The sequence below is a fragment of the Rhinolophus ferrumequinum genome, chromosome 6 (genome assembly GCF_004115265.2).
Source record: "Rhinolophus ferrumequinum isolate MPI-CBG mRhiFer1 chromosome 6, mRhiFer1_v1.p, whole genome shotgun sequence".
Classification (NCBI taxonomy): Eukaryota; Metazoa; Chordata; class Mammalia; order Chiroptera; family Rhinolophidae; genus Rhinolophus; species Rhinolophus ferrumequinum.
In genome coordinates this window covers 23,694,573-23,796,965 of record NC_046289.1, presented here as the reverse complement: position 1 = coordinate 23,796,965, position 102,393 = coordinate 23,694,573, and the positions used below count along the sequence as shown (strand labels likewise).

General features: G+C 38.9%; 2 protein-coding genes and 1 non-coding gene across 6 annotated transcripts; 1 reads left to right on the top strand and 2 right to left on the bottom strand.

Annotated features, from left to right (window-relative positions):
- The first annotated feature begins 1,152 nt into the window (after positions 1–1,152).
- Positions 1,153–60,804, top strand: YLPM1 (YLP motif containing 1). Of its 4 annotated transcripts, XM_033107715.1 has the most exons (21): positions 1,311–2,180; positions 12,749–12,982; positions 13,862–14,041; positions 14,845–15,836; positions 28,754–30,835; positions 33,487–33,607; positions 38,371–38,788; positions 38,904–38,996; positions 39,223–39,418; positions 41,176–41,294; positions 42,183–42,337; positions 44,781–44,843; positions 45,136–45,255; positions 45,494–45,670; positions 45,757–45,840; positions 46,118–46,201; positions 48,409–48,489; positions 51,681–51,732; positions 56,651–56,781; positions 59,877–60,058; positions 60,392–60,804. In XM_033107715.1, the coding sequence occupies exons 1-20, from the start codon at positions 1,311–1,313 to the stop codon at positions 60,021–60,023; spliced, it is 6,399 nt and encodes a 2,132-aa protein (XP_032963606.1). In that variant the 3' UTR covers positions 60,024–60,058; positions 60,392–60,804. The 4 variants fall into 4 exon arrangements, 3 of the variants coding, with proteins under 3 accessions (XP_032963609.1, XP_032963607.1, XP_032963606.1); XR_004423173.1 differs by lacking the exon at positions 51,681–51,732 and having other exon boundaries at positions 1,153–2,180; XM_033107718.1 differs by lacking the exon at positions 28,754–30,835 and having other exon boundaries at positions 1,153–2,180.
- LOC117024351 (U6 spliceosomal RNA) lies at positions 9,420–9,526 on the bottom strand. The gene has a single exon (XR_004423421.1). It is a non-coding gene; the product is annotated as a U6 spliceosomal RNA (small nuclear RNA).
- A 19,709-nt stretch (positions 60,805–80,513) lies between the features above and the next one.
- Positions 80,514–88,592, bottom strand: PROX2 (prospero homeobox 2). The gene is made up of 4 exons (XM_033107602.1): positions 87,276–88,592; positions 83,371–83,478; positions 82,223–82,417; positions 80,514–80,699 (listed from the first exon to the last, which is right to left on the bottom strand). Exons 1-4 carry the CDS (start codon positions 88,590–88,592, stop codon positions 80,514–80,516), a joined length of 1,806 nt encoding a protein of 601 aa, XP_032963493.1.
- Between the last annotated feature and the right edge of the window lie 13,801 nt (positions 88,593–102,393).

Genomic DNA, 102,393 nt, shown 5'->3' with positions numbered 1-102,393 from the left:
ACTGGGATTTCTGAGTTGAATAATGTTCTGTTTTTTGATCTGGGTGCTCGTTACACAATTGTGATTAGTTTGTGAAAATTCAATAAGCTATACACTTATGATGTGTAATTTTATGTATACATGTCATACTTAAATAAAGTTTTAAAAACAACTGAATTCCTATTTAAGAATAAGAAGCTCTTTCTTCTGAAGGATACTCAGATGTCCCACTTTGCACTCACATCCACCTTTTAACAGAGGTGAGGATCTGGGTTGCTAATATGGAAGCAAGGTCAAATCTTTAAGTGTTGCACAACTGACACATTTAATATTCTCAGAGTTAGGTAGTGTTTTCAGAATTCAGTGTGTATTAGCTTTATTTTTCAGTGATTCATTCAAGCCAAAGGAGTTCGTGTTTAGTATTACACTGAGAGATTGCATTATTTTCTAGATCCTCCTCTCTAGACAATCTTTGTATTTGTTCTTGGTTATCTTTGCTTTAGCTGAGATTCTCCAACATGAGTATGTATTGAGTTATTCTAAAGAATTCCATTTATATCTTTTTACAACTGCAGATGTCTTTCATATGACTGCAGGAATTGGTGTAGTCTTACCTTGTCTTCAAAATACATTTCACCCTTCACAGATTTGTTCCCAATTGAATTTTTTTGTCATAATTGAATTAAGTCTATAAATTTAATCTGAGAAGAACTGACATCTTTCCAATTTTTCCTCTTTTCATTCAGACCATGGTAAACCTCTCCATTATTTCAAGTCTAATTTTATCCCACTCGGATATGATTTTGTACGGTTCTGTAGTTTTCTTTGTATAAATTGTACATATTTCTTATTGGAGTTACTTCTGTTTGCTTCATGGTTGGTTTGGTTTTTTGCTGCTGTTGTTGCTATTGTGAATGGAACCCTTTTTTTTTCCATTCAAAAATGAACCCATGGAGCGATAGGATCTCTACCACCCCTTTCAGCTGTGAGACTCTATGGTTCCTCGGTTGTATGAGAACATTCTACTCGCACCTACGGTATTCGAACCTGAAGGAAGATGGCAACCGAGAGTCTCCAAGCACAGGGTCGCTCTATCTCGCCTTTGTTCTCCTCTCTGTGGCTACTGCGCAGGCGTAGTCGCCCAGTACCGACCCCGCCTTCCCTGTCGCGGGCCCTCCTCGGTAGCGCCGGCGCACTGGCGCGCTCCGTTTACACGCTCCGGGGCCTGTAGGCGCCGCGAGTTCCGGCTGTCGCCGCCGCCGCCGCAGCTCCTGGAGGTCAGTTGCGACGAGTAACGGCGCCAGGACGAGCTGTGCGCTTTCTTCTCCGATATGTACCCGAATTGGGGCCGATATGGCGGGAGCAGCCACTATCCGCCTCCGCCGGTCCCGCCGCCACCTCCGGTGGCGCTTCCTGAGGCCTCGCCCGGGCCCGGGTATTCGAGCTCGACGACTGCAGCGGCCCCCTCCTCCTCGTCGGGCTTCATGAGCTTCCGCGAGCAGCACTTGGCGCAGCTCCAGCAGCTGCAGCAGATGCACCAGAAGCAAATGCAGTGCGTGCTCCAGCCCCATCACCTTCCTCCGCCCCCCCTGCCGCCCCCGCCGGTGATGCCGGGGGGCGGCTATGGAGACTGGCAGCCACCGCCGCCACCGATGCCCCCGCCACCTGGGCCGGCCCTCAGCTATCAGAAGCCGCAGCAGTACAAACACCAGATGCTCCACCACCAACGAGACGGGCCTCCTGGTTTGGTTCCCATGGAGCTGGACTCTCCCCCTGAGTCACCCCCAGTACCGCCGGGGTCTTATATGCCCCCGTCTCAATCTTACATGCCCCCACCCCAGCCGCCACCCTCGTACTACCCCCCGGCCTCGTCTCAGCCCTACTTGCCTCCGGCTCAGCCGTCCCCTTCTCAGTCCCCACCTTCCCAATCCTACCTGGCGACCACCCCTTCTTATTCTTCCTCTTCCTCCTCGCAATCCTATTTGAGCCATTCCCAGTCTTACTTGCCCCCTTCTCAGGCATCTCCTTCCCGCCCCTCCCAGGGCCATTCTAAATCCCAGCTACTAGCTCCACCATCGTCCACCCCTTCTGGGAATAAGACAACTGTCCAGCAAGAACCTTTGGAGAGTGGAGCCAAGAACAAGAATGCTGAACAGCATCAAGCTGCCCCTGAGCCAGATCCTTCTAAGATGACTCCACAGGTAAGAATAGCGTGTTCCTGATCCGCATCTTTTCACCTGGAGGGCCCTAAGTGAGCAGGCCTGGGGCTCGAACACAGTGCTTAGCGTAATTCCAACACGCTACGACTAGCTAGCTAATTTATACTCCACAGGATTCCTTAAGAGTCCGAGGTCTGACTGCCCAGCTTTTTAATTTGTTAAATGTAGATTACTCAAAGAACAGTGTTTGAAGGTGTTTCTAGACACCACAGAGTAGTGAGGTGGCCCAGGAGTTACTTTTCAGATACATTCCTTGGTTTCCTCTGACCAACCTCCCACATTTTACTGGTTTTGCAAAGGGCTTTGTTTCTACATTGTGTTTTAAACTAAAACTTCCATTTAAGAGGCAGCATAAAAAAAGAAGCTTCTGAAAGGGGTGACACTTGAAATGCATATAAACTTTAGGACCAGTAAGCTTCTTTAAAAAAAATTTTTTAGGGTCCACTGATAGTGTCAGCTTCTTGAATTAAGAAGTCTAATCAACTGAAGGATAGAAATCTTGTTCTTGTCAGGAGCATCCTAATTGTGCTTCTAGATGCATTCGCAGTACACGTTTGACCCTTTGAGGAGTCTGTTGGTCATTTAAGAAATTGACCCATTCATGCTTTTCTCACATCACTTAAAGATTTAAAGACATGACCAGTTTGCTGCATTGCATTGTTAACCATTCACTCCAGAGTAACAGTCTTGGAATTCTGCCAAGGTAAAAAAAAAAAAAAAAAAGAAAAAAAAATTGGTGATACCCCTTCATTCATGGAAGAACCATTCCTCTAAACTTCTGTTTGAAGTGATGTTTCCCACAGAACGGACAAAGATTGATAGGATGGCAGTAATAAATGAATTCCTTCCCTAAGAAGGAAGATAGAACTAAAGTGGAATAAACCATTTCTTAGGATTTCTTAGACACTTTTAGCAATTACCAATCTACCTAAGGTTGCCTATGAGAAAAGAGAATCTTTTAATCTACACTTAAATTTACATACAAAAGATTTCCAGAAGATAGGGAGGCAGTATTCTAATTTGACAGAGGTTTGCCTTTAGAAATTAAGAATAGAAGCAAGTTGTTTTAAGTAAGCAAGATGTACTTGGCACACCATCAGGAGAAAACACTTAAGATGCTGGGGTAAAACAGTAGAATAAGGGATTCTGTTGGCTTACCCCAAAGCCCCATCCCACCAGGTTATTTCCCCCAGATTCCTCTATTATAGAGATAGAATTTGTGGGTTTTCCCACCCCACTCTGAAATTTTCAATGTTTTTGTTGTCACTCTCAGAGTTAGTCCAAGCCAAAATATGACATTTATATTTTCATCTCTACTAGACTTTTTTCTGGCTTTTGGGAGGCAAATGAATTGGTTTTTTGGGTTGGGGATCAGACCTGTCCTTAATATAAATTCTGTGAGCACTGCTTTTGCTTTTCTACCTTTGTACCCATTCTGGAGTGAACTTCTTTTAGTGCTTTGACTATTCAGTGCCTCCAGTTCTTTGGTGAAAGCAGGAAAGAAAGTGGTCAGAAGATGAGGCTTGAAGAGGTATGAATGGGCCAGATCACGAATGGCCTTGTAAACCGGTATCAGCTTTCTTACCTCTGTCTAGAATTCATCCCACTTCCTCAACCCTATTTTCCCCCTTATAGTTGTATTGCTTTCAAGGCACATCTCAAATATCTAGGTCTCTGTGAAGCCATGCCTAAGGTTAGCCATCTGGTTTGGTTCTGTTCTTCGGATTGTAAGTCCCTTGCAGACAGGAACTACTTCATTCATCTTTTTGTCCCCTGTAGGACCTAGGACAATGCCTTGAAAATTGTAGGCTCTCCACAAAGATTTGTTGAATAAGATACAAGAGTTGTCATGTTCTAGACTTATTGTACTTTGGTTTATCAGATGACGTACACTTTCTTCGTGCCAGTGCCAATCTCTGACAATTAATTTATTATCTTTTGGTTCATATTTTATTTTTGGAAAATGTCACTTAAAATTTTTATGGTGAAAAATTTTAAATATACAGAAGTCCCCTCTTAAGTACAGTTTTCTTTCCACGGTTTAAATTAGCCAGTCAACCGCTGTCCAAAAACATTACATGGAAAATTCCAGAAATGCTTAGTGTAGCATGCTGTTCTGAGTAGCGTGATGACATCTTGCTCCATCCTGTGAAGGTATTTTGCTCCATCCTGTTACATCCCATCTGGGATGTGAACCATCCCTTTGTCCAGCATATCCATCCTGTATCCCAGCTACCCACTGGCCAGTCCATTAGTAGCGCTCTCATTTATCAGATCAACTTGCAGTATTGCAGTGCTTGTGTTCAAGTAACCCTGTTTTAGTTAATAATTGCCCCAAATGCAAGAGTAATGATGCTGGCAATCTGGTTTTGCCAAAGTGAAGCCATAAAGTGCTTCCTTCAAGTTAAAAGGTGAAAGTTCTCGACTTAATAAGGAAAGAAAAAAATTGTAGGCTTAGGTTGCTAAGACCTATGGTAAGAATGAATCTTCTATCTGTGAAATTGTGAAGAAGGAAAAAGGAATTTGTGGTAGTTTGCTGAGAGAGACTACATTCACATAATTTTTATTACAACAGTATATTGTAATTGTTCTCTTTTATTATTAGTGGTTGTTAATCTCTTACTGTGCCTAATTTATAAATTAAGTTTATTATAGGTATGTATGCCTAGTAGAGAAAATGGCATGATTACCCCCATAAACCCATCATTCACATTCAACAACTGTCAAGATTTTGCCGTGTTTACCCTATCTACACCCTTTTCATTGTTCCTGCTGCAATGTTTTAAAGCAAATTTAGATCTCATGTTATTTCATCCCTACATTCTTAGACACCTAAAAAAAAAAGGACCTGTGCTAAGCTAAACACATTTTAATGCCTAACAAAATTAACAGTTTCTTTGTATCATTTAATATCTGATCCATTCAGATTTCCCGTTTTCTCATACTAATGGAATTAAAAATAATTCCTTGATATCTATGCTGAACTTCTCCAATGGATTTAATAATGTTTTGTTGATCTGTTCAAATCAGGATCTAATATAGACATTTTGGAGCAGGGTAATTCTTTGTTTTGGGGATGTCCGATAGGATGTTCAGCAGCGTCTCTGGCCTCTGCCTGCTAAATGCCAGTAGAAGCCCCTAGTTGTGACAACCAGAAATGTTTCCAGACATTGCCAAATATCTCCCAGGAGGGCCAAATTACCCTTAGTTGAGAACTCCAGATTTAGATCAGTTTCTCTGATTCTTTTTCTATCTCATGCCATTGAACTTGATGAAAAAGCTGTGTCGTTGTCCTGTAGAATGTCCCACATTCCGGAGTTGTCTGCTGCTTCGTGGTGTCATTTGACTTGTTCCTCTCTCTTCCATGGTTTTTGTAAACTAGAAGTGAACTCTGAAGCCTTCTCAGAATTAAGCTCACCTTTCTTTAAGCAGGTGTGCTTTATAATCTAGGTGGTGCTGTGTACTTCATTCACATCCATTTGGGAGGCACTCAGTGCCTGGTTGTCCCACCGATCGCGGCGCCAAGATTGATCAGGGGGTGACAGTGTGGTCCCTCCACTGTAAAGCTGCCCATCAGTCTTACATCTAATGTTTCATCGAGTGGTTCGTCCATTGATTATCTTTGCCTAAGTGATCATGTCTTTATTAGAGGTTACAACGTGGTGATTTTTTCCTGCCATTTCTTCTACATTTATTATATGTAATTCTGTAAAGAAAAACATTCACTCATGAACTAGGACTATTTGATTGGAAATATAGTTAGTATAGGTAAGACAGGATACATGCTTGGTATTCTCCCATTTAGTTTCTAGTTTTCAGAGTAAAGTGTTGGTGATTTAATGGAATATGTCTTTTTTCTTTTTTTCTTCCCCCTTCTTCCGCCTCCCCTCCCACTCCGGTTCAAGCCGTTGTTTCTCAGTCTAGTTGTGTAGGACACAGCTCCCTGGCCCATGCTGGTATTGTGAGCATTGCGCTCCCCTGCCAGTCGTCGGTCGGCTGGCCGCTCACAGCAGCTCACCACAGCTCTCGCTGGCTGCGGAATGTGTCTTTTTTCAAGAATTAAATTTTCTGTGTGTTTAATGGACTGACTAGGTAAAGAGCATACTAACCCTTTTTTCATAAATTGTGATTTTTATTTATGCTTTTATTCTCAAAACTTATTTGGGAAAAGCTGTTGGCTTTGATTAGAGTTTTTAGTCATTTATTTAATGTTCAAGTATTTACTGAATAGCAACTGTGTGCCAAGTACTGTGCTTAGTACTGGAGATGAAATGATGAATAAGACAGACATGGTACCTGCTCTCATTGACTTGTTCTGATGAGGGGGGACAAAGACATTTATTAAGTAACTAAGGGAAGTACAGGATTCTGTGGGATTGTAAAATATCACTAGGTTGTTCTCTAAGGAATGGGAGAAAGGGGGCGATTTTTTAGCTCACCATTATCTTTATTCACAGTGCCTTGCCTAGGGTCTAGCACATAGGTGGAGAACAGATATGTTTTAAATGTTTGAGTATAGCCGGCCATTCTAACCTAATTGAAGAGCCCTCTCTTTGTAAGTGATATTTAAGTGAAACCTAAAGAATGGGTAGGAATTAACCAGATACGAGTTCAAAGAATTAAGTTCAGTAGGGCTTACTGAGGTGGCAATAGTAGACATAAACCAGATGGGGAAGGACCTGTGAGGACTCTATCTTCAGGGCACGAGGAAGCCAGTGAAAGATTTTGTACAGGCAAATGTGACAGATTGGCATTTTTGAAAGCTCACTCTGCTTGCATTGTGGAGAGTGGAATCAAAAGGAGCAAGAGTGATTCAAAGAGAATAGTTAATAAATAATCTAGGCTAGACATGATAATGGCTTGGATTTAGGTGGTGATTGTGGGGATGGAGAGAAGTGGAAAGACTGGAGAAATGCTTAGGCGCTGGACTCCAGTTGGAGATTGAGTAGTAGTGGAGAGAGAGGCATCAGTGATGATTCCTGGGTTTCTGGGATAGGCTGCTGGGTGGATGGTGGTCCCGTTCATAAATAAAATAGGAAACCCTAGAGGAGGCGGAAGAACAGGTCTGGGGGTGGGGGGGAAATGATGAGTTAAATTTTAGACCTACTGAGTTTCAAGTTATTGAGACTTATGTAAGAGTCCAGTTAGAGATGTCCAATGGAAAGCTAGGTATAGATGTGGAATCTAGGAGCGAGATACGATAGATTTGTGGGTCATCAGCAAAACAATGGTATTTGAAGGCACAGAAATAGATCAGGTTTCCCAAGGAGTGTACAGAGTAAGAATCGCAGTGTCTAAGGGAACCAGTGGAAGGAAAGCCAACTAGGAAGATGGAAATGAGGACAGTGCAGTGGCACACAGGTGAGGAGAAGACTGTTTCTCGGAGGAGGGAGTGGTCAGCTGCGTCACGTACTGCTGAGAGGTCAAGCAAAATAAGGACGTGAGTTACCTTTTGCACATACTGACATGTAGATTGTTGTTGACCTTGGCAGGAGCAGTTTCATAGTGACTGAAGCCATATTGCATTGATTTGAGGAGTGATGGAAGGTGAGGAAATGGGGATGGTGAGTATAGACAACTCTTTCCAGAAGTTTAACTGCAGGAGAGAGAGAGAGAATGAGGGCAGGAGCTGGAGGAAGAGGGGAAGTAAAAGAGTTTATTTTTTGTTGTTATTTTTAAGATGGACAGATTATCTGGTGACCTTAATTTCCTGGAGTAGAATGTGAGCCTCAAAAATACTGAAAATAAATATATTTTAAATAAATTTGAAAAATGGAAATCCATTGCATTAGTTAGTATTTTACCAGGTTCTCTTCCTACCCCATTTTGCTTTAGGATATAAGACATAGTACCTTTATAGTGTTTCAGACATTTATCATAATCAACCTGCATAGGAAAGGCCTCCAAAATTAATCTTTAAAAGTCAGTCTCTCTCTCTCCGTCTCTCTTCCTCTCCCTTATCTCTCTTTCTCTCTTTCACTCTCCTTTATATTTCTCTACTTGGAGAATTATTTAGTACCTAGTTCATAGCTAGTATACCAATAGGAAGTGGTCAGTAAGTGCTTGATGAGTAAATTAGCACATTTTTTAGTAATATTTGTGACAAATAGTTCTTACACTCTTACTTTTTAACTCCTTTCATTCAGTCTCTTTTTAAATGTGACACATGCTCTGATTTTCCTCAATCTGTGAACTAACATCCGTATGAGATGGAGTTGTCCGATACGATGGGATGTTCCGAAGAACTGAGTACCACTACGTAGGTAGTTCAGCTTCATTAGCAAGTCCAAGCAGATTTTTATTCTTTCTGAAATAAAGATTAATCATCCTTCTCATGGGCACTGAGGACATTTTTGAATGATGTCATCATTATTCATTTGTAGAGCTTGAAAAATGTGCCGAAGTCTAATCCTAGGAATGAATTATTAGGTTGGTGCAAAAGTAATTGCAGTTTAAAAGCTTAAAAATAAAGGCAAAAACTGCAGTTACTTTTGCACTAACCTAATAGATCTGGTTTCTGCTTTTTGGGGTCATTGAAATTGACCTACAGTGCATACTATGGGTAAACCAGCAAGTACTTGAGCACCGAACATGGTTCTTAACCCTAGACCAGGTCTAAGGCAAAGATGGGAAGCATGAGAATAATATGGTGCAAACTGATAAAGAATCTAAGATCTGTACCGTTTTCATATCTGTAGCCATTGGCTTCTAGTTTGTGACAGATAGTTTGCATCTTTGTATCTTTTAGTGATGGTTTCAAAGCAACTCAAAAAAAAAAAAGAAACTTTTAACATCTATTTGAAAGAGACTGGGTTTATTAACTTTTTTTTTTAATTATTTTTTTAATGTATTGGGGTGACAATTGTTAGTAAAATTACATAGATTTCAGGTGCACAACTCTGCATCACATCATCTATAAATTACATTGTGTGTTCACCACCCAGAGTCAGTTCTCCTTCCGTCACCATATATTTGATCCCCCTTACCCTCATCTCCCACCCCCCAACCCCCTTACCCTCTGGTAACCACTAAATTACGTTCCCCAGATTAATTTTCAAAACCCCGTGGCCATCTTGTGGTTACTGATTGTTTTCTAATCCCCTCTCCTTCCCCCTTACCCTCCCCACCCTGTCCATCTAGCAACCCTCAGTTTTTCCTCTTTGTCTCCAAAACTGTTTCTGATTAGTTCATTCACTTATTCTTTTCTTTAGATTCCGCATAAAAAATATGGAACGCTTCACGAATTTGCGTGTCATCCTTGCGCAGGGGCCATGCTAATCTTCTCTGTATCGTTCCAATTTTAGTATATGTGCTGCCGAAGCGAGCACTATTAACTTTTTTAAGCTGAAAGATAAAGCTGTTGCTATTTTCATAAAATAATAGAAGAAAGTTGCAAATGATTTAATACTGCATTAATGTTAACTGTCATGGTCAGTGTGCTTTTTTTAATGTTGAATAGTAAAAGTGATTAATCCCGGGAGCCGATGATGTGTGTGATAACTAAAAACAAAAAAACCCAATCATGACTCACACTTCAAGATGGAGTTAACAAGATGAAATTTTTTCTTGTCAGTGGATTGGAGCATGTTTCAGGTCATAGTAGTGAGTGGCTTAGAAGGGAAGTCTTCAGTTGGCCAGCAACCATTTATTGACATCCTACTTTGACATAAAAAAAGCATGAGAGCATCTCTCTCCCAAGATAATTACATTCTATGAGTGAAAAAACAGATAACAAAACAGTATGTTAAGTGAGAAAAAGAGTATACATTATATATATTTTATGCATCTCTTTTCATGTGGAAAATTAGAGATGTGTACAGGAAAATATTAGCAATATAAGAAATCCTGGTTACCCAAAGATAATGAATCGCAGTGAATGCAAGTAAAATGAATCCATTTAATATAGCGACTAAAAGTTTATTGTAAAAAGTAAAAAATTTGATATGGGACATAATCTCGAAAAAACAAAGCTGAAAAATCAAGGAATAGCTGAGTCTTAGAATGAACAAAGAATAAAGTATAGATTATGTTTCTGTACTATAATTTTGGTGACAAAATTATATGGCAACATTATGTATCATTTTTTATTTTTGGATATATTGAAAAAAATATTTGAGGGATTTATCAATTTTCCCAGGGGCTGTTTTTCAACCTTTGGTATTCATATCGTCATCTTTTGCAGGTCCTATCATAATTCTTTTTGGTTGGTTAATCAATAGGACTTCTGCTAGATCCTCAGCTATCAGTAATGAGTTAGGAAATTCTCCAATATCACTTTCATAAAATCCTGCATCCTTATAATTGTAGTAGAAATATATGCTGTTGTTAATTATAGAAGTATATAGGGCAGTTCATTAATGAATATTTTAGTGTTATGACAACCTTTTTTCCTTATGCAACCTTGTAAGGGGATTATACAATGAATACTGGGGTAATGAAGTGTCTATAGTTATTTCTGAGTGGTGAGATTCTTTTATTGATTTTATTTAATTAGTTATTGCTTATTTATGCAGTCGATTCTTTTTATTTGAGGTATTTGTGTTCTGTAAAGTCACCAGGAACACCGCATTGGTGAATACTGAACCATTGCGCATAAGTGAAATACAAGGTTAGGTTCTTGTATAAATGTGAGCTTTTGGTCACATTTTCATTGACCAGTAAATATATAACCTTGTTATATGTGTGTTTCTGTTTAAAGACACTTTATTTAATATACATTGTTGATTTATTAACACTGAACTCATATAGCCGACAGCACTATATGCCTGAATGAAGTGTGTCTAACACCCATATGTTCTCTGTAAGGCTTGTCACAGCCTTCTGGCACTTAGGAACACTCCACAGCACTTCAGCACTATGCTTGGAGGCCATTTTAAACAGCAAAATCACCAACAAAAGCACAGAAATGCGAAAAGTGGCCTAAATAGACTGTGGAAAGGACACTTTTTTACAGTATGAGAGCTAAACAAAAAGGCAAGCGTGGATGTGTTCTGCGTTAGCTGGGAATGTGCAAGCCAGGTGACTCAGATTTTTCACCGCCATGCGTACGTCCGGAAATGAACGCCACAGCTCCCGACTGTTGATTTGGGAGTTAGAAATAAATTTTAGCCAATAGGCAAATTCACAAATGCAGAATCCATGAATAATGAGGATTGGCTGTAGTTTCTAATTTTTTTCCACATTAAACTTATTGTTGTGACTCTTACAAAGTGGAAGCACAAAACAAGCTACCAGAAAATTAAATTACAGTATAATTTGGAAGGCAAAGTAAGACTTCTAAAATAAATAGAAAACATTTAAAAACACGTTATATTTTCATTTATACATACAGTAGTTCCCCTTTACCTGCAGTTTCGCTTTCTGCAGTTTAGTTACCTGCGATCAACCACAGTCTGAAAATATTAAATGGAAAATTCCAGAAATAATTCTTAAGTTTTAAATCACACGCTATTCTGAGTAGCATGATAAAAACCTTGCACTGTCCCACACCATCCTGCTCCATCCTGCCCAGATGTAACTCACCCCTTTGTCCAGCATATCCATGGGGTATACCCTACTCATGCCATTTGTCACTTAGTAGCTACCAGTATCTCGATTATCAGATCCCCTATCATGATATTGCAGTGCTTGTGTTGAGGCAACCCTTATTTTACTTAATAATGTCTCATTCACCTCACTTCATCTCATCACATAGGCATTTTATCATCTCATATCATCACAAGAAGGGTGAGTACAGTACAAGAAGGTATTTTGAGAGAACCACATTCACATAACTTTTATTACAGTGTATTGTTATAATTCTATTTTATTATTAGTTGTTGTTAAATCTCTTACTGTGCCGAATTTAAAAATTCAACTATCATACATATGTATATACAGGAAGAAATAGTATATATAGGGTTCGGTACTATGGCGGTTACATGCGTCCACTGGGGATTTTGTAATGTATCTCCCGTGGGTAAGGGGAAACTATTGTATGTACCTGGGGATAGCTAGACTGATGATACAACAGGTGTTTAAAAGAGAGAAGGCAAAAAAAAGAGGTAGGACTATTTCGTTATATGCATTAACTGCAAGACCCCCGTGGATAAATCTGAACCAACTAGACAGGTTAAAAACAAGTAGCTGTGAATTTATCAAAAAGACTGCTCTCACCTCCAAAAGCATGTGTTTTAAGAGAGTAGAGAAGTATGTTGAATTAATATGAATGGTATGGTTTAACTTAAATGTACTGTGTTTCCCTGAAAATAAGCCCTAACCGGAAAAGAAGCCCTAGCATGATTTTTCAGGAGTACATCCCCTGAGCATAAGCCCTAATGCAGCTTTTGGAGTAAAAATTAATATAAGATCCAGTCTTATGTTTGGGGAAACATGGTATAAATTTAGGGGAGGAATTGAAAATCTTGCTTGTTTATTTGCCTTTCTCAGTCCATCTTTGCCTTTCCTTACATATAAACATGAACGCAGACACAAATGTAGCTCTCTGTAAACACCAACTTGCAGCTATACAGCATTGTCAAGTAAATTCTTACAAATGGTTTCTGTTGTAGGAACAGCAGCAGTACTGGTATCGACAGCACTTGCTTAGTTTGCAGCAGAGGACAAAAGTACATTTGCCAGGACACAAAAAGGGTCCTGTCATAGCAAAGGATGCGCCCAAGCCAGTTAAAGAAGTTACAGTACCTGCCACCAGTCAAGTACCAGAACCCCCTCCATCTGAGGAGCCCCCATTACCACCTCCTAATGAGGAGGTACCACCCCCTCTCCCACCTGAGGAATCCCAGGTAACCATAAAATTAATTACTTGGTATTTATTAAATTGTTCAGCTTTTTACTGATTCATTTATATATATACCTTTGTCATGAATGGATATATATTTTCATGTGTTTCTTTCAGTACATATAAAATTCTGTTTATGGACTAAGCAGATAAACCCTTATCAGGTTTAGAAAAGGCATTTTTTTCCATGGTTGAAGTGAGAGTGAAGAATTAGACACTTGTAAGTCGTGTCTCTAAGTACTAAAGGGGTGCCTTTAGTGTAGGCAGCACCGGGCAATAGTTAACAGCTCCAATTTTTATTGTCAAACTGCTCAGTCCAGGCACTGCCACTTACTGGTGGTGACTCTGAGCAAGTTAGTTAACCGTTCTGTGCTTTAAATTCCTCATCTGCAAAAGGGGTTAGAGCATTAAATGTGATAATCCTTGTCACTCAGCATACACTGGCACATTGAAAGTTCTCACACTGGTCCAAAGGTCATTGTTCTCCCAAGAGCCTTATGTGGAAACTTGATTGAATGATACCGCAGTCCATTGGTGAAAAGTGACTAAGGTGAAAAAGAGATTTCTCACAGAGTGAAAAACAGTAACTGTAGATTAATTAACTTTGTTGGGGAAGTGGTTATCCTATTTAGGAACTGGGATTATTCAGTAAAGACTTTGGAATTTATAAACTCCTTTATATGAGTATCCAGGAACAGTATGGATATTATCTGGTATTTTATCTAAAGATAGAATAGCTTTTCTTAATCAGCCAGACTTACAGGGATTCTGGACTTTATAATACAATATAATGCAATATGATACTTTATAAAGTATTCACTTTTCTTAGTAATTTGATTGCTGTTTTATGACTTCAAGAAAATGTACCTTCTTGTACCTTCAGTCCGAGGACCCGGAAGAAGATGCCCGGTTAAAGCAGCTGCAGGCTGCAGCAGCACACTGGCAGCAGCATCAGCAGCATCGAGTGGGCTTCCAGTACCAGGGAATAATGCAGAAGCACACTCAGTTACAACAGATCCTGCAGCAGTACCAGCAGATTATACAGCAGCCACCACATATGCAGGCAAGTGCTTCCTCAGCTGGCACATGGGAAGTTGCCCCAAGCCATGTAAGGGATTTGTTTTTCCTAAAACAGATTTAAGTGTGAAGAAGGAAAAATATCAAATAATTGACAATTAGATGTTTCCCGTGGGGTGCCCAAGTAGTTAGTTATGTCACATTACCTGGGGGTTTGGGAAGTGTGGTGGTGTTATGAAAATGCTTTTGGGGGCTGGGGGGACAGGTATAATTGGGTCTTCTGATCACATCAACCCAGGCAAATATTAGAGTACTGTCGGTGAGGGGTTTAAGAACCAGAGATTCTTATGTAGATTCAAGTTAACCTGTGTTTCGCCTGCAAACCACTATGGTTAACAGACAAGCGAAAAATCCACCAAAGAAATCAAAGCACCCACCACGAAAACCTAAGCAAATATACCATAAAAGATGAAATGACTTAGATGCTTGTTTGTCTTTTATCCTTGAGGTATAAACATGTGCATATATTTACAATAATAGATTTTTTAAAGTTCTTAACATGATCCATAGTAATACTAAAAATGTGAAAAATACTTATTGCTGAGGTAGAGATTTGCTTTAGTGTTTGTTTGATTTTTCCATCTCTGTGATAAGTTACATAAATAAATCAAAGGAAGAAAGAAGAATGATCATCACTGAATGGATATAACAAGCTGATCCTTAGGCTCCCGAAGTCTTTAGTGCTTTAATTTCCTAAGACTTCAAATGCCCTCGATTCATTATTATTTTAAGTTGTGATTAATTCTCTTATATGAATGTCTTGAAATAATTTTTATCCCTTTACTTTAGACCATGTCTGTAGATATGCAACTGCGGCATTATGAGATGCAGCAGCAACAGTTTCAACACCTCTACCAAGAATGGGAGCGAGAGTTTCAGCTGTGGGAGGAACAGCTCCATTCCTATCCTCATAAAGATCAGCTTCAGGAGTATGAGAAGCAGTGGAAAACATGGCAGGGACATATGAAAGCCACTCAGACCTATCTCCAGGAGAAAGTCAATTCATTTCAGAACATGAAAAACCAGTACATGGGGAACATGTCAATGCCACCTCCTTTTGGTCCGTATTCTCAGATGCCTCCGCCTCTGCCAACAATGCCCCCTCCGGTGTTGCCTCCGTCATTGCCACCGCCAGTGATGCCCCCTGCCCTGCCTGCTTCAGTGCCACCACCTGGCATGCCCCCACCTGTGATGCCACCTTCTCTACCAACCTCTGTGCCCCCACCTGTGATGCCTCCAGCTCTGTCTTCGGCAGGGCCGCCACCGGTTCTTCCCCCACCTTCCCTCTCTTCTGTAGGGCCGCCACCTGTTCTCCCCCCACCATCTCTCTCTTCAGCAGCACCTCCACCTGTCCTGCCCCTCCCACCGTTGTCTTCACCCACACCTCCTCCAGGAATGCCTCCCCCTGGGGTTCCACAAGGGTTACCTCCTCAGTTAACAGCAGCCCCAGGTCCGCCAGTCTCCGGTTCTCAGAGTTCACAAGGTCCGGAAAAACCTAGACCAGCACTACTTCCCACTCCTGTGTCTTTTGGTTCAGCCCCACCCTCAGCTTACCATCCTCCACTGCAGTCAGCTCTTGGCCCATCAGAACAAGGGAATTCTAAAGCTCCTCTGAGCAAGTCTACTCTGCCATACAGTTCGTTCTCCGAGCAAGGACTTGGGGAGTCTTCAGCTGCTCCCTCTCAGCCAATCACTGCAGTCAAGGACATGCCAGTAAGGCCAGGTGGACTGCTACCAGATCCTCCTAGAAGCAGTTACATGGAAGGTCAAAAAGGACCAAGGTAGGTCTGCCCTGCTTTTTTTTTTTTCGTTTGGTTTGGCTTGGCCTTTTTGTTGTTTCAGGCTGAGCAGGCCTTGATGGTATAAAAAGCTTCATTTATACAATTTTTATATTCTCTTTGTAATACTTTTAATCTATATACATTCCTGGTTCACAATTAATGCTAGTAGTCACTTATTAGACAGGACATAATGAAATCTAGAAATGATAACATGCCCCCATTTTTTTGATACCACTGCTTTTATCCTACATGTAGAGATTATAGTGCAGGAAGAATGTAATGTTTTAAAGTAATGGTTATCAATTTGTTACTGACTTTTCAGCTTCAAAAGTAATATTTATTAAATTTATCTTTTTTTGCTTTTTGTTTATTTGACAAATAACTGAATTGATAACTTTGTTAGGTAAATAATCTAACTATTGGAGATAAAGATGAATAAGCCAACATTCTAGTGAAATAAGACAATGAAATTTATTGTAAGGGTAAATAGGACTTACGTTTTATCCATTTGTTCAGCAAATATTTATTAAGTTCCTGGTCTGTATTTACTGCAGTGATTATAACAGAACAGACAAATGGAGCTTATATCCTTTATATGTTTCTCTATTTGGGAGATGTTTTTCTTTTGTCTGAACCACATTTTTATTTAGAAAAGTACACACAAAAATTTACTAGTAGTTTCTAAAGTTTTTTGTTTATCTTTTAAAAAGTGTTATATTCATTTTTCTTAGTTTATAAAAGTGTATTTTTCTCCCCAAGTTGACCTAAATGATAATTTTTCTACAGAAAAACATTTTCAATCAGATTTTTTTCCAATTGGAAATCGTAATAGAAATAGCGTACTTCTTATCGAAAATCTAGACAGTACAGAGAAGTATTGAAAAAGTAAAAGGCACCTAATTCCACTGGAGATTATTATCTGGAGACAAGAATTTTTAAAATATGTCATAAAAATGAGATCATACTAAGTATATTGTCTTGTAACTTGCTTTTTCCACCTGTCAGTACATGGGTTAGTTTTCCATCTCAGTGTCAATCTACATCATTATTTTACATTTAAACCTAATTTAAACATTTGAGAACAAAATATATCTTTTATTTGTTCCCCAAGTTTATAATTCTGAAAACAGTATGGCACAAAACTCCAAAATCAAAGCTAATTAGAGGCAAATAACATGAATTCCTCTGGGTACCAGAAGCCTTGCCAGAGGCTTTACATACATTATCTCATGGAGTCTTCTCAGCAACCTGTTAATTTGGCAGGATCATACCCTACATTTACCCTTTACAAACTGGGGCTAAAAGGATTGGGTAATTTGCTCAGGATCATGTCACTGGAAGAAGAGAGCCTAAGTCTATATCCAGTGGGTCCTCAGAGCAAAAGCATAGTTAAGTACTGTATTTAATGTCATGATTCAATAATGTTCATACTGTCAAGTGATTACAAATACAGTTGTAGCCTTCATTTATCTGTGTATCTTCTTGATTTGAATTCCTACTTATCTCCTGGATTGAGCAATGCCTTTTAGATCTGGTGACTAATTTGCTATCAGAAAAGTACATTTTTAACACCTCATGAAACAGATTTCTTGCTCCCTTTTTTCTGTCATTAATGTTTCTCTCTTTTGCCTACCAAGTCTTGACTGTAAATTTAGAATCTATCTTTTTTTTCTTGCCTCAAGGTACAGTTAATAACTTCAGTGCTATTAGGATCTTAGCAATTATCCGATGCAACCCCCTCTACAGCACATTTAGTTTGCATTTAGTGTAGCATTTTAGTTTGTAATCTTGCACATATTACCTTATTTATTTCTCTCAGTGATCTCATGATGTAAGTAGATAAGGGAGGCTGAGCTTTGGAGAGGTTATAAATAAATTCTCCCAGATGACATAGCTAGTAAATGGTTGAGATGCGATTTGAATGCAAGGCCTTCTGATCCACTTACAAATTAGTTGTGTTTCCCGTGACAAGCAGTTGATGGACTCTGCTTGAACACTGAGTTTTCTAGAAAGTTTGTTTCTTACATTGACCCTAAATATGTTACTGTAACTACCTGTCGATTCTAGATCTGCCTCTGTGGTGCAACACATATTGAATTATCCTGTCACTCTTCTACAGTGTGTTCCTGCTGTTATTTCAAGATCACCCTCTCATCTCCCCTGTCCTGCCTTACCCAGTCTGCTCTGCCATCACATAAACTCAAATTCTTTTCTTTTCACACTGACATTCGTTCTAGTCTCCTCTACAGGTCCTTTAGTTTGTCAGTTTCCAGAGTGAACACTTATTTCAGGTGTAGAAGACTGTAGACCAACTTCATTATAAATAATATATAATTGAATAAATTGCCTTTTTTTGGTCAGCACTTTCTCAGTATTGACTCTTGTTAAGCTTAACATCAATTTAGCTTCCCAGGTCGTTTTTACATTAGCTGTTATTTGGCCAAGTGTCTCTCATCCTGAACTTGTGCAGTTGCTTTTTGTTTTATGTTCTTTTTCTTTGTCTAAGACTTTATCTTTACATTTCATCTAGTTAGGTTTGGGCCAACATTTTAGTCTACTGAAATCTTGGTGAATGTTGATCATGTTGTTTTTAGGTTTGAGATATCTCTCCCCAGCTTTTTCACCTGTAACTTTGATTAAGGATGGCTTTTTAAAAATCTTTGTCATTGAAATGGATCCTGCTCTCATTATCTACCTTGTTTTAAAAGATTTTCCCCCATCTAGCTTATGTCATTGCCATTTCAATTACTCTTCTACTTCTTTTGCTCATTTAGCCCATATAAAGTATAGTTTGTGACTATTGACTAGACATAGTTCTTTTTTTCCTCACATGTAGCTGGGAAAAAGAAATCAGTGGAAATCTGGTTAGTGAGTACAAGAAACTCACTAAGTCTGGTTACTTAACCCACTAAGTGAGTTAAGACTAATCCACACTATTAAAGAAATTTGTGAATTTCCTTTATTAATTGAGTTTGGAGTTTGCTGTAAACAACTAACTGATATGGTCCACTCTTGTTTTAAACAGCTGGGTAGAAAAACAAGAATTGAGAACACAGATAATTGATTTACCAATAACACTATTAAAATAAAGAAAGTACTTTGAGTTTTTGCAAAACCCAGATTTAGGCTGCTTTCTAAAAACTGAAGGTTTCCAAAAAGTCAAGTACACAGCTGCATCGTGTGTAAATAGCATACCACATTGTTGAGCATTGTTTTGAAACTGTGTATGTGTATGTATGTATATCATGGATTAATCAAGTCTTCTAGAAGACTGCCACTGCTCCAAAAAACTGTCATATCAGTGGACGTTGGTTTCCCAGAACCTTTTTTTTCAATAATAAAACTTATTTATTAAAGGGTAACATACAGAGATGTGCACAATCGTAAGTGTACAGCTTAGTGAATTTGTACAAAGTAGACACACCCATGTTATCACTATTCTGATCAAGAAATAGAAGTTACTAGTGTCCGAGAAGTCTCCCTCATGTCCCTTCCCATTTTCCCTTCATCCCAAAGAAAAGCACTATACTGACTTTTTACACCATAGATTAGTTTTGCCTATTTTTGAACATTATATGCGTGGAATCATATTGTATGTACTCTTTTGAGTCTGGCATCTTTCACTTGACATATTATTGTGAGATTCATCCATGTTGTGTGTAGCTGTAGTTTGTTTATTCCCATTCCTGTATAGTGTTTTATTGTATGAATATACCACAATGTGTTTATCCATTCTAATATTGATGGTCATTTAATTGTTTTGGTCACTATGAAAAATACTAGTTATGTGTCTTTTAGTGCTATATGTGTCCCTTTTCGATGCATACAGATATGTGTGTGTGTATATGTATGGATATTTAATTTTGTTCAGATATATACCAAGGATTGGAATTGCTTGATCATGGGTCCGTATATGTTCTGCTTTGACAGATCTTGTCCAACAGTTTTCCAAAGTGGTTTTAATTTACTCTGTCACCAGCCCAGCAGTGTGTCTGTATTCCAGTTTTTTTGCATCCTCATCAATACTTAGTATTGTTAAACTTTTAAATTTTAGCCACTTTGGTGGATGTTTAGTGGTATTGTAATATGGCTTCGGTTTATATTTCCCGATGATGAATGAGGTTGATTCCTTTCCATTTGATTGTTGTTCATTTGGATTTTCTCTTTTATGAAATGCCTTTTCTCTATTTTTTTCTATTAGGTTGTTTTTTCTTATTGATTTGTAGTTCTTTATATATAGTAGATACCAGTTTTTTGTCCAGTATATGTCTAGATTGTCTTGACTGTATTTCATTGTACAACACTTTTTACTTTCTTTAGTATATCAGAAAAGTGGTCTTCCCCATTTACCATCTAGATCCAATGGACCCTTTTTATTTTTTTTTAATTTTAAAGTAATTTTACAAAAAATTTACAGAAGAATAAAGGAATAGTGAAAAACAACTTACTAAAATTCTAATAAGGATTTTAAAAAACTCTTTGTATCAAGTAAATTTAGCACACAAACATCATAAAAGATGAAATCATTCTGTCACATTCTTTTACCAAAGCGGAATGATCCCAGTTCTTGCCACAAAAAAATTATGTGAAGTCCTTCCTTCTTAAAACTAAGTGGATGGCAATACCACATTTTCTTTCTGTTAGTAGAAATATATTGTTCACTCATCGAATCTTGAGTTTGAGAGTATTCATCTAGGGTATTGTCATCTGAGAATTCATAATTGGAGATTTCACTTATATGATAAATTTTCATCTTTATTAGAGCCTAGAGTGCTACTGTCTCTGCATTTATCTTTTGATTCATCTGATTTTGGTACAACTTTCTCTGTCACTTTTCTTTGTCATTATAGTCAGGAAATGAAAATTTCTGAATTCTCAATTGTGCTGAATGAAGCCTAAAAGCAGGCTGCAATATTTTGGGCAGTGCAAGGGGGCATGACAGTTCACCTTTGCTTCATCCTACTCAACAATTCTATCATTCTTTCCTTGTCTTTGTATTTTAATCTTTGGCATAGTTGGGGATAATTGATAAGTAATGATGAATAATAATAAATTCTAGGATAAGGAAATTGTAAAATGTTTCAAGATACAGAAAAAAAATCACTTAAGATCTTATAATGTATCTTAGATTTGCAAAAGGATCCAGTGGACCCATATGATAATCGCAAGATAATGCAAGTTTTGTTTTATTTTTTTAAAAAGTAAATTTTTTTTGTTGTTCTTGGGGAGGCCTGTACGAAAAAAGTCACAAAATGTCAATCCTTACAAATAGAACTGTTTAGAACAAAACAACTCAAAAACTATAACTGGATCCAGTGGACCCTGATGAACCCCAAGGGCTAGGTAATGGTATCTTTTGATTAATGCAAGTTCTTGATTTTAATTTAGTAGTCCAATTTATTGATCTTTTCCTTTATGTGTCCTCTTTTATGTCCTGTTTAAGAAGTCTTTGTTTACTCCAAAGTCATAAATACATTATCCTATTTTATCTTATATCTTTTATTGCTTTGTTATTTTAAAATCAATAATCCGTATAGAATTGATTTGTTGTTGTTGTTGTTGTTAATGTATGGTATGAGGTAGGGGTCATGGTTCATTATTTTCCATATACGGCTATCCAGTTGACCCCAGTACCATTTTATTTAAAAAGTCATCCTTTCTTTGCTACTTTGCAGTGTCTCCTCCATCATAAGTCAAGTAACTATATTTGTGGATTTGTTTCTGGACTCTCTTCCTTTGGTTTATTTGTATCTTTGCATTGCCGTTACACTTCTTTAATTATTGTAGCTTTATACTAAATCTTAATTTCTCTTGTGTTAGCCCTCTAATTCTGTTTCTAGATCAGAGGTTGGAGGATTTTTCCTGTGAAGGACACTATGGTATATGTTTTTAGGTTTTGCAGGCCATGTTTGGTCTCTTGTCAAATGTTTTTCTTTTTTCCTTTCCTGCTTCTTATTTTTTTAACTTTTAAAAGTGTAAAAAAGTCATTTTTAACTGGATTTGGACCATGGGCCGTAGTTTAACCCCAGATCTAGATTGTCTTGACTATTCTTGGTTCTTTGTATTTCCCGTATGATGCTTAGAATCAGCTTGTCAGTTTTCAAAAACCTGCTGGAATATCGATGAACATTGCATCGAATCTACTGACCATTTTGAGGAAGAATTGACATCTTTATAATATCAAGGCTTCTGATCGATCCCATTTACTTTTTGATTGGTTTTAGGATTGAAATTGTGACCCTCTTCCATTCTGTAGCTGTCTTACTAGGATTAGCAAGGGACTGTGAACACTATGGGTTTTCTTTATGCTTCCATTTATCATGGTTATTCCTGTTTGTAGTGTTTACTTCTCTTTGAGAATTTGGATTTGAGGATTTTGGTTATACATATGAGAAAATAGGCATTATTTCACATGAAAACTAAAAGGGAAGGAATTTGAGTCCAGAATTTAGTGTTTTGTAATTTCCATGGTCTGCTGATTTGAGTATATTTATGTAGATATGATGATAATCAGATAATACCTTGTTTCAGGGTATTTGTATTTCTGCATATTTCTTAAGTTTTTATACTCAATTTGGAGTATTTTTTATGCCAATGTTGAAGTTTTTATACTTAGTTCTAATGGTTTCATACCTAGTTTTAGAGTTTCTATGGGTTTATGAAATACTGTACAAAAATGTTCTAAATATTTAAACACCAGTATTTATTTTTCTTTCATCTGACCAGTGTGCAATGCATGTCTTTTTATATAATGGTATTTGGTGAATATCTACTGTTTATTTCAAATACATGCTATTTTTGTATGTTAAAAATGTCATAGTATTTCATTGTATTGATGGCTTAATTTTGTACATATATTTAACATGAGTATCTCTCAATGTATTTATTCCTAATACCTAAAAACTCTTTGCTTTTATAAATCAAAGGTTTCGATAGTCTTAAGATTTCGTAACATCCTTGAACTTTGAAAATTTGAAAGTGCAGTATTGATAATTGCCATTTATATGTAGTGTTGAAGGTATATTTCAGTTGGTTTAACATTTTTATCCCCAAAATAAAAATAAAATGATGACCCTTGGCTGTTGGTTAGCAATTTAATCTGAAAGCAAAGCACCCTACCCCTTTCCTGGGAACTGCATGTTACATGTGCAGGCGTGAGGCTTGCAGAACCTTTCTGCCCTGTCCTTTTCCTTCTCACTTACACACGTTGTAGTGCTCCTGCTTCCTCTGTGCTTTCCTCTGGCCTTTACCATGCTCTTCTCTTTGTCTGGAATCCCTTGCCTGTCAGTTTTTGCTTTACTAATTCTTATTTTTCCTGCCATGGGGTGGCACTTCAATAATTATTATTTTGAGATCCTTCAATGAGGCAGGCATTGGGGATACCTCGGTAAACAAGATCAACATTCCCACATTTATTACATTTTGTTCTACTTGTTGATTTATTTGTCTCACTCTTCCACAGACTGTGAACTCCCTGAGGTTAGGTAACAGTTTATTTCCAGCACTGACACGGTACCTACCAATTAGTAGGTGTTCAGTAAGTAAGTGTTGCTTATGCCATAACAGATCTGTTATGGCTAAAATTCTCAAGGCATTCGTAATTTATTAGGAAAGCAGTCCATTCATATTCAGAATCTGATGATAATACTGGACAACGTGTTGACAAGGTCTCTTCACTGACTGCACATTGTGGAGGATGGTCTTCTCACTGATGGTGCTGAATTGAATACAGAGTTTTCATGATCTAAGATGTTACTACAGGCACTTGGAATTAATACATGTAACTTCAAGAAAAGAGCCAAACCATCATCACAAGCTCTGAAACAGCATCCGTTTTGCTCTTTGTAAATGTGTGGTCTCCATCTTTAGCATTGCCCTGGATCCTTTGACAAGTCTGGTCAGCTCCTTTTCCCTTTGCTCAACAATAGCTATGTCAAGCCCTGTTTAGCATGGACCATCTACCTTAGTGCTACTTTCTCTGTCTCAGCAAACATTTTATTTCGCTGTATAGCTTTAATTTAGATTCCTGCCTACACAAAAAATCAAAGCTTTCAGTCCCAGTAAAACTCACTCCTCTCCCTTGCTTTTGCCTTCTCATCCCCATCTTACTTCTTGTGGAAGCCTTTGTTCTGGTTAGGGCTTTTCCAAATTGGGGCTAATTCTCTCTCTGTGTCCTTAAAAGAAATTTTACATTTTTATCAAAGTACTACATACACATAGTTTAAAAAAAAAAAGGAAAAACAGTCATCCACTGCCCCAATCCACCCTAGATGTGTTTCCTAATGATACTTTCTTTTAATTCTTTACCTGTTTCTTTTGGTAGTTACCTTCCTATCACGAAAGAATATGCTGCTACTTTCTTGTACTTTTTAGATGCTATATATTTACTTCCTGTTCTGGTAAAGATTTAGTTCTTACACTACTCTGTAACCCCATCTGCCCAATATATTTTCATCACTATATTTTTATAAATCAGTAAACAGTGTTGTTCGCTGTAGAGATAAGCAGTCATCACATTTTCTTTAGTGTAATAACTTTTTTCAGAATTTCCAGTTGTCTGTCTTCTTGCCAAAGCTTTAAAATAACCCTTCAAATCCAGTCCCAAAAGCACCATCTCTTTTTCTCCTGAGATCTCTTGCCCAAATGTATTCATCCTCTTGCTTTTTCCTGAACCGGTTGGCTGGTTGGTTGCTCTCAAGATGGCCATACGGCTGTGGCTCCCACATTTCTCTTGATTGTCTTCCTGGACTTGGATACACTATTTATTGAACCTGATGGCTTCCTGTTTGTGGTTTAGTTTCTCTTTTTCCGAGAGTGCATGCTCAAGTTGCAAGGAAATTTTCTGAGTCCTTGCATGTCTGCAGATGTCTTTATTTTAACCTCACGCTTGATTAATAATTTGGATAGAGAATTTGAAGTTGAACATAATTATTCCTCAAGGTTTTAGGTCATTGTTCTATTTTCTTCTGTCACCTAATGCAGCCGCTGTGCTGTTCTGATTCTTTTACTTTTTAGATGACTTTTCCCTACTGCCAAAAACCATTTTTTATTCCTGGTATTCTAAAATTTCACAGTGGTTTTGTTTGTTTGTTTGTTTGTTTAATTTTATTGTACTGGATACTGAGTGATCTGGGCCCTTTCTGTTTGAGATTAGAGTCTCTTAACTCTGGGAAATTTCTTTGTGCTATTTCTTCTTTATTTTTTTTTCTCATTTTCTGTTCTTCTCTTTCTGGAATTCCTCAGTAGTAGGATTTTGGACCTGCTGGACTTGATTATATTTATCTCTTTTCTCTCTTATTCTGTTGTACTTTCTGAAATACTTTTAAATCATTTTATTGCATTTTTTTATTTTGAGAAGTAAATTTTTTGCAGTTCTTCTGGTTCTGATCTTTTATATATATATGTATATGTACATGTGTGTATGTATACATATGTATAACAAATTGTTCTTCATGTGTAGGTATAGTATCTTGATGAGACTCTCTGAAAATACCAATGTGTGGGGTTTTTCTTTTTTCTTTCTTTGTTTTACATTATCTGTTTTCTCCAGATTTGTGTCCTGTTTAGCTTTGGTCTCTTTTTCATTTTGGAAACGTTGTTCAAATGCTCGCGGTGCTTGGTTATCCATTTATATTGAGATATCCAGTTAATATCCATTTATATTAAGATTGGCAGACACTGACAAGCTGATTGGGAGCTTTTGGCTTTGCTTTAGGTGATAGGGCAGAAAACGGCTAATGCTAGGGGACCCTCCAATTCAAGAATTTAGAGACATTCAGCCTAGGGAAAGTCTGGTTGATGGTTCTGAATATAGATTTTAATTTACACAGTTTTGGCCCCAAATCTTACTCTTGTCCTTGCCCAGCATCCCTGGTATCTAAGAATCCTCACCCTCTCTGGGTTTCTGTGGGCAAGCCAGCCAGTCGCGATTGTGTCACCTTCCACATTGTATCACCTTGCAGGACCAGCACTTTAAACTGCAGCTTCTTCCTGCCCCAAATGTTACCACTTTTGTTTGTCTCTCAAAATTTAAAAACAATTCTCATCTGCCGCTGGCCTCTTTCTCTGTTTTTAGTGGGTTTATGTATTTTTAAATTACTTGTGATGACTCTTATAAAGTGTCAACTTGCCTAGGCTGAAGTAAGTTTCCCAGAGTTCCCTTTCTAATGTTTCTGATTAGAGTGGATCACAAGGGAGATTTTTTGTAACTAACATGAAACATCCCTGAACAACCAAAAACATTCTAACCCTTTTCCCAGAAAAGGATATAAAAATCCCTTTTTTGTCTTTGGGGATATCTTCATTCTTCTAGCTGGTTCATACTCCCTCTTTGATACTCTGTAACACATTCTGAGATATAAAGTTAACTATTATTAATACATCTTATGTTGGATGATAAGAAAAATCAGCCAACAATTTTTAACTAACATATTTGTATATATTTAAGCATGTGGTATCAAATTAAGGAAGAAATAGTCATAACTGTCTCGGTCCTTATTTCTGCAACCAGTCATGTAATCATAGTTGGTATTTATAACTACCTTCTCTCACTACCCATTCCATATTCCTTTGCTCTCAGCAAAGCACCTCAGCTGGTCCTGGTTCTTTGCCTAGTGGGTGATCCAATCCTTCATTCTTGAAAGGTCTGGGCTATTCACGTTCCTGCCTGAATTGCGCAATTGTAGTTTTCCATTGACTTGAGTCCCAGGAAGTGTAAGAGGTGTCCTAGAGGATCTCCTCCGGTCCAGACATCCTCCTGCTTGTCCTCATTGCATGGTCCTGACCAGTCACCCCCTGCCAGTTCAGCAACTTCCTTCTTTGCCTGATGACTCAGAACCCAAAGTGGCCAGGTGGCAGTCTCAGTTTGAGTTCAGTGGAATCATTGTTGTGTCCCCGATGGAAGCATTCCTCCCTTTGAAACTAAGACTTCTAGACCAGCAAAGTCCAATAGCACAGGGATAGGAAGTAAATATTTTGCTGAAACGGAATTTATTACTATTCATTGATTTTCCAAATAAATGAGAGAAAAACCCTTCTACTTCTCATTAAAGGCATGAAATACATCACCGTCTGTTCAGTCACCTAAGCCAAAAACCTTGGAAGTGCTTCCTTTCCCATTATTGAGATCTCATCTGTTAGAAAATCGTATCTGTTTTAGCTTCCTTCACATCTCTCTTTTATTCTCTCCTCTACATCCGTATGTCAGTCGCTGCCTTAGGACAGGCTTCGCTTTCACTTACCCAAATTGTAGAAACAATCTACAATAAGCTTTTCCCACCTATTCATTTGCTACTTTTCTGCTAAAGCAATCTTTTAAAAATCAGACCATTTTAGTGGCTCCAAGTGCTTATAAGGTAATGGCCAGTTCCTTCCTCAGCTGAGTTAATTCACCTGTTGTAACAGAAATCCAAAGTCACATGGCTTTAACAAGTTAGAAGTATATTCTCTCTGAGGACTTACGTGATGGCTTTGCAGTGTCAGGAATCCAGGTTCCTTCTGATTTGTTCCTTCACCATCCCTTAATATGTTACCTCATCTATGTGGTCCAGGATAACTTCACCACCTTGTCAGAGCCAGCATGAAAAAGGATTTGGTGAAGAGGAGGATGTGCCCCTCCTGTTAAGGGTACTACCAAAAGGATGCCTAAATCATTTTCACTCTCAACCCACTGGCCAGAACTTGACTACAGATTCTTGCTGCAAGACAGTTTTGGGGAGAGTCTTTAATCTGGCTAGCCTTGCCCAGCTAAAGCGGAGAGGCTCCATCACTGCAGGAAGGGGGACCACATTGGGGGAGCACCAGTAGTGTCTGCCACACAGGCGCACGCTCTTCTGGACATTGACCCTGGCCTTCCTCTACCTTGTCTCTTAGAGTGTTGATTTTCTACTCCTCCTCCTTCCCCAGTTTTTCCCAATTCCGTCTCCTCTTTGCTTCAGCCATGCCTCACTTTGCACTTCTAAACATGCTATCCTGGTGTGTGTTTCTCTGCCTTTCCTCATAATGCCTCCTGAGCCTGAGATACTCTTGCTACCCACTCCCCTCACCTCCAACAAACACACCATTAGTCTGATCTGAGAGAATTTGCCTTTCAAAATTAATTTAAGCATCTTCTGTTGTATAAAGCCTTTATGGAGTAGCACCCCCTCACCCTGGTAGAATTGACCATTCTTTCTTCTGTTACCCTTAGTACAGGCAGGCAGACTTCAGTCATTTCACTTTATGGCACATTTTACACTTAGAGTCTCTTTCTCCTCGACTGTATACCCTTTGGGGATGCAGATTACATTTTATTTGTATATCCCTTAGATGTAGTGTAGTACCTGACGGGATGTGCGCTAAATATTTATTGAATGAGTGAGTGGGTCCATAGCAAAAACATCTCTGTCCAGACTTTAAAATGTCAGGGCACATGCTTAAGATATGGCTGGCTGCTGGTTTTTAAACTTTTGTCAATTAGCTAAGATGATAATGCTACGTCTAACAAATTTATAATCATCCTGTATTAGCTTGTTAATTGATCAGTTTTTAGTTAAATTTTAATTCTAAAAGTACTCTCAGAGTTAGCTGTGGAATTTATTTTTTTTCCCATTAAAATGAGTGGACTTTTCCATCTACCAAGGCACAATATTTATCATTGTTTTTTAACAACTCAGTATATCAGTGACTTGCTGCAGGAGATGTGTCAAAGTGAATTAGATAAAACTGACATGATTTCCAAAGCCTGTCCTAAGACCTTCAGAGTACTGCCACCTTAACATATTGGTTCTAAGATACAGATACCTCAGGATTTGTTTAATGACTAAAAGAGTCATTGTTGTAAACAGATTCTAAGGCAAAATTGCCTTGAATATTCTTACATGGAGAATTTTTTTTTTCTGCTTTACTGTCTTGAGTAATATCTTTTGTTTTACTTGTAGATTTGATGGTCCTCGAAGATTTGAGGATTTAGGTTCAAGGTGTGAAGGACCGAGACCCAAAGGGCCTCGTTTTGAAGGAAATCGCCCCGATGGGCCAAGACCCAGATATGAAGGTCACCCAGCAGAGGGCACTAAAAGCAAATGGGGAATGATTCCCCGGGGGCCAGCATCTCAGTTTTATATTACCCCCAATACATCCCTAAGTCCTCGGCAGAGTGGACCACAGTGGAAAGGCCCCAAACCAGCTTTGGGACAGCAACATCAGCAGCAACCTAAGTCACAAGCAGAACCTCTTTCAGGAAACAAAGAACCATTAGCAGACACCAATAGTAACCAGCAGAAGAATTTTAAAATGCAATCAGCTGCATTATCCATTGGTGCAGATATAAAGGAAGCCAAGGCGGCTCAGTCAAATGAGAATCTAAGCGACTCTCAGCAAGAGCCACCTAAGAGCGAAGTCTCGGAAGGGCCCATAGAGCCTTCTCATTGGGACCAGAATTCTCAAAGTGTGGAGACTCAAATGGACAAAGCCCACGCTGTTACTCAGCCTGTATCCCTTGCAAATAAACCTGTACCTACTCAAACTACTTTTCCATCAAAAACGGGGGGGATAGAGGGAGGAGCAATAGTAACAACATCAGCATCATTAATTGCAGATAATGATTTTAAACTTTTAGGTATTGGTCTGCCCCATTCGGGGAACAACCAAGATAAAGGGCTGCCTCGGCTGGAGAATAGAGATAATAGGTTAGAAGGCAGTCGAGGCAGCAGCTCATCTTATAGAGGTCCTGGGCAAAGTAGAATGGAAGACACACGGGATAAAGGACTAGTAAATAGAGGTCGAGGCCAGGCATTCAGCCGTGGCCCAGGGTTGGTCAAGCAAGAAGACTTTCGTGATAAGATGATGGGTAGAAGAGAAGATAGTCGAGAGAAGATGAGCAGAGGAGAAGGTAGTCGGGAGAGAGGGTTGATGAGGCCAGGAAGCAGTCGGGAGAAAGTGCCAGGTGGTCTGCAGGGCAGCCCAGACAGGGGTAGAACTGGTAGCCGAGAAAGGGGTCCATCTCGGAGGGTTGGGAGTAGGGAGAGGGGACCACCCCGAAGAGCTGGGAGCAGGGAGAGGGGACCACCTCGAGGGCCTGGCAGTCGGGAACGGGCTCTGGGAAGACCAGATTTTGGTCATGACAGAGGTCCATTTAGACCAGAACCAGGAGATGGTGGGGAAAAGATGTATCCATATCACCGAGATGAGCCTCCTAGGGCTCCATGGAACCATGGAGAAGAGAGAGGGCATGAAAAGTTCCCGTTAGATGGTAGAAATGCTCCAATGGAACGAGAAAGAATTGATGATTGGGATAGAGAGAGATACTGGAGAGAGTGTGACTATCAGGATGATACACTAGATCCATATAACAGAGAGGACAGGTTCTCAGCGCCACCATCTCGAGCGCATGATGGAGATAGACGAGGCCCTTGGTGGGATGATTGGGAGAGAGATCAGGACATGGATGAGGACTACAACAGGGACATGGGCAGGGACATGGACAGGGATGTGGAGCGGATTGGAAGACCCATGGATGTGTATGATAGAAATTTGGATAATGAGTGGGACAGAGATTATGGGAGACAACTGGATGAACAAGAATCACAGTTCCGTGAACGGGATATTCCGTCTCTTCCACCTTTACCACCCCTCCCACCTCTTCCACCTTTGGATAGATATCGGGATGATAGATGGAGAGAAGAAAGAAATCGAGACCATGGGTTTGATCGAGATTTCCGTGATAGGGGTGAGTTGAGGATCCGAGAGTATCCAGAAAGAGGCGATACGTGGCGGGAAAAGCGAGATTATATTCCTGACAGAATGGACTGGGAAAGAGAACGGTTGTCAGACAGATGGTACCCATCTGATGTGGATAGACATTCCCCCATTGCGGAACATATGCCCTCCTCACATCATTCTTCTGAAATGATGGGGTCGGATGCAAATTTAGACTCTGACCAAGGCCTTGGAGGGGTAATGGTTCTCAGTCAGAGGCAGCACGAAATCATTTTGAAAGCTGCACAAGAACTGAAAATGCTTCGGTAAGTTGACTACTTAAGATTTTTTTTTTTTAGTCAAAACCACATTCAGACTGCTCTTTTTAAAGTGATGTGATATATTTGAATGGAATAATTTTACTTCAAATTCTTATCACATAATTTTAATTTGTATTTCTGATCATTCAGTGCTGTTTCAGGGTTAGGATGGGTATTTAGGAACTGTTGTTAATTATAAACTTATGTCCTGAAATGTGAAAATTTGATAGCCATTCTTGGCCTTTATAGATGTGTTGCCAACGTGCCATGCCTGTGCATGTTTCAATTGTCAAACTTCAACTCTCAAATTTAGTGCTCTGGATTGCAGATCTCATATGTAACATCCTTTTATTCCCCAGGAGGCAGTTTGTTCTCTGGTATTAGATCTGATAGACTTCATGTTCACTAATCTTTGATATAACTTTGGAAAGTGCCATAAGGACTTATATTTTTCTCTGTTGAAGCTAAGAATGATTTACCTGGAAGCATCTTCAGATTTGTCTAACCATTGATACTTTCTTTTGGAGATGTTTTATCTTTCATTGTAACTAGAAGCATGTATCTCTACTCGAGGATGTTACTTGTTTCTACATAATCAGGTATTTTCTTTGTGAGATGGAGAATAGAATTTGGATTTCCTGATTTACAATCCACTTATTATGTATAGGTGTCTACATAATGCTTCCCATGTAGTAGCAATAAAAACAAAAGCTAACGTTTATTGCATGCTTACTAAGTGCCAGGAACTGTACGAAGACTTTTGTGTGCATTAATTTGTTTTACTTTAAACCAACTATATCCTGAGGTAAGAATTTAGGAGTCATTGGCAGATTGCAAGCTTTTTGAGCAATTTCTTAGGGATTAGCAATGTTTTGAGAAAATAATGAATGGTTAAGTTTTTATATATTCCAATGTATTGTGTTTCTTTCATTATTCAATTCTGGTCTATGTTTGTGGATTATACCAATTGAAATTATAATGAAAGCTTTACTACTAGAAAGGTATGATGAGGAAAAATACTTGTAGGAAAAGGTGAAAGATCAGGTGCCTCAGGCAGCAAAACAGATTTCTGTGGTCTGTAGAAGATACGCTCTATGAAGTTTGACTTTTTCAGATTATTAATGCAGAAGGTGTGGAAAACATGCCCTAGAACATTTAGCTGCTATACAATTCACATTTAAATTATAGATACCTTTAATTTAACACTCCTGTGTGCTAATAATTTAGCATCTATTATCTCAATCCTCCTATCTCAAATCCTTATATCTCAAAGGCCTGTAAAGATAAATAGTATTATAGTAACCCCACTTCACAAATGACATCAGGGCTCAAAGATGTTAAGTCCACTTGGCTAATAAGTGGCAAATCCAGAATTCGAACTTAGTCTGTCCAACTCTAAAAGTCTTATTTTGTTATTAGAGAACACCGAACTGATTGGTGTTGCTAAGCTGCCAAGATTTCTTTTCTTCTTTTTAAAATTTCCTTTCCATCTATTATCACTTTGCATAGAAATGCTGGATAAAAGGTGCTTCTTCATCATCCTTTTTTTTTTAAGCTCTTTCTAGGCAATATAAACTTAGTTAAACAAAATATATGAAGTGATGGATAAGAGTGGTCATAGTTGAATACAAGAAAGCGTGTTATGTTGGTATAAAGTCATGATTTACACAAGGGAGAAAATAATATTTTTATATACTTCTTGACCCTTATTTTGTGTCCATTTGGATCACTACACTTTACAAAATGTAGGGAGAAAATCATAAAAGGTCTGAAGAGGATGTAGTAGATGTTACATGTGTTTAAGGTGGGCATTGTAAGGAAAAGGAAAAGGAATTTGACCTGAGATTTAAAGAAAAACTTGAAGCAAAGTTACAGAATTACTTTTTAGGAATATGAAGTGTTGTCTTTAATGGTGTAGACTGGCAATTGTTCTCACCGTATACAACAGGGGCCATGAACTAAAATGCCCATGAGAAGCAGACAGGTACCAGAAATGAGTGAAAGTGGGCCAGTATAACTGCTGAATGAGGACTGTGGCAAACCGGTTCACCTAAAGTGAGCAGCCACTACTCCACTCCCCTGACAGTTGGCATGTGGGAATGCAGGCCCAGTGTTGCCACATCTCTTTAAAGTATTTCTATATGAAGTATTTTGCTTTTTAAATAATGGCAGCTGATTCAGATTTTGAAAACTGATGTGAAAGCCAAATTAAAAAAAACCTTCTAGTCCATATTTGGCCCATTGGCCCCCATTTTGCAACCAGGTCTAACAAGTATGGAACAAAAAAAATTGCGAGAGTTTTTGGTTGGATGAAAGAAAAACATGACAAGTAGATGAGATATTAGAATAGACTAATGAGGCAGATTATAAAATCTGTCCTTGAAGATCTTCAATAATTTATAATTATAGGTCGTAGATGACAGGTCAGTTAGCTACATAAAGGCAAGAGAGAGTTACCTATATATCTTAATTGGTTGAAGCTAAGAATGGTTTACCTGGAAGTATCCTCAGATTTGTCTGGAGGTATTCTATGAGCACTGTAGAGGGTTTTAGAACAAGATTTTTAGGTTTCTTTTTTGTTCTACTGTATTAATTGTAGTCATCTAGGAATGGAGTAGACATGCCTTATGTACAATGGCAATTTTATTTGTTTGCAGGGAACAGAAAGAACAGCTTCAAAAGATGAAAGATTTTGGGTCTGAGCCACAGATGCCTGACCACCTACCGCCCCCAGATTCGAGATTGCAAAATACAGCTTCAAGACCTGGAATGTATCCGGTATGGAAAAATGTGTGCTCAGAAAATGAAATGGTTCCTACTTTGTATGTTTGTCTGTTCTTTGATATTTTTATATTACAATAAGTATAAATTACCTCCATAAAAAAAGGTAAATTTTGGAAAAGTAAAAAGCGAATGGTAATTGACTTTCAAAAATCTTATACATATGATCAAAAGTGTGACAATGCTTTTTTCCCCAGGTTTTGATAAGTACACTAAGCACACCTGATCTTTATGGCTTCACGTTCACAAAATTGTAGAATTCTTCTAGTACTTCTTTGTTTCCATCTGGGCCGTGCAGAGGCTCCCTCCTAGTCTCCCCATGTCTTCAAACTACTACTAGTCCTTCAACTAGGGAAGGGATCAAACATGCCCCAGTTCAGGCAGTAAAGGGGGGTGTTTATGTTAAAAACTTCCTTGTTTAAGTTCTCCATTTGTTTTGCTTTTTGTTGTTGTTTTACCTTTAGCCAATGATGGGCTTTAAAAATGTTATCATGCAAATAACTATAACAACGCGATAAGAGAAAAAAACCACATGAATCATTTCATCAAACTAACTCTTTTCATTTCTCATCGTTCCCTTTCGTTCTGGTCTAACACGTAGCACTCATACAATTGTTGCCATCACCAACCACCATGATGTTGACTCCCAAATCGTGTCTCCTGACCTGTGTATGCATCCCATCTGCCTACAGAGTTTCTCTCTGGGGGAGTGTCTCCTGTCAAATTTGAAATGGAGCTCATTATCATCTTCTATCACACTTGTTCTCACCGTCCCTAGTCACCCAAACTTAAAACCTGAAAGCCTACATCTTTCCTCTGTTCTACCCTTCCATATTCAGCCATTCTGTTGATTGATTTCACTCTCTTTTTAACATTGTTCAAATAGTCTGTTCTCCACTTTCTCACAACCTCAGTTCTAGCCTTCATCAGTTCTTGCCTAGATTATTGCAGAAGCATCCTAATGCATTGCTCTCCATCACATTCCCCTCTGATCCATTGTCCATTCTGCTGCCAGTGATTCTTTCATTTTTTAATCAAATTTTGAGGTATAATTTTATATACAATAACAGACTCATTTTAAGCCCACCCATTTTAAGCCTACAGTTTGAGTTTTGTCAAATGTACACCAAAAGATAAAAAAATTTCCAGCACCCTAAAATGTTCTCTCATACCCCCGTATTCCACTACAGGTAGCACTGATGTGACTTCTGGCCACAATGGACATTTTAAAACAAATCTCTATATGTTGCACCCTGGCTTTAAATTTTTTCAATATTTCCCCATTGCTTTAGGATAAAATCTAGATTCTTTCGCATGGCCTTTATGTTCTCCCTGAGTTAGCCTGATCTGCTTACCATTAATTGCTACTCCACTCTCTTACTCTCCACTTTCTCTCCATAGGGAGCTTCTTACAATTCTGTGAGTGTACCAGGCTCTCCATGCCTTTGCACATGCATGTGGTTCTCTAAACCCAGAGTTTCTTTTCTTTCTCTTCCTATTTCCTCTTCCAACTAGTTCATTCTTGTTCATCTTTTAGAACTCAACTCTGTATCTTCTCTTCCTCTTGTGTAAGACAATTGCCCTTATGTGTACCCCTGTAACATCTTGTACAGGCCTCTGTCATAGCCATGGTCATATTGTATCTTGATTGTCCTTCTAAACTCTAAAGCTCATAAGAGTAGGAACTATGTCTTTTATCTTTGTATCTCTTAGCAAATTGTAGAAACTCTAGATTATAGATCCACATTTTTGTTTTATTCACTTAACAGTCATAAACATTTTTCCATGTTGCTACATGCTTTATTACTTTTGATGCATAATTTATTAAATTTCTATTGGACATTTATTTCTAATCTTTCACTTTTTTAAATAATACAACTTTAATGAATGTCTTTGTATCAGGTTCTTATTTTAGGTAACTTCCTAAAAGTAATTTTAAACTCCCAAAATGGAATGCTTCAGTTAAAAAATAAGGACATTTTTAATGATTCCTGTAATATAGCCAATGGCTCTCTAAAATAATTGTGTAACATTTATATTATAGCCTTGCAAGCATCAGCTATTTAGTATTTTTGGTAAATTTAATAGTTTCAGTAAAATACTTTAATATGGATTTTTGATAATTAGTGAACATGAATGTTTTTCCTTATTTGTTCATTATATTTCTTGTAAAAATTCTATTTTGGTTCTTTACCAATTTATCTGTTTGGCTCTTAAGGTTTTTCTTACCAATTTATATTATCCTTGATATAATATAGTTAATCCTTTCTCATATAAGTACTGTAGGGTATTATGTTTTGTTTTTTAAAATGTATCTGTTGCTTTCACTGTGTAGTATGAAGAAAACACTTTTGCTTTATTTGTACATAGTCCTAAGAGTTCTTAAGATATTTAAAACATGTCTGGATAGCTGTACTCCAGATGCAATAGCTTTGGTCTTATAAGTGTTTTCTTAACAGTTTAAAGTGTTATTACCTAACCTTTAGGTAATAGCCATTTATCTTTAACTCTAGCTTGTATTGGCCTCTAGTTAAATAGTTTTTTACATATTAGCCAAATCCATTCTGTTAATCAAAAAGTTTGTTTTTAAAGCACAACCGATATATGTGTAAATACATAAGTTATCTGTACGTTCGCTTTCCAAGGTCCAAAATAGCTGTTAATAAAGAACAAACAAACCAGAAACAGTGAACTCAGAGAAATGGGTAATGAGTGTTTGAATCAGACTTGCAAAAATTAAAATAAATTTTGACAGTTGGGTTTCAGTACTGAGTAGATAGGACTTATTTGCCAAGAGTTTCCCCTATCTCCTTAATATACATTTCTGTTGACATTCGGTGATTGCTTTGGGAAAAGAATTTAAACAATGCACACAACAGTAGCACTCCTTGGAGAGATTACTAAATGTCCCACTTGGTTTCTTTGTTTTATTGTTTCCTGGTGCTCGTTTTGTATGTTGGTACCAGCCTTACCACAAACCGCTATTGTCAACCAGACAACTGAATGGAAGTGAGGAAGCTAGCTAGGGTTTGTTTCTCTCACTGGAAATTCACTATTTTCTGGAGGAGATAGGTCACCAGAGTGGGAAGATAGTTTATAGCAGAGGTTCTTAACTAAGTGCTAAACGTCAGAATTACTCATGGAGGGTTTTGTTTTGTTTTTCTTTTAAACTAATGTCAGAACCTCACCCACAAAAATTCAGTAGGTTTGGGGTGGGCCTGGGACATTTGTATCTAAGTGCTAGCGTCCTCATTTTTCTGGAAGAAGAAGAAAGACGGTGGTACTTTGGGGAGGGGGCAATAGTGTTGAGGGCAATTTTTTAAAAATCTTTTTTTTAACCACTAATTGAGGTATAATTTACATACGTATAATTTGCCCAGGTTAAGTATGTAATTCAATGATTTTTAGTAAATTGACTGAGTTGTATAACCATCACCATAGTCTAGTTTTAGAACATTTTCATCACCCCAGTAAAATCCCTTGTGCCAATTTGCAGTTAATCTTCCTTCCTACCCCAAGTCTCAGGCAGCAGCTAATCCACTTTCAGTCTTTATAGATGTACCTTTGTGGGCATTTCACTTAAATGGAATCATAAAATATATGGTCTTTGGTGTCTTGCTTCTTTCACTTAGCTAATGTTTTCAGTGTTCATCCATGTTGTAGCATGAATCAGTACTTCATTTCTTTTTATTGTCGAGTAATAATCTGTTGTATAGATCTGCCACGTTGTGTTTATCCATTCACCAGTTCATGGGACATTTGGGTTATTAAATAATCCTGCTATGAATATTTGTGTGCAAGTCTTTAGATGGACATGCTTTTCTTGAATAAAACCTAGGAATGGAATTGCTCAGTTTATGGTATACTTATGTTTGACTTTTTGAGAAACCATCTTCCAAAGTGGCTGTACCATATTACAGTTCCATGAGCAATTTACGTAAGAGGGCTGTTGTTTCTGTACATCTTTGCTATCGTGTTATTATCTGTGTTATTAATTATAGCCATTCTACTAGGTATGAAATGGTATCTCTTTGTGGATTAAATTTGCATTTCCTTAATGACTAATGATGTTGACCATCTTTTCATGTGCTTATATGCCATTTATATATCTTCTTTGGAGAAATATCTGTTCAAATCTTTTCCCATTTTTTTAATTATTTGTCAATTATTAAGTTTTTATATTCTGAGTACAAATCCTTTATCAGATAAGTGATTTGCATATGCAGTTGACCCTTGAACAACATGGGGGTTAGGGACACCACTCCCTCACACAGTTGAAAATCTGCACGTAACTTTTAACTCCCCAAAACATAAGTTGTCCCTCAGTATCTATTGGGGTTTGGGGGTGATTGGTTCCAGGGTCCCCTATGGATGCCAAACTTGGCAGATACTCAAGTCCCCTGTGTAAAATAATATAGATCAGTGTATATAGTCACTTCCCTGTACTCCCCGCTCAACATACACACACACACACACACACACACACACACACACACACACACACACATCTGTGGACTCCCAACTGTGGATCAAAAACAGTACAAGTATTTATTGAAAAAAAATTCATATGTAAGTGGACCCACACAGTTCACACCTGTGTTGCTCAAGGGCCAACTGTATTTTCTCCCTAAAGCACAAGAAGTTTTGAATTTTGAATGAGTCCATTTCTTTTATGGATTGAGAACCAGATACTCATTTTCATTTATGTACAAAAACATGGTGGTATCCTCATCCACTAAGCTGTTTACTCTGTTCTCCAGCCTCCAGGGTCCTATAGACCACCCCCTCCTATGGGTAAACCACCAGGTTCAATTGTGAGACCCTCTGCTCCACCAGCAAGATCATCTGTTCCTGTAACCAGGCCACCTATCCCAATACCACCCCCACCTCCTCCTCCTCCTCCACCCCCACCTCCTCCAGTGATAAAGCCACAAACTTCAGGTGTGGAACAGGAGCGCTGGGATGAAGACTCTTTCTATGGCCTCTGGGATACAAATGATGAACAAGGACTGAATTCAGAATTTAAATCAGACTCTGCAACAATCCCATCTGCTCCAGTGTTACCACCGCCACCGGTTCACCCTTCCATTCCCCCTCCTGGCCCAATGCCTATGGGTATGCCACCAATGTCCAAGCCACCACCAGTGCAGCAGACTGTTGATTATGGCCATGGCCGAGGTAAGGAACGGTGGTGGCATGTTTGTGTTTGGGATTCTAAAGGAATTGTTAGCTTCAGCTTTGCCTTTCTGAAGCTTCACCCTTACAGTGCTTTATCCCTGATTTTGTTTACTAGACATAGCCACTAATAAAGTTGAACAGATACCCTATGGAGAAAGAATAACTCTGCGCCCAGATCCACTACCTGAAAGATCAACTTTTGAGACAGGTAGGAGTCCCAGAGAGATCAGTATTTTTAAACCTTTTAAGACTAAATTATCATGTGATTTTCCCTTTGGTAAGATTATCTGGGCCTCCTTTTAATATAGTTAAAAGATTCATAAATTGAAATTAGGGCAACAGTTTGTACTAGTTCTAAAGTTAGATTTGTACTTTTTTGCTTTTATTTCAGAAAAAGGAATGTAGTTCTTATTTTGTACTAATTGTTTTTGTAGAGCATGCAGGCCAACGCGATCGTTATGACAGAGACAGAGACCGTGAGCCTTATTTTGATCGTCAAAGTAATATCATGGCAGATCATCGAGATTTCAAACGGGATCGGGAGACACATAGAGACCGAGACCGGGATCGTGGTGTCCTTGACTATGACCGGGATCGATTTGACAGAGAACGCCGACCTCGAGACGATAGGTATGCTCTGAAAAATACCTTTGCCAGGTGTGCAAATCACCATCTACTTAAGTACAGCAAAAGTCAGTGTATCTAAAGGAAATTTACTAAATGACATTTGAGGTGTGACAATTAAGTTCGTGAACTTGCCACCGTGCACTTACACTGGCAGCATTGTACAAACAGCTCGGTAAGGCTTCATAGCCTTGGTATACCAGTGTCTCAGCTGTGTTCGTGTCAATGTGTGGCGGTGTCTTGCTGAGTGGCGTTCATTATTGTTGTTGCATGTTTTTGTGTGCCGTCGGGAGAATGTCTGAGCTGGAATTAGAGCAACGAACAAACATTAAATGTCTTGTTAAACTTGGCAAATGTGGAAGTAAAATCAGGGGCATGTTAGTCGAAGTTTATGTGGATAATGCCATGAAGAAAACGGCAGTGAACAAATGGATTAAACTTTTTTCTGAGGGGAGAGAACGCGTCACTGATGAAGAGAGGTCAGGGCTGCCAGTAACTGAGCAGAACTGACGAAAACATTGCAAAAATTCGTCAAATTGTGCGTCAAAATTGTCGGCTGATTGTGAGAAGCATAGCAGATCAAGGAAACATCGATAGAGAAACTGTTAGGAAAATCTTAACTGAAAATCTTTAATGAGAAAGGTGTGTGTAAAAATGGTCCAGAAGGAGCCCACCAATGAACAAAAGCAAAAGAAAGTCAAAGTTTGCCAAGACCTTTTGGAGAGTCAAGACAATGTTTTGGGCCTTGTTATCACTGGTGATGAAACATGGGTGGACCGATATGACCCTGAAACAAAGCATCAAAGTGCACAATGGAAGTCAGCCAATTTTCCACGACCAAAAAAGTTCCGTCAGTCCAAGTCAAGAGTCAAAACCATGTTGCTAACCGTTTTTGATATCAGAGGGATTATTCATTATGAATTTGTACCAACTAGACAAACAGTTAACCAGGTTTCTATTTGGAAGTGCTGAAAAGGCTGCGTGAAAAAGTTAGACAGCCTGAACTTTTCACCAACAATTCATGGCTCTTGCATCACAATAATGCACCAGCTCAAACGGCACTGTCTGTGAGGGAGTTTAGCCAGTAAACAAATAACTGTATTGTAACACCCTCCTTACTCACCTGATCTGGCCCTCAGTGACTTCTTTCTTTACCCGAAGATACAGGAAGACATTTTGATGACATTTAGGACATCAAGGGTAATACAATGACAGCTCTGATGGCCATTCCAGAAAAAGAGTTCCAAAATTGCATTGTAGAGTGGACTAGGCACTGGCATTGGTGCATAGTATCCCCAGGGGAGTACTTCGAAGGTGACCATAGTGATATTCAGCAATGAGTATGTAGCACTTTTTCTAGGATGAGTTCGCGAACTTAATTGTCAAACCTCATATTCTCGTGTATAATTTGGAGAAGGAAGAGCACTTCTGGACCAATTTTCAGGAAACAGTACTTGAATTTTGCTAGCTTGAATTCCAGAGAATTAAGTGGGAAAAGGAGATAGCCAGAAAGGAAAGGAAATAGAATTGTTAATAAACGTGCAGCCATTACTTAATTAGTAGACAATTTGTTTTTGCAATTTGTGAGCTCTTTATATATGTGTATGCAAGGCAGATCTAAATGGAAAAGCAAAATAAAAATACAAATATTGGTTATAAGTAACTACTCAGGGAAAATTAGGTGTAAAATTGTGTTGTATTATAGGATAGAAACCTCCAATTATTTTTTATTTACCAAACAATTTCCTGTTAACACCTTCTAGGACTCAGTCATATCGAGACAAAAAAGACCATTCCTCATCCAGAAGAGGGGGGTTTGATAGGCCATCCTATGACCGAAAGTCTGACCGACCAGCCTATGAAGGACCATCCATGTTTGGAGGTAGAGCAATGCTTTATTAACTGTAAGAGTGTTGAGAAAGTAAATAACAGGAAATGTTTTCTGTTGTAGCTATTAGCTATGGATTTAAACTTTCAGAGTAAAATGCACTCACAGATTTCTCAGAGATGGCAGCATTATCAAAAATAGCAATGTAATTTATGAAATAAAACAAATTGCTTTTTTATATTACTAAAGAAATTTTGGAAAATAGAGACAAAATCTCTTATAATCCCACCACCCACCAAATCATAGCTATTATAATTTTGTATATTTCCTTTCATTCCCTCTTCACATACCTTTTAATGAAGTTGCAATCAAAGTATAAATACAGTTTCTTTATCATTCTTGTTCCCATTGATATTGTACCATATACGTTTTTCCATATCTAAACCTATTAATGCTCTACAATATTTTATTGAGTGGATAAAATATAAGACTTGTTGTATATTTAAGTTGCTTTTAGTTTTTCACTACTATAAATTACACTAGAAACTCATAACCTATTTATAAGAATAAGCTTTCCTAAGCTGGTGACTCTTGTTTTTAAAACTCTAAAGCAGAAGTTACAGACTATAAGTCATACTTGGGGCTATCCAGCAAAGTATATGTTATTCTTCTGTGTCCTGTTGCCTAACTTCTTCCTACATTTAATACAAACAAGGATGAATTTAATATTTTTCAAAACATTTCTGTTTGCCTGAAATCATACCTAAATCTTTTCATTTTCTTGATTTCAATAGATTTAAGTTACTTATATTTTCTCTAATTAAGGTTAAAAGTGGACCCCAAATAATTATGAATTATGTTACCTTAGGATGGATGAAGAGAGTTAAAATTTTAAATTATTATTGTATAAATAGTAATTTTGTTCAACTGCTGGAATCCTAGGAGAAAGAAGAACTTACCCAGAGGAGCGAATGCCCCTGCCAGCTCCTTCACTAAGCCACCAGCCACCTCCAGCTCCACGGGTTGAGAAGAAGCCTGAATCTAAGAATGTGGACGATATTTTGAAACCACCTGGCAGAGAGAGTAGACCTGAGAGAGTGAGTCCTATGTAGTTGATTAGTTTTCTTGCACATCAGAAGCTGATGAGAGATCTTTTTAATATCCTGAACAGAATTTCTCTACTTTTCTGTGACATACAGATTCAAAGCATCTTACCATCTCCAAATCATCATATAACCTCATAAATTTCCTACCCTATAGAATCTAAGAAGGGTAGAGCTTAATTGCTTGTAAAAGAAGATGTTGAAACTTTACAGAATAATTTGTAAGAGCTCAATTAATTGCATTTTTGAGAGAGTAAAAGTAGATTTGGTCTTATGTGAAACAAAAAGAGGGAGAATTAGGAGATTTGATTAGCTTGGGCTTATTTTCCTACTGACCTCCAGATGTATAAATTGTTAAACGTATCTTATGTTGCAGAATAATTAGATTCCATTTCAGTAAACTGGTAATGGAGATTTCCATCAGATATTTTGACTCCATGTATGTATATAAGTCATTTTAAAGTCTATTTCATCTATTATTAGTATAGCTACTCTAGCTTTTCTATGGTTTCTGTTTTCGTGATAAATATTTTTCCATCCTTTTACTCTTGATCTGTTTGTCTTTGAATCTAAAGTATGTCTCCTAAAGACAACATATGTTGGATCATGTTTTTTTATGCAGTCTGACAATTTCTGCCTTTTAACTGGATTATTTAATTCATTCACATGTAATGTTATTGATATAGTTCGCTTAGTTCCATTTTTGGATTGTTCAATTGAATAGAAACTCAGTTGATTTTTGCATATTGATCTTATATCCTACAACATTGGTGAACTCATCTATTAGTTCTAATAGATTTTTAGTGGATTCCTTAGGATTTTCTGTGTACAAGATCATGTCATCTGCAGACAGAGGTGGTTTTCTTCCTTTTCAATCTGAATGCCTTTTATTTCTTTTTCTTGCCTATTTGCCTTGGATAGAATTGCCAGTACAGTGTTAAGTAGATGTAGTGAGAATGGACATCCTTGTTTTATTCCTGATCTTAGAAAGAAAACTTTTGTCTTTCACCATTAAGTATGATGTTAGCTGTGGGTTTTCAACAGATGCCCTTTATCAGGTTGAGAAGGTTGCCTTCCATTCCTACTTTGTTGAATGTTTTTATCATGAAAGGATGTTGTATTTTATTGAATGTTTTTTGTTGTTGAATGAGATTTTTGTTTTTTATTGTATGTGATTTTATTTTGTTGTATATGATTTTTGTTTTTTATTCTGTTGATATGATGTATTACATTAATTGCTTTTCAGATGTTAATTTAAATCCCTGGTTGAAATCTCCTTGGTCATGGTGTGTAATTCTTTTTATATGTTGCTGAATTCAGTTTGTTAATATTTTTTTGAGGATTTTTGCATTCATAGTCATAAGAGAGATCTACAGTTTTCTTGTGATATCTTCGTCTGGTTTTGGTATCAGGGTATCTGCTTGATTTGAAATGCTGGCCTCCTAAAATGAGTTAGGAATTATTCCTTCCTCTTCTGTTTTTTGGAAGAGTTTGTAAAGAGTTAGTATTAATTCTTCTTTAAATATTTGTTAGAATTCTGTGATATAGCCATCTGAGCCTGGGCTTTTATTTTTATTTTTTGATTACTAATTCAATCTCTTCACTTGTCATGGGTCCATTCAAATTGTCTATTTCTTCTTGAGTCAGTTTCAGTAGTCTGTATCTTTCTAGGGATTTGTCCATTGCGTCTAAGTTATCTAATTTGTTGGCATACATTTGCTCATAGTATTCCTTTATAACCCTTTATTTCTGTAAGGTTGGTAGTCATGTCCTCTCTTTCATTTATGATTCTAATAATTTGAGTCTTCTCTCTTTTTGTTTCTTAGTCAGTCTAGCTAAAGGTCTGTCAATTTTGTTCATCTTTTCAATGAACCAGCTTTTGGTTCCATTGATTTTCTTTATTTTTCTGTTCTCTATTTTATTAACTTCTCTAATATTTGGTATTACCTTCCTTTTGATTGCTTTAGGTTTAATTTGTTCATCTTTTTCTATCTTAAGGTTGAAGGTTATTGTTTTGAGATCTTTATAATTTTATAACTATAATTTCCTTAAATTAGACATTTATAACTATAATTTCCTTGTAAGCACTGCTTTAGCTGCATCCCGTAAGTTTTGATATGTTGTGTCTTCATTTTTTTATATTTCAAAGTATTTTCTGATTTTTCTTTTGATTTCTTCCTTGACCCATTGGTTATTTAGGAATATGGTGTTTAATTTCCGAATACTTGTGAATTTCCCAAATTTTTTCTATTAATTTCTAATTTTATTCCATTATGGTCAGAGGCATAGTTTGTATTATTCCTAACCTTTCAAATTTATTAAGGCTGGCTTCATGATATATATCATGTGGTCTGTTCCTGGAGAATGATAGATCATTGTTAACTGTAAGATTTCATTGTAAAAAAAATCTTCTAATTGTTTTTTCATTGTGTTTCAGATTGTTGTTATAATGAGAGGATTGCCTGGCAGTGGAAAGACACATGTTGCAAAACTTATTCGAGTGAGTATGGGAAAGCCAACGAATCAGTTACTGTTGTTAGCCCCTAGCCTTTTTATTCTTAGCAAGCAGCAAAATACAGATATTTCCCATTTGATCCATTCTAGTTAGCCCATCTGGTAGATGCTATCTCATATAAATTTTGATATGCTTAGACAAATATTTATGCCTCTGTTTAATTTGAAACCACCAGAAGATTGCATTATTATTTAGCCAAGAGAAAGAACTTTAGTGTGAACATTCATTAATTTATTCCATAACTTCTCTTTTGCTTTCTTGATGATATGATTCTTAGGATAAAGAGGTAGAATTTGGAGGACCTGCACCCAGAGTTCTAAGCCTGGATGATTATTTCATCACTGAAGTGGAAAAAGAAGAAAAAGATCCAGATTCTGGGAAGAAAGTGAAAAAGAAGGTGTGGTATATTCCTCTAAGATTACATCTTCATTCATTAACAACAGTGAAAGGAAAACGTGTTCAGAAAGACATGGGGCTTTTTTTGAGGACAAAGAATTCTCTTTCTTTAAAAAAAAAGTTTAGTACTCAGGTGTAGTATGACTACAAAGTCATCTCTATCCAGATGCTAACCAGGGAAGAGGTTTAAGATGATTCTTTGCTTTTGCTAACTCCGTATCTCTCTGGGGGGATCGTAGGTAATGGAATATGAATATGAAGCTGAGATGGAGGAGACCTATCGCACCAGCATGTTCAAAACTTTCAAAAAGACTCTGGATGATGGCTTTTTCCCCTTCATCATCCTGGATGCCATCAATGACCAAGTTCGACATTTTGACCAGTTTTGGAGTGCAGCAAAAACCAAGGGATTTGAGGTATAGACTTAAAAATTTTTAGAGTACTTTGTGTTATCATGTAAATGCTGCATTTGTTTGCGTAATCATTATTCATTCTTTCTTAGGTGTATTTGGCTGAAATGAGTGCAGATAACCAGACTTGTGGCAAGAGAAATATTCATGGAAGAAAGCTAAAAGAAATAAATAAGGTGATTTTTGGAAACATAGAAGGTGTTGTATTCTCAATTTCATTTAGGCTGTATCATCACTGTTGTTTGGAAGTTCTTTTTATCCCCTTTACTTTCAAAATGTCTTTTCTGTCTGCTTTAGTAAATGTTTCTTATCCTTTGTATCTAAGTAAAAGAGGTGGCCTAGCTCTGACTGGAACTAGCCTGTTAGACTTTACAGAATTAATTAACTTGTATTGGATGCTCACTTGGTCTTTGTTTGAGTAGAGATAAGTTGACCTCCTGAATCTGTCTATAGATGGCTGATCACTGGGAAACTGCACCTCGTCATATGATGCGTCTGGACATTCGTTCTTTGCTGCAAGATGCTGCTATTGAAGAGGTGAGTGTCCTTTCGCTCAAGGGCAGTGCATAAATGACCTTTTATTTTTTAACTTTCTTTTACTTTGAAAAGTTTTTAAACTAAGGAAAGTTGCATGAATAGCCTAAGAATACCTGTACAACTTTCATTGAGATTCACCAATTAATACTTTGTAATATTATTCTCTATATAGATAAAATCCCCCCCTCCTCCTTTTCCTCCTCCTCCTTCTTCTTATTACTATTGTTATCACTATTTTTGTGGAACCTTTGAGAGTTCAGTTGCAGACCTCATAGCCTTTCACCGCTAAATATTTCAGTAGGTATCCTAGGAACAGGGGCATTCACTTAAAAAACTAGAAGTCTCGATAACCAAATTCAGGAAATTTAACATTGATAAAATGCTATACTGAGAAGTATAAATTTCCTGAATTATCTCATACAGTCCACATTCATATTTTACCAGTTATTCCCATAATTGCTTTATAGCAATTTTTAAAAATCCAGGATCCAGTCCTTTAATATAAAAAGTAGTTTCTCAGCCACATCATTGTTACAAAAGGCAAAGAATTTTTGAAGGTTATAGGCCAGTTTTGCAGACTCAATTGCCCCTCAATTTGGGTTTGTCTGATTGTTTCCACATTATTAGTTTTAGGTCAAACGTTAGCAGGAATACTATATAAGTGATGTGTCCTCCGTGCATCATATCAGGAGCCAGATGGTGTCCATTTTTTTCATTATTGGTGATTTAAATGTCTATCACTTGGTTCAGGTGGAATCCATCAAATTTTTCTACCTGTCTATTTTTCTTTGTAATAAATAATCTGTAGGGAGATACTTTGAAATTGTTAATATTCTGTTCCCCCAACAAATTTTTATCCATTGATAATTCTTGCCTAAATTAATTATTAATTTGGTGGAAGTAAATCTTTATCATGGAAAAGGAAAGATTTTTCTCTTATAATCAGTTGTGTACTTCTGTTTTGTTCGACCTCCTACTGTGAATGAGCGTTATCTATACTCAGTGTTGTCATTATATTTCCATGTGATTTTACCTCCGATGCCACTCCTCAACCCATTTCCTTCTGGCTTCTGCCCGAGCCATTCTCCAGAGACTCTCTCACCAGATTTCCATGACCGTGGACAATTCTCACTTCTCCTGCTGCTTAATTTTGCAGCCACATATGATATAGTTGACCCTGTTCACCTTCTTGAAAACATTTTTCTCTTGACTTCTGTGATTCCACCTTCTCCTGGTTTTCCTCTGGTCTCTCTGGCCCATTCCTTTTTGGTCTTCTTTGCTGGCTTCTCTTGCCATCCAATCCTTAAATGTTGGTGTTCTTTAGGGCTCTATCTATCCTAGGCTCTATTTTTACTTTGCACATTATACTGGTAGTTTGGATTGCCACTTACGTGCCCTTAATAGTAAATTGTAAAGACCGGAATCCATTTTATCAGTATTTTAATAATTATATCTGAGTGGAGGTGATTTTTATCATTCTACCATTATTTTCCCAATTTTCTACCAAAAAACATATATTACCTTAGTACACCTCAAATTCAACCTATCCAGTATGTAATTCATCTAAACCTGTTCCTTTTTTAGTAAGTATTCTCTATTTTAGTAATTAGACCCACCAATCACTTTGGTGCTGAAATCTTGACTTTTTACTTTACATTATCCTTGACTCTTTATTGTCGGTTATACCAACACTTGACCCTATCCTTCCACCATGTCATCAGTCTGCAAGTGTTTTCACTTTGACCTTATAAATACCTCTCTAATCCACCTACTCTCTGTTTGCATTGCTACCATCCTGGAACAAACTTCTGTCATCTCACTTTTCATTGTACCCGTTCTTACATTTTGAAATTTGAATCATATATATGTTTTACTTAATTGGAATACTAGCTAAAGGTTTTTAAAAGAAATCCTAGTAATTCATAGGCATTCAAAACATAGCCATCAACTTAGGATAGATCATTATACTTAACTTCATAGGAAATTGTAAACATAGATATCCCAGGAAAATGAAAGACAGAAATATCATTCTGCCTTTTATCATTTCTGTTTCAAAGTTTAGGTTGTTAAAAATTACTTAGTATGTAACAGTGCTGTCTTGCTCTGGGCAACTGTGCTCATTTCATATCTCAATGAGGGATTCAACATTTTCCTAAATGTTAACTCAATCTTTTTTTATTATTATTATGATTATTGGGGTGGTGTAGGTAGAGATGGAAGATTTTGATGCAAATATCGAAGAACAGAAGGAAGAAAAGAAAGATGCAGAGGAAGAGGAAAACGAACTGGTAGGAGACAGACCAACCACTTTGAACAAAATGTCTCTTTATTAAAATTCTTAGGGGTTTAAATTCAGATCTATGGTCAGATTATTCTGTCACTATATACCTTAATGGTCAAAGTTTCCATAATCATCTTCAAGGAGACTTTTGGATACTTTTTATTTTTCCCCTGACCAAAAGAACCCTCTACTGCGTTGTTACATGAAAATTTTAATAATGCTAAGAATCTTAACCTTGTACTCACTCATCTATTTGTGGGTGGCTTTAGGGAAGTATACTTTTTAAGAAAATCAATTACATTTGAAAGGGTGTTCTTATATTCCAGCAGATGTGTGGTATAGCCTACCCAACATATGCATAATTGTCTCTGCTACAAGATCTCAAAATTTCTGTCGACTGAGGCAGAAGAACTTATTTAATGAGGAGGCAGAGGGTTGCCACAGACTGCTGGATTTGTTCTTCTGCATTTTAGGAAAATAATTTGATGTGTAGGCAATGCATTCTGCCTAGGCTGATTAGAGGCTTGCGTAGTGTGAGTTCCAAGTTCCCGTGTACCTGTAAATGCTTTTGATCACACCTCCTAGAGATGTTTGCCTTACCCTGTCATTCATGAATATGCGACCTATAGAATTACATTACTTTTCAGTGTTTGCCAAATGAGGTACAGAGATTAGCAATGCCATGAAATACTGTCGCTTTTTTAATTCAGAATATTATTCGGTTTGTTTAATGTTTCAGCCTTTGCTAAAGCTGCTTCTCATATTCTTCTGAAAATGTGCAAAGTGAGAACCCTGATTCCTACTCCCCTAGAGAATACAGTCTTTAAGAAGTGGTCCCATTAAACCCATGTATGAAAGAGGACTATGGATAGCAACTGTGTGTTTATATAGAGATGGTGTCAACCTCTACATTCCTAGATTTCTTATGTGGATTAAAAAATAAGCTTTAAAGTTAATGTCATTTGAGTCTCAGTATGTTTTTTTTTTCTTTGAACAAAGTATTTTTCTTAATGAAGTTGTATTTTGACATCTATGACCTAAAATGTAAGCAGGAAATTCACTTAAAGGTCCACGCTGTTCTGGAACATAGCTAATGACCTCTTTAGCTGCTTGCAGCGTGTGTTCTGGAAAGTGATCATGTGAGAAGTCTATATATATGTGTGTGTGTATATATACACACACACACACACACACATATATATACACACATATATATATATATATATATATATATATATAATGTTAGCTTTCTGAAGCTCTGTCTTCCTTTTGTGGATATTTCAGTTCAGGATTTGGTTCATAATATGACTTACTTAGGTATAGGTCAAAACTTAGAACTTTCAATTGAGTGCACTATTATTTTAAAAAATAAAACACACTGTAATACTATTTTTATATCAGAAACATGGCAAGGAAGCCTTAGAACTCTACCCTGCTGGACTATATCTTTTATTTCCAAGTGGCTTTCCATTTTAAGCAGCGAGAAGATGATGTAGTTTTAAGTAAGAACAGGGTAGTTCCAGCAGGGGGAAATTAATATGCTCGTTTCGCTTATCTTTGTTATAAAACTGCTCTTAACCCAGTCAAAAATGCAGAATCCAGATCTTCTACTATTGGGTTCTACTCCAAGAGTAAAAGATTCTTGGAGAATTTTAACCAGAGGGTTAAGAGCAAGTCTCATGTCATTCAGACCACTTAATGCAATTCTCAATAAACTTTGCATTTTCTACTCTGTACTGATTACTACAGCTGGGTGAAAGCCAAACTTTTCTCGGTTAAGGGACTCTTTTTGGGGGAAACATTGGTTTGATAGTTTGCCTTCATTGGTGCTTCAGTGAACCTGGTAGATATGACTCAAAATTTATAATTATTCTAGTGATGCTTAAGGTTTTCAGATGATTTTTGAAGTATAACTTGTACAAATTTCATCAATACTTAACTTTTAGCACCATCACTTCAGCATAGCTTTGTCTTGGTTTGTTCTCAAAGTGTATTTGAAAAAGATGGTATAATTTGTAACCTGAAATACTACCTAATGAGTTGAAATTGAATTATTAGTCTGGCTGAAATACTAGAAATGTATAAGACCTGTAGGTTTCCTGGAAGAATGATAATGCTCTACTAAACTCTTGTACAGAATCTATTGTCGTGAAATGTTCAACATACTTTCCAACTTACCTGTGTGTCGGTCTGTTCTATGACCTCGAACATTGCCAATAGTAGAGACACATTGATTCTTAAAAGGAGATGCTGACACTTGTGATGAATCTGTTCTACATAATAAATCCTAGTATTAAAGTTCTGTATGTTAGGGTCTAATAGAGTCCAAATAAAAGAAAAGGGGAATCATAGTAAGTTACATGGAAAAAGCATACACTTGCCAAGTGAATAAACTGAAAGGATTACTACATAGTTAAATAGGTACATTGGGAAATTTGAAAATCTTTTGGGACTTCATTTGAAATGAATTACCCAGTTATTTTATTAAATAAGATGCAAATTGCCTGTGGCAATGTCTGGTTTTTCATGTAATAGGAAAATATAATTTTAAAAGACATCAGAAATAATAAACAGTTTCCAACTAATGAAAAAGAAATGCTCTGAAATAGATTCAGTAAAATTAGCCTTTGTAAGATCTAACTAGTAAATGGATTGAGTCACTTTAAAATGAAGTTGAACTTCAGACTTGTTCAGTGATACCAAGCTTTCTCCTTTCTTTTGAGTATTTACAATTACGTTAGACTATAAAGTAACTGTCTTGAAAAATACTCTTTGGACCTCATGGCTACTATCACTTGAGAATAGCAGTTGAATTAGAAAAGAATCTAGCTAGTGTTATAAATCCTCTGCTACTCTGAATGATATTAACGTTAGCACAGTAACTACCATACAGTCTTACCATATTTGCTATACAGCTGTTGTTCAGACTACAATTGTGTGTCTTGAACTGTAGCTGCCTCCAAGCGCCTTCATACTATTCTGAAGTGACTACTCTGAAATCTGGGCTGTGAAGTTTGGTGAATTTGATAATTCAGTTTCTTCAAACATAATGAGACTTTGTTTTCCCTAGGGATATATTTATAACTAGTGAGTGGAAACTGAATCCATTCCCAGTTTTAATGCTTTTCCAGTTCAAAAGTGATATGCATGTATGTGTCTCTTTCTAACCCTTCGAGCTTCTTTCTGTGTACGATTTAGGGTTACATTCCGAAAAGCAAATGGGAGATGGACACATCTGAGGCAAAGCTAGGTGGGTATTTCCTTTTTCCTGTTTTTATATGTGATACCTGATGGTAATGGTCATAGATCTTTCTGCTGTAAGAACAAATTTCCCAAAATTTCTGCTTAAATTAAGATTTTTGGCCTACCTTACATCCTTGGTCTATTTTGTCAGCTTTCAAGTTAACTAGTCATATCTTGTGACAAAGTGAAAGAAGGGTATTTTAAAAGAACTACCTTCAATACCACTTAAAGTTTTTAGAGTAAGCAGAAATATGTGGTAAATTTAGTAATAAAATACCGTCACTTCTAAAATCCTTTCTTTTATATTAGAAATGTCGGTGCCAATGAGATTTCTGCTTTTCTAAAAGAATATTTAACTGCAGTCCAAAGTTGAACCGGATTATGAATACTTTGGGTAGTAATAGTACTACTAATAATAAATATTGAAGCTTAAAATTCAATTAAAAGGCAGTTATTTTCCTTGTAAAATAAATTAAGAGTTTCTGGGTACAGGGTGGTAGATACATAATTCAGGTTTCTGAGGAGCCTGCTTATAAGATTCCATTTATATTTTCCTTCAACTTGTCTTTAGTGCCAGATTACAAGGTAAACTGGTTAAAGTGATTATCTAAATCAAAAATTGGAGTTGCTTACTATGAGGTTATCTGTCAAGCAGAAAATCATACATGTCCAATGGATTTTTTCCCCAATATTTCATGGTAATACTGCAAAACATTTTTTCAGTTTTTTTGTTTTTACCTCACTTAAAACCATTTAACATGTGGATTTAGGTATATTAATAAATAACTTAAGAAAATGTGACAAGGACTTTTTGAGAAGATTGACCTTACATATATATATGAAATGTGGCTGTTGGTCCCTGCGTTTCTCTTCCTGATATCATGCAGTTATTCCAGAACTGAAGTATCCATCTAAATATCTTAAATTCAGAGAACAGATTTCAGTCACTTAGCTGCTTTACTGTTCGGGACCCATTATTTGTGTTCCTGATGTCCGAGATATGCATTTTATACATAGTCACATAGGCTATGCCTTTATTTTGCCCAATTGATCACGTTGGTAATTGATACTGACCAGGTCCTATGTTAAAAGATAGTTCCGTAAACTGTAGTATTATTATATTATTGGGATAGGTGCTTTGTTGTAAAGTCTAGAATGTTTTTCTAGTGTGTCTCCTGGAAAAATTATATATGGTTACTGACATATTTTTCTACTAGTCTTCCCTCTTTGGGAAATCTTAATGACCAACTATCTCCTAAACTTTTAAAGCATTTATAAGTGTTTCAGTGCAATTAAATATATAGTAAAATAATATCAACTCACTTTTAATGATAATGCTTTACATCTGCTTATTTTGACATTAGATTAAGAATGTTTGAAGTTCTGTACTTTTAGGATAACCTGAAAGATCATGTCCCTCTTTTCTGGTTCTCTAAATAGTGATTATCTTTTGGGGCAAAGAGAGATCATAAAGAGACAAAGGGATTGCAAAAGTGATAAATAATGTAGCTACACATATAACCAGAGGACTTATGTAATATATGATCTAGGGTAATGCTTTTTTAAACTTGAGCCAATCTATTTTCTGTTTTCCTTCCTAATTTTTCAAGGGAAAGGAAAATGGAATTTAGTTGTGATTACTCAAGAAAATATGCCGTTAATCTTGGTATTGATTTCTGGAAAAAAAAAAATCTGGCCTATCTACCATTTGCTTCTCAGGAAATGCATTTTATACAAATTCAGTCCATTTTAAAAACAGAATGTTACACAATGAATTCCAGAAATGGATTTGTTAAGTAAACCATTTCAGTGAAAGGCACTGAAGATCTAACAATGAATCTAGAAAATAAATTCTAACGTGTTTGCAGTTGGGTTTTTATTTATTTTTAATAAGAGTGACACTGATGTTTCGTATAATGACTTGCATCTGGCACCACTGTATTCGTGAGAGCTAATCCTCCTCTGGAGAAAGGCAAATTGAATGTGAGCATTCTTGAAAGTACTTGCTTCTTTGAGGTTGGTTCATAAAAATAGGATCATCATCTGAGTATTAGCCTATTTATGTTGCCTTCCTTATCATAACAAATTCAGTAGATTTGATTACCAGGTCCAATTTATTTTTCTGAGTACTTTACTGACATTCTTAAGTTACTTTTGCTAACATGATCGTGCTGGATGGAAACATAGTAAGCTTTAGCAATGCCACACATTGCGCCAGAAGAGCTGAGTTGGTAACAGAGGAATTTTGATTCACAAATGAGTCTGCCAATGAGAAAATACTCACTTACCTATAATCTTTCAAAGAGTGGGTTAAATCTCATTGCAGATTCTTGATCTGTGTTCATTTTGTTAAGTACAATATACAGTTCATTCAGCCTATGTTTGAGTGTTAAAGTAGAAGTGCTGTAATTTTCAGAACTGGCCTGAGCTACATCTGGCATGGGTGTCATGGAGTTGTTGAAGACTGTGTGGCCCCCCTTCAGTCGCACCTGACTGACTCCTTCCCAGCTGGGACCCAAGCACCCTAATGTGAGGGTGGGTGTTATATGCCACATCAGATACTGGGATTCAGCATTGAAGCTGCTTAAATCCAATCACATGATTTAGGTTTCTCCATATCAAGTCCTTTTGCTTTTCTCATCTCAGCCATTTGTCTCTGCTTATGAATTATTGTGTATTGACCTTCTACATCTCAGGGAGTTTCATCTCTTCCCAGTTGGAGCACAGTTATTATTTGTATAGGCACATACCCTGTATGTTCACGATGGACACATTTTCAGAAATACCATTTATGTTTATAAAATACATTAATGTATCTAAAAAAGTGTTTCTACAATGCTTTAGTAATATATACCGTTTTGAAAATATGGCAAAATTCTGGGACCGGCCAAATTGGGTATTTAAACCTTCATCTTCATCTTAAAATTTCATATTTTGAGACTTAAGCCTCTGAAAATCATTAGTATGAGTGTGTTGGACACCAGTTGTCTTCTGTAACTAACACCCCAGACTCCTCTTCCTTCACCTTACGCCATACATCTGTGTGTTTGGGTTTCCAGCATGCCATGTGGAAGAGGTATGAACCTTTCTTCAGCCCCAAAAAGGAAAACTAAACATGTTGTGCACAATAAAATGTCAAATTATACGTTACAAACAAGGGTGTTCAGACTAGGAATACATGCTCTTCTAAATTTCCGTGTTGCAAATATGGGCCTCCTGGTCTGTAACTCTTGTCATATACCCCGTGTCTGAGGAAAAGTTACTGCATTTTCCACACTGCCCTTCTGCATTGTTACCTGGCCATGCTCTATTCTTGGAATTGAAATATGACATTTTCCTTTGAAGTATGTTAATGTCAAAGTTGATCTTGTTAGTTGGGAAATCTTTTAAAGCTTATTTAATAAGTGCATTGGAGCTTCCTACTCTTCGATAATACTGTTCACTGTTGAGCTGAGAACAGTTTTATCGTTTGTGGGACTCCATTTCTACTGCCATATCCTGTGCCCCCGTATAATCAAAGGGTTAACTTCTTTGAGATCCTTTATAATATGGCCTGCCATACGCATGTAGATAGAACCATTTGGTATAGCATGTGATTTACAGAGGAGATTAGGAGACTGTTTCTGTTGAACGCATCCATGTCAAAATTTTTCCAAAGTGATACGATAAAAACCTCTTGAGTTTTGTAAAGTACTGTAGTGTGGGGGAGGGTTTTAGGAAATAAAAGCTTTGCTAATTATGCAAAATCTTACCGGTTTTTGTAGCCTGTATGGTATGGTACAGTTAGTTGTGTGTGCAACTTTTACATTTAAAACAAATTCACCCTCTCTCCGTTGTACTTTTTGTATCAAGTTCTGCTTCCATTGTACTTTCATATCAAGTTCTCTCCCACTTGGTGCCTCAAAGATTTCTATTATATATACTCTGCACCCTTTATGGAGTTCAATGAAGTGTAGTTAATTGTTTCTGAAGTTTTTAGGTTTTCCTTTGTTGACCTGCTTAATAGTGTGTTTATATAGCTACAGATGGTTCAAAAGTTTAGTGCTTCAATGTAACTAAAAATATCTGTAACTCATAACATTTGACGTGTTCAAATCAGTATTAACAATCAATAAAAAAGACCCATTTTTATCGCGTGTTCTTCTTAAAGACACCTAAACTTGTATCTCATAATTTCTGAACCGACAATCCCTGTTCATTTAGTTGATTACAGTTTTAGGCTCTCGGAAAGCCTAGTCCCTCAGATTGAAGATTCAAAAAGAAAATTCAGACCTGGTCACTTTGGCTGACTAGCCCTGAGCCTAGAAGGTCTACATCACTTCATAGTATAACCAAAGAAAGTGATTTGTGCAGTCAACTTACTCATAAACATTAACTCATGGTGAATCTTCTCACAGAGGTCAAAATCCCAAGAAACTGTTCATCTAAAAACCTTTTAAAACATTAACTTGGCTCATTAAGTTCTTGGTACTACCAGCTTTTTATATGACACCTTGCGTGTCACACATGATTGCACATCAGATGGGTGCTATTAATATTGTGTTACAGAAAAAGAATGGAAGAAACTGTTTTTAGAAAAACCCAACTCTGCGTTTTCCTTCAGACCATGAGAGCTGATGTGTGGTTTGGGGGGTGGAGGACAAGGAGACCAGGAGACAAGTGCCTTTTCTTGCTCTGCCCGTGTTTGTTACTTAAACCAGCATCGTAACGTAGTGGCTGCCAATATGAACACCAAATAAACACTGGAAATCGTACAGAACTTGATATTATCTCAGCTGAGAAGAGAGTTTGGATCTGCAAGTGATGCTGCTCTCAAAACTGTGGATGTGCCCTCTGACCGTGTTCCAGCCTTCTTTCCCTTGTTTGTGTGTCGTGTGCAAACTCACACTCTTCCTTAATGCTGCGGCTCTGTGTTTGTCCCTCAGACAAGTTGGATGGCTTGAGAACTGGTACTAAAAGGAAACGTGACTGGGAGGCAATTGCCAGCAGAATGGAGGATTATCTTCAGCTCCCTGATGATTATGATACTCGCGCTTCTGAGCCTGGGAAGAAGAGGGTAAGAGACTTTGTCAATAACTGCCAATGGATGGAGGGCCCGTTCAGGCATCTGGTTTTAGAAAGGTTATAGACATAATATATGGTGATGGGAAGAGAACTGACTCTGGGTGGTGAACACACAATGGGAGGTAGATAATGTATTACAGAATTGTAACTTTACTAACAATTGTCACCCCAATAAATTTCAATTAAAAAAAAAGTTATAGACAGATAAGCATATGAATGTTCTTTTTAGAGTGATTGAAGTTTATACTATATCATACTACGTATCAGAAAAATGAGTCAGACCTCACAAATTGTGTGATCAAAATATACAGATAACTTAAAAATGGAGAACTGAACCTCACATGGCTAGCATGTTGTCAACCTTAAAGGAGTTTGGAGTGGCCACTTGTGCCATATTGTCAGGGGGCAAAAGAGCCAGGTACAGAGTAGAGTGTTAAAGAGAATCTGTGGGACTTCTTAATGGATTAGATGTGGAGGGTCCAGGAGTGAATGTAAATGTTCCATGTATTTGGTGCCATTTACTGAGTTAGAGAAGACGGAGGGAGCCATAAGTTTGAGAGTGAAAAATTAGAAGTTCAGTGAGGAACCAATTAAGTGAGAAATGGTAATAGGACTCAGGACTCCAAAATTTAGAAGTTTACATAGGTAAATGTTTCAAGAAGTAAAGAATAGTCTTAAATGATACAGAGTAAACAAGTAAATTGGAAGCAGAGAAATAACCATTGAATTCGGCCACATGGCGATCATTGCTGATTGATCAATCAGTCAAGTTTTCTTAGAGAGTTGAAGGACAGATGCCAGTTTGGAGCAGACTGAGGAAGGAATAGGAAATGAATAAATACAGGCTTCACATATAGACAACTTTTTGAAGAAGTTTTGCTATGAAAGGAAGCAGAGAAATAACATTGGATAGGTCTTCCACATAGATGTCAAATTCAGCAAAAATGGTATTTGTGTATATCCTTTAAAACAAACTTAACAAAACAAAAGGGATCGTATTATATACGATCTGCATAAGCTTTTTCAGCTAATCTGTCTTGATCTTTATAAGTATATACAGACCTACTTAAGTGGCTTCCTAGTGTGCCGTTGTTTGGTTGTACAATCAGTTATGTATCCAGTCCCTTATTGGTGGATAATTATGCTGTTTCCGTTTTATTACTAATATAAATACTATGGTGAAAATCATGGTGTACGTCTTGGCATCATTTTGAAAGAGATCTATAATCCCTGGGGTGGAGTTTTAGCACTAAAGCTGCAAGCTCATAGAATATGATTTATCATTCCTGACAGATATTGTGAGATTGCTTTCCAGAAAGGTTACATCTATTTATACACCCACATGTAAGTAAATGCCTATTTTTCCACACTTCCCCCACAGTGCTGTTATCAAAAGCTTTTGACAATCTGAGAGGTGAAAAAAAGATATCTCATTTTACATTTCTTTAATTAAGAATGAGGTTGTGTATCATTATCTTTATGCACCATTGCTTTTTTATAAATTTCCTCAGTACTTTACTAGCAAAAGAACACTTATTATAAGAAAATAAAAAAGCCAGTAAAACTTCATTACAGTGGATACCATCAGAGAACTCCAGGTTTCAAAGCTCTTTCAAATACTTGACAGTCCCTATCCCACCTTTGTCTGTGTAGCTGGTGGAGATGGGGAAGGGAGATCTGATTAGCGACCTTTACGTGCCCAGCTCCACCCAGGGACGACTTTTATTGATACCTCTCATTCCAGTTTTAAGGTTGGGACAACAAAAGTTCTCTTCCTTGGGAATAATATTTTGGGGTAGTTCTGATAACGACAAATAATCTCAAATGAGAAATATTTTGCCCTAGTTTTTTTTTTTTTTTTCCCCTCAACTGTCATCCTCTTCAATAAGGAATGTGTGATCCCATGTAATTTACTCTGTAAAATGGGTGGGCAAAGAGAACTGAGCTGAGCACATCCTAGTTCTTTAAAGTGGCTCCACTCTAACTCTCCTCCCTGCCACACACCCTCATTTCACATAGTTTTAACTCTCAAACCACTCACCGAAATCAACATCAGAGCACCAGGAGATGCTACAGGTGGCAAGGAATGCGGAATTCATTACCCTTTCTTTTCCTGGGTGCTCTGGATTTCTATAACTCAGCGTTTTACAAATATCATGTGGGTTCCTGGGATTAACTTCCACCATAAGAAAAGGTCATTCTGTAGAGTTGGTCATACTAGAATTTTACCAGAATAGTTAGGTTTTAAAATATAATTTATTTTTTTAAAGTTTCACTTGCTTTGTTGGGTATAAAATGGTAGATCAGGTATACTTTTAATTTGTGTTTCTGTGATGACTGGAAGGTGAACATTTCCCTTGTTTTGTTTTAGAAATACTCATTTTAGAAATATTCTTAGTGACAATGGGTGAAATATATGTATCTCAAACCTTTCAGTCAAGATTTTGCTGTACTGTAACATTTTTCTTTACGGTTTAAGATAAATGGCAAAAACAAAAAAAAAAGTGTAAATCTCAATAAGAGTACCTATAGGTAGATTAGCAGGGTACACTGACATTTAAGAAGCCATTTCTAGCTGAAAGTTATTCTGTAGGCACTGCCCAGAGATGCCGCAGGAGAGTAGACAGGGCCAGATTCAGAGGGCCCTGTGTGCTTGGATTTTATTCTGTAGGTAAGAGAAGGATTTAAAGCAGATGAGAGTCACTACTGTATTTTAAGGAGAGCATTCTGGCAGAATGGATTGGACGAAGTGAGAATGCAGATAGGAAGACTAGGTAGAGGTTAGTGCTTTACTTCAGGTAAAAAATGAGGTCAGTGAACTAAAAAGGAGTAACAGAGGACATGGAGAGGACAGGACTGAGCTGAGAGCTGTGGGAGCTGGAATGGCGAAGGCTTGGTGGTAGACTTGAGTTTTCTTTCTGTAACTTAAGATATATGCCTTTCTCTAATTCTCCCAGTTAATTTCTAATTTTTTCAACTCCTGGTTTCATATTAGTTATCCTACCTCTTAAAACTATCCATAGAAGGAAGAGGCCCTATGCATACTTATTTTTCCTAAAGCCCAGCCTAATGCTGTGTTCTTTTTAGGTGAGATGGGCAGACCTGGAGGAAAAGAAGGATGCAGATAGGAAAAGGGCCATAGGTTTTGTGGTCGGACAGACTGATTGGGAGAAGATCACAGATGAAAGTGGTCACCTGGCTGAAAAAGCCCTCAATCGAACCAAATATATATGACTTAGTTTTTGAACGGAGTCAATTGTTCCTCTAAGGTAAGGGTCCATAGTCACATTAGTAACCTACTGTGTGGTTGTTTTGAAGGGTTTGAGATAAAGAAGGCAGTATGCTTTGTTAAAAATGCTTCGTTTTCTATATTATTTTCTGGTTCTAAAAGAATAAGTGTGTGCTAGTTGCCAGTATTTATAATACAGGATATTGGGAAAGGAAGCAATTTTCTACAAACCTGGCTCACTTATAAAAATACAAGACTTGAGGAAAGGATGGATTCTGTAGATTTGCGAAGGAGTGGAGTGATGAGATATTAAGGTCTACTGAACTGTCTGCCTGTTCTTTCCTGGCGTGACAGCCTTTTCTTTTCTTTCCAGGTGGTTCGGTTTGAGGTGATCTGAAGCCAAGACCTCATGGAGCTTCATTGTGTGTCACCTTGCTTCCACGTTTCAGTTTTTGTTTTGTTTCTACTGCTTTAGTTTTTTGAAGTTCTCCAGTGTCCCCAAGAGGTATTAGAATCTTGCTGTACCCAAGCAAGACATTAATTTTTTAAAAAACTATTTTGGGGAGGGAGGGAGTGATAGCTTAACTGCTGAAGCCAGGTGGGGATCTGCTGAAGGATTCCAACAGAAAATATTTTCTCCACTGTACAATGTCACGGACTATCTCTATCATCATCGCTTTGTGGCTGTTCTTGTTTTTTACTGTATGTAACTGGTAGTTGATTGTACTAGGATTAAAAACAATAAACATCATGATAAAGCCGATGAGATTCATGGGCTATACAGCATGGGCCCCTTGCTCTTGTTTTCTTAATTTCATTTTTATTGTTTTTTTTATACGGTGTGTTGTAATCTCATGCTAGCTGAACATCCCGAAACTTCTTTCTCATCGATCATTATATAGCTCAGTGATTCCATAGCGCATGTTGTAACACAGGTCTCAGTGATGTTCAAAACACTCATCTTTGTTTTATTGCTGATTTCTTCTCTATCTTTGTATCTTAAAGAAGACTAGTAGAGACAATTGCAAATACTCATCAGTTCCCTGGAGCACATCTATTCTGTAACATGATGTTTTATTGTTTTATTTTTTTGATCTCTCTGTTCCTCTCTTCTTTCCTTCCTTTTTTACTTTCTCCCTTTGTGCTGTTACGTTTTGATTTTCCCCTGCTCTCACTTTGACTCCGTGATGGACAGAGCTAATGTACTCCATGGAACTAAGGAGCTCGTTGCCTTAGTACTGAACTTGAATTGTTGATTTTTTAATCCAGGTTGCAGAGAAGGAGTATAGAGATGCAGAGCGCTCTGGCAGACAGCCTTTAAGCCGTTCAGGTTTTCAGGTTCTTGCCAGATTGCTCGTTATTGGAAAGCATGGCCTTCTGCAAAGAATTTCCTTTCTTGTGGATCGTTCCAGGTGGAACCCAGAAACATACAGAGCTAAAGCCCAAATATCATTCCGATTTAAAAACAGAAAAGGAGCTCTTTTCCCTTTTTCATTCTGCAAAGAAAAAAAATGTTATTTTCTAGCATGAGAAGACAGAGATGAGCCTTCTTTCTTCAGACATCATTTGTACTTTGGAATCCAACTCAGCAAGTTGTAAATTGGTTCACAAAAGGCTGGCATATTTTGAAATGTTCACTTTCAGGCTACAGACAAAAACCTTGTAGTTTTATGACCTACATTAAATACTGTGTATATAGAGATAATGTTTATTAGCATTTGAATAGTACCACTTTGTGTTCAAAAACTTGAAATTCTGGAACTGAAGATTAATTTAATGGGAAATCCTGACTACTTTCTATGCTTTTGTCTTCCCTGAAATTCTAAATGTTTACACATAAGAGGCTTTCAGTTCACTAACAAGTCAATATTGAATGTACAATTTGCCAAATAACTTCCACTGTTTGTAGTATTTAACAAGCTACTTTGGTTGCTTGTTGGCCGGCAGTTCATTTCTACATACCGATCTTTCTCAACCACCTTTGATGTGTTGAGTGAAAGTACGTCACAAGATAGCCAATAGAATTTTGTATGTAAAAGACTCACTTACTAGTTACTGAATCTACTGACTGTCTATTCTTATCAAAAACAAAATTTCCAGAGTGTGTTCACTAGTTCAGAAGAAAGTGGAGGCATATATGTTCTTATAGAGGATGGTTTTACTTCAGTCTTCATAACCTTTTTATATTCTGACTGGTAGTGTTCAGAATGCCAGTGAAATACAAAGTGATAATCAGCCTATGAATTGCTTAAAATCCGTCATGTTTTTGCCTTGCAACCATGGCTTTGTGTCTGTGGTATGATGTCAAGCGGGGCTGGGGAAGAGTTTACAGAGTCAGGAATGGCCTCTACCGATTTTTGGAAGATACCGATTAACATGGGCTTAGGGGATGAAATAGAATGTTGCCTACCTTAAGAAACTGGCATAGCAAATAACCTCAGTGAAAGGAAATTAACGAAAACAAGGATTAGGCGCCAAAAGGAACAAAATAGAGACTGTCAGTTGATATTTAACTTTGGTAGTCCGATAATGAGACTGTTAAGAAATTCTTGAATTTACATTATCACCAGAAGAAGAATAGACTAGAAAGCCAAGGACATCTTAGAGAAATTTGGTGTGGATAGAAAATGCTTTGATAGCATATATATCTAAAGTTTCTTAAGAGATGTCCTTGAAATACAGAAGACTGAACTTGGGTTCCATTTCTTTGCTAGCATTTTACTGTTATTTTATTAACATTGTTTTCCTTATCTCGGAAAGCTGCTTGGTACGTGTTCTAAAATTTTTGTTTTAATCATAATAAGTTTATTTAAAACTTTCGTGGTGTCTCTTGTCTTAAAAGAAAATAGAGTGATTTGTGGGAAAGTTTCTGATATCTTTAACATTTCAAATCTTTTAAGCTTCATGTAAAACCTCTCACTTTAATGATTCAACTCTACTTGTAAACTCCTTGTGCAAATAACTTGGTAGATGACATGCAGAAATTTTCCTGTTTGGGAGTCATTTATTTAGGGTTAAGTTGGCAGAGTCAAAATATGTTGTGACTCGTTACAGAGATCAGGAGCCGTCAGTAATACACAGTAGTCTATCTGTTGACCCTTATTTAATTCACATACTTTTCTAGAAATTTGAATTTGATTTACAGATCAATGATTAATTCAGAGGTTTACTGATAAAGATAAAATCTTAAATGTTCTGGGTGGATTCATTTCCCTAGTGAAAGAACTCTTGATTGTTGATTGGGCAAACCAAAGTAAGTGCCGTCTCATCTGAAGACCTAGCCTGAAATTCTGAATTGGACTGACTAAAAATTTGCACCTAGGTTTTCTTACTTTGGAGGCCCCTCAGCTTTTTGTTAAGTATTTTATCCTGCTCACCATGCAATTTGCAGTTATTTTGGTAATAATAGGTATCTAGAGCCTGGCTTACTGCTAGGACTGTAAAAGAAACAGATTGTCAGCTGCAAAGAGACCGTACAGCTGTTTCAGGTAGAGTTTAGAGTTTAGAGCTACCAAAACAGATGAATTTTACTGAGCCATAGAAGTATGATTCCTTCTTTTTAGTATTGACAGATCCTCATGTAAGTTCACGTTCCTCTCTTAGGAGCTATGTGACCTTAAGCAAATCATTTAACATATCTGAACTTCATTTTCCTCATCTATAAAGCAAAATAACAAAACTTACCTACTATTACAGGTTGCTATGAGTAGTAAATTGAGATAATGCTTGTAAGCTGCTTGACACAGTACCAAACACATGGTAAAAGCTCAAAGATTGGTAGCTATCATCATCATCGTCATTACTTTTTGACAAATTTCATGCGCTTTTGAAGTTCAAAGTTTTCGCTTGACGATAATTGTCACCTTATATAGCCAGCTACTATAGACTGAGCTATGCCTTATGAAATAATGCAGTTTGTGGGTAATAATTCAGAAGCATTTTCAGGTGATTAGAAACTGGTCTTCAGAATCAGTATGGAGGCGTAAGAGGCCTAGGTGCAACGGTCGACTAATAAGTACCCAGGAGAGAATGAGTAGCAACAGAAGGCAGTTGCCAGACTACAGGTGTGAACAAAGGTGAAGGCACTGAAGCTTTGATTTGCCTTGATTTTCACATATTCTGGAAGAAAATGGTAATTTCATGAATAAGTAATACATTCACATGGTATAAAATTCAGAAGGTTCAAAAGTATATATATTAAAAGTCTCGCTTCCATCCCAACCCTCAGCCTCCCACTACCTGATCTATAGAGGCAACCAGTGTTGCCTGTTTTGTGTGCTTTAGAAAAAATTCTGAGGAAAAGCACTGAGCGTTATTAACATTTTTGTTTTGGTTTACCCAAATGGTAGCGTGCTACACACACTACTTTGTTTTTTCTTTTTAACAGTGTGTCTTAAGAGGTCATTTAGATCATGCATAGAACATTATCATTCTCATTTTCCCTCTCCCCCTTTCCTTTCTCTAATTTTCCAAAGGTACCTTCTTCTTGTAAGGAGTTTTACTGAACAATTTTAGAAATTGCTTCATCTATATTTCCATTCTATTGCTTGGAACATAAATTGTGTGGATATATTTCTATACAATTTTATCACTTGTGCAGGTTTGTGTATCCATCCTTGGCAACCGGTAATCTGTTCTCCGTTTCTGTAATTTTATAATTTAAACAATGTTATATAAATGAAATCATATAGTATGTAACTTTATGGGATTGGCTTTTTGGCTTTTTTCACATGGCGTAATTCCCTTGACATTCATTCAAGTTGTTATGTGTATCAATGGTTCCTTTTTATTGCTCAGTAACATTCCATCCCTTTCTCTTTTAGAGCTGCAGAATGTGTTATTTTATGTCTTCACCATAATTTAATTTACCAGGTCTCTCATGATAGGTATTCATGCTATCTTTTACTTTTATAAATTGTGAATCTCCTGTATCTCATCCCTCTGCCACTTCCTATACTTGCCTAATTTCTAGCAATGAAGGAACACTACCAATGGCATCCTTTAAATAGACATGCTTAGATAGTGACAGGTACTTAAGAACCAGCACAGCGTACAGGTGAACTATCAAAGGAGATGACAGCAATCAAATGACAGAGGCGATCTTTCCTGGTAAATTCTGCATGACGGGATTCTGACAAAGCAAAGAAGCATGGCGTGTCGTAGAGTGCCAGAGCGGCCAGAGACTCATAGTTCCCTGGTCCACATGTGGCTGAGAGTTACGATCGGAGGCCGCTGGCCTCTGTACCAGGATATTTATGCACCTACACCTCTACAACTGATCTGACCTCAGTTCTCGGGCTCCATCGCTCTCACATTAGACCAGAGTCAAGGAGCATCCTCCTGTCTGGGGCTGAGCTTTTGCAGTTGTGGGCACAGCCCTCTGCTTGCCAGTAACTGGATCTTGCATCAGTGATCCTATGAAGAGCTTGTAGATTGAGTGGTTTACTATGTAGAGAAAGACTTGACTTTGAGTCTTCTACTTAAAAAGCTTGAACTTTCTACTAAATACTCACATTCTTGTTTTTGACAGTATTGATCTAGATTACGGATGCCTCTCCTATGATATCTGAAGAATTGAAATAATCTCTTCCACCATGACTTGAAATCCCAATCTCAGATCTGTTATTTCTGACAGTCAGTTCCTATTTCTTGACTAGGTATGTCTAATGATTATTTTTTTTACAGTATGTAGTAGCTCAGTGCATGGCTCATATATCTGTAGAGTGAATAGAGGGCATGTCTCCTCTGTGTGTGGCAATAGTCACACATTCAGAGTCGGACAGGTAACAGATGAGCCACAGGGCGATAACTGGCAAACTGGAGAACAAGGTAGGTCTGATGAAATGGAAGGTGGCACCTGCTCAGCCATAGCAGACTGTGGCCATGTAGGAATGTGGGTGTTGTGTTGCCAGATCTTCTGGCTTTTCAAGAAAAGTAAGGAATCTGGATTTTCATGTGAGCTCATCAGTGTTTCAGAACTTCTGTTGATGTTTTTTTGCTTGGTTTGCTGGGTTTTTGTAAGTGATTTGACCCACAGAGCCTGCCTGCCATTTCAGACTTGATGGCTGCCAATTTGAAACTCTTGCTATTTGGAGCAGAGATTGGAGAGACCTTGGGGTAGAGAAAATCATTCGTGTATTGCTATTCAGATAGCTGATAGAAATAGTTTTGTTTTCTGTCATTTGTAATTTTACGTGTAATGTAATAGCCTATTTGCTTTAGCTCCAGTGACAAGCACGTTACCTGCTTCACTGGGAAGTTCCCCTTTACCCACCTTATTAAGGACAGACTCTTCAGCATGGCAGTGAAGTCTGTCAGTAACGTGATCCCAACTACTTCTCCAGCTTCCTCTTCCACTCTTCTTACCACATGTACACTGCTCTGCAGGCGCCCTGCAGGACTTACTGTTTCCTCAACACTCCCTACAATTACCTGTTTTACTGCCTCCTTGTTATCTCATCCTTCAGAAATTGTGAAGACCCAGCTCACATGCTACCTTCTCCCTGAAGCTGTTCCTGATCCTGATCTGCCTGTCTTGCTCCCTCTTCCCACTTCTCACAGGGCTTTGTTTCTATTTGTCCTATGATCTTAATTTGCCTTTCTAGTAGAGTAACTTACTTGTCTATGCTTTTCTTCCTCACCCCTTCCTACTCTCAACTGCAAGCTCTTAGATGGTAAGAACTATGAGTTAGTTTTACTTCCTTCCGTCCTTGTAACACAATATGCAATACCTACTATATGTAGTTGGTGCTCAATAAGCATATTTAGAATTGATCATGTGGTAAATTTTAATTTCATGTAAGTCAATATATGTGTAATTCACAAAACTCCAATTCTTGTGTTTGCTTTTTTACTGCCTCTGTATCTTCTTGTTCATGGCATATCCATAAGTGTTACATACCAGGTATTGCAAATTCACAAGCCTGCTATGAACGGGAAGATAATAATTAAGAGACTTGGCCAATAGTTTCATAATGGCTTGTTAAGTTATATTCGTTCATCAGAAGCATGCTTTGCTCGCAAATTAGACATGTGGGAATATTCTTCATTCTCATGGGAAAATTCCCTTTTTCTCATTTCCCTTGAAACATTTGACCATCTGGGTATCTTTAGTTTTCCCACTTTTGGTAGAGATGTAAGTACAAGTATTAATTTTCTTCTTTACTGTGAGAAAAACAACAGCAGAAGCAGAATGATAATGGCAACTGACTCCCAGCCTCAGGGTTGGGGAGCAATAGAGAACATGATGGAGACCGGGATGATGCAAAGTGCTTGCCCTATCTCAACGAGACAGTTCGTCAGCCAGTGGTTGCCATGCAGCAAAGCCCAGTTACTAGATGAAGATAAGTAGAAGTCTGGATTTTTATGTGAAATAGTCTTTTCAAAATACTATGGGACAATACAACAGAGGCAAAACAAATTACATCTGGAAGCCACATACTACCTACAGGCCATCATCTTGGGACTCAGGCATATACCATAAACGATGATAACAATTATGAAAGACAATTATTGCAAAGAACATATCTGTAGGAGTGGAAACATCAGGTTATATAGATTGTATATAAATATTTTGACTAGCATCATTTAACTGATATTTTGAAATTAACAATTCTGTTTCATCAACAAGCCAGATGGTAAAATATATACTGATGGTGAATTTTCAGTGGGTTTATTTTTATCCTCTGCTGTCATATAGAAGCATATATATTACTCCTCTCCTTGGGTGACATCCTTCCAGTGCCTCCATTTATCAAGATGCAGGTAAACACTTGTGTATGCTCAATTAAATAGTGCTCACACACCTATCCCAAAGAAAGAAGACAGCAAGATTTCCCTTTGGTTAAGGAGCAGCCACCCCAGATGCATATGTGACCAGAATATTCTGCTCTTAACTCTCCATTGCTTTCTGCTCATTTCCACGGGAAAGAGGTTGCATGTCATTTAAGCTTCTTAGTTGGCACCTACAAGTGTCAAGGTGGGTATACTTTTGCTATGTTTGATTTCTGAAAGTATGTTTTTGGGTATTTTCCAAATTCATTTCAATGATAGAATATTAATTCATTCTCACTATTTCAAAAATTAAAATGTTAGATAATATTAAATCCCCCTATTGAGCAACAAAACATTCTAGAGGTAATTACTGTTATTTTGGAATGTAGCTTTCCAAACCTTTTTCTGTGCATTTATAAACATAAATGTGCCTATAAAGATATAGTTTTACCATTTTTTACATGAGTGATATTTACATGTTGTGTTCTGCAGACCCACTATGTGTGTATGTATATATACACATGTGTATATATACAAGTATGTGTATATTTCATGATATGTGTATAACAGATTATTTTCCCTTATTTGTAACAGTTTTCCCCTGTCATAACAATGTTGCATTGAACATCCTTGTAAATATCCCTTTGGGGCATACTTTCAAATTTTCCAGGGAAAATACAGAAGAATTGAATTACTGGGCCATAGGGAAACAACTTCTCTTTATGCCCTCCTAATAATTATCTGTGTATGTGTTTTAGAGAGAGTCCTGACTTAATGTCTAAGGCATCTAGAATTTTTTTCTTGTATTTTAAAATTCGAGTTTTATATGCTGCTCTCATTTGAATTCTTCCCTTTAAATCAATTTGGAATTGGATGGATAAGCAAAATAGGTTCTGAGTAGTAGCCCTTGTTCAGAACTAATAAGCTTGGGACTAGGTGCTGTAATTCAATGGTGTGGAAATTAAATTGCCAATTGATAATCACCCTTAATCATGAAGTTCTTTTTTTCACGTCTTTCTCTGCTCCCTTTGGAATTATGACAGCGATCCACAGGTACTATGAAAATATTTTCTCACATCTTCTTTAATACTAGTTTTAATAATTGTGGAAAATACAGGTTTTGATATGTACCATTGCTTTAAAAAAATGAAATCTGTAATACCCAGTTTTTTTGAGAGGATCTAGTTCATTTAAGTATTAAAACTTTTATTAAAAGAATATTCTTTACACAAGTTACTAATATCAGAAATGAAAGAGGGGACATCAGTACAAATCCTATGGATATTAAAAAGATAACACAGGAATACTATGAATATCTCTCTGCCCACAAATGTGATAACCTAGATGAAATTGACCAATTACTTGAAACACACAATCTGCTAAAACTCACACAAGAAAAAATAGACAATTTGAATAGGCCTATATCTATTAAAGAAATTGAATCAATAATTATTAACCTTTCAAAAAAGAGTATTAGGCCCAGATTTGTTCTCTGGGAATTCTACCAAACATTTAAAGAAGAAATTACACCGGTACTTTATGGTCTCTTCCAGAAGATAGAAGCAGAAGGAATAGTTCCTGACTCATACTATGAGGCCAGCATTATCCTAATACCAAAGCCAAAGACATTACAAGAAAAGAAGACTACAGATCTCTCATGAACATAAATGCAGAAATTCTCAACAAAATATTTGCAAATTGAATCCAATAATGTATAAAAGCAATTATACACCTAACTAAGTGGGTGTATCCCACTTAGTGGGATTTATCCCAGGTATGCATGGCTAGTTCAACATTCAAAAATCAATTCATGTAATCCATCACATCAGGCTAAAGAAGGCAAATCACATGAGCATAAAGATAGAAGAAGCATTTGACAAAATCCAACACTCATTGGTGATGAAATCTCTCAGTAAACTAGGAACAGAGAGGAACTTTCTCAAAAAATATCTACAAAAAAACCTACAACTAACATTTTATCATACTTAAGTGAAAAATTTGAAGCTTTCCCACTAAGATCAGGAACAAGGCAAGGATGTTCCCTTTCACAATTGCTTTTCAACAACGTATTGGAAGTCTTAGCTAATGCAGTATGACAAATAAAGGAAGCAAAAGTTATACATGTTGGGAAAGAAGAAATAAAACTGTCTTTATTCACAGAAGACAAGGTTGTCTGTGTAGAAAATCTGAAAGAAGCAACAAACTCCTGAAACTAATAAGCAATTATAGCAAGGTTGCAGGATACAAGATTAATATATGTCAATCACTTTCCTAGCAGTAAACAAGTGGAACTGTAACAAAAGTTATGTGAATGTGGTCTCTCAAAATATTGTACTTAACCTTGTAATGATGTGAGATGATACAATGCCTACCTGATGAGATGAAGTGAATGATACACAATTTAAAATTTATGAATTGTTTACTTCTGGAATTTTCCATTTACTGTTTTTGGACTGCGGTTGACTGCTAGTAACTGAAACTGCACAAAGCAAAACCGTGGGTAAGGGGGACTACTGTACTTAGGTATACAACTAACAAGATATGTACAAGACCTATATGAGGAAAACTGCAAAACTGATAAAAGGAATCAAAGAACTAAATAAATGCAAAGATAGCCCATGTTCATGGATAAGAAGGCTCATATTGTCAAGACGTCAGTCATTTCCAAATTGATCTGTAAATTCAATGCAATCCCAATAAAAATCCCAGCAAGGGATTTTTTTTTTTTTTTTTGTGGATGTCGACAAACTGGTTCTAAAGTTTATATGTAGAGGCAAAAGACACAGAATAACCAACACAGTATTGAAAAAATGACGGAGTGACACTACCTGACTTCAAGGCTTACTATAGAGCTACAGTAAGTAATCAAGACAGTGTGGTATTGATAAAAATAATAGACAAAAATAAATAAATGAATCATAATTGAGAGCCCAAAATAGTCCCACATAAACATAATCAACTGATTTTTGGCAAAGGAGCAAAGGCAATACAATGGAGCAAAGATAATATTTTCAGCGAATAGTGCTGGAACAACTGGACATTGACATGCAAATAAGTGAATCTAGACACAGATGTAACACCCTTCACAAAAAAATTAACTCAAAATGGATCACAGTTTTAAATGTAAAACACAAAACTGTAAATAACGCTTCTAGAAGATAACTTAGGAGGAAATCTAGATGACTTTGGCAATGATTTTTTATATTATTGAAGGCACAAACCATGGAAGAAAGAATTGATAAGTTGGACTTCACTCAAATTAAAAATTCTCCTCAAAAGATACTATCAAGAGAATAAAAAGACAAGCTACACACTGGAAGAAAATATTTGCAAAACATATCTGATAAAGGAGTATTATCCAAAATATACAAAGAACTCTTTAAAACTCAACAATAAGAAAACAACCCAATTTAAAAATGGGCCCAAGGGGCCAGCCCAGTGGCTCAGGCAGTTGGAGCTCCGTGCTCCTAACTCCGAAGGCTGCCGGTTTGATTCCCACATGGGCCAGTGGGCTCTCAACCACAAGGTTGCCGGTTCAACTCCTCGAGTCCTGCAAGGAATGGTGGGTGGCGCCCCCTGCAATTAAGATTGAACACAGCACCTTGAAGCTTAGCTGCCTCCCAGATGGCTTAGTTGGTTGGAGCGCGGGCTCTCAACCACAAGGTTGCCAGTTCAATTCCTCAAGTCCTGCAAGGAATGGTGGGCGGCTCCCCCTGCAACTAAGATTGAACACGGCACCTTGGAGCTGAGCTGCCGCTGATGGCTCAGTTGGTTGGAGCGCACCCTCTCAACCACAAGGTTGCTGGTTCGACTCCCGCAGGGGATGGTGGGTTGTGCCCCCTGCAACTAGCAGCGGCAACTGGACCTGGAGCTGAGCTGCGCCCTCCACAACTAAGACTGAAAGGACAACTTGAAGCTGAATGGCACCCTCTACAACTAAGATTGAAAGGACAACAACTTGACTTGGAAGAAAGTGCTAGAAGTACACACTGTTCCCCAATAAAGTCCTGTTCCTCTTCCCCAATAAAATAAAAATTAAAAAATAATATTAAAAAAAAATGGGCCCAAGACCTTACCAAAGATTACAGATTACCATAAGCATACAAGTGTAAAAGATGCTTCACATTACATGCCTTTGGGAAATGCAAATGAAAACAAGATACTACTATACACCTATTAGAAGGGCCAAAATCCAGCAACAGGAATTCTCATGCATCGAAAATGGTACAGCCACTTGAGAATACAGTTTGGCAGTTTGTTGCAAAAGTAAACATACTCTTACCATACAATCCAGAAATCACACTCCTTGGTATTTACCCAAAGGAGATGAAAACTATGGCCATGGAATCATGCACATGGATGTTTATAGCATCTCTGTTCGTGATTGCCAAAAATTGGAAGCAACCAAGATGTGCCTCAAAAGGTGAATGGATAAACTGATACATCCATACAATAGAATGTCATTCAGCACTAAAAAGAAATGAGCCATCAAAATACATGGAGGGAACAATGTGATATTACTAAATGAAAGAGGTCAGTCTGAAAATGCTACACACTGTATGATTCCCACTATATGACATTCTGGAAAAGGTAAAACTATGAAACAGTAGAGATTAGTGGTTGCTAGGGTTAGTGGAAAAGGAGGGATTTTTAGGGCACAAACTATTCTGCATGGTATTATAATTGTGGATACATGTCATTATACTCTTGTCCAAACCCATAAAATGTACGACACCAAAAGTGAACCCTAATGAAGATGATGGATTTGGGTGATGATGTATTAATGTATGTTCATCAGTTGAAACAAATGTGCCACTGTGGTGGGGGTGTTGATAATGGGAGAGGCAGTGCTTATGTAGAGACAGTGAACCTATGGGCAACCTGTGTACCTTCCTCTCAGTTTTGCTGTGAACTCAAAATGACTGAAAAATAAAGTCTATTTAAAAAAAAAAAATGTACTGTGAGGATGTTTTTCCTATGAGCCCACTGCTTTCACGAGATAGGAATCTGAATGTGGTTAGGGCCTCTACTAGATCTGAAATGCATTCCCAAAGTTTATTGTCAGGGAAGGGTATTGGCAGTGGAGGCCCTAATTCCCAAATTGGTAAGGCTGTAGTTGAATCAATGCTTAGATACCATAAGTACTCAAACATATGATTACTATTTTCTTTCTTGTATGCATTTTTGGAAGAATGATGAAATTTGAAAAGTGCTCCATGTGAAGAGTTGTGTGCTGAAGCAGTCGTCGTCAAACTTTGCATAAAATAATTACCTGGTGTCCTATTAAAACTCCGAAAGCTCAGGCTACACCTCATAACAATTAAATCAGAATCTAAAGGTGGAACTCGGGCATCGGTAATTTTTAAAGCCCACCAAGTAGTTCAATATAAAGACAAGTTTGAGAACCGGTAGGCCAGAGATTTTAAATTTTATGTTGTCTCGATTTGAAAATAGGTTCATTAATCACAGTTCCCAAAGGCCCTGGTCTGTTGAGAACTGCAGGTGTGGAATGTGTTGGAGGTATTGGAGGGATAATTGTTAATAACAAACTCCTTAACTCCAAAATAAAATTCACCCCACCTGAAAGAGTTAATGCCGTTTCCAAAGGTGCTGGCTAGCCAAGGAACAGCTTAGGCACAAGGAGAATCTGGCTTATTGGGAGCAAATAAAGCCAAGATTTAAAATATCTCTTAATCTAAAACATATATGTGCCCCTGGGCCTGAAAACAAGCCCAAACCTTTGCAATTGTGGTAAAGGTTCCTAACAATAGATAGAAATGAGTTGTGATACAATATTATATAAACTTAAAAGTTTAGAGGAGAAATGTGATTTGTGGTGGAGGTCGTAGATGGGAGAAGAGCAGTGCAGAGGGCAGGCAGGACAGATTATTTTTCTATGACTTCTTTCTGATGCCCAGGAACAAAAACTGGCTGATAGTCCTGATTATCTGTCTCCTCAGAACAGAACGAAACTCTAACAAAATGAAAACTGCTATTTAATCAAGAAGCTAGAATGTGCCTTATTAAATTAATCTGCCTTGGTATTTAAGGTAATTAGATACTTGTGGTTTAAAGTGTCCTTATAGAAACATTCTAATCTATGGTGGTGTGGACTTTTATTTGCTTCTTTAGGGGACATCACTCCTTCAATAGAACTCTTTCTCAGAGATTCTCATTCTACATGGGTTTTGTTTTTTTGTTTTTTTAACTATTTCTTTTGACATAACTGTAGATTCATAGGAAGTTGGAAAAAATGTACAGAGAAGTCCTCATGCATCCTTCACCCAGCCTCCCCTGTGGTAACATCTTAGATAGAGTTATGTATCAAAACCAAGAAATTGATATTTGTGTTCTCCGGCTTATTTATATTTCACTGGTTTTACAAGCCCTCGAGTATGTGTGTGTAGTGTTGTGCAGTTTTATCATGTGTAACCACCACTACAATCAAGGTACAGTATTCCTCATGGGATTTTGAAGAACTGTTAAGGGATGCGGAAAGAGTCGTTTTGCTTGTCGTCTCATCACCAGCTTGAGTTCAGGATTGTATTGTTGGGGACTGCCGCTCTGATGCGGGTAGGTAGCATAGCTTTTCAAACGTGAGTGGCTTTTCAGTTTTTTTTCCCTGGGATCATCATTAAAGGTGCGTTTCTCAGTAACTATGTTTTGAGGAAGTAAATTGTGGTCACTATTTGAAGAAAGGGAAATGATAAGTATATGTGCCCCAAAGCATTCAAGTCTGTTATTGATCTTCATTTTGGGTGCAAATCCACCAATTCTGGCACAACAGCAATGGACTAAATGCTAGGAAGTTCTTTTTCTGCCAAGTTTTAGGACATTTGAGACTTGCTCAGTAATTAGTGCATCTATCTAGTTTCTGAAACAATGAGAAGACTGTCAACCTCACAGAGAAATGCCCTGATACATTTGAAGTGAGTAGGCATGATTCTATAATAAAGAAACAGAAACAGTCCCTTAATAGCATATTCTAAGCATTGTCAACATTAAACTCTACTTCACTTGTAATTACTGTCTCCAGAGCTTAAGGATACATAATCATATCTACCATCCACGTAGCATGAGGATTTTAATTATTGCACATAGTATATAAAAACTAAGGTGCTTAGGGAATGTAAGTCCAGTATTATTTAGCTTTCTGTTCCCAGGATGTGCTGCTAAATCTATAATCTAGCAAAACTGCATGTGTGTTCTGTTATACTACCTGCACCCCACTATCTTCCTTAGAAACTTTTATTTCTGACTCTATTTTTGGCATGAGTTCTATAGACGAGAAGAGTTCTGGAGTCGTTCTGGTTTGTCCGGAGTCAGTAAACTCAGTCCTGATGAAATCATGGGATATGTGATGAGAAAGTGTCTAAACAACAAGGTAGTAATCTTGAGCAAAAGCAGCTTTTGGGTATTTATAAAGAATACATTCTGCCAGATATATTTGTGTGATTTTTTTTTTGTTAGGGATTTAGTATAGTGACAATTCAGCAAAGCATCTAATTGATAATCCCATTGTCTCACAAAGCCTGATTTGAAAAAGTCTATTTACTTAGAAACAAGAGTAGCCAAAAAACATTTAGAGTCTCAGATATTCTGAAAAAGGTAATCACCAACCCACTTGTGAAAGAGCAGAGAAAGAAGATAATCAACATTAATGATTATAAAATGAAAAGAGGCCAGATTATTTTCAGTTAAAAATAAGCTTTATTTTTATAGAATTGTAATCCTGAACATAGTTTTTAAATGTTAGAAGTTTTTAAATGTTAGGGTTGTATCAGTATATGCGCCCACCCCTCCCCCCCCACACACAACCCAATCAAGAAAGCAATGAACCATCCTCTTTTAACAAGTGGAACATTCACTACAAAGATGTTTTGACAAAAGCAGGTCAATGTTTTAGCAACCAGTTAACAAATAGCAATAATAGCTATGTCACGTGTTAAGACGACAACATAGAATGATTACCGAGTAAATGAAGGAATGCATGTGAAGTTTATAGCACAAACTTTTTTACAGCTGGGTATTAACCTCTCAGAAAAACATTTACAAAGTTTAAAGCTAACTTTTATACTGTCATCCAGGTATTAGAGCATGTTACTTCATGGTTACAGTAGCAATGAAATTCAGAATATGTTTTATATCAGTAATGTTACACATCAGTGCCATTCTTAAGCTAATAAATTGTTTTTCACTGTAAAGCAGTATAAATTCATGACTTTGCTAACAGTTTATGACTGCTGAGTAATAAATACCGGGTTTCCCAAAAAATGAGACCTAGCCGGACAGTCAGCTCTAATGCGTCTTTTGGAGCAAAAATTAATATAAGACCTGGTCTTATTTTACCATAATATAAGACCCGGTCTTATATAATATAAAACCCGGTCTAATAATATCATAATATAATAATATAATATACCCCAGTCTTATTTTACTATAATATAAGACCCGCTCTTATATAATATAAAAGTGGTTTTTTGCTCCCAAAGATGCATTAGCGCTGACTGTCCAGCTAGGTCTTATTTTCGGGGAAACGGTGTAACTAACATTTACTGAGCACCTACTGTGTACTGCCGAGTGTGCTGAGAATTTCACAGGTATTATTTTATCTAAACCTTAGAACAGTATTATGAGGTAGGTACTATTTTATTATCTCTGTTTTACAGATGGGAAAGCTGAGGCCAAGAGAGGGAATAACTTGCAGAGATCTATATGGTTCTGGATCAGGAAAGGTATTGGTTGAAGGGGAAAGTGGAGGTAGGGGGGCAGCAGATCAGATCACTGAGGATAAAGTGGAGAAAAGGGTAGAAACGATATTGCCTAAGGCTAATTTCCAGGCCAGAAGCACTTTTCAAGGAGAAAGAGAGGCTGAGCTATAAAAATCAGTAAATAGGGTGAGAAAGGGATTTTTCTAAGGAAAGACTAGGACATGTTTGTTTGAAGGGTGACTCTGAAGAATTTGGAGATGGCAAAACAAGAGTGTGAACCTGAAGGGGTGAAATTGTAAGAAACGAAATAACCTCAAAAGACACTTGGTGAAAGAGAAGGCAGACTCCTCAGCGAGTAGATGGACATGGAAAACTAGTGGGGCTTGGGACTGGTGTCCCTCTCCTGTTTTCATGGTCTGTCCCCATCCTCAGCATGCCATCAGACATTCCCTTCCTCCTCTAGAGACTAATGGGGGTGCGGGGGGCAGAATAGGACGGAGCATTCAACTTCTGGGCACTTGGTGACACTTACTTCGGTTTATGTTGTCTGAAAGAGCTTTTTCTTGGTCTATAGGAATTGTCTACCCGTAAAAATACTCTTTTCATGAAGTAGCTTTCTCTACAGGTGAACACTTAACACACACAGTGTAGGTACCACGAGCTACCTCAGAGATCCAGCACAGCATGCCTTGTTAACATGCTGTCAGGTAGGTAATCAGTTCATTCTTCCCACTGTGTCTTGTATATACTTAAGTCTCACCAAGAATATTTTTATACTCTCATAACTACATTTGCCATATTGTTACAAGCTTATCCTCCCAAAGCATCAAGCCCTGAAGCAATTATTAAGAATTGTAGAGCATTTTTCAAATTCCAATAAACATAATTTAATCATCAGCCTAATAGAACTATAACCTATATTAGCCAATGTGTGTGTTCTTTATCTCTTTCCTAGCCATCGCTCAATTTCATTATCTTTTCTGAATTTCTCAGTCCTGAGAAAATGATCTTGTATGAAATCTGTGCAAATGCCTAATAGTTTGTGTAAAAACATCAAAGGATTTTTAAAATTTCTATTTTCCTTTGAATGCATGCATCATTAAACTATTTGATCTGCTTACAGAGCAAAAGATCAAAACTACAGAGAAAAGATAGAATCAAAGATTATGAAAATTTAGACTATGTAGGCCCTCACCCAGGAAACTTCTTACCAAAATTTTAGCTAATTTTAGAAGGATTTTTTTTAAAGAAATATTTTCTAAAGGCACATGTAAAATTACAGAAGTCATTTTAAATTACTTTTTCTGAGGAGTCTATATATTGTTATTAAAGATAATTGTTAAAAGTGGGCCTGCGACTGCATAGTGGTGGGGCCAGGTTTATGAATGAGCACTGTGATGTCTCGGCCACTTATGCTTTGCCCTTTCCCTGATGGAGAGGAAATGGTTCCGGCACCCCTTCTACGCCCAGGAGATGCATGGCCTCTCCTCTGGCCTCCTCACTGTATGAATCGGGTTTGGAACTGTGTATATTATGTGAAACCATGTTTGAAATAAGGTTCCTAATAAACCTTTCCCGGCATGGAGTGCCAGTTAACTGCCTACTTTTAATCGCTAATTGGGCATTCTCTCAGTAGTGCCATCATCATGAACCACAGGCCGGGCCCTGCTGTCCACCGCTGATGTATTAGACTATTACGCAGTACTCGGCCAGGCTCTGCATGTGTCAAATGTGGGAGAGAAGAGTGCCCACATATACCTTAATGGAAAGAATGACCAGACCTTGGCAATGTTACGGCAGCTAAAAGAACAATAACCAGTTCAGCTTACACTCAGAATGTGTTCCCAACAGAAAAAGAAATCTACTGGGTAGAAACAGAGAAATACAATAAAATAGACTTCTTCTGTTGGCAGAGCATATATATTTATACATTCTTTTGTATTTAGCTCAGTGGTTAGAGAACAGTTCCTGGAAAGACTGCAGGACACAAATGTTTTCAATTTGAGCTTGTACATTTCATCTAATTGGTCCCTGGGACAAGGTTCACTACCCTGGAGGTGTCTTGGCTCAGTCTTTAAAACACACACTAATGAATTTCAGGTTTGGGACCGAAAACGGCTGCTCCATATCAGACAATCGTGAACTTGGAAATGTTTCCCATGAATGTCTTAAATAGCGATGTACTAGCACTCTGGATAATGGGTTCTTCTGCTGTCTCCAAACACAGATAACTGTTGCCCTTGCTTAGAGTACTCAGTGCTTGCCTACTTTTAAAACTTAGATTTGGCAGGTGCCTTCATTTTTGTCAAGGGGGCATTGTGGGAGAAAATAGGGCATAGATCTTCTGAGTACAGTTGGATGTACTGAAGGACACTTCAAAACAACCTTAAACTGAGACGGCTGGTTTGGGCTGAATATGTTTGTTTTGTTTTTCCTGTCAGCCATCTGAAGAAAGAGAAAATTCAAAAGAAAGTCATCTTTCATACCTTTTCATGTTGCTACATGTAGCCATAGGGGTTTTATCTCATCCAGCCCACCCAAAAAGTCAAGGAAGTGGGGTAGTTGAATATGGAAACTTGTTCTACGTAGATGGGAAAGAAGCTAATGAAGTCACAGACACCCTTACTCAGAACGACAGAGCCCGAGCTGTGTGCCCACACACCTCTGACAGTGCTTCTCAAGACTTGATTCTGACCCTTTAGAAGACAGACGCAGTTGCTCGGCTTGGCAGATGTGTGGCCTAATCCTCGGAGTGAGTCACAATGTGTTGGGCCAATGGGGGGGTGGGGCAGATGTTGATTTCATTAATTCCTTTGTCTGTGAAAGATTGACCATGGATTGTAATTTCCTCATGGAGTGGGACAGCTTCCATTTCTGCGTGTGGCACTGTATTTGTCCCGGTTATACCATTCATCATCTGTGAGGCTGCGCTCAGGCTGCGCAAGTCTCCTTTCTGGGCCTCAGTTTCCTCCTTCCTAATTGAAGCAGGCCAGATGACCTCCTAAGGCCCTTGGTAGCTCTCACCTCCTGAAGTTCAGCTTCTTCTGCATGTAGGAGGTTAGGGCATTAATTGCATTGGTCAGCTGGAGACCATTTGGGTTGTCCAGCTGATAAGCGTTTCCAGCAGACAAATAGACAGCAACGCTCAAGTCCTGTGGAGTTTGTGTTCCGTTTGCTGGAATGGTCAGTGGAAACCCTGACCGAAGTGCCAAGCAGGGGTTGTCAGATGATAGTGCCCCATCAATGCTGGAGGCTTACTGAGGCTGGTGGCCTGTTCAAGACCATGACGAGTAGCATGAGGTAGAATACGGTCTAGCAATCAGAAGGTCTTGGTTTCCTCCACACTCCTGACTATCCTTACCAACCCAAATGCCCTAGCCTTGTACTTGGGCGAGTTACCTCACTGTTCTAAAACTTCTGGCTGGTGGTGATTTTTTAAATGAAGATAATACCTACTTTTCAGGGTAAAAAAACTGAAGGGTAATATATTTGAAAGTGTGTCTAGCAAATAGGTGGAACTTGATAAATAGGTAACTACAATCAGCAATTTGTTCACACACACAAAGAGACAATCTTATCTGAAAGCCAAAGGTGGGGGAGAAACTAACACTTGTGTAGTGGGTAACATTTCACAGTACTTTAGGACATTCTCTTTTAATCCTTAACAGCCTCATTTTATAGATGCAGAGAATACCTGCAAGTTCCTAGGGTCACAACACTTGGAAACAGTGGAGTGGAGATTTAAGTCTTCTGATTCCGAAATACTATTGTGTTCCTTTTACAGTACGCTACCAACACACCATTACGCTTGGTTGATATATTTTATAGTTAATGTTAAACTTCTGATGATTCTGGAAAAGGATATAAATGATCTGAAATGGGAATAGTACCTATTGGGGGGTTTATCCTTGTAACTTTTTATATGAGCACGGCTGTGGTCATATGTGCTGACTGCCATATAAGTAAGACAAAGCCAGGAAACCCTGGCTAGTAGCTCCTCACTGTGGGATTTTAATTCTGAAACTGCTCCTGGGTATAGCTGGAAGATTTGAATATCTCTGGGATGTCACTGTCCAGTTTCGAAATAATTTTATAAATGGGTTTCTTCCAGGAAGGATCTGAGTCTTTCCCTGCGGAGACAGCCCTGAAGAACTCCTGTAATGTCAAGCTGGCGATTTCCAAGAAGCAGTCTGGAACCTGTATTCCCAAAGAGACCCACCAGAAAGAAAAGACGTGAGGCTGTGACACACTACTGGTACAGACCTCACTGCCTGATGCTGCCTGTTCCTTGGGTGGTGGGCTGATAAGAGTGTCCTGCTCTACTGGCCTCCAGGTTTTGCAGCCCTAGGAATCTCCTGCTCCCTCGTCAAAAACCAATCTTAAAATGATGGTACCAATGAGACAGACCTGGGAGAAAGCACATTAGGGACACTCGCTTTGTAGCAGGAGCTCATTCCACTAATGAGGCACATTTTTAGTAAGTAAGTGGGAAACTCTGACTCTGAAATTAAATCTGTGGTTCAGAAGAGTTTTTCAGCATCCTTTTCCTTAGTGCCTAATGTGGAAAAGAGTGCCCCCAAGTTTATGACTGTCATACCTCATCCCACCAACTTTTGGGGCTGGATCTAAAGGACTTGGAATCCTTCCTGCTTCTAAAGCCAACCAGAAGGTTGAGGGAGGCTAAAGAATATGTTCCAGGACCTCACCCAGACTGGCACCATAATCGATGGGGCATCCACAGGTCCTCCATCCAGCCTGGCCCGGGGCTTACCACCACTGCATGTCAAATGACCACTCCCACATGGAAAGATGCGGCAGCACTGCCCCTGCCACACTTCCCAACCCCACAAGCCTCAGAAAGGAGGCATGGTCCATTTTCCCCACAGGTGGATTTAGGTCTCCAAACATTCTGATGGAGCATCCAACCGGTGGATGCCAGCAGTTCTTTCCTTTCTTGGAGGTATCAATCAACTGCTCACTGTGATCACAAGTGAGAAAGTCAAGAAGAGGGAAGTGTAGTCGGTGACCAGATACACCTGGTATCTGCAGAACAAGATGCCAGGCTAACAGCTGTGGGCTGCACACAAGGAAACACACGTCTGGATTAGGAGTTTTCTCCAGTGACACGCAGACCACGTGCTCACCCTTTACTGATGCTTTACCTCTAAGGTGCCACCAGTGTGCCTTCATAGAGATCCCCAAAGGACAGAGAAGCTTGAATATTGTTTATTCATTAATTCCTGAGAGGACTTGAGTGAAATGACTTGCCATGGAAGGCCCACAAATAAAACTGTTCAAGTGAGAATAAAGATAAGAACCAAATGATGAACAGAAATTGTTGTAAATAAAACTTAGGCCAAGACTAGGTACCGCAACCAAGCCCAGTGTTTAGTCCTGGGTTTCCAGGCACTAAGGCGAAAAGGTCAACAAGTTATGCAACTTGATAATTACAGAGTATTAAGTCTAAAATGGCATAACACCTGGCAGACCTCTGCTTCAGTTTCAACAAGAAGACTGGCTGTCTATTCAGTTGGCGGCATCCATCTGTTGCCTAAGAGAAGACATTGAGGCTGTAATCTTTGTGGATGGTACAGAGATTGGCCCCAGGCCAACTTGGTGCTCAGTGACAAGGACAGACCCAGAGGGGGTTTTTTTCTAAAACTCCAATCACAAATGGACCGCACTCATCAGACCTCATGGGACCCAAGTACATGTCTTACCTCAAAGTCATTTCCCTTGTTATAATGCATATTGAGAGCTCGAAAAAGTTCAGAGTTACGGAGAACCACCAGCATTTTGGGATTTGTGACTCCATCGGAAATCGCTTGCCGGGCAAATTTCTCCATTTGAATGTAATAGAACTCGCGAAAGTTGCTGAACCACTTGATCATCTGGGAGGTAATGCAGCGGTTGAACTGTGCAAACAATGAAGCCCATCAAGTCAGCCGTTTGCTGTAAGGTGCTCAGAGTTAGAACTGTCAGCTTCCAGTTCAACATGGAGATTAACAAGAATGGCATCAACCTTTTTAAAAAGGACTTCTTTTGAAAAAGAAACCATGGCTATTTTCTAAGCCTATTCAGCTATACACAGAAAAATCGGAATTAGCTATGTAGTGCCCATTAGAAAAGAAATGTTTTTTGATATGCTAGATGTATGAAGGTTTTTCAACCATGAAAAGCTTGCCGTGGTCTACGTATGACTTTGGGAGGGCCCAGAGGCCCATGTGGTACCAGCTACTGCTGCAGATTTCACAGCAGCCCCTGAGTCTTCTGCCTGGTAAAGGGCCAAGGGAAGGGGCGTGGGTGTAGACCAGAGAGCAGTTTATCAGCAACATGGAGCTGCAGGATGAATTGAAATCAGCTTGGTGCAGGGGTCAACCAAGCAACTGAATATGAGGGTAAAACCTGGGAAATGCAAAGGAATGATATAGATACAAAGTATTAACAGCCCTTACCCAACACCCAGGGTAAAGGAGACCCTCAGAAACTTTATGGAAACAGGCAAGGCCTGGTTCCAACCATCAGAGCTTAATTTTCCTTGTTCTATATGTATCTTCACTCCGTTTGAAACACAGCAATTTGAATGTCAATTTGACAGTGTCCGACTCTTTACATACAATCTTTCTTTTTCATGGTGTCCCCAGCAAAGACAGAATACCAGGTCAAAGATGCCCTTTACTAATGTTTCTCTCTCCCCCCACTTTTCCCTCCACATGTGTTTCTGGGTATTTCTACAGTTCAGAAGCTTAAAAATTCAAATACCCAAACTTCCTAATCCAAAGTTATTTGTGCTTATTCAGACAGCGTCTTGACCTAGAACTGGACACTGGAGTTTTGCAGAGGCTGAAGCTCAATGGGATGACTTTACCTGTACATCAGGGAAATAAGCCTTCAGGAGGTGGGAGCTGGGGTAGCGTGTGAAGAAAAACATTAATTTGGCCTTCTTCAAGTGACCAGGATTTAGACCCTCCTGGATTTATCCCAATGTCAAGGAAAATTAACACCAGTTTATCAAATAATTGTATCAAATTATCCAAACAGTGAATTGTCCTGTTCCTGACGGTTTTTATTTTATTTAATTCTGGTTGCATAGTGTTGCACTTGCTCCGTTTTTGTCTCTAGCAAATCTGATCAGATAAGCTTTTTCTTTCTGGGTGCTGAGTTACCATATGCGTTATATACAGTACAACTGCAGAATTTTAGAACCATTTTGATGTGTAAAAGTTCTATGGCATATATATCAAATACGGTTTGTTGTCCTTCGTTTGTGCTTTCAGAATAGGATGAGAAGAGATGGCAGCCCTTTACCAGATAAACCATTTTGAAACCCAAGTAAGGATTTCCTGCCCCTGTCTCTCTCAGTTTCCTCATCTGTAAAATAAGAAGAGTGAACTTGAGTGATGAGCCCCATTCTGGCTCTCAAAATTGCCTTTGCAGTGTTTAAGCCAACAAGCATTTAACCAGACTAGGTACCAGGTCACAATTTGCTTTGGCTCAAGAAACTTGAACTGCTGCTCTCTGTACCTGCTCTCTGTTTGCCTGGCAGAACTTTCTCTCAGCCTTCCCGTCTCAGCTCAGACGCTCCCTCCTCTGTAAAATCTGTCCTTGCCGAATTAGGCCTTCCTCACCCTGGGCTACCAAGGCTCTTTGTACAAACCTCTGTTGCAGCAATGACCTTATTGGAATTTTTACTGCATGTTTGTCTCCCCATTTAGACTGTGAGCACCTCCAGGGCAAAGACCTTACCTTATCATCTTTGTATTCCACATGCCTAGCCCACTGCTAGAAACATAGTAGGTGCTCAATAAACATTTGTTAGAGAAAGGTATGTGTGATTGATTAAATGAATGGTCAACCTTAATCCATTTGCAAATATGGAAATCGTATTCCAACCCATTCCTCAGTCTGGAAACAGATCCTTTCCCTTTAACAAGAGCAGGGAGCTGTGGTATGACTGCCTAGCACCAGGATGGGAGGCAAATATTCTTACACAAGAACACTTAGTATTGACGGGGTCAGTCCTGGGGCTGGCTGAGAAGCTTTACGCAGGTAAGGAACCTTGGAGCTCAGGTCTGAGGGCTGTTAGCTTTAGGACAATTAAGACTTCTCAGTAGGATATATCAGTTTACCAAAGGAAATCAACTGATTACAGTTACAGCTAGCCCTGGCACACAGGCAGCTACCTAGAAGACCCTGCCCCCTGTGTATTGGTTCTATTTCTTATCCTTCTTATTTGTTCATAAATGCTGTGGAAAGAACCCTGGATTTAGCAGTCCAAAGACCCTGTTTCAGATAATGATTTTGCCACCTATTAGCTGTGTGACTTTGGGCAAGCCACTTACCTTCTCTGGGCCATTTCTAAACGTAGAATGCGTGGTTAAAGCTTGTGCTTGGCAGTCAGATCATGGGTTTGAATCCCACCTCTGCATGTGTCTATCTTGTGACTTTGGGCAAGTTAGTTCACTTCTCTGTGCCTGCCTCTCAAATACCTGACCTGCAGTGGATGCTTGAGGATCATAGGATAATACAGGCCTACAACCTCTTACCTGAAACACTGGGCCAAATGGGGTTCAGATTTCAGAATTTCTGTTATTTTATAAAGATAATATGGTCCATGTACCATATGTTAGTTAACACCTGCAGCAGAGGCTGTGGCAGCAGTCTGTAATCCAAAACATTAATGTTTCCACAGAAAAATGGATGACTATTTACAATAAGTTGGTTAGGTTATAAATAGCCTCCAATCAGGGCAGGTCAGGTTTTACCACCAAAAAAAGCTCCCACCAGCCTTAGGGGAAAGAAATCAGGGGTTTTTCAGAGCTTTTTGAGTTTCAGAATGCGGCTAAGTGAAGGTGGACATGTACATGTGAAATGCTGGTGGCGGTGCCTGCCACAGAGAAAGTACACAGCAGATGCTACCCTTATCATCTCGTCATCACACCTGCTTCACCTGTTTCATAGGGCTGTCATGTGAACCTGAGAGTTCTTTTACACTTCAGAGTATCTTGCTCTTAGATGGCTTTCAGGAGGCCCACAGGAATAAATCTCTAATGCTGGAATGTACGCAGCAGGAATGAGGAAAATACCTGGGGGGCTAGGATGCTGCCCAGGGGATCCAAATCATTGCAAAGATAGCAAAGCACCTCACTTGTGCAGCCAGGCCCGGTGGATGGGCCCTGAAACCTCCTGAAGCTCTCTGAGCCCAACCCTCATTTCACAGGGTAGGGCCCGACACACAGTAGGTGCCTGAGAAAGATCAGCATGCCCCTCCCACGGGGAGCAGAGAATCTCTGGGGACTGTGTTCTTGAGGTTCTTCCACCACTGCCTGACTTTGACAGGGAGTCTTAACCAGTGGCCTCTTATCAAAGGCCAGATAGGGAGCCTTTTGCACACATAGTGATCTCCTGACAAGAAAATCTATCTATGCTGCCCTCTCTATACCTCCAAAAAGATTCCCTGCTTCCTGAAGAGGCAGGTGAGGTGTTGCTAGCATTGGTTTTATAGGTGCTTACTGCCTGCCCAGAAAACACGCAGCGGTACCCGAGCTTTCGGGGTGTTTCCAAAACCTGTGACCAGCAGGGGGCGCTCATAGCAGTTAGGACAGGAGCCGGCCCGCGTGGCAGGGAGCTGGTCCCACCTGATCCCTCCGACCTTATTACAGCTTGCCAGACAGCGCACGACTGTTCATCTCACAGACGCATCGACCCCGGGAGACTCGATTCAAGGCTTCCCACGAGAAGCAGCAGCATGAGCTCAGCTCGCTAAAAAAGCAACATCCAAAATATGTTGTCAGGAACTTTAAGTCCTACAGGACGCTTGTTGGAAGAGGGTTCCTTGGTCATGTGAGTTTGGGGCTGCACACACATACTCCTCTTAGAGCTTCACCTTGGACTTGAGCATGTTAAAGGTTCTGAGAAGCCCTGAAGCAAAGAAACTAACCCAATATTTACCCAAGCTGCTTTTTTCCCTAGTTCAACAATTATTAATATCTTGAGGGGACATTACTCTGGGAAATACTATTTAAGAGAATGGGGTCTGCCTCAGGGTGGCAAAGACGATGCAATAAGATCCAGACTCCTACAGACCAACCCTGGCCCTCCAGCCTTCTCCATGGGGGTCTCTCTCTCCACTACCCAACCCCAGGCTCTACTCCTCTCAGCAGCAGCTTAGAAGCTGGCCTTAAACTGAAGGCTTCTTACCCCTTCCAGCTGCCCCTGCTCTAGTCCCTGAGGAAAACTTCCCCTTCCCCATCTGCCTCAGAAGTTTCTGGTCCCTCGTATCTTCCACATGAATTATCTAGTCAGTGCTGGGCTTTTGCCTGTGGAGCCAAGGGGCTGGGGAGCCATGCCTCAGATGAAGTCATTCCTTTGACCCCTGCTGTCGAGGTACATGGGCAGCTGACAACCAAATTATGGGGTTCTTCCTTCCATAGAGTATTTATCGTACTTTGGAAGCCCGTTTGAGTTTAAAAACAAAACCGTTTCAGACCCAAAGGAATAAGTCAGTAGCAGTAGAAGCTGCTGTGTCACAGAGAAGGTAAATGAATCTTTCTCCCCAGCATCCTTAAATCCCAGAATGTGGTCACCGTTTTCTCAGGAACCTAGTAAGTGTAAGCCACAGGGAAGGAAGGTCCAGAAGCAACATTAAGACCATCAAGAAAGCAAAGCTATTCCCTATGCCATGTACTTATTTGTCTCCATCCCCCTCATCTTCCAGATTTCCTGTTTCTCTCGGCTATGGCAATGAGAACTTCAATTACTAGTAAAGGATATGTGGACTGAAGAAAAAGGAAGTGCATCAGTGACAGCCTGCAGGTCACCCTGCTCCATCTTCACCGAGGGAAGAAGGGACAGTCTTTCCAAAAGGGTGGAAGAGAAGGGCGAAGCATGCTCCTGCTGGTTCAAAACTGATGGTCGCAGTTTGACAGCTCCCCAGGGTCGCAGGGCAGGCTCTGACGAGGAGTGACTTTGCGAAGATGAGTCCTGGAGAAGACTGCTGCTCCAGTGACCATTGGGCGCCTGACCCAGTAGCTGACTAAGAATCTGATTTTCTTGCATGTGGGAAGACACAGTGAAGGCACAGTTTGCTGGGGTACCTTGATAGGGCTTGGGGATCATTCTTGGAGAGACAGGGTACCTAGGAGGATCTAGAGGCTTGGCCAGTGATAAGGTTCCCCGTGGGACCCCAGCCTGTGCCTGAGCCCTCCTGGGTAAGGCAGCCAGAGGAGGTGGATCTCTACAGGCCCCTCCCTCAGGGGAAGTCTCGCTTCTACCCTCTGGCACCAGCTCCTGGAAAGTTCTGCCCAACTGAGTCAAGTGGCCTTGTGGATCTAGTAGTACCTTTTGTAATACTGAGTCCACAGCCTGGGACACTGCCCCAGTCAACTCTTTCCTCAGAATCTCCAGCAAAGCCCGTGTTCCAGAAGGAAGGAACCTGGGTTCCTCAGGCTGGTATACGACCTCAGACACTCTGTGTTTTTCCACCCCAGAGAGGTCCCTGCTGGGCCCCTGGTGGTGGTCACTATCTACAGTCCACAGTCTGGACCCATAGCCATTCCTCTGCTTCACACCCTGAGGGCCCCTCCCCTTCTCAGGGTCTCCTGGGCCCTGAGCTGTGTCCCTGGGCCCAGCAGCCTGCAGGATGTGTTCTTGCAGATGTCTTAGCTGTTGCTTCAGCAGATGAAGCTGTTCTCTCACACGAGGGCCCCCCTTCCTGCTGCCATGGCTCCCAGCAGGGCCTGGCTTTGGGGGGTTTTGCTGCATGGGAAGGCTCTGTTTCCTCTTCCTTTCCCGGGACTTCTCTGGGCAGCACAGGCTGCCCCGGGCTCGGGCATTGCCTGGCATCAGAGGGTTAGGGGAGAGGCACATGCCTTGGACAATGGTCTCCACTCTGGCCCTCTTTGCCTGGATGTGCTCATCCCAAAACCAGTCAGGGTCAGCGAGGCTGGAGTTGGGGACCCGGCTCCAGGGAAAGGAGGAGTTTCTGCCCTGCTCACGGAGGGATGGGCTTCTCCCACCTTCCGTACAGGGTTCTGCTGGGTGAGAGCAGGCCCGGGATGGAGGAGACAGCAAGCTGGAGTTTGGATCCATTCGCTAGCTCCACAGTCACTTGCTCGGAGGTTGTGAGGTTAGTCAGGGCTCCGTGAGGGACCCCCTTCTTCTAACGTCCTCAGCTAAAGGTGCAGCCAGCTGAAATGAGCTGGGGTTCAGCTTCTGAGATGCCAACGCTTATGAACCTCCTGGGCCAACTCTGAAATTAGAGGCAGGAAGAACAGTACCGGTGACGGTGACGGCTGAACCATGCTTTTCAAACTTAATTGTGCAAATACATCACCTAGGGACCTTGTTCAAATGCAGAGTCTGATTAGGCAGGTCTGGGGTGGGGCAGAGACTATGCATTTCTAACCAGCTCCCAGGTGGTGTGGTGATGGTGGTTGGGCCCACACTTTGAGGAGATTCCCAAGAGCAATCCTCCAGGGAGAAAGTTCTCCTGCCAGAGCACCGCAATAACGTAAAAACAATAATACACGTAACAATGGCAGCTAACTGCATAACTGGCATTATGACAAGAACTTGACATCCATTACCTAATTTCATTCTCATTACAACTCCACGAGAATGTTGTCATTCTTATTTTACAGAAAAGGAAACAGGCTCAGAGAAGTTAAGAATATACCTCCTGACGTCATAAAGCCAGTAAGTGTCAGGCTGAAGTCTTGTTTTAAGATTTGTCAGATTCAGAGTAACTTTGTTAGTGTCTCCCTGCAACAGGCTCACCTGACACTTGTTAAAAATAGCGAAGTCAGTAGTAAGTCCCGCCAGTCCTGCTAAATCAGAATCCCTCTGTGCTGGGCCAGGAAACCTGCATCTGAAACAAGCAAACCAAAATTTGAGAACCAGCTGTCTTGCTCCTGGAAGAATCAGATTATACATTCGTCTGCATTCATCATTCAACATTTAACAACTATCTGTTAAGCACCTACTATGCATCAGACCTTGTTCTGAGCTCTTAAAGACACAGTGGTGAACAAGACTGGTAGAGTCCTGCTGTCATAGAGCTGGCTGTCTAGCAGGAGAAGAGAGAATAAACAAGTATATTTGCCGATACCTGTCGTGAAGAAAAAGGACAATAGGGGTTGGAAATTGGGATGAAGGTATGGGAAGAAAAATGGAGGTATTTTAGGAAAGCCTAAAGCTGTTTTATTTTCACCAAGTATCAAAATACACCATGCTTTAACCAGGAGGCTTCTGATAGCAGGTATAAGGCATTTCCAGTTTACAAAACATTCGTACATGTCACCTCATTACACCTCACACTAACCTTGAGAGTCAGTGTAATTCTCCCATTTCACAGACAAAGAAACCAAGGCTCAGTGAGGCCAAGAGTGGCTCTCAGTTCTAAGATTCCAAATCTTTTGATGCAACCACACTACCTTCAGCTACCTCCTTGAAGATCAAAAGACCTGCATAAGAGACCAACTTAGCTGTCTATTAAGTACATTCTTCCTTTCCTAGAAGAGGTGAATTAATTTTTGTTTTTTTCAAATTTCCACTCTCCTTTACTTCTCTTGCACAAATGCTGGCAAGAGAGAGTTTGCTTTCTTCTTCCCACTTTCACCCTAAAGCTTACTTGGAATTCTGTACCTCAGGTAAATCTCAGCTCTTCTGTTAGCCAGTGGTTCCTCGTCTGCAGACGTGGCCCCAGCGTCTGCCTGGAGCTTCCTGGTGACTAGCAGAGACACCCCAAAAAAGTTCCCATGAGTAATGTCACTCCAAGCACCAGGGCGACAGCTGCAATGCCATCATGGGGGAAATGCCATTGAAAAAAGGCTAGGTTCTTGGGTTAGAATAAGTAGAAGGCCCTTGTTTTGAGGAAGACATTTGTAAATTACTAAAATAAATATAGATGACTTGCCAAATTAATATGACTTAAAAATTTTGTTATTGCCAAGTTTATACCAACAGTTTGGATGGTTTCCCACCTCTTGGAGAGAGAAACATTTCATAACTTCCTGATCATTTGATGATGAATATGTATTATTTGTATAATATATAACTGCATAACTGGCATTATGAAAAGAACTTTACATCCATTACCTAATTTAATTCTCATAATTACATAATATTAATATAATATAATATAATACAAAAAATGTATAATATTAAAAAATTACTTTACAATCAAATCTTACCTGATAACCATAACTAGATTATTAAGCATACATTAGGTGCTTTCTAATAATTATCACTAAACTGGCAGAACTGATACTTTAACCAAGAAAGATGGTACAACAATAGTACAAACCATATTTTAGTTAAGTAACTTCCAAAAAGAAGAGGGGATTGGTTATGGTAATTCTAGCTGCTTAGTGAACATTTCCTGCTTAAACGCAACATTTGCAAACCCAAACTCTGTATCTGGCCCTCTTACTCCCCTCTCCCCAGATGTGTATTACCTATATCTTGTTCAAGCTGGAAGCTGGGGAGTCTCTTTGACTCCTGCCCAACTCCTCATTTTCAACATCGATTTGGTCATGGTAAATTTTTGGCAAAAATGGCTCTGAACTACTTTCCACCATGTTCTTTCCCATTATACTGGCCTGATTCAGGGTCTCATAACTTTTCATCTGGACAATCCCAATACCTCATGACTGGTACCCCGTCCTTTAGGACTCTGGTCCTTGTTCTACATTCATTCGCTCAACAAACATGGACTGTATTGCTAACAACAGATAAAAATCCCTTGCCCATGTGGAGCTAAGAGTCATGCAAAGGGAGACGAATGTAATACTTACTAAGTGATAATGGAAGGCTGTTATGTAGGGCCTTGTTGGCCCTGGTGAAAATGCTGGCCTTTATTCTGAAGTAAATGAGGACCCAGTGGAAGGTTATGAGCAATAAGACCTGATTTTGTTTTAAAAGGATCATTCTAGACTGGGGGGTATGGGGAGCAAGGCTTGAAATAGGGAGACTACTTAGGAGACTCTTGCAATAATCTAGACAATAATAATCTGGATGATGATAATCTAGGTGAGATGGCTTTGACCAGGATGGTAGCAATGCAAGTAGGAAGTTATGCCAGATCCTGGATATATGTTGAAGCTGGAGCCAATGGATTTGCTAACAGATTGGATGTGAGGCACAAGAGAAAGAGAAGTATCACAGATGGTGACTGTATTTGGCCTGAGCTAATGGAAGGATGGAATTTCACAGACTGAGATGGGGGGACTGCAGAAGGAGCAGCTTTGTGGGGGGATATGGGGAGCTCAGTTTGGGACATGTTAAATTTGAAGTAATTATTAGACATCTAAATGGAGAGGTTGAGAAAGCAGTTGGATAAATAAGCCTGGGGTTCAGTGGGAAGATCTGTGCTAGAAATATACAATTGAGGGTTATCAGTATATGGATGGATAAGCTCCCAAAGGAATGAATGTAGACAGAGAGGAGAAAGGGGCCGAGGTCCAAGGCCTGGGACATAACAACACAAAGAGGCTGGGGCAAGAAGGGAATCAATCAGGAACAGAAGGAGCAAGCGGGGAGGTAGGAAGAAATGTAGAGATGTGTGAAGTCCTGGGAGCCAAGGGAAGGAAATGTTTCTAGGAGTGGAGAGAAGTCAAGTCACATAAGGACTGTGAACTGGCCGTGCGTTTTGTAACATAGAGTCATTTGGGGTCTTGATCAGAGCAGTTTTGACAGAATAGAGGGAGAAAAAGCCTGACGGGAGTGAATTTAAGGAAGAGGACAAGAAGAGGAATTGGTGACATTGAGTATGACAACTCTTTCAAGGAATTTTGTGAGGAGGAGGGAATAACAGCTTATGAATCTGACAATTAAGCTCGGGAACTTGTTTGCAACGATGTTGCAAACCTTTTTTGATATCAGAGGGATTATTCGTTATGAATTTGTACCAACTGGACAAACAGTTAACCAAGGTTACTATCTGGAAGTGCTAAAAAGGTTGATTGAAAAAGTTAGACGACCTGAACTTTTAGCCAACAATTCATGGCTTTTGCATCATGACAATGCACCAGCTCACATGGCACTGTCTGTGAGGGAGTTTTTAGCCAATAAACAAATAACTGGGGGCGGCCGGATGGCTCAGTTGGTTAGAGCGGGAGCTCTCAACAGCAAGGTTGCTGGTTAAATTCCTTCATGGGATGGTAGGCTGTGCCCCCCGCAACTAAGATTGAAAACAGTAACTGGACTTGGAGCTGAGCTGTGCCCGCCACGACTAGACTGAAGGACGATGACTTGGACCTGATGGGCCCTGGAGAAACACACTGTTCCCCAATATCCCCCAATAAAACATTTTTAAAAAAAACAAATAACTGTATTGGAACACCCTCCCTACTCACCTGATCTGGCCCCCAATGACTTCTTACTTTATCAGAAGGTAAAGGAAATATTGAAAGGAAGACATTTTGATGACATTCAAGACATGAAAGGTAATATAACGAGAGTTCTGATGGCCATTCCAGAAAAAGAGTTCCAAAATTGCTTTAAAGGTATACTAGGCACTGGCATCAGTGCATAGCTTCCCAAGGGGAGTACTTCGAAGGTGACCATAGTGATATTCAGCAATGAGGTACGTAGCACTTTTTCTAGGATGAGTTCACGAACTTAATTGTCAGACCTATATTTGTAGGCTGATAGCTGTGATGCTGTAGGAAGATAAAATTAATGCGGGCGAGAGAGGGAGAATTTCTGGAGCCTTGTCCTTGGATAGGAAGGAGAGGACAAGATGTAGTGCACATGTAGAGGCATTGACTTAGAGAGAACCCTCAGTTCATCCGTGGTAGCCGGAAGAAAGGCAGTGTGTGTGGTCAGGGGCATAGATGCAGTGACGGGAGTCGGTGGAAGTACCTTCTGATACAGTTTTCCCAGTGCCGTTGGCATTGGCATTTGTTTTCTATGATGTGTGTCTGTTTGTGCACCTCCATGGAATCAAGGTCGTTGCCAGCTTCCTGTTGACATGAGGCTCAGATGTCTCAGATCCTTGTAACTCTGGTCTTCAACTAATGTCTCTGCAGCCACTACCCTCAACTCACCTATGCTTGTTTTTTTTTAATTTTTTTAAATTTATTTTTCAATTACAGTTGGCATACAATGTTATATTAGTGATTAGACATTTATGTAACTTATAAAGTGATCACCCTGATAAGTCTAGGACCCACCTGACACCATACGTAGTTATTACAATATTATTGACTATATTCCCCATGCTGCACTTTACATCCCAGTGACTGTTTTTGTAACTGTCAATTTGTACTTCTTAACCCCTTTCACTTTTCTCACCCATCTCCCCAACCTCCCTCCCATCTGGGGACCATCAACACCCACCTATGTTGAGTTGTCCTGGGCTTTGTGTTTCCTGAACATGCCAAACTCCTTCACACCTCAAGTCTTTGCACTTACTGTTCCCTCTGCCTGGAAGGCGTTTCTCCCACGTTTCCACCTGGCAAACCCCGACTCCTCTTCTAAAATCCAACTGAAATGTCACCACCTCTCTGAAAGGATCTATGTGACTTCCCCTTTAGGCTGTGCGCTAGCTCCTTCTGTGTCTCCAAGTAGTGCCTGACTATCAATTGTCACCAAATAGACGTTTGCTGACTCAGTTGAATAAATTGTTTGTATGCACTTCATTTAGACTGATTTTTGTTTCCTCATTAGAGGTACTTTATTTCAGATTCCTCCAGCACCTACATGGAACAAAGTCAACACAGAAAGAGAGAGAGGGAGGGAGGGAGACAGAAAGAGAGAGAACGTGCAAGAGAGAGCATATAGAACCACAAACTTTGCCGAATCTCCCTTGTGGGTATTTAAGGTATGGTTTCTGAGGTTCCATGTAGTCTGTGTTCTCCAGAAGGCAGAACTACTAGGGTAATCAATGGGGCTCAGTGTATTTAATGAAGCAATAAATAGCAGGAATGTCTTGAGGCCAGAATCTGGAAATCCAGCCAGACTCCACTGTAGTGGGATGCCCAGAGACATCTATACCTATCTCTGTAGGACAATCATGGAAACTCTGCCCCTGAGAAACAGGAAACCTCTGTGCTGGGGCCAGCGTGGCCCAGAACCCTTTATCTGGGTGTGGCGTGAAGCAGCAGTGCTTTCTGTTTGAAAATTAACTAGCAGTACTCTCACTCACTGATAGACGTAACAATTGTCACAGCCCTTTAAAAATAACTTTACTGCTTTTCTTAGATTATGAAAATAATACAGGATCATTTTACTTCCCAAATATAGAAATGTATTAAGAGGAAAAGAAAGACACCTATAATGCTGCCTTCCAGAAAAAAAATCAATGGCGCTTGTCACTTTTTCCAAATTTTTTTCTCTGTATACAGAAAAATTTACATAATTTCCCATAATTATATACATTTTTGAAAAACAAAAATGGAATTATAGATACATAGTTTTATAGCTTCCCTTTTTTTCTCTTTCACGTCAATGAAAATCAATCTACAGCAACATTGTGAAAGCTGATGACATTCCATTGCATGGATGTACCATAATTTGTTTAATAAATTCCCTTTTGATAGACAGATTTGTTCGTATATTTTCATTATCATAGCAGTAGAGACAACATAGTATGAAGGTTGAGAGTGTGGACCTCTGAGTTAGACTGAGTAGCTTTGACTCTCTAGAGACATTTATTGGACTTGTGACCTCTGTGTACCTCAGCTTTCTCATCAATAGAATGGGAATAACCATAATATCTACTGTTATCATAGGGCTTTTGTGAGGATCCAATGAGTTAACATATGTTATTTTTTTAGAAGAGTTCGTGGCACATAGTAAACTGCTGCTAAATGTTAGCTTATTATGAGTAATCATTGGGATGAACATTCCTGTCTATATCTGTGGGAACTTACCCTATTATTTCCTTAGGATACATTTCTAGAAGTGGAAAAGCTGGGTCAAAGATGAGGCATATGTTAAACCATTATACGTATTGCCCAACTGCCCTCCAGAAATGTACCAACTGATTGGGAATAGAGATGAGGGTCTGATGGAGAACTTAACAATGTTTCCTCTGTACGTTTCTGTATTAATTTAATTTTTATAAGAACGTATTTATGCATTATGTGTATACGTATTTTTAAATAGCCCGTTTGCTCTCTTATTAATGTATTTATAAAAGAATACACATCCCCTCATCTTTGTCAACATTGGGCATTGTCAGTCTTTTAAATCTGCCAATATGATGGGTGACAGTGTTATCTCATTATGTGTATTTCTTTGATTCTCAGGAATCTTGCTCATTTTTCACATATTTTTGGAGAAATACTTATGCGATTTATATTATAAAACTTAAGCATGTTTATTCCATTTGAGTTAATGGTTCTATGTCTAAGAAGTAAAATCAAGAAAATATGCTATACCAACAGATTTATGTCAAAAATGATCATCCTAGTATTATTTATAAGGGTAGAGATTGGTGAAATAAATTATAAAGTATGGTATCATCTATGTGATGCTATTATTATGCAGCCATTTTTTAAAAATCATGTTTAAGAAGAGTTTATAGACTATTTTCTAATAAGTAGGGGGAGAGAAAATTACGTATTAAAAATACAAAGAAAAAAGATAAGAAATACATGAAAAAATAAACAATAGTTCTTTGTGAATGATGGAACCATGAATAACTTTTTTCTCCATTTCTTCTTTTTACTTTTTTGCATTTTCAGTATTTTCAATGCGTATATTTTTGCTTAGAAAAGGCAACCCTTATCTTTGGTAGTTAAAACCTTGCATTTATGGGAGGCTATGCAAGAGATATATATGGAAAGCTGTACATTCTACTCAATATTTCTGTGAAACTACTCTAAAAAATAAAGTCTATTGAACCAACCACCCAAACAAACAAACAAACAAAACTTGCATGTTCTCTCATTGAGTCTTTGCCAAAAATACATTCCTGGGCAGCAGACATAAAAAGCCTCACTGAAGAAGCAAACTTAGCTACAAATATATGAGTACAGAACACAGGGCTTGTGAGATATAAATGCAAAATTATATAGGGTGTTATAGCTACTAAGTGTAACATAAGGGTGAGGTTAAATTTCAAGTAATAGACATAAGAAAGAAGCTGTGTGTCCTCTCCTTTCAGCTGAAGTGTTAGAAGCCGTGGGCACAAGCTGAAAAGACAGTCAGTGTCTGCGGCATTATCGACCGCACAGCACATCCCCTAACATGGGAGTCCTTCTTCCTGCCAATCTTTTCCATTGGATCTCCCTCCGGATCTCCCAGAGCTCTGCCCAAGGGGAAGGGCTGCCTGAGGTGAGACCAGCAGCTCCCCTTCTATGGTGTGTCCCCATTTAGGCAATAGCAAACACCTCTAACTTTCCAGCAGGACCCCCAGGGAATCAATGAATAAAGCAAGGTGGGCTACGGGGAGTCTTTAGATAAATGGCACCCAGTGAAGTTCATGAGATGCCAACTCTTATCTCATCACTGTCGTTGATGCTCAATCCAGATTTATACGAGAAGGTCTATTGTTATTTCCTCGCTAAAGTTCCTGCCAGGTTTTGTGGGGAAAATGTAGAGTTTCTCAATGCAGGATTTTGTTCATTCGTTTCTTAGACTCAGTTGGATTCCAATTGGACCAGCTTTGTGCCTAATAGACAACTACCCACAATATGGTTGGAGAAATATGAAGGAAAATGCCTTATACTGAAACAGACTCTCCAAAGCAGATGGCACAGGATCCAAGGGTCCACCATTGGCGGTTTATAATAGTGATCGTTTAATCACACAGTTATATCCGAATACATTTTCGTCTGATCCACATGCAGAATTCCTGAACAGCCTCCCATCAAGTACTTACCAGGCTCAGCAAACTTTAGCTGCCAGTGTAAGACGTGCTCAGGGTGGCACCGCTCAAGGTCAGACTGCATTTTTATGCTTTACTAAGGGGGTTTCATATATACCCTCATCTGTTTCATTCTCTAAAATGAGGCAACTGGGGGCCCCCTGCATCACCCCCCACATGGATCCTCCATCTCTGACCCATCCCTGAGCAGCTCTCCCCACCGCACTGACTGATGGTGGACATGAGGAGAGGAGGTTAGACTCATGGCTCAGTCCACACAGCCCTGTCCATTGACAGACAAAGGTACAACCTGCGTCCCTGGTGCCCGCCAACTACTGAACTGTCTACCGGGTGTTAGACCTGGGTGGGACTCGCTAGCTCATATGTGACGCTACACAAGTTAACTTTGCCACTTTCCCCCCTCAGTTTCCTACTCTGTGAAACGGGGTTGATAACAGTGCCATCTCCTAGGGTTGTGGAGAGGAATATGTGACAACTCATGTCCAGTGAATTACAGTTCCCTTTCTCCTTACAGCTGGTCTGGGAGGTCCCACCGCCATGGAACATTAGTGCTGGAAGGGGCTTAGCAATCACCTGGTACAATGGGTGGTTTCTAGACTTTTCGATTTCAACTATTTAAAATACAATTAAAAAAATAAGACATTAAAATGAAAAATCGGACCAGCTTGAGAGTTGCTAACATTTTATGTGCAGGGAAAGGCACAAAAAATAAGCGTACAAAAGACTACAATCTACTATCATTTTTACTTCCTAAAAGAAAAGAATCTTAAGCATCCTGTTTTTAAAAAAGAAAAAGGAAGAAGGGCATAATATCCAAATAAATTTAGCTTTGTAAAAAACTCTATACATTGTCTTTTCTGAAAACATCCCTGACCATTGTTAGGGAAGCTCAGATCTTCATGCCACGTCCCTACTTTAGGGATGAGGCAACCAAAGCCCCAAGAGGTGAAGTGACATGGCCAGGGTCACATAATGGCTGCCGATGTCTTATTGCTACCTGGGAAAACACCCCCGAGCATAAGAGGTCCTTTCCTGTGTCTGAGACAGGTGTCTTGGGCGGGAGTTAGGAAATCTGAGCTCTACTCCCAGCCATTTGCCCTCGAGCCACACTTTCTGCCTTTTTCACTTTTCTAAAATAGGGATGATAATCACCGCCCCCCCCCAAGACTGGTGTGAGAACCTAATGAGAGAAGAGCTTCAAAAGTGCTCCGAAAATGCATACAAGGTATTTAAGAGTGAAATGTCTCCATGGCTGTAAAATTTACGTGAAAAGTATTTCGGCCAACAAACATAGATGAAGCCAATAGGGCAACATGCTAAGTTAAATCTAGGCAATGAGTATACAGACACTGCTAGTCTCTCCACTTTTCTGCCTACTTGAACATTTTCAGAATAAACATTTCATCATTTTAAAAAAGTGCTCTGGCAAGGTAAGAAAAATGAAAGGGATGGAGTTACTCACAGAGAAGATGCCTTCAGAGAGGTCCCAGCTCTGAGGCCAAGTGGGGCCCACCACCCTGGGAGATGTAGCAGTCCACTCTTCACCAGCCTTGGGCACATAGAGCCATGATCAGGAAGTGATTTTGGTTTTCCTGCTTCCTCCCCAGGCAGCCTGGTACCTGCCTCTGGGTAAGGGAAGCCTCCTGCCCCTTCTTAGTACAAAGCACCATCTGACAGAGCAGCCCTGCTGCGGAGACTGGCACTGGGGACAGTGGGGGCTGCCTAGCACAGCCAACCGGAGTGGGGGGCTTATGAATATGCAGATAGAGGCTGGAGCTGGTTGGCTGCCCCCCTGCCATGTCCCACCCCCTCCCCAACTCGGAGGCCCAGAAAAGCCAGCTCAGAGAGGACCTTCCTAAAATGACATCTCTTCTGTCCTTGCCTAAAGACCTACAGAGCCCCTTGAAAATTTTGGGACTGAATTACCCAGCTTCTCCCATTGCACTGGCCTCAAGCTGGGAGCTTCTGACCTCTGCTTCCAAATTCCCCAGCAAGTCTGCTCCAAAGTGAACATCTTTCTCCCTATATCCTCCTGAGGATATTGAAACCAGCTTAGCGCCAAAATATGGCGTCTCAGCTCTGCAGGAAGGAGAGGCTATGTGGCTTCTCCCTCCAGCGGAGGTCTAAACACTGTTAGGGGTCGGAGACTGTTTGCTAGACCAAAAGCCCCCATATCTGGCAGAGCTGGGGAGAACTCACTGGCCAAATCATCTACCTCCAAACATCACTTGAATTTTGCCATCTTTTCCTGCTTCAGTTTGGGAAGTGGAGCGAATATTGTGAAATACAGCAATGAAAATCAATGAACTACAGCTTAACTCAACATGGATAAATCCTCAAACACATAATGTTGAATGAAAGAAGAAGGTTACAAAATGATACCAACACTGTGATTCCTCTTATGTTTAAAAATAGGCAAACAATGTATAGATTTTCACTGAGCATTCACCCACCCGTTATTATTATTATTATTATTTTATTTTTATATTTTTTAAGGAGGGCACAGCTCACAGTGGTCCATGTAGTGATCGAACAGGCAACCTTGGTGTTATTAGTACCACGCTCTAACCAACTGAGCTAACCGGCCACCCCACCCACCCATTATTTTTAATTACAACTGAATGGAGAGAGAGACAGATGTTAATACATGGAATCTATGAGTATGTATCATAAGTAATAATACAAAGTGAATATAGGGTATAGTCTCTATTTTAAGGAGCCCATCTACCATCTGTTAATAATCTACAAAAATATATAAGAAAGGACGTGAGGGATTTTTGACACAGGTGTGGAGGATCGGTTAGAGAAAGTGGAGGCTCAGGGTGGATTAGGAAATTTAAAATAATCCAGGTGAAGGATGCTGAGGACTTGATTAGGGGCAGCAGCAGGGCAAGGATGTTCTAGTTTAGACCACACATACGAATATTGGGGAATTTCAGGTGAGGGAAAAGATGCTGTGTCTTATCTAAGGTGAGCTGCCCACTCTGGTGTTTTTCATTAACTGAGCCATTTATCCTTTCTAGAAACAAAACTTTTTCTTATATACTTTGAAAATAAATACATATTTTCCTCAATTTAAAAAATAGGCCAAACCGAGTATAGTTTAGGACACATGTGTATTGAAGCTACAATGAAAGTGAGGGGATGATTAATATGTAATTCAGCAGAGCAGTGGTTAACTTTGGGAAGCTCAGCAAGGAGGGCCACATTTAGGGCTTTTCCATTCCTTAAGCTGAGTGGTGAGAGTGGGTATTCCTTTTATTATTTTTCTTTACACATATGTGTATATGCTTTTGAATATATATTTTACAATAAAATTTTTTAAATTGTCCTTTGAACCCTGCCACAATGTATATTCATAAACTCCTGTCCCAATAAATAATGCTATGTCCTGGGAGGCTCTAAATACAGAAGAGGGTGCAAGCTTATTGGGTTGCACCTTGGACTCCATGGAAGCTCACATGCGAATCTCAAGGAAATCAATTCAACCTTTATCCTTTGAGAGGGACTTTTCATGCTACTGTGCACGCAATGTGTGTGTGGTGGTGGTGGTGGTGGTGGTGGTGGTGGTAGCGGGGGCGGGGTGTCTAAGAATGTAAGATTAACCTGGATGATCACTGAAACTCCAGTAAAAATGCTTTGCTACATCATCCATTTAGAAGGCTTCAGCTTCTAAACTTTGGATAAGAATCTCAAAAATTAATTATATAAAACTGAAAAAATTAAGTAGCTATCTAAGAGACATTAACAGCAGCCCCTGCAAGGGATTGTCTTAACTCCTGATTACTGTTCTTGAACTCTGCGTCCTGCAGTGTTACAAACATGGCAGTATTTAGTCACTCCACTTGTATTTATTGAGTATCTGCATAATACCAGGCAATGTGTTCTGTGCAGAGGATCCAGGAAAATATAGGAATACCTTGGAGATATTGCGGGTTTGGTTCCAGACCACTATAAAAAAGACGAGTATTGCAATTAAGCTAGTTATAATCTTTTTGCTGGTAGAAGTTCTTGCCTTCAATTTGTCAAAAAACGCAACATCTGCAAACTGCAGTAAAGTGAAGTGCAATAAAACAAGATATGCCTATAGGGAGTCATCTTTCTCCCTGCTGCTCCGCCCAGTAGAAGAGACAGACACCTAAACAAGACATTACAATACAATGTAGAGATACAGACACAAAGCTTTGGAAGCACCCGAAAGTTCTGTTAACTCTGCCCGAGGGGATTAAGAAGGGATTCAAAAGAGCCTTAGAGGATGCTTAGGAGCCCTTAGGTAAATAAGAGTTGGGAACAACTCACACAAAGATCAAAAGTGAGAAGCACATTGGGGCTATGGCCTGTAGTGTGGTAGGACTAAAGCTCAGCACCCATGAGAATGGGGGAAGGGGGGAGGATCACAACGTAGCCAGATGCCAGGTGATCAGGTGCCAGGTCAAACTGAGGAGTTTAGACTTTATGCTACCAATAAGGGAGGAGCAGTTGACTTGAAGCAGAGGAGTGGCGTGATTAGATTTGCATTTCAGAAGGATCTTTGACACAGGTGTGGAGGATCCGTTAGAGAAAGTGAGTGGAGGCTCAGGGTGGATTAGGAAATTTAAAATAATCCAGGTAAAGGATGCTGAGGACTTGATTAGGGGCAGCAGCAGGGCAAAGAGGTTCTATTTCTAGTTAGCGCTTCTGCCCATCCTTCCAGAATTCCAGTGGAAGTGCTTTCAGAGTTTGGGTGAGTGAAGGCACTGTAAATAAAGGTCCTGAGGACCAGGCGGGATGACTCACCTAAGGAAACCAAGAAACCAGCGGGAACCAAGTATCTCGCCCATTCATTCATTCATTCATTCATGCATTCATTCTTAATGCAGCTAGAAGCTAATAGAAAACCTTTTCCGTTAGGAGGGTAAGCTATAAAGGTGAATACTCAGAGGCCTGGGGGCTTAATGGGACAGGAAACTAAAGAGGTGAAGGGGGTGCTATGTGATTTCACTTTGAAGATAAGGGCAGAATGGTCTGCCCAAAGTTGAGAGACCCAAATTCAGTCCACAAATATTCTTTGCCCGC

Excerpts from the sequence above, each read along its gene's own strand:
- PROX2 (XM_033107602.1), bottom strand. The coding sequence starts at position 88,592 with ATGGATCCAAACTCCAGCTTGCTGTCTCCTCCATCCCGGGCCTGCTCT. Across the intron at positions 83,479-87,275 it reads TTCCTTTTTCTTCAGTCCAC|ATCCAGGAGGGTCTAAATCC; the intron begins ATATCCTTTACT and ends ACATTGGGATAA. Across the intron at positions 80,700-82,222 it reads ACAAGGGAAATGACTTTGAG|GTTCCAGACTGCTTCTTGGA; the intron begins GTAAGACATGTA and ends TTGGGAATACAG.
- YLPM1 (XM_033107715.1), top strand. The coding sequence starts at position 1,311 with ATGTACCCGAATTGGGGCCGATATGGCGGGAGCAGCCACTATCCGCCT. Across the intron at positions 33,608-38,370 it reads CAAGACCTGGAATGTATCCG|CCTCCAGGGTCCTATAGACC; the intron begins GTATGGAAAAAT and ends TCTGTTCTCCAG. Across the intron at positions 41,295-42,182 it reads AGGACCATCCATGTTTGGAG|GAGAAAGAAGAACTTACCCA; the intron begins GTAGAGCAATGC and ends CTGGAATCCTAG.